At 37.9% G+C, this 144179-nt stretch overlaps 3 protein-coding genes and 1 long non-coding RNA gene across 8 annotated transcripts in view; 2 read left to right on the forward strand and 2 right to left on the reverse strand.

The window, feature by feature from the left end:
- The window catches only part of LOC128016634 (recombining binding protein suppressor of hairless), a 43573-nt gene extending 40757 nt beyond the window's left edge, over positions 1-2816 (forward strand). For all 3 annotated transcript variants that reach the window (XM_052601302.1, XM_052601304.1, XM_052601303.1), the window contains exon 11: positions 578-2816. In XM_052601302.1, the coding sequence (XP_052457262.1) occupies positions 578-914 (337 nt within the window). In that variant the 3' untranslated portion in view covers positions 915-2816. The remainder of the gene's footprint in view (positions 1-577) is intronic.
- Positions 2817-6542: 3726 nt separating this feature from the next.
- Positions 6543-12964, reverse strand: LOC128016638 (cholecystokinin receptor type A-like). Its single transcript, XM_052601309.1, has 5 exons — positions 12550-12964; positions 11810-12061; positions 10081-10339; positions 8597-8724; positions 6543-8062 (listed from the first exon to the last, which is right to left on the reverse strand). The coding sequence occupies exons 1-5, from the start codon at positions 12674-12676 to the stop codon at positions 7482-7484; spliced, it is 1347 nt and encodes a 448-aa protein (XP_052457269.1). The 5' UTR covers positions 12677-12964; the 3' UTR covers positions 6543-7481.
- Positions 12965-34564: 21600 nt separating this feature from the next.
- Positions 34565-36771, reverse strand: LOC128016646 (uncharacterized). Its single transcript, XR_008184230.1, has 5 exons — positions 36700-36771; positions 35988-36042; positions 35824-35863; positions 35322-35420; positions 34565-34900 (listed from the first exon to the last, which is right to left on the reverse strand). It is a non-coding gene; the product is annotated as an uncharacterized LOC128016646 (long non-coding RNA).
- Positions 36772-39929: 3158 nt separating this feature from the next.
- Positions 39930-91902, forward strand: LOC128016630 (stromal interaction molecule 2-like). Of its 3 annotated transcripts, none has more exons than XM_052601295.1 (13): positions 39930-40826; positions 40972-41125; positions 66250-66380; positions 69762-69873; positions 77246-77357; positions 78197-78312; positions 79292-79469; positions 80100-80277; positions 81303-81464; positions 81951-82051; positions 82144-82382; positions 86767-86947; positions 87814-91902. In XM_052601295.1, the coding sequence occupies exons 2-13, from the start codon at positions 40984-40986 to the stop codon at positions 88352-88354; spliced, it is 2193 nt and encodes a 730-aa protein (XP_052457255.1). In that variant the 5' UTR covers positions 39930-40826; positions 40972-40983; the 3' UTR covers positions 88355-91902. The 3 variants fall into 3 exon arrangements, with proteins under 3 accessions (XP_052457255.1, XP_052457253.1, XP_052457256.1); XM_052601293.1 differs by having other exon boundaries at positions 39930-40476; positions 40560-41125; XM_052601296.1 differs by lacking the exon at positions 39930-40826 and adding an exon at positions 54003-54102 and having other exon boundaries at positions 40978-41125.
- The last annotated feature ends 52277 nt before the right edge of the window (positions 91903-144179 follow it).

Consider the following 144179-nt stretch of genomic DNA (forward strand, 5'->3'; position numbering starts at 1 on the left):
TTTTTCTGCTCCCAAAGCGCCATCTAGTGGCAAAGAATGAATTTGCACTTTCATTCAGACCAACGCGAAAAGACCAACAAGTCAGCGGGAAATATGCTAATGTTTCAAGTTGACGTCAACATGAAACGGCTTGGGATTTGTTTTAAAAAAAGACTCCTTTCAGGGATTCAGAGTCGACCCTTTCTTTTGAGAGACAATAATAACTTTAAACATGCTGCACTTTGAGATTTAAAACTTTGCAGAATGTTTCATTCACTTAGAGCTGTTACACTACATGAAAGGCATTTTCAAAAATCCATAATGGGGCAAGTTCACATTTAATAGTTAAGTGCTATATGTTTTCACAAGGGAGTCCTAAATCCATACAAATGTGTTAAATGCAGCATTAAATGACATGTTAAGCTTTGACTGAAGTGCCTCTGCCTAGTAAAACCAAAGTGAACAAGACCCCACACGTATTGTTTAAAGCTTGATGTGGTCGTTAAAAAAAGTATTTTGTTTTATTTCTGCTGTCAGTTAAACATATTGCAGGCAGTGACAGACTGAATTATTAATAGCCATGATATTTCCTCTAAAGGTGTGGCGAGAGCATGCTGTGCGTCGTCCCAGACATCTCGGCATTCCGCGAGGGCTGGCGGTGGGTGCGGCAGCCGGTGCAAGTCCCTGTAACACTGGTCCGTAACGACGGTATCATCTATTCCACAACGCTCACGTTCACATACACGCCTGAACCCGGTCCACGTCCGCACTGCAGCGCAGCTGGCGCCATCCTACGAGTGGGCAACACCAGCTTGCTGTCCACGACCGGCAACAGCGTGGGAGGGAACGGAGAAGTGACACCCTACGGTGCCAACAGCACATCTAATGCCATCACAGCGCCGTCCTCTAATGCAGCCGCGGCTGTTGTGTTATAACACATGCAGCAGTGCTCACGAACTTGCAATGTGCTATGCGTGAAACAGTTTCAACAGACTACAAACTATTTGTAAAAGTGCTGCATATTGAATTTCAAAATAAAATCCCTGACACGGAAAACAAGGGAGATAGGTGGAAAAAAAAGGCTAAACCTGTGGCGAGGACGAAATATTTGAGAATGGTTCTTCAGTGCCCTCTTGTGGTTTTTTCTACGGAGCCGGTCTGGTGCTAGCAATAGACAGTGCCTGAGAGGAGGTGGTCAACAGGTGAAGAAGACATGGAGACAAGACCACAGCAATGATACATCAACCGTGTATAAAATGCGTCGACTGAAAATTATGTTTAGTCTCTTACGTTGCTTCCTTGTGGTCTGTGTGAGCGTGATATGGTCTGATTTATCAAAGCCTGGGAGGTCGAAATTCTTAGGGTCACGTTAAAATTGTGAGATGACAGTTATTATGGACCAAGGATATTGTATAAGCTTTAGTAAAGGTACAATTTTTTTTTTTATATCAAACATTATAGTGCGCTTTTGTTACCAAATAGGTTCTATTCCTCCTCTGAGCTTTCCTTCTGTATATAGCTACTTTCATATACATTGGTTCACTTGGACTACTTCAGTTTTGATGCTTTGTATTTTGTAATAGCCCCCACCCCACCCCTTTTTTTGTTTTCCATTTGGTTAAATCGTGTTAATTTTACATTTGGGAGAAACTCACAGGGTCTGTTTTTTTTATCGTTCATTTTTATAAAGATTTTAAAAAGAAAAGAGCTTTAAGCAATGCCTCTGCCTTGCCTGCATTACGATATGCGCTTAGCTTCCTTTAAGCATTTCATCGCTGTGTCTAGATCTCACAAAAGGAACAATGCCATCTTTCTGTCTTATTTGGGAATATAAACCAGAAAACACGATATAGAGGATTTGGATGCAACACACACGTCTTTGATACGGAAGCCATAGTGTAGTTGATTTGTTGTAGAGCAAATGTAGAAGCTCACATATCAAAAACTTCGCTGTAGCTGGATATTTGTTACGTTTAATTTCTGGCGGTTTTAGTGCCGTTTTATAATGTCTCCTTTTCTTAAAATTCAGTTTTTTGGGGTCTTCCTAAACTCGCATTTTCTAAAATTTGAAATGGTCTCAAAAACAGTTGATTTGGAGATGTGCTCTACTATTAGATGTGGCCTTACTGGAACAAAGGTTCCCCGTTTAGTTCTCCCCTTCAAAAGGAGGTTTACAAACACGACCCGAGGAACCAAGCCTTGCTTTTTGAACATACTGACATGCGATTTTTGATACTAAAATTCCCTAAACTTTCATTTTTTGTTTGAATTGAGAACATTTTAATGTGTACTAGATACAAACATACCCAAAGATATTATATTGCGTTGTTGTCTCTGTTTTTTTAATATTTAAAGAGTATGTCGGGATTTGTGGCCTCTCGCAAACCAAAAGTAGGAAGCTTTACTTTGTTGGTCATTGATGTGTTTATCGTGGCCTTGGTGTCTCAGCAACTAGTAGACTAGTATTAATGACAAAAAAAAAAACCTAGCTGTAATGAACTCATCAACCAGCACTAATAGTGTTTTGTGACTTTCTTTTTTTATGTACAGTAATTTAACGTTTGAATTTTATGCGTCCATTTGTAAAAAAAGAAAAAAAGAAAAGAAAAAGTGAAACCATTCAGCTATTTTTTTTTTTTTTTTCTCGTGTGTCTGTGTCTCTTAACCTAGTTATGTCCTTGGTGTTTCTTGTCGAAACGGTTGGGTGTTTAGTGTCCCAGTTTGTCCTTACCTTATATGTTATTGTCTGGATAGTTAAAGGACATCATGGGACTAGAATCATGGAAGTTAATGGCCTTTAAATGTGTGTGTGTGTGTGTGTGTGTGTGTGTGTGTGTGTCTCAAAGATGTATGCATACAGCAATACTGTATAGATTACTTTTCGTGTGGAAATAGCCACTGATTTTTCACCAGCCTGATCCACAGCAAATGTGGCCATGAAGAACAGCTGGCTCAACTAGAGTCATATTCACTTTCTTTCCTCCTCCTTCTTCGTCGTCTTCTTCTTCTTCATACTTCAATTTAATCAAACACCTTTTTGGTAGATTTGTAGATGTACGTGGATCCTCCACCGTCTTCCTTAATTGGAAAATCTGTAGTGTAGTACAAGTAGGCGACCTGTCAAATAAGGCAATACTCCAGCATTGTAGGCCTATAATGTAGTATATTTTGGAAAAAAAAAAAAACTGTAACTTGAATGTTTCTGCAAAAAAAAAAAAAAAGTTCACTTGTTGCCTCCACTAGCTTTTTCCTTTTCACCTCTTCATCTCTTTTTCTTGCTAATAATGTCTTTGCTCTGTCTTTGATGCAAAAATCTTCCATGAGTCAGTTTAACCTGAAGCTCTTGCACTCAGTTTCCCAGAATTCTCGCATAACCGTCGTCTTCCATATTCTTGCGATTCAGTCTCATGTAAGCGCACACTTCCATTCGGAGGAAGATGACACTGGGCAAAAGCATGGATGCATTTTTTTATTTGTATGTACAAATATTACTGTCCATTTATTTCTAATATCTGATGGAATTTGAATGGAAGTGATTGTCTTTGTGAGAGCTTATCATGCATTGCGTGCAATTATGTTTTTCTTTTTTGTATAATTCAAATGCTTCCCTTGATTTTTATGCTATCAGGATCCCAAAAAGAAAGAAAAACAAGTGCTTTAAGCCAGTCCGCCTTGAAATGATACAGCATCATTGAAACAATTTCTACACAAACTAAAGAAAGCGATCAATTCCGGCTGTAAATTGTAGTGTGACTTCATCATGTTTTCATTAGCGTAGCACGACATATCATCATTTAGACATTTATATCAAGAACATTATGATAGCTGCCTCTGTTCCACATTTGTTTACATTGTGAATTTGCTCAGTTTTGCCCCTCACTTACTGTAGTGTTATGGTGGTAAAGTGCATTATATGATGCACTCTGAACAAACCAATTGACAATCTTGCTGTTTTAACTGTTTACATAAAAAAAAAAAGTTTTTAGTTGAGGTTTCCAATGAAGGATTTGTTCTGTCCCATATCTGAAGCTGACATGTTTGAGCTGTGTATTGCACAGAAAATTGGAGGACAAATTCTAACAAACTCCATAAATTTGCATTGTATCATTGTGCTGTCAGTTATAAATCAGTTGAAGAGCTCCAAACTTGTTTGTAGAGGTCATGTAGCACACCTTAAAACCACATTTAATGGCAAACTGAGTGAACAAATGGTCAGTTTTATGTTTAAAAATCAGCTGGTGTCACTGGTGTTAATTTTTCTTTTTCTCCATTAACACTGCTCTTCCAAAAGAAGATGCGCTTGATGAGCTCTCAGCAATGTATAGGTTAAATGCCAAATGTCTTATACTTACGTTTTCATGCACTTCTTAACAAACATGGCACAACTTCTCAAAAATATCTCAGTTGTTACATTATAGAAGAAAAGAGGATTGGGAAATGTACCGTAGACGGACACAGTGGTAATCTTTTGTGGTTTCCTAGTCCCATACTTCCATACAAAGAGCTTAAATTGTTCATAATGTTGAGTTGTTTTGCCTTTTAGACATGAACGTGCAATCAAAGGCTTTTTCTGTTTTACCATCTGGAGAGTTTTGTGTGGATGTGATATACTGTGTATCAAGATATTATGATCTCTGCTGGTTTTGCACTTAGAGAAAACCATTTGTCTAGATTAGTTGCTTAAGGAGTGTAACGATCACTTTTCATGTAAAGTGCCTGATTTGATGCTCTGTGCTAGGCTTTATGTGTGCAGTTCATCCTCCACCCTTCTTAACCTTTCACTTCCCCTTTGTCAGTGTCTCTTTCTTTTATTGCTCCCGCTTTCTTTTCTCCTTCTCGGTCTGTTCTAGTTATAATATTCAGAGGTATCAGTATGGTAGCAATCACAGTCCTTAATGGGCCGATGATGTTAGGATCATGTGCCCTAATGTGAAACAAGGGGGCAGAAAAGAAAAGAAAAACATTAGTTTCATTTGTCCGTTTGATTTTGTACATATTGCACCTGCTCAGATCCACCTGTCATTAAATAAAACTGCAATATTGGCATAAAAAAATCAAGGAATACAAGTGAGATTTATTTCCCTTGTGTATTCATTTTGCACTACTGCAACTTCTTAAAAGACAATGAAGTTTAGTAGAACTGTTTTTTAATTATATATATATATATATATATATATATATATATATATATATATATATATATATATATATATATATATATATATATATATATATATATAAAATCAGGTTGCTGTACTGCAAGGGAAAGACTTTCTCAATTTGGCATTGTGCCCAAATATTTAGCAGCACACTTTCAGCCAACTACTTATCCATTTAGCCACCCAAATTGGGCCATTCTCGTTTTATCTTGCAGACTTATTTTATTCATAATGGCAGGGAGATGAGATAAAGCAAGCCTGATTTAAGCTATTTTGAAGCTTTTTTTTTTTCTTTTTTCTTAAAGGGTATAGTTTTTCTGTCATCATTTACTCAAGTCCAAAAGCTGTTTTGGTCCATATGATGAAAGTCAATTTAATTTTGCATAGACATATTTCAAAATATTGTATTTTATATTCCACAGGAGAAAGCAAGTCAGATTTAGGTTTGGAAAAGCATTAAGAAAATGACAATTTTCATCACATTAAACGTTGAATTGGTGCCTCTACCATATGCTGCTGATGTTAACCGTACCATACAGGAGCAATCCAGTTTTTTTATGAATGGCTTTCGGAATTTTAGTAAAAATAATAAATAAAGCATGCATAACTTCCTACATGTTGTCTGATAAAAACAAATATAACTGTAAAAAAAAAGGTCACTTTTAATGTATGCACTTCACAATACAGTGACGCAACAGAAAAAAAAAAAAAAAAAAAAAACAGGAAAATTTTGGTTCGGCCCTCAGGTTGCATTTCATACAAAGCACTCCTAAAATATTAATGTATTAGATGATATGTGGACTGGCGTACGTGTGCAACATCCCAACAGCATTGTAACACCACATTATCTTAGGAGAAATAATAGGGAAATAAAAACGTGACTTTGGCACAAACAAATATAAGTGTCCTGGTGAAAATAGCCCAGATGTCAGAAGCAGCCTTGAGTAGGTTCTTTGAAGTGCACAACAGGTGTGAAAAGTCTCACGTGATGAGAAAGACAGACTATGTGCAAACAGTACGGCTGGATTAACATGAGATAAAGACATCACTGTGTACTTTTCTAGAAGAAAGCGGTTAAAGCTACACATCAACATATAAACATCACGCAGGGACCAGCTGGTACTTTTTGCACACCGTTTACACATTTTTACATGTTTTTGAGGTATTGGCAAAGAATCCAAAGAGGTTTTAAGTGTATGTGTCATACATTTATCAAACAGAATTATATCGGTGTAGTTATTAAAGAAGCAGATTGGAACAAAATATAAAATATACAGTGGGTCAGCGTATTCTCCTAACTGATGTCAGATATTTACACTACCATTCAAACAGTTGTGACAGTCAAGTTATATATATATATATATATATATATATATATATATATATATATATATATATATATATATATATATATATATATAAAACTACATTAAACAGCAGATCTGTTTTAAACAATAATAATACATTTAAATAAATAATAATACATTTTTCTTGGGCAACAATTTAGCATATAGTATTGCAGATTTCTTGATCGTGTGACACTGAAGACTGGCGTAATGAAGCACTGCCATCACTGGAATTTATTTATAAAATACATTTTTGAATGTTATATAAATATTTCACAATATTTTTGATTCAATAAATACAGCCTTGGTGAGCAGAAGAGAGTTATTTTAAAAACATCTCAACCTCAACCAATCTTTTGAATGGTAGTGTAGTTAGGAGCAATATTAGAATGTTCTCAAAACATCTGGACGATTACTTTGACAGTAACACACACACACACACACACAAATCAAGTCAAAGGCAAGGAAATCAAATGAATTGCATTAACTTTTTAAGAGCAAGCAACTCAGCTGTTAAAATAATTTTAACTTCAATTAAATTGGCTTAAAGAATGAGTTATAAAATAAAGTTGAAAATCGCTTAACTTACTTTGATGAGTTAAAGTAATGTAAAAACACAAGTTATATAAGTCATATAATTTTTTACATTATACGTAGGTGAGCCAGAAAATTAGAGAGACAAAACTTCTTTATGACTTTGTCTTAGTCTGTACTGTAATGAGGACTGAAGGCCACAGTCTTGCTCTGTTTGGTGCTGCTGTTTATTTAACAGTGACATGCTAAATTTAAGCATTGGATACTATCAGCGTTTCAGTGATATTATCAGCCACTGTCTGCATGCTTGTGCTCTCTTTTATCATCAGTACAACAAGACTCTCTCCCGTTAGCAGCTTTGACTGATTTTGACACTGATCTCATATTTTCCTTTACATTTAACTCAAGATAAACTTCTTGTTGGGCTCATATACTGAAAATGTCTGGGTTTAACGAGTGTCAGTTATGCTTGTGCTGAGCCACGGATACTGGTGTCAGTTAGCCTGGAACGTGTTCCTGAGCTTTGTGTGTTACCGTCAGCCTGTCTGGTCACATCAGTTCCTCCACACAGCGTTCTCTGCCCTCCAGCTCCTCTGGCGCTACGTCGGGTGCTGCTCCTGCTAACTTCCTCGAAATCAGTCTTACGACAGCTGAACGTCGCCAGCACACCCTGTCTGAAGCGGTTGTTCATGAAACAATAGACTATGGGGTTGACGCAGGCCGAGGTGTAGGAAAGCAAGTGGATGAAAGAGATCGGCGCTCCTGAGAGGACACGATCGGCTGAACGTCTGTCAAAAGCCCTCCAGGCATTAACAACAAAGATGGGCGTCCAGCAGAGGAAGAACAGCCCCACGATCACCAGCAGCATGCGAATGACCCGTTTCTTGGCCATGAGGTTTGCTGTGGGGCTGTTGCTGCAAACCCTTCGCAGTTTGCATTTTGGATTGCTGAAGCCGGGCGTCATGGGTTCGGGACGCTTTCTCTTGGAGGGTTGGAGGTAGCAGCCATCACCATTTTTCAGACTGGAAGTGCCGTATTCTTTCTCTAGTGAGCAGAGAATGTAATTGTGTGTTAGACTCACTGATCTATATATATATTATGGATCAGTGGTTATACTAAAGCAGTTTTTTCTTTGTCTCTGATATTTACATTTGAAACAAAAGAATTATACTGTAATTTTTAAACCCATTCTACATCTGAATTCAAAATGATGATTAAATTGGTTTTTATATGTACTTATACATGGTATAACAATTAAATGTTTTTGCTATATAGAGAAAACCATGATGAAGTTGAGTGATTCACTTTAAACCATTCGCAACAGAATTGCTTTCTGCTCACTGATCTCTAATTTCTATATTATAGATAAGTGTTTCCACAATGGTTACATAACTTGCGTATCGTTGAATTTCGAATTTCCCAGTAAATATGGCTCTGCTTGGTCATTCGTGTGCTTGTAATTGCTCTACTGGAAGGGTACATTGGGTTGTCCTACAAACTGACATCACAACTAAACAGCTTTATTTATATAAGGCTTTTATGCAACCAATCCACATCTGAATGATATTTTCCCCATACCTCTGTTTGATTTCCTGTTAGCCATTTCAAATTTGATTCCCCTGTAGAGTTCGAGTGAGGTGAGGCCATAAGCCGTCACCATTATGATGCCAGGCACGAGAAAGAGTGTCAGCAACAGGAAAACATACCTAAAAAAAGACAGAAGTCAGAAGTCAGAACTGGGTTGACACTAAGACCTAGCTGGTTCTTTTCTTTAAGACTGGTCATAACTATTCAAAGTCAGTTAAATCAAAATGTAGATTGGTCTCATTTGAATCTGAAAAGAAGACTGACTAACAGGTTAATTCATAAGACACCATTTTAACATAGAGGGTACATTTATGCAACTGGTCCATATTTGTGTCTGTTTTCACCATACTTTTAGCTATAAATAAATAAATAATAAAGAAGAAAAAAAAATCCTGCTGGGTAGGTATAATATTACACAATCGTTTACCCCAAAGCTAAAATGATTTATTCATGCTGTTCCAAACTTGTCTCCAGATATAATTTATTATTCAATGTTAAATTCCAAGATTCTCCACCTGATTTGCAGTATGGAGGAGTTGCTGAAAGTCAGGGCCAGTCTGCAGATTTCGGGCAGTTGGAGTTTACAGATTTCATCAAAAATCATAGAGTTTAAGGTTCATGGATGGCTCAGGTTTTAAACTAGGCTGATATTAGAACATGTATTTTCAATTGTTATGCATTGCAACAACATGCATATTTCTGCACAGTTTTGTTGTGTTCAGAATGACCTGAAAAGTACACACACACACACACACCATGCATTTCTTTGAAACAATTTTACATTTTCAAATTTTAGTTTTCAAATTACTATTTGTACTAATAATAAATAGCACATAGAATTTACCATAAACTTTTAAAGTACAAATACTAAAATTGTATTTTCTTGTAAAACATACTCAAATAATCTGTGCTTTATTTGCAAATCCTGAATCATTATAATTTTTTTTTTTTTTACAGTGTAGTGTGGGATCCTTAGTTGTTTACGTATGATGCACAGTTTTTTTTCAAAGTCGGAAAGTATATGACGACTCAGCTTCAAAAAGTATTTCACCATTAACATAAATGGTCAACATACTTTTTGCATTAAAAAGAGTTGTGTTCCACAGAAAGAAATAGCCAATGTCTCTTTACACTGAGTGCAAATAATCCTTTTAGCAAAGGCAGTTTTAACTAGCTCCGCCCACCACTGCTCAGATGTTCTGCCTTTAATGCAAACAGTATATTACTTCTATTTACACTTCTTAGCGTGAATAGCATCTATCACTATTTGCACTTATACTTGGTGTAAACAGTATCTACCAGTATTGTTTTTTTTTTTTGCACACTTAGTGTAAATAACTGCTGATGAAAACATAACAGTATAGGCTACAGGTAACATGAGGATAAATAATTACAGGATTTTTATTCTTGTCTTTATTCTTTTAACAACTTATCCTCAAAAATAAAAATAAAAACACAGTCCTAATAAATCTTACCAGGTCTGCATGACATCACTGGGCCAAACCAAGCGGCACATGTGGCCTGTGCTGTTGTTACTGCGCATGAAAGGCACCAGAGTGTTGCCTATCGGATAAGGCAGCATGAGCAGAAAAGACACGACCCAAGTGGCTGTGATGACTTTTGTAGCGTGGGATTTCGTCTGCCATGTGCGGGACTTAAGGGGGTTGCAAATGGCACTGTAGCGCTCCAGAGAGATGGCCACGAGGTTGAATGTGGACACGCTCACCGAAATACCTGTGTTTGAATGCACAGAACACATAATTGCACATACAGAAATAAATCTGGGCTTGTTAAAGTATTGTCATTCTAAGAAGGTGTGATGTATATGATTCAATAAACAACAGTAAACACATAAATGTAAACTTCATAACAAACTAACTCTAAGCCCTGATAACAAAGGCATGAACTGATAATAAAGTTAATTTCTGTTGGCACTTTAACGGTGTAACACTGTACCTTTTACAACAAGAAAAAACGTAGCTCCAGCTCTCCTCTGAATAATCAACTGTGTTTGATTGCTTATGAATGTTAACATACCACATGATAATAACAACAAAAAAGCTGTAAATTAAGTCAGTTTTATCATGAGCAAGTGTTACAGAATAGCACAAAACAAACATAAAACATGCTGATGCATCAAATACAGAGATATCAGGCAGTGGCGTTGTCGCTTTACTAAATTGTTTAAACTGCACATTTGCAACATCTGGAAGTGTGCAACGGACCTGGCTATAAACAGTTTTAATATAGTCACAAAATGAATTCACAAGTGATGTGACTTGCAATATAATTTTAAAAAAAAGAACCTTTGGTCTTGCAATTACAATTGAGGCTTTTGTCCCCTTAATGAATCTCTTAATCAGCTTAAAAATAAATAAATAAAAATAATAAATTATAACCAAATGCAAGGAAAAAAGCAGCTGGAACTTCAAGTAATGTCCTTTGGTTATAGGAGACCCTTTACAGTCTGCCTCTTGCATACAATGTTATCAGAGGCCCTTTTTAGGGCATAAAGAAGCTCTTAAGATCAATGCATATTATGTAAACATTGCCACAATGTATCAAGATACTCAAATTTTCTGGCAAAATAACATTGTTACAACTAGTGTAGACACAATTCCAAAATAGTCAGTACCATAGCAGTAAAATCTCATGGTACTTCTCAGTACCATTTGCTTGGTAGCAAAAATTATTTAGCCTAACTATTATATATAAAATTTATTTATACTAATTATTTACTATTTATTTATATATAATAGAACATTTTTTTAAAGAGTCAAAATTTAGAAATAAATGGAGAACAATTTACTACAGAATTTTACCACAACCTTCTTGAAAAGTATAAGTTTGTAAGTTTCTGTGTAAAAGAATTCGTTTTTTAAGGTAAAAATTATAACAATAATAATATCTCATTTCTAGATTACAGATGGTTATTTTACAGTTACATGCGTTTGTACAGCACGTGCCTATACAGGAACTACAGATGTTACTTTAAAACTTCAGTCACTTGGAATAAGACCCCAATCACAATAACACACAAAAAGAATCCGAGAAGAGAAGGTCTCATATTAATTTACAGTGGGACTTATTATAATAACAGGTAACTTTGCAGAAACTCGGGTTATGGTATTTTTTCAGAGAACCAACAAGTCATCTCCAAACACTGAGCTGGTGAAGTGAACTCCAGATATCAAACGGACTCACCCATGAAGTACGTGGCCACTTTACACATGCCGGCGCCGAAGATGAAGTCCTTCATGAGGTTTGGGATGAGTGTGAAGGGCATGCAGAAGACACTCAGCATCAGATCACTGACGGCCAGAGACAGCAGGAACAGGTTCGTTACCGTCCGCATGCGCCGGTTCCGCAGCAGGACGGTGATGATGAGGCTGTTCCCAATGAAGCTCAAGAGGAAGATGAGCACATACAGAGCGATCCGCACCGACTGCTTCATGTCTGACAGACGAGTACAAAAGAAAGAAAGCGTAGAGATTCATTTAATCTCTTTTGATGGCCTTGCTTTGTTTGTTTGAATGTTGTTCTAAGTGTATACATTTGAAACGCTTTGGTCAATTATAGTACGTTTTTAAACTGTGCTCTATAGAAACAAACTGACATTTATAATGACACTGTTTGACAAGATTTAACAAGCAAACTATGGTGAAGGTTTTTTTTTTTTTTTTTTTTTGCTTAGAAATGGATAGTTGTGCAAGACCTGTCTAGACTCGTTCAACTCGTTCTATAGCTAATAAAAAAATAATTGTTGGTAAAAGTGAAAGTATTTAGGTTGATTCAGTGATGCAAAATATATTTCTCCCTTATACAGGTTAATTTAGATGTTACCAATTTGTCTGTGTTTAAAATGCGCTACACCACAGGAAAGATAACAAAGTAGGCTAATAATACTAATAGCGTATGCAATGAAAATGTAAGATTTCATTTACCTTTTGGCTCGGACGTGCTGTTATTATCATTTTTACACTCCGACAAATTCTCGATTCCCAGTCCACATAAAATTTTATAAATATCAGTGGAATTGATGAGCATATCGTGAATTGTAAATGTCTCCATATTTTCTGATAGATTATCACTGTCCTTCGCGATATAGACACAGATCTATCTAAATTAATTGCAGGTAACATTTGCTCTGCCATAATGCCATATATTAAGACACATGTTTTTATCCTAATTCATAGTTAAATATTCAAGATAAAACTGGTTTCTTTTGAGATGTTGAAAGAAAAGAGAAAAAAAAAAATAGCCTAACAAAATAAAACGGTACGTAAAGTAGGCTAGATCCAATCCCGTGTATCATCAAGCGTCCCTGCTGATGAGTTGTGATGTGAAGTAATGCAGTGATCAGTGTCGTCTACAGAACGCAGACCCCGCCTTCACTTTCTCACTAGACACCTTCCATGAATAGCATTACAGCTTTTGGGTGTGTGTTTGTGTATGTGTGTGTAGTGGTATGGTTTATGAGGACACAAATGCGTATAATGGCGATAGAAAATATACTGACTGTAGTACAGTATAAAAACCATTGTCCCCGTCTATCACAAATGTAGCCTGTGTGTGTGTGCGTATGTGTGTGTGTGTGTGTGTGTCTAACTATTCTCTACCATAAAAATAATGTGCAGATGACTATTCAGAAAATAATACACATTCAGAAATCATTCTAACATGCTGATTATTATTTATTACACGAAGTGCCACTAACTCTTTTACACAATATTGAGCAACTACAGTATGACTTTACAAATGAAGTTGTCTGTGTGCTCTTGGTTCCTGATTTACTATCTTGACTGTAGCAGTTTATCCTCACAGATATTTTAAGGGCCTTTTTAGGGTCATTTACTGACCTCTCCATCGAACAGCGCACTCAGCGCACTCACACATGTATTTATGTGTTTAAACAGCGTGGAAAATGCTTTATAGATTTGGAGAGTGAAGATGATAGAGAGAAAAAGACCTGTGGAATTAACACAGACTTAAAATGCTTTTAAACATCTTTAATGTACAACACAATGTAAAACAATGTTATTGTGTATGTGCAGCTTATTTGCACCAACCATTCTACAACATTTCAACTATTTAGACCTGTGTGGAGTAGTTGTCGATCACGTGACTTCATTTGTGCGTGATTAAATAAATAAAAAATAACACACACACACACACACACACACACACACACACACACACACACACACACACACACACATACACACAGACAATCATCACAATTAAAAGAACCAAAGACTTAAACTACTTCAGTCTGTGTGCATTGAATTTATTTAATACCCAAGTTTCACAATTTGAGTTGAATTACTGAAATAAATGAACTTTTACACAACATTCTAATTTATTAAGATGCACTTGTAGCTACTGCCTGCTTGCGTTTGCTGTTATGTTTCATTGCAGAAGTGTGTCTTTTTCTCTAGGAATGTTTGCAAAAACTTGAAATTAAACAGGAAACGGTGAAAGATGATGTGAGGAGATTGTTAAAGACATCAGGTATGGCATGGCTGTCAGATCTTTTTTTTTTTACATATCATTTTAAGCATTTATCTTTAATTTTTTTTAAATAAAACCAAATTCTTGGAACTTTTTGTAAACTACTGTTCAAAAGTTTGGGGTCAGTAAGTGTTGATTAAAAATATATATATATATATAAATATGTATAAAAAATGTATACTTTCGTTAAGCAGGGATTCATGAAATTGATCAAAAGTGTCAGTAAAGACATTTATATTGTTACAAAATATTTTGTATTTTTATTTCTATAAATATATTATATATATGTGAAACAATATATCACATTATTATTATTATAATTATAATTATTATTATTATTATTTCATATATCAAAATATTAAGCTGCACTGATATACAGTTTATATATATATATATATATATATATATATATATATATATATATATATATATATATATATATATATATATATATATATATATATATAAGAAAAATCTATCAAGTGATGAATTGCTCAAGTGATAAACGTGGTCCTTGTGTGTAATTCTTGTAGTGTCACTACAGTTATTTTCTTTTCTAATTAAGATCATTAATTACACTGAATGGTTTCTTCTATTTCTACTATTTTAAATGTATTTTTAATTTTATTCCAGAATTACCATTCTGAGATGATCAGCAGTTAAAATTATGACTTGAGATTTAGACAAGATGATAGTTTGAGCTGGACATTGTTACAGATGATATATATATATATCTTTAAATATATGACCCCTTGTTTGAAAATGGATAGCATTGTGCATTAAATGTTCTCTATTTGTCATTTTTGGTGACGTGTTTATCCTAAAATGAGTGTTTTAAGTTAATGGGACTGAGGAAAGACTGAAGGGACTGAAAGGAAGAAGCTTCATAATGTTTGATAATGGAGTATGGTGCCTCGATGCCTCGGTGTGTCATAGTACAGGTGTCCCTGCTAAATGTCTTTTTGTGTAGACGTTACTGTGAAGGTCTGGTGTATGTCAGAGTTTTGAGAGTGGGAGGATTACAACGGAGTGCAACAGTTTGGTTCCGGAAGTAAAAATCTCATTCTTTTTTTTTTTTTTTTTCATTGAAGTTCATTGTGATTCATAGTTTATGATTCATGGATATGTGCAGTATGTTTATGTTTGTGTGTGTGTGTGTGTGTGTGGTGTAGTCTGCTTCCCCCTTGGCACCCTGGTGCACCTCCTAAACACACCAAAGAGCCCCTTGGAATATATGTGCAAAGTCCAGGTACACGCTCTTTCTCTTACATCTGTATATTTATTATCTTGACTCTTTTTAGTCTTTATATCTTTTTCTCTTATACTTCTCACACAGTGGCATCAAACAGTATTTGGACACACTGTAAGTCACACTTTAAATTTCTGAATATCATTGCATAAGTAACAAAAGGTTACATTGCGTTTGACTCTGCAGGCAAATGACAAATTTCATTTTCTCAGAACAAACTTTGTTTTTTTGAGCCATTACTTTTAATCAACTGGTGTCAAGGTGACTTGAGTGGATGTACTGTACGGTAGTTCTCCTCATGTTCACAAAGGTGTCCTCGCAGAGTAATTACACATGTAGTTGACTAGATTAACTATGAACATGATCTGGTTGCCAACAATTTGCTTCAGTAAATATAGAAAACTATTCAAAATGTTTGGTTCAGTAAGATCTTCCAGTGATTTTAAAAGAAGTCTATGCTTCAGCAAGGCTGCATTTATTTAATCAGAAAAAATACAGTAAAAGCAATAACATTGTGGAACATTATTACAATTAAAAATGACAGTTTTCTATTTTGATACATTTTCAAATGTCATTTATAGCTGTAGTGGCAAAGCTGAATTTTTCGTCGGCCATAACTGCAGTCTTCAGGGTCACATGATCCTTCAGAAATCATTCTAATTTCCTGCTTAATTTCTTATTACTGAAAGCAGTTGTGCTGCTTAATACTTTTGTGGGTACATTTTGTTTCTATGATTTTTTCATTTGAATTCTTCTTCTTCTTTTTTTTTTTATTGAAATCTTTTGTAACATTATAAATGCCTAATGCATCTTCTAAAAAAAAAAAATCAGTCATCAATTGAAACATAACCTAACAAACTTGTTTTGGTGGGATGTTTTGCTTGAAGATATGTTTGTGATATTTTCTTTACAATACATTTCACTTGTTTTATATTTTGATATATTTTGCAAAGATATCCATACATTAAGTGTGGTGTAAGTGTCCAAATGCATTCTGGAGCCATGCAGTGTTCATAGAAGACTGATTGTTTGTCTTGTGTGTGTGTGTTTGTTATAGGTGAACTGGGAGAAGAGGATCCTGAAGAGTTTGAACAGTATGTGCACTGAGTTGGAAATCCCACTGGCATGGAAGGTATCATCATGTATATTTCAATTTATGTAGAATGAGTCATTTACATGTGCATTTGAGCAATTAAATTTTTTTTATAGCGGCCAGTCCCAGAGCAGAAAGAGCTGACAAATAAATGGAACGAGATGGGAACTGATGAACCAGGAAATGCAGACACTCAAAATCTGACATGTTCAAGGTTGCATCTCAATGTGTGTGTGTTTATACATTGCAGAATGTTCACACACAGAGGTTTGGCTCACACACAGAAGCCCTGAGCAGTATAACAGCTCCATAACAATGCTATCAGTTTGCAGTGTATATGATAACATTCACCACTTTCTGCATGACATGGGAATAAACCACCCTTCTTGTGAAACTAGAGCATGTCCAGATGCCTGGACCACATCCCAATTACTAAAGCTAATGCTTAGTTTATTTCTTGCGTTCTTCCTTCTTCTTGCACTTCTTTGTTTTTCTTGTTCTTGTTCTGTATTTCTTACAATTTCAGCATGACTTTGAAAACAGAGTAAAATTGCCAGACTTACCTTTTTTCCATGGTAGAGGAGTACTTTCTCCCAAAATGATCATTTGTTCATCATTTATAGGACCTGTTCACATTTAGTTAGTTATTATGTTTCCCCCTCTTTGGATCACAAAAGTAGATATTTATATTCTTTATACTCTTTTTTTTCCCATTCAATGAACATGTATGGTACGGTGGCTGAGAGAGCTCAACACAAATTAAAAAAGTAAAGAAAAAACAACAACATGCAAATAGAAAAAAACACCATCAGTTTGACGATGCATACGGGTAGGCCGCCCGGCCACACTGAGCGATCGGGGGAGAATGGCCTTAGTCTGGGAGATGACCAAGAACCGATGGTCGCTCTGACAGAGCTTCAGTGTTTTCTATGTGGAGAGAGGAGAACCGAAGTGGCCTGACGGAAGCCACTCCTCAGTGAAAGGCACATGACAGCCCACCTGGAGTTTGCCAAAAGGCAACTGAAGGACTCTCAGACCATGAGAAACAAAATTCTCTGGTCTGATGAAACAAAGATTGAACTCTTTGACCAAAATGACAAGTGTCAAGTCTGGATGAAACCAAGCACCACTCACCACCTTGCCAATACCACCCCTACACTGAAGCATGGCGGTTTTTGTTACACTTTTTTTTTTTTACACTTTTTTTTCTGGTAATTTTCCAGAGTTTTAAAAACTGTCAACATTTTTCAGCTGTTAGTTATCAACATTAATCACTGTGGCTGTGAGATCAAACCTCAGATAACAGAGAGAGCAGTAAAAATACTGAGGTTGTAGGGTTAAGATTGAGATAATTTCATCATCATGTTTGCATCTTTTCCACTTTCTTCCACTGTGCTAATGCAAAGGCTCAACCATGCTCTATTGCGCTCTTGTTTTCAATTACACTAATTGGTAGGCTATTATAATATACAAGTTTGGAAGCACTCAGATCTATGTTTATTTTTATTGCAAGTCCAAATGAGAAAGATAGGCCAATGAAGCAGATATAAAGCAGCTGATTGGATTCCGTCAGAAGATATTCAGATAAATTACTCTGAACGAGAATTGACTGAGAGATTGTTTTGATAGCACCACAGAGCCACTGTGATGATTTAGAATTAATCCAGAATTAATCCTGTGGATTAATCCAGGTTTCCTTCAATGTCCGTGACATTCCCCAAATGGTGACGCTCACTCTTTTTATTTCACTTCATTCTATTTTTGTTTCAAGAAAAACAAATATGCATTGCTGATAATCATCTGAAGCAAAGAGTTAAGAGATAAAAATCTGAGGGTCCGTTTACACGACAACATTCTTAACCCCCCCCCCCCCCCCCCAAAAAAAAGGGAAAAATTATGACAACGGCATTTTGGGGATTGAAAATGGATAATTTAAAAAACGGGTTTCAAAGTGCAAGTTTTTTAAACCGGCACTGTTATCGTTTCTGTACAAACACACAATATGGGAATCTTTGAAAACGGTGACTTCATGCATGTGCGTAGTATTTGTCAGGTATATAGACGTGCAGTACATGTCGATTTTAAAGGCAAGCGCGAACAAACATACACAACAATGAACATGGTGACTGATCTGTTATTGAAAATTGCATGGTGCATTCATAATACTGAGCTTACAATCGTTTAACATAAACAGTTATTAAAAGTGTATGTTAGATGATTTTTGTCTTTTATGACTTGTCCCACAATGGAATGTTCCAGAAAGCACTAGAATATTACAGAATGTTACAGAAAGTTTCTATCCTTGCAACCTTCAAAATTAGTTCAAACGTAGTTAGTGCAATGATAATTGACACCACAGAATTGCAGAACCAGTAAAATTTAAGTAAAATGAAATGAAATTGTAGATATTTTGATTCTTATGACCAATTATTTGTATTTGTTACAGAGGGAAATGTATCCAGAACTAGGTCTTACTTATGGACAACTTGGTGTAGATGATCAAACTCATGTTTACACATTTTGTCCATAACATGACCATGGAGTAAAAGAATTACATGGGTTGAGCTCCACTACTGCAAGATCCCAGAGACCTTCCTCACTAGTTCAATTATTTGTAGGGTATTTCTGCTGGTTTTTATAAGTAAAAAATGACACATCATAAGTCAACATAACATAACAGAAGCTTCACCTACTGTGTGTCGGCTGCTTATGATGTTTTGACCCTCAAACTATATGCATGCAGTGTGTTTACACAAGTAGTTCACTGCTCATTTTTAAATTTTGGGGTTGTATGCTCTGTTCACACTATCACTTCTTTTCTGTCTCTCTGCTGTTTCAACATAGATTTGTTTGAGGGTGCTATACTTTCAAAAGAACAGAATGGTCACTTGGGCTTTCAATTTAATGAAATTATAATTGTTTATAATGAGGAAAATGCACTTACACTAACACTATTTCTTTTCTAAAATAAATTAATACTTTAAATCATCAATTAAGGATTCAGAAACTTAATCAAAAGTGACAGTAAAGACATTTATAATAGTACAAAAAAAATTGTATTTCAAATAAATGCATTTATTTTCTACTTTCTATTAAGTAATCCTGAAAATAATAACAATAAAATAAACAATTAAAATATTAAGCAACAAAACTGTTTTCAACATTGATGAATGACATTGATAAAAAATTGTAGCTTAGCAACTAGATCACCATATTAGAATGATTTCTAAAGGATCATGAGAAACTGAATACTGAGGAATTCTGATGCATTTTGAAACATATTAAAATAGAAAATAGTTATTTCAAATTTTAACAATATCTTACAATATTAATGTTGTAATGTATTTTTGATGGAATAAATGCAGCCTTGTTGAGCACAAGAGATCTCTTTAAAAAACAAACAAAAAATCTTTAAAGTCCTAAACATGAACAGTAGTGTGAGTTACTAAATATTTGCTTGGTTTACTCTAAAGTGTTTCAGATCATTAGACATTATATTACGGGTTTATTTAGGATGCACCTTAATATATGGTGTTCCTGTGGCTCAAGTGGTAGAGTATTGCTTTAGCAGCGCAACATTGTGGTTTCGATTCCCAGGGAACATGTTAGGGAAAAACAGTTAGCCTGAATGCACTGTAAGTTGCTTTGGACAAAAGCGTCTGCTAAATGCATCAATTTAGTTTAATACACAAAATACTGCCTGTTTAGTCAGGGACAGAATTAGTATCAAGGCAACTGCTTTAGGTTTTAGTCTAAATAGAAAGTTTGTCTTTAAAAGCCTAAGAACCTCTCAAAAGTCTTTACTATGTGTGAGGGTTCCACTCATGTTTATCTGCATTTCTGTGTTGAGCAAGCAAGAGCTCAGCTATGGTCTCGCATCCCGAATGCGACTAATGATCCTGAGGTAATGATCCAGAAGAGTTCTTACAAAAACATAAAAAAAATGTGACCCCATTCTGTTGAACAGGTAGTGTATGTCCTTTTTTTCTCCCTTTTATACAAACACGCATACACAGATCTTCAAACATATATAAAACTACCATAAATATTTATGTAGATTTAAACAACTGGAGCTATTTGTATATCTTAATGGACATTTATGGCAGTTGTTGTGAATGTGCCAGAACCAAAATTTTATGGCTATGTATTCGTACTTATCAGACACATTCATGGCTGAAATGTTCCATATGCTGTGAAATGACTGTTTCAGAGTATAAGTAATAAAAGCATAACACTTTTTATGCGAAGGTTAATAAAAATGAAATACAAGATGCAAACATTTTTTACAGTAGAGATTTTGGTGCAGGCTCAAATCATGTTCAGATGTTCGGATGGTGTGAATGCGATTCTCGCTGATGTGTGCCAGTAAGCCCATGTTTGAGTTTGCTTTATAAGGTGGTTTTGCAGCCTCTATTAATTATGGATAATTTGCATACTTTTTATAGCATAATGAGTTTTAAATTGTGAAAAGACATCTGAAATTGTACTCTGATCCAGACCAAGCAGTCCAAACACTTTTAAATACATAATCCTTCATAATACAATTTGATTTGCGCTGTTTGTGGGGCAGAAATGACGGAGCAGGTACCTGCTGTAATTTTTTTTATTTTTATTTTTTTACTTCTTGGCCATCTAATATTTACCATTTTCAGATGTGAAGTAATGTCTCCCAGCTGGCTGATGAATCCTTGGGCCTCCACTAAAGCAGTGAAACAGCATCTGGAGAATGTACTTTCTCTATGTGTTAATAAGAAGACACACACCCGGCGTGGGGCGACACATTTTAAACAAGTAGAGTAATCCCTTACTTTTTGAGATAGTGCTGTAGATCTGGAGCCAGTGGAATGACAGAGGGGAAGAGGTTTAAATGTATCAGGTGGAACAATTATGTAACTGCTGATAAAGCAGCTGTCTGGATGATAGTGTCCAGCTCACATGCCAATCCTCCCAGAAAAATGGGAAAAATTCTCCTGTCTCTCCGGGTGACCTCTTTTAGAAAGACTCATCTTATATGTTTAACATGAGGGGATATTCAAAGTTAAATATGATAAAGTTAGTTTGCAAGTATGATTTCCAAGTAAGAGCTTCCTGGGATTACATAAATGCAAAAAAATTGAACGTTTCTGACTACAGTGTCTCTCTATGGACAGTGATATTTTGAATAATTCAACTCCTAATGAAAAACTAATGTAACTATATTTACTATATATATTTATAAACACACACACACACACACACACACACACATACACACATACACACATATATATATATATATATATATATATATATATATATATATAGTATGTCACATTCATTTTTCTCTCTGACAGTAAGGTTATTAATGAAAAATATATTGTACTATTATTAAAAAAAAAGGGCCTACCTGCTGATTGTAGTCATCAATAAGGTAGTGATCCAGTATGTCCCTAGCAGGTACCCAACTCCTCTCCTCCGGACCGTAACCTTCCCAGTCCACCAGATACTGGAATCCTCGTCCCCCTCTGTCTTGAGTCCAGAATACGATTAACCGAATATGTGGGTTTCCCATTTACAAGACGTGGCGGATTAATACGTGCATAAAACAACGGGTTTAATTTTGGACACATGAAAGGCGGGGTGTTTCCTCTTGTACGAAGGAGGTAGTTTGAGGCGGACGGTCACCGGACTAATGATCTTGGTGATAGTGAACGGGCCGATAAATTTGGGAGCTAATTTATAAGAAACTGAACGCAGAGGAATGTTACTAGTAGAAAGCCACACCTTTTGACCCACGATGTAAACGGGAGGCTTTGACCGGTGGCGATCGGCCTTGGCCTAAGTGGGCTCCCTCCCCCGGAGCAGAGTCTCGTGGGCTCTGGTCCAGGTGCGGTGGCACCTCTGGACAAATGCGTGAGCGGAGGGGACCGTGACTTCAGATTCCAGACTGGGAAAGGCTGGTGGCTGGTACCCTACACTACACTGAAATGGAGAGAGGCCCGTAGCTGACACTGGCAACGAATTGTGAGCGTACTCCATCATAGAGAGTTATTGACTCCAGGAAGAAGGATTCTTGGAGACCAAACATCGCAACATCCTCTCTAAATCTTGGTTGGCTCGCTCAGATTGTCCGTTGCTTTGGGGATGATAACCCGAAGACAAGCTAACTGACGCTCCTAAAAATTTGCAAAACTCTTTCCAAAATTTGGATATAAACTGAGATCCCCTGTCTGAAACCATATCTACCAGGAGGCCATGAAGCGGAAAGACGTGATCTAGACAGTGACTGCTGTCTCCTTGGCTGTCGGTAATTTGGGCAAGGGAATGAAATGTGCCGCCTTCGAGAACCGGTCCACTACAGTCAAAACGACCATCATGCCATTATAGGGCGGGAGGGCGATAACAAAATCTAGAGCGATGTGAGACCAGGGTCTCGAAGGAACAGACAGCGGTTGAAGAAGCCCATCAGGAGGTCGGTTAGATGACTTACCACTGGCACAAACTGAGCAAGCCAAAACAAAATCGCAGACGTCGCGAGCCATACGTGGCCACCAGAATCGTTGTCTAACTAACCCATCAGTTCTACTTATCCCTGGGTGACAAGCCACATTAGAACAATGACCCCACTGGACAACTTCGGACCTTAACTCCTCCGGCACAAATAAATGGTTCAGTGGACAACCGGACGGATGCGTTACCCCTTGTAAGGCCGTCTTGACCTTCGACTCGACCTCCCATACGAGTGCTGAGACCACAAATTTCTCAGGCAAAATACACTCTGGAGTCACCGGACGGGCGAGGGATCAAAAAGATGTGATACGGGGCGGTACGATAGGGTCAATTCAAAACGACCAAAAAAAAAGTGCCCACCGAGCCTGCCTGGAATTGAGTCTTTTGGCAATTCTAATGTATTCTAAGTTCTTATGATCAGTCCAAACGATAAAGGGAACCCCTGAACCCTCCAACCAGTGACGCCATTCCTCTAATGCTAATTTGACAGCCAACAACTCTCTATTGCCAATGTCATAATTACGTTCGGCAGCAGATAGTCGATGTGAGAAAAATGCGCAAGGGTTGACATTATCGTCTGAAGCAGCACGTTGGGACAACACTGCTCCCACTGCTCCCCCCACCTCTGACTCGTCGACCTCCACCACGAACTGCCGTGTGGGATCAGGGGCCACAAGGATGGGAGCCGAAACGAATCGGTTCTTGAGGTTAGTGAATGCAGGCTCAGCTGCGTCCGACCACCTGAACGGAGTACTGGGAGAGGTCAAGGCTGTCAGAGGTGAGGCTAGTTGGCTGAAATTACGTATGAAACGCCGATAGAAATTGGCGAACCCCAGAAACCGCTTTAGGGCCTTACGGGAATCTGGAGGTGGCCAATCTATCACAGCCTCAACCTTGTCAGGGTCCATACGTATTCCCTCGGACGAGACGATATACCCTAGGAAGGGAACAGTCTGTGCATGTAATACGCATTTCTCCGCCTTGACAAAAAGCCCATTCTCAAGTAACCTCTGGAGCACTCGTCTGACGTGTTGAAGGTGTTCCTGGAGAGATGAAGAAAAAAATCAGTATGTCATCCAGGTAAACATATATAAACTGATCTACCATATCTCTCAACACGTCATCCACGAGTGCTTGGAAAACCCCGGGTGAGTTGGAGAGCCCGAATGGCATCACCAAGTATTCAAAGTCCCCTCTAGGGGTATTAAAGGCGGTTTTCCATTCATCCCCCTTCCTGATGTGGACCAAATGATAAGCATTGCGTAAATCCAATTTTGTGAATATGGATGCTCCCTGCAACCTCTCGAAAGCTGGAGACATGTGTGGTAAAGGATAGGTATTCTTTATAGTGATGCTGTTCAGCTCTCGGTAATCAATGCAAGGTCGCAGAGAACCATCCTTCTTAGCCACAAAAAAGAACCCCGCCCCCGCTGGAGAAGAGGAAGGGCGGATGAAGCCAGAGGCTAAGGAATCAGAAATGTATTTCTCCATGGCCCCCCTCTCAGGAATAGGAAGAGAGTATAACTTGACCTTAGGTGGAGACTTACCTGACACTAAGTCTATGGCACAGTCGTAGGGACGATGCGGGAGAGAAGCAGCACGGGACTTACTGAACACTTCCTTCAGGTCCAGATACTCAACGGGCACATTTAGCAAAACCATGTTCTCCTTCTGAAAGACAGAAACAGGGACAACAGAACAAGCAGAAACCAGACAAGACTCATGACATCTTTCACTCCACAATGTGACAGTGTTAGAACCCCATTCCACTCGTGGATTATGCTTGGACAACCAGGGGTGACCTAAAACAGGGGAGTCCATTAGAAAAAAGGATATGGTTTCTTGATGGTTCAGACGTGAAAAGAGTGATAGGTTCACTATGGTGGGTGACGTGAGGCAGTTCCTGGCCGTTGAGTGCGGTGACATGGATGGGGAGAGACACAGGAAGGACAGGAATGTTCAAGTGATGTGCAAGTGAAGAATCAATGAAATTACCTTCGGCTCCGGAGTCCAGAAGGGCGTGACATCCGTGATGTTGATTCTTCCACTGCAGTTTCACTGGAAGGAGGGTCAATGATGTAGATGAGGACTTCTCAGTGGAGATCCCACCTGATTGTAGCCTCAAGTTTACTACCGGGCTGGCTCTTTTAACCGGGCATGAGTCGATGTTATGATCAGAGCTTCCACAGTACAGACACAGTCCTTGGGACCTCCACCGTCCCCTCTTCCTCTGGGACAGCCGGGCTCCACCCACCTGGATGGGCTCGTGGTCGTCGATGGCACCGACCGTGTTCCCTCGACTCAAGCGCCCCCTTGCAGGAGAGATGGTAGGGGCCTCGTTCCACTGGTACGCGGCCGCCAGGATGCGGAACTCGATGGAATAATCGGTCACTGAGGAAGAGCCTTGATGGAGTTCCGAGAGCTGATGAGCGGCTTCCCTGCCGGTCGCGGCATGGTCGAATACTCTCCTCATCTCCTCAGAGAGGGCGTGGAACAAGGCACAACACGGATGTTGGTTCTCCCACACTGCCGTCCCCCATAAGGCAGCCTTGCCGGATTGCAATGTGAGCGTGAACGCTACTCTTGAATCCTCAGTAGCGAAGGTTTGAGGCTGTAGGACGAAATGCATTGAACACTTAGTTAAGAAAGTTCTGCAAAACGCTGGCTCACCCGCATAATTCTCCGGCGCCGGAAGTCGCGGCTCTGGCCGGAAGTGGTCCTGGGGAATCTCCCGGAGGACGGACGGCGCAGGCGGTGCGATGGGCGTAGTGGGAGATTTGAGCTGATGGATCCGCTGGGTGAGCTCGGACTCCTGTCCCACCAGCGCTCGGATAGCATGTCCGGTGTTAGAGATGCTCTCCTGTTGCTGATCCATGCATTGGCCACTTTGGTGCATAAAATCCGTGAGGGTATTGGTGCTCGCTGCTTCCATGGGGTGAGATCGTTATGTGACGGTGGATTAAGGAAAGTCTGGAAGCAGGTGCGAGTTAACAGTTTTAATGGGCTGATAAGGAATACAAAGACACAAATAAACAAAGAGGCTGAGAAGACGACACTCCGTGGTGGTGGTGAGGAGATGAGGAATCCGGATGATGGCGGAGAGAAGGTGAGTAGTCCAGATGATGATGGTGAGTAGGCAGCAGGAGAGGATGGCACAGGAACTGCGGGAAATAGAGCCGAAGGTAAGTGTCCGTGGCTGAGTGAACGTGCGGAGAGTGGATGATCCAACACAGACAACACTAAAGCCAAACGAACAGGGAAACCACATCAAACATGTAACAACGATCTCACAAACACAAGACGTGAGACAAGCCAATATATTGTGGATGAGTGGCAGCTGTTGCTGATGACAATTAACGGAGACGCCCACAAGCTAATCAGTGCAGATGCGAAACACACAGATTTCACCACAAAGTGCAAACACCCCGAGATCACGGTTTACCAACCGTGACAGTGCTTCTTTCTCCATTATGTACAGGTTAATTCAATTCAGCTGACTGAGATAAATTCACTCAGTGTCAATTCATTTGTTTTTATGTAATTAAACAAGACATAACACATTATGAACAGCTGAAGGCTAGAATTATAAACCATGAACTGCTGGTGGACAACCTAATATATAAGGTACATTTGATGGAAATTGTTTTGTAGACACCATTTGTTCTATTGAAATTTCCTTAATAGGTTTTTTGACCAACAGAGTAACAGTTCTGAAAGGCCCGTCTCTTTTAAGATCAAGTTTTCCTTACATGATTAACTGATAAACAGATGAAAGTGGATTGAATTGTTTTTGTTACCAATGCTATTATATATATTTGAAAATTGTCCCTTTTTTGTACCTCTGTTGCTCACTGCAAGTAGCCTAATGACGATTACTACTTTGTGTTTGAGTACTATTTATATCAAGTGAGTTGAATGCATGTTGCTCTCTGTGTAACACATTTACAACACAACCTTTCAATCAGCTGATAACAAATGAGAATCATAAAAAAGCTTTGATAATCAAAGAAGGAGAACAATTTCCCAAGTTATTTTGGACTTGAGGTTGATAGATGTCATTGTACACATATGTGACTGTAGACTAAATTATCCTGAGAATGTTACACATGCAAACCAATGTTCTTTGACTTCAAGTACCTAAAACAAGATAGATAAAGATAGGACTGTTGTGTAGTCTCAAAGATAGACCTCTGTAAATAGACTTATCTATTCATAGGGAATTCAAGAGTAATTTTTATTATAAGAGCTTTAAATGGGTAATTTGATTCTTTTTTTTTATATCATTATTTTGTGTTTTTGGTGTAACAGAATATGTTGACATGCTTTAATGTTAAAAAAAAATCACATTATTTTTTAAAATACTTGACATTATCGTAGGTCCTCTATGCCCCGCCTCTCCCAAACACATCGTTTTCTATAAAGTCCCTCCTTCTGCCAAGTGGAGTCTGCCCTGATTACAATGCATTGTGACTGGCCGAACACTGCAAGCACTGTCATAGCAAAGTCAGAATGACCTCCTCTCCTAGTTTCATGAAATGATTGTCCATAAAATGTGTTGCTGTTCTATTGTAAGTAATCTTAAAGATTCCTAAATGCATCTATAATTAGAAGGCCAAATAAAGGGCTTTTGCTTTCGCCTAGATACACACAGCAAGACTTGCTGCTTCAACACTAACTGCGGTTACTGAAAACATGTCTTCTTTCTTTGCGGGAACATTTCAGCGGCATTACCCAAATCTTCTCACATCGTGTCATTGACATGTGTGGGTGTGTTTGAATGAGCATTTTAAGGGGGCGTGGCAGAGTCTCAACTTTGTTAAAGAATATCTCTTTGGATTTCAGACTTTGGTCTTTGCAACTTTACAGATCTTCTTTATGCACCGAGAGCTTATCATTAATACATGTGCACTAATTGATATTCAGTTTCACCACAAAATCATAATCAACTTTAATTTGATTATTTTTTCCTATAAAACAGTTAAAAGTATTGAGATACAAGTTTCCTTGAAAACACTGGTTTAGTGTGAACTCTTTGGGTAGTTCAATAATTTCAGATGCTGTGTGGTCATGATATGATGAGGTGAATTTTATGAAATGTAGTGTGAAAATATTCATAATTACTAATACAGTCCAAAAAATGACTCTTGATGGTGTATTAGCAAGAGATATTCAATCTCTAAAGGTTGTTTTTATTATTATTATTTTTTATTAGATCATTGCAACTCTATTTTAATGTGACATTGCTTTATTGTCTTATAATACACAATTTTTTTTAAAGAAAATATAAGTAGAACTTGGCAGAGAACAATTTGCAACCACAATGCTAGGGTGTTGTGAGAGGTTGCCAGGGCATTTCTGTGTGGTTTCTAAGTTATTTGTAGTTTGCAATACCACAACATATTCCTACATATGAAAAACTGACTAGCACTGTATTTGGCCTCTTATAGTTATAAAAGGATTTAGAAATACATTTAAAACAAATGAATAAATGCAGTTACTGAGAAGCCTAAATCACAGAAAGTAGATATTGCTGATTTTAAAAGGATTGCTGTTTTTAAAATTAATTATATTTCAGTTAAATAATAATAATAATAATAATCAAAAAAACTCTGCAGGTTAAAGCTCTAAAGCTTCAAATGTAATTGGACCGGGAAATGTGCGATTTACCAAAGATAAAAAGTGTCTGTGTGTGTCTGCAGTCAGTGCTGCAGTGATGCAATTTTGTAGGCCAACCCGGAAGGTAGTATCACTCTGGTTTCCTCAACAAAAATATAATTTGATTTTTCCCTAAATGGCTATAAACGTAGACCATAGTCGCTTGGTTTCAGCATCATTGCCATTAAGTATACGAAAACTTCTTTAAAACTTAATTATATTTTATTTAGAATAGTTTGCAAGAGTGTGATAAACACAGTGTGGCTGGAAAAGCAGACTAGTGAGTAGATGATTTTACTTGTTTGGTGTTATGACATTAATGTCCCTGACAACCTCTGTAGTCCTTTTTAGCTACTTGTTAGCAAGACTAGTAAAAGCTTTTATTGATGTATTTTACGTAATTGAATAAAACATAAAAATATCTTGAGCTTGTGATAACCACAGCGTTTCAAAAGACCCACTGAATTCAGGACAGCTGATCTGGAATGGCTAAAATGCTAAATCATTTGTTTTTCTCCACAGGTCTTGCTGTGTTTTTCTTGAGAAACTGCGGTCGTAGAGCATTTCATCTACAGTGCTACACCACCTAAATCTTGCATACATATTATGTCTTTGAATGTTTATTTTTGTTGATTAAATATCTTCCGTAGCTTCTTTTCAGTCTATGAAATTTATTTATTTATTTCTCATACAAGTCTGGCTCAGAACATTGTGCTATGGTTTACCCCCTGAATGGCGAGAAAGCAGCTTTTATAATATAGAATTTGAATGACAGCATGTCCCAGAGTGCACCTCAGTTTTAATTTTAAATTTCCGTGCATTTATTTATTTGGAGTTTGACAACGACCACAACTCAATTGGTCATTGTAACAGAATAGGACCTCTCTGTCCCATAGGTGTCATCCCATTTCATGGCTTCACAGTGTATAGTATGAAGAATAAAGCACACGGTTTATAAAGGGCAAATCTATTTTGTAAACAAGCATCTATCTGTGTCCTGTGCTGAAGTGGCTCCACTTATATGTTTCTCATATAACGAGCCGTTGAAGCTTTAAGAGTGTTTAGAGAAATGCATATTCTCCACCTCTTCAGACTACACTCTGTCTCCTCACATCCATCTGTAAGTATCTTTGTGTAACATAATTGAGTCATTTTGTGTCAGTAAGCTAAGGATGATGGCTGTTTCTGGGATCATCAAAGCTGTGTGTGTGTTTGTTAGGGTATTGTGTCTTTGTGCTTTCAGTTTGAGAAATTACTGCAGACTCATCTTCCCCAGCTTTTCTGCCATCTACAAGAGATTGGAGCGCAGCCGTGAGTTCACAATGAAGATTACTCAATCAGTATCTTGTATCTTGTATGATGCATAAAAATATGAACATTTGTCTTTATTCTTTTTTACTGGTTATTCGTCATTTTTTAAATAGTAATATTGCTCCTAGTCATAGTGGAAATGGCACCTATGTAATTCTTTTTGACAATTGATTAATCTTAATTTGGTCCTGAGCCCATGTCATTAACAAATATACTTTAGATTGATAATACAATATTGTTTTTAATGTAGGGCAAGGAAATTGTTATAAACCCTCCATCTTAACTAAAGTTGTTGATTTCAAGTTGCTGCATGATAAAATGGATTTAAAATGAAAGAAAGGGACCACCGGAAGCACCACAAGAGGCTAAGAACACCTTCGCAACTGCATAGGAACATGATTAAAATAATATCTTAACAACTTCTTAGCAATGGGATAAAACAGAAAAAAAAAAAAAAAAAAAGCCACTGTTACTTTATTTTATTTTTTTTCTGATGAAATACCTGTAACAACTTAGAAGTGTTTTTCTGAAAATATTAAAATCTTTTTATTTAAATGTAGTTTATTCTTATTCTTATTCTCATTCTTATTATGTTACAATAGTTTCCAAATGGAATTATGATGTCACTTCAGTCAGTGAAACGGTTACATTATAACAGTGCAGTGCCATCTTGTGGCTAAATTATGCACACACAAGTCTCAGACCGCAACATTTGTGAAAGCAAATAACAGAAAGTTTTGAAAAAGGGTTTAATACTATACTATGTGTATGTTTTGGGGAGTGTTTCTGAGTATATCTATGTGTGTGTTTGTGTGTGTGTATGTGTGTGACTCTTTTAGGTTGAGTATTGCCTTAAAGTGGGTAGTCTGAGCCTTCTCAGGATACCTGCCCACCGACCAGCTCCTATTGTTATGGGACTATTGCCAACTATTGTGAACATGTCATGAAACATATAATTAACTGTCGCTTCACTGTTTCAAATCACTTCTTGAATACAGCCAGAGTTTGATGTCAGGAATTTAATAGATAAATAGTTAATAGGTGTTTAGTAGGTGTTAAACTGTTTTTAATTGATCTTCATTTTGAAAATGTGTCCTTTATGTTAGGGCACTCTTTAATAAGAAGGGTCAGTCATATGGCATAGGCCTACACCCAATTTCCTGGATGATGACTATTTGTCTGTTCTTCTTTTTCAGTCCTGGCTGCTGCGGTCTTTGCCTTCCGAGCTGAAAACCTATTGGAAGTAACATCACTGGCATCAGCTGTGGTTTTTACTTGTGTGTGTTTGTGTATGTGTGTATGTGTGTGTGTGTGTGTGTGTGTGTTTGTGTGTGTAAGGAATACCAAAATAGTGTCTTCACTTACAGCCAACACAAGTAACCCAGTCTACCCAAAGCACATTCTTCAGAATTGCTGGGATAACTACTTTTAAATGTGGACCATGTCCCCCACACCCCAGCTCTATAATGTTCAGACGATGTGATGTCAAATGTTATGGGAATTTTACCATGACAGTTAACTGTCGACACTGTATATGGTTTTATTAACAAAGTTCGGGAGAAGCACGATCAGATAATCATCCAATTTGGCACAGGTGCATCTCGTTTAGCTAATCATCTTAAATAGCACGCAAGCGTATATATATCCAGTCTTCCTACCTCCTGTCCCACGACAGTTTTTCGGCAACCCTCCTCCACCCCAACTCCTCACTTCTAATCTATTTATCCCAAATTAGGGATAGGGGGAGTTATTTGGGTTCAGGCTATGCTCCGGGCCCGGACCCCTCCCCCAGGACAGCACGCCAAAATATGCCTACTATTTGCCTTCAGATTAGATGTAAGGGTGAACTCGTGAAATATGTGTGCGTGTATCCTTCTGTGCCTTTGTATGCGTAACCTTTTATAACTCATTACTTAAAAGAATATTTAGTACAAGTTACGCTCAGTTGTGGAATGATGCTTATTCCCATAAAATAATTTATGATTATCCTTCACAAGGTAATGCCATAAACTGCAAACTTTATAACAATTGTGTGATGGAGAACATTGCCCTTCACTTACATTGAAAAAAACCTGTACACAGTAACCAAGATTATTAGTGTTTTATTTTTATTTATTTATTTACATATTTTTTTATGCGCAACATGTTTTACTTGGGAATTAATTTCTACATGTTTAACTTTTCTGAAAGCATCCTATGCTTGTTATGCTTTGTCGGTCGCATGCAACTCCTTGATTGACAGCTGTAGTAAAAGTGCATCTGACCTGCTTTCATTAATTCTAGCTGTATCCCACAGTGCAGCACAGGCCTGGGTCCCAAGACGGTGTGAAGATGCTGCTGGACAGTCTCTGCATGCTTATGTACCACCTGGTCCCTACAGGACAAAGTATCATAACACGTTGTATTTTTAGCACCCAGGCCTGGTCATGAAACATTAGAAGGAGATGTGCAAACCTGATAGGGGCCTCTGAGTTTATTTGCTTCCAATTCCACAAGGACCGTTGCTTGAGAACACTTGATTCCTTCTGAAGGACCTTGCCCACACGGCTCCTGTGAGGCGGATGCACTCTTAGCACTTTCCAAGCTTTTGAATCACATCACTGCAGGCTAGCAGACTCCATCTAGTGAAACTGGATTGACAGTTATGCGTCTTTGTATTTCGGCTAAATGTGTGGTCACATCAGCAAATCTTCTCATGCAAAAAAAAAAAAAAAGGTCATTATCCATTGTCAACAACATTGTCAGTTTCAAACCAAGCAGCTTTCTGTCAGTGAATGCGGCAAATTCGCATGACCAACTTGCACATAACAGAAATCTGCATGCTGAACTTTCGCCAAACATGACCGCACCTTAAGTGTCTGGTGTTTTTATTGCAAGGTTTTTTATCTGAATGGATGCCTCTGTTGTGAATATTTACCATAATGGGAAACACTAGCTTAAATCCACCTCTGTGCTTGTAAATACATGGTCAGAAAGAATTTTTGTTCAATTGTTCAATTTTCTTCAATTATTTTCTTCTTGCAGGCTGTTCTTGCTGACCTCTCAACCTTGAAGGTGATGCCCTTGTTGCAGATCTTCCTCTACGCCTCCTCTGTCTGAGAAACCAGCGATGTATTTGTTTTTTAGTGGCGGAATGTTGCAGTCCATTTTGATTTCATGTTGACTTTAAAGGGATAATTCACCTAGAAAATGATAATTCTTTCTTTTTTTATTATTATATTTTTTCTTTCTGATTTACACACCCTCATGTCATTACAGTGACATTTGTATAATATTAGTGTGTTTGTATGACTTTCTGTCTTCTTTGGAACATAAAAGAAAATTATTGAAGAATTTTGGTAATCACACACTGCTTATACCAGGATTTATTAAATAAATTAATGCTCTGTTCCCTGACAATGAGGTTCATTCTCTGGGATATTTTATATGTTAATGGTTGAATTTGTGCTGTAGTTTCAGTGCAAGGTTTAAAGATCCCTAGATAAGGTCTTATAAGGATCTCAGGCATAGTGGAAGTCTTGAAATGATAATATATGCCATCTACTTAGGACACTCTGGTTAGCTCTTTGGTTTAGTGTCAGTGAATTTGGAATGCGAACACTTATCAAAGTATGAACATAAGTGTAATTGCTATGGATTACAGAAGCAGCACTGATGGAGATGCACATTTGCCTTTATTACTGAATAATGGCTGTTTTGTATAACTTAGACTCAGATCTCTTTACACTCCCTGAGATTACCTAAATGTTATTAATTGATCTGAAAAGAGAATTGCAGGTAATTTTGAAGTCATACACCAAATGAATCATTCTTTTGTCTGTATCATCGGTTTATTTTGAGCAAAGGGGAACGTTACACATCTGCATGTGCAATAATATAACATACATTTTATGCAAATTGAAATTAATCAGGGTTCATTATCTTTTGGTTTGCTTTAATATATCATTTTCTTTACATGATCATCATTTGTGTATGGGTTCTGTTCTTGACAGTAACTTTTATTTATTTAGTTTTCTTATGCAGAAATGAATGTGAAGAATTGCCTTACAGTACATTTTAAACTTCATGCTAATTCATTATTTATTCAGTATAAGGTGTATAATCTGAACATAATTCCATGTTGTTAAGGGCAAATGTTTCATAATATGCATAATATGCATTAATATGCATGACTAGATTTATTTCAGTTGCCATAATTCAATACATTTTATTAAATATACACTGTAAAAAGTAATACCTAGATCAAACTTATAAAAAGTGAGGCAAGTGGCTGCATTGGATGTTTTAAGTTGAGTCAACTTGCAGCCTTTTTCAAGTATAATAAACTCTGTAAAATTACTTAATTCAAACACAACAAAATCAAGTTGAGTTAACTAATAAGTGCTATATTAGTCAGTTAGATAAACCTAATTTTCTTGGTATATGTAACGTATTTATGTGTTGCTACAAGTAACCTGTACTCATTTTAGTTAGGTTTTATGAACTTTATGTTCATAGTAAATTTAACCTAATCAAATGAGAATAAACATTTTAATTAAGTCCTGGCTATTACCTCAGAAAATACATCTAAATGTCTATATTCTAAGCAGTACAGTAAATCACTTTACATAAACAGACTTTGTCAATAACAATTACAAATTTAATTGAAGAAGAAAAAGATGGGAAGACAGATTAAAGACAATAACATTTATTCAATGTCAACTAGTGTCACTTTTAACAGTGCCTACAAAACATACAAAAGTATGCATAGGGTCCAATCCCACAAAGAGCCTGTGATATATCTCAGAAGTATACACCAGATTTGAGTGATATTAGAGGTTGTGGGCATAGACAAGTCCACACAGGAGGTTTTCTACAGGTTTGGCACACCTCTGACCATGGGCTGTCCTTCTACTGTGATAATCCCAATCGTGTTTGGCTGATGGCGCATGTATATTTTCAGTGGGGAACTGCCAAGCTCAGCGTACACCTCTGTTTCATCATGACTCTATTGGGAAGACAAAAAAGAATCAAGAGTTTGGTCAGACAAACAGGTATTGAGATGAATATAGCAGACTGGTAGAAGACAGATACGACACAAAGTCAAAATTGTACTTTTTAGTTGCTTAAGGTGATGGATACTAGATGGATACTTTGACTAGAGCATGTGACCAGAGTGAAGTCTACCATGACAATGTCATAGAGTGTTGGTACTATACTATCATGATCTACTGTAGCATGAGTGTTGTCTTTTCTGGTTCAAAGGATACATTACAATAAAACAATGCAATTTTCCTTGCCTGTACCTTATTGGTCATCACATTACTGTATTAAATATATTTCAAGAACAAAGTAATTACCCCATATCATCACAATAGTAATAACATACAGACAGAAATTAGATAAGTAGCTTTAAACCCAGTACATACATGGTGGACACTGATGAGGTCTTCCTTTCCCTCCCATATGTACTCAATCAGGCATCTCAGTACCACTTCTCTCCTTTTCTCCACATAGCCAGACGGATCCTGTCAACAAGTAAAATCTGATCAAAATTCACTGCCTGATGACAGTATCACAAATTAGAGAACCTCTGTATTTCAACCATGCAATTGATGTAAAAGGTTGTACTATACATACACCACTACCACTGTACTGTACAAGATCTCACACTATCACCAGCATCTCACAAAATTGAGATTTAACTGACCATGATGGCTGTATTTATCAATATGAATCATGCTTCTATTAGTGCAGTAGTAGGAGGCAGAAAGGTGATCATATCTGCCTTCTATTGGTGGTTGGTACATAAAACCTAATTCAGAAATGTAATTGTATGGAGCCAACACTTTTGTTTGCAATTTTACCTATGTTTTACTTACCTGGGAATAATTATAGCTTTAACTGTATCTATTCTGAAGTTTTTCTTACCTGTATCTGAAGACCCCAGGTAACAAAAACGCTTGGTTACCTAAAGACCAGAAAAAATATGCATGTTAGAATAAGTTTAAAAACCAGTGGTAAATGTAAAATATTTAAGTAACAGGTTAAAAATAGTTTTATGGTTTTGAGCCAGTGCTATCAAATGCACTTACAACTCTGCTGCTGATAACACGAGGAACCCACGACAGCTGCATGCCCCACCGGAGACTGTGTTATTAAGATGAAATTAAATAAGTCAAGTCACCTTTATTTACAGTACACAGCACTTTGAAATATATATATATATATATATATATATATATATATATATATATATATATATAAAAGTCTTCTTTGTTGCCTTTTTCTCCATCACACTATAGAAAACATTATATATCACTTGAAAACATAAAATCTCAAAATTCATCCTTTGAAAGCCATTTTAAATTCATCTACCATGAAAATTGTACATCAAAATCATGTTACAAAATGTTTTCAGTTGTGAATTATAGGTTTGGATCATGCACTTTCAAGTCTATGTTCAAAAATGTGAATGGCAGTTAACAGGGTCAGTTAACGCTAACTAACGATTAAAAGTGATATTATTGGTAAAATTAAAGCCAAAGTAGTCTTAAAACATAATAGGCATTACTAAAGCACTTGTTTAATTTTATATTAACAACACGGTCTTAACTGCTGTTGTCTTCTGATCGTTGCATACAAGACTTCACTGCTTAGCACTGTGTAGCCAACTTAGCTTGCCATGTGTGCAGGATAGCTAGCTATACAGTACAATTTGCAAACCTTACTTTAGCTTCCTAGTTGAGTGAACGATTTTGCATGACTTTACATCACCAATAAATTGCCAAAACTTGCACATCTTACCGTGTTAATCAGTCTGTGAAATTTAGATCCGCTGCAGCTTTCAAACAGTTGAAGTGCCGAGGAAGCATCTGCCTTGGAAAGCCCCGCCAGTGAAAAAGGGATAAATCCAACTTAATTTTTATGTGTTTTTTATTTCAAATATTTAAGTTTGATGAACACACATGCCACATCGACAGCTGCTCAAATAAATTGTGTATGTCAACTCACTTTTATAACATTTCTTGTACACAACAAACTCATACAAAAAGCTACCCAAATAAATTGCTATTGTTTTACTTAAAATATATTGTTATGTAAAAAGTGATATATTTTAAGTAAAGAGGAAGTATATTTATACTTTTTAGTATAAAACAAATAAAATAAACTAGATTAGAACTATTTAAAATATATAAAACCTACTGTGTGGGTGTAGCACTTTTTACAGTGTAGGCTTTATAGTCTAAACAGTAATTTCATGTTCTGCATTGCCCTACATTATTTTGCCAAGTAAGACATGTTCCTGGACAACATATTCTGCCCAAAAATACCTCTCCCAATCCCTACCTCTAAACCTAACCTTACCCTTAATTTATTCCTAAAATCAGTGGGAAATGAGAGCTGATTAAAAAGGGTGTAGAAGCACCTAACCCTGATTGTAAGGCCAAAACAGATATTTCCTGAAAAGTTATATCTCAGTTCTGATTGGTTGATTGGAATGTTATTCCAGGAATAACAAGGATTTTGATAGGAACATGTTGTACTTGGTGAAATCATGCTATATATATAGTCACGGCCAAATGTTTTGGCAATGACATAAATTTTGTGTTTTGCAAAGTTTGTTGCTTGAGCTGTTGTGGTGTTCATTCACATTGTTTCTAGATTATTTTGAGAGGTCAGACGAGTTGAAATAATTTTTAGAAGCTTAATTTGCCAAAAAAAAAAAAAAAAAAAATTACTTTTCACACAAACATACAAAAACATTTCACTGTTTTTTGATCCTGACACAAAATGACCAGCTAACATAATTGACTAATCATATCAGCAGCACATGTGAAAGAGTGAATGAGTACTAGTCAGGTTAATTACTATCATACTAATTAGATTGTAAGAGCAGACTGATTGCTATAAAAGGATGGAAGAAGCGATTCCAATCATTGTGTTCTGGTTAGCAATGGTTATTTCCAAAGAAACACATGCAGACATCATCGCTTTGCATCAAAATGGCCTCACATGCAAGGAAATTGCTACAAAGATTATTGCACCCGAAAGAACCATTAACTGGATCATCAAGAACTTCAAGGACAGAGGTTTTACTACAGTGCAGCAGGAAGACACTTCTCTCCAAGAAAAACGTCAAGGACAGACTGAAATTCTGCAGGAAATATACTGATCAGCAGAAGACTGGTGCAAAGGTATTTTCTCTGATGAAGCTCTCTTCTGACTTTGGGACATCTGGATAATTGATTGTTTGAAGAAGAAAGGTGAACGCTTCCATGGGTCCTGTGTTACGCCAACAGTGAAGCATCCTGAGACCATCCATGTGTGGGGTTGCTTTTCAACCAAGAAGTGGGCTCTCTCTGATAACTCTGCCCAAAAACACTGCCCCATTAATTTCTGAAATGTTTAAGCAATACATTCTTAAATTCATTCTTTCACATTTAAAGACATATGTCACCAGTTTAGCGGAATGACCCCTGTTTAATAAAGGCTGTACAGTGCATTCAGGCGCATGGATTTCAGCATCATTCATGACCTTACAAGTTGTCCCCAGCTTATAGCACATTCCAGCAGGTCTCCAACATCTGCTCCATTTATCCACCTGCCCCTCTCATTCCCTCTGTGCCTCATATCAAATTATGCCACTTGTCTGTTTTGCTTTTCGCTCTCCACTGCCTTGTAACTGCCATCTGTTTACACCGCTTCCCATGCCCTGTCCTGTTTTTACTGGACTTTCAGTCACCATGGGACCAGCAACCCCCTAGCGGTCCCTAGTATTGCTCCTCGCTGAAACATTTCTTTTGGACAGGCACTATCACATTTCTTTTGCCTCTCTCTTGGACACCTTTATATATTTAGACTTCTGTGATAACTACTCTCCTCTCCCGCTGATACAGTTGAAACCTTTATGCAGGAAGTTAAGAGAGCTTGCTTTTAGAGAATGAAGCATTTATTGTGAATACTAATTGCATGCTAACACAACCTTGATTTCATCAATCTAAACATTTAAGTCTAATAATAAAATGAATACATTAGTACATTGATATATTAAAGCATTTTATTTTTTAGTATTCACAACAAGTGCTAATTAAAATTGCACTCATTATGCTTTTGTTAGTGTTTAGCTGATTCTTATTTGTTCCAAATAGTATCTATGATTTTGCACTTTATAGTGACACCTATTGGCCTGGATGCATTAAGTGAGTTTACTTATCACTCCCTTCACATCATATCTCGGTATTTTGTGTTTTGTTCCTTTTTTTTCTGTATGCTATTTTCTGCCTCTTAACACACTCATATGATGAACATTCTTCTAATACGTCCTAACAATTTTTGTTTATTGTGGATGGTTTGTTCTGTTACTTGATTGAGCTGTTGCGGTTTGTTTCACCATAGCAGCAGATACTGATTGTTTAAACATTTAAATTATTATTATTTTTTTTCATTTGTATTGATTTGCTTTAAACAATTCCATCGCTATAGACTATGATGTGGACTCTGGATCTTATGGGATTTGGGGTTAGTGCAAATTTACAATATTAGTGTCTACTGTATCAATTAAATGCAGCCTCTGTGATCATAAGAAACATTTTATTGACCACCAGACTTTTGAATGGAAGTTGAATGCGGTTGGAAGCAGGCACGCACATAATACCTTCCTGTAATAAAAAAAAAAAAAAAAAAAAAAAAAAAAAAATGAAAAAAAAGCGTTTTTAATGGAAGACTTATATGCCTGGGTTCTTCATCCTTTGAACTATATACATAATTTAAATCATAAAGCAAAAAATACAGAAACAAACTAAAAAATGCATAACTTTTAATAGCCTACTAAATCGTATGCACATCGTTTTATGTAGGAATATGAATGAATGAATAAATAAATAAATAAATAAATAAATAAATAAATAAATAAATAAATAAATAATCTGCCTGCACGCTTTCAACCGCGGTCTGCCTTTTCAAAGCTCACGTCTCTCGCGCTCTATCAGCCAATCGGATTATGCCATGTTGGGACCTTTCAGCCAATCGCAGCCCACCGCGAGGAGGAAAACTTGGATGATTGTCTGGGTGTAAATTGTTGCGTGTCGCGATGGGAGAAATACAAGTGGGAAGTAATGAACAATAGAGCTAGCTATTTCCGGGAGGCGCCAACATTCCCGAGCAACTTTCGTGCTCTTGTTGTGCATAGCGATAGTCAGCCAAACACACAGCTCATTGTTGTCGCTCAAAGCCCATCCAGTTCACACTAGCAGCTGGTTTTGTGTCAGGAGAGATTAAGCGAGATCACCGAGGAGGGAGAATCAAACTGCCGGCGTCCTGTTGTCAAATGATTTGCATAAGGACTTCCGCCCCCTGAATTTAGTTTCTGCATCAACTGGCAAAGGCAGTGGGCAGACCCGAGCCCTCAAGTCAGGCGCAGTCATGCGGACTTGACATTTAAACTCGGTTAATATTTGGACATGAACGGCACACGCGTGTATTTCGGATGGTCCCGATGGATTTGGATTAAACGGCACACTGGGATCTGACACTTTCATTCTCAGAGGCGTTTACTATGCTGTTTATCTGCAGGCTCTTGTGGTGGATATACATTGACTATTTGCTGTTACGTCCAGTGTAGACCTGGAGTATTGTATTGGACTCATTGGGGTATTCTGTTGCAGGAAAATGCGCGTTCTCATCTCCTCTCAAACAGGGGATTCCTCGTCTGTTTGCACATGTCTGTTTGGATCCTAAAGTAGGATACAGCCAGATCCTCCAACCCAGTCCAGGATCTGATGTCTATTTCAATGTGTCATATTAGAAGAGTTGACCATCTCTTTTGGATGGAGTTTTACCTCGCGATCTTCTTTTGAGGTGTTGGACAGCTTGGATGCGTTTTAAATCGTTGTTTGCCTTGGATTACTTCTTTTTTTGGCTACATTTTTCAGGTTGGATCTTCTCGTTTATTTCGGGTGTCTAAACTCGGTGTTTACTGTTAAAATCACACGTTTCATTCTTCTGATTCGTTTTGCCGATCCACTGGGTGGAAATACTGTGTGATCTCTTGTTGGTTTATTTATTGGTCGTTTAAAGCTTTTGCACACCATGACTTTCGTGTCCGGGGCAGTGGTTCTGTTGATGCGTGGACTCGTCATCTCTGCGGTACTGGGCTTAGAGGGTTCATACACGAGTCATTTGTCGAACCGAGTCACTCCGGATCCAGCAGCAGTAGCTGTTGCTCCTACAGGTAAGACCTCTATATCATAATAATGCACGGATCTGATCAACCTGCGTTATTCTCTTTAGAAATTCCAGATACTGTTCCAGATACTCGATGGCTAATGCTGTTTTTGATGAGTGCAAATCAGGGAATGTTAATAAGTCATTTCGAGGCACCTGATGGTATGCAGGTCTTTCCCAGCCTCACATCACTTCTGGATGATTCTAGAGAATCTGATGCTTTGCCTGTATGATGGACTGCTTATGAAAGTGATGAAGGTCAGGACAGTATTCACATGGAATCCCTGCTATTCCACCAATAAACGCCTGGCATGAGAGAGCAGGAGGAACCCCCTCCATACAGCACTGTCATCAGGCAGCACCTCTGTGAAGGAGAAACCACCAGATGGGGTTTTCCATGGCCACTGGCTGATATAGGCCCAATGCCTTTGTAAAGAGAAACTGACAACTACACAATATTCACTGAAGAACATAGTACATTAACCATGCTTTTTATGGCAAGCTATTTTGACAATTATTTATTTAAACAATCTTTTTTTTCAGTTACTAATTAATAATCTTGTAGTAAGTAGTATCTTTTTTACATTTTACTGCTAACCTATCCATTATTCTATAACTCTTTAATAGTGACTAGTTTCTATCATTGGTAGGTTACTTTTAGTCATTAGTCACAATCCTAATAGTGCCAAATAACCATTTCACTAGTAACTAGCACAAGGCTACCCATTCAAACAGTATTTTTTTATGCAAACTTCCAATATTTGTATTGTAATATTATAGAATATTTCTATATTGAAAAATTTATGTTCATGATTATTTTAGGTATTAAAATATATTTGCCAACAACCATAAGAGACACAACCCCTTTCACTGGCTGATGACAATACATTTTCAAATGTCCAAATATTTGCAGATGAATTGTTGTGCCTGATATACTGTGTGTCTGTCACTATTGTACAAGGCTGTTCTTGTCACATGTAGGGCTTAGAATGTTGTTCCGGGCATTGTGTTGAGGGTTGCTCAATAAGATCTATACTGTACTCTTTAGCTTTTTAGGGCCCTTTAAATTTAGAGATGACTGTATTACTATGTGTTCAAATGGATGCATTTGATCCATAGAATGATAGCTGCTAGGACAGTACTTTAAATCCATATTTTAAATATCAAACAAATCATTTGTATCAATAAATAAATTGTGTTAGAAAAAATTGTACCAATACTGGAAGCGCATAATTCATAAACATACAGGACTGATGCAGTCAGTCAGTCTGTTCTGATTCATAACCCCACAGGTGTTTTCCCAATATTATTCATGCCTTTAATGACAGTGGACAGTCTGGTCAGAGTGTTTGCTGAGGACACAGGGTGAGATAACAGATTGCAGTCTGTACAGAGCTATAAACTGCTCATATGATGAATGTAATCCAGATCTGTGCTCATACAGGAATGCAGACTTAATCGGAAGTTTAAATAACCTGCATGCAATTGGAAGTTGACTCATCAGAAATTAAAGGCCTCAGACAAATTGTTTCAGCTGTTGCCGTAGTTTAGTGAACTCTAATGGACACTCGATATGCATACTTCATTAAATACAGCAAGTGCACCATATTTCCCAAGCTGCAACAGGGCCCTTGAATTAAGGAAACCCTTAATTATAACTCTTAAGTGCATTCTACCTTGAGGTTTTCTTAACTCTGATTTTTCAGGGGGTTGTTGCATTTACAATGATTTGAGCCTTTACAAAGTTTCAATGTTGGTCTTACCCTCTGGTATTTGTAGTCACATTTCAACCTACAGCATGTCAATTTAAATTGAAATGTATTTAACATTGACAACCCAGGCCCATTGGAAAAGCATGCTTGTGGTGACATTACTATGAAACAGATGTTCAATTGCTTTTTGCAAGTTTCGTGACACTTTCAAATCGAAATGTTCAGTGAGTGTTGCTAAAAGCATGTTCAGTTTTGACAAAAAAAGATGCATGTGAATCTGGCAACATTTTAAGTTGTTTGTTACCGTTCGGAAATGAAATGTTCAGTGAGTGGTGGTAAAAAGTCAATGCTGTATTGCAAGAATGTTGTACAACCTACACTAAAACCTATCCTAAACGCAACCAATAGTGATAACAAAAAAAAAAAGCAAATGTGAAATAAAGAGCAATTTGCTGATGCAACCATTTTGTTTCTATGAACCGTTTTACTGTGATTCTTGTTTCACGGCACTCATACCCAAGCTCTCTGCATCACAAGTGCAATGCTGTGGCAGGTGAAAGCAAGTTTACTACATTAGAAAAGCCAAACATATGGAGCTGATTATGTGTATTAGTTTACAAATATTCACAAAATTCTTAAAGTGTTCTAGGCAAAATGCTACTAAAGAATTTTGAGGTCATAACAGTCTTATTTAATATTGTGTTCCTGCAATCATAGTTTATGTGTAAATGAATAGCAGTTTTGGTGTTTTACTACCAGTAGTGTTAATTTCAGCTGGAACATGCAATAAATTGTTTGTATAGGTAAGTTATTGGAGTATAGTAATAATGTAGGTAGATGCATTATAGGTAGTCTATGTTGATCTTTGACACAATAAGACCTTATTACGGCCTTCTTTGGGAGTCGATTACTATCATCCTCCAAATGAGTCTCTACACAGATACACGTTTATTATTAGGACATGGGAAATGAGAGGGCAGTGTGATCAGTATTGTTCTTCAGTCACCGATGAGTTTAGTTAAAGGGAAAGTTCACCCAAAAATGACAGTCAAGTATTTTTTTTTTTTTTTTTTTAATTCCATGAAAGTCAATGGCTACTGTCAGTTGTCTGGTTTCCAACATTCCTAAAAAAAACTATATTTTATATATATGTATGTATATGTGTGTGTGTGTGTGTGCTTGACAAGAAAGAAGAAGTGGAGAGTAAGTACGGAATTGAGTAAGCTATTCTTTTGACTGTAAGTTAAATATGATCAGCAGTTGTATTGTATGAGTTTTATGGCATACGGCTTTAAACCTGCTAACTAAATATATAATTAAATATTTGTTTGGCAGGAATTCTGCCCATTTTCAGACTGATAAGCAGGAAGGTAGCAGAGGGAGTATTCAGATGCTGGCACATAGCATCTGTGTTGGCATGCATACTTAAGAATTGTGCTTTACTTATTCAATTATTGTATATGTGCAAACATCAGTGAATAACAAATTAAATAAAAGCTGTTAAACCTCAGCAGCAAGCCGCGAAAACAGGGAATGTTGTAATCCAGCTATAGGCAGATAAAACTGCGTGAGTGACAAATGAAGTGCTTGTCTCAAAATGTATTTACACAGGCTGCTGTAAACTGTTGTGTGTGTGTACTTTATTGAGTTCCCACTATATCAATATGGGTGCAGTCATCATGAGATACAACCTATAAGGAATATTTAGATTCCATGTGCTGCTTAAAAAAAGAAAAAAAATCCTATAAATGCCCTATACCGTATAAAACTGGCAGCTGTGGTTGCCAGAATTTTACTGTCTGTAACTACTTTTACAGTCCCGGGGTATGTTAATAATGTCAATATAACATCGTATTATAGCTGTTAAAATCTGTTACTGTAAAATGCGCTGAAAATGACACAGGTGGACAATGGAAGGCCTAATTGATGACTTAAAGGCCATCAAAATTGCCCTTTAACATTGTTAGTCATGCAAAGACAAAACACCACAATTATAACACACAAGACTGGAATGCACATTGACATAGAAACCATAATAAAATATGACAAAAAAGATTTTCTTCTGTAAATTGTTGTGATTCACACATTTCACAAAATGAGATCTTTAAGGTAGTCTTTTAAAAATATCTTTTTTTTTTTATTAATTTTTTTTACTGTAAGTGATAAGGTAACTTGCAATTAATGTAAACATGTTTTATTGGAGATTTATTTTTAATTACTAATATTTTAGCATTGTATTCAAAATGAAGTTTGATTGTCATTTTTTTATGATTTCAGTTTAAAATGCTAAATGAGAATTTGATCTGTTTGATGCATGTGCATGTGTAGTCGTGTGGCCATTCCTCTGGTGTTGTTGTGCTTATGTATGTGTGTGTATGTTGGGAGTTTGACTTTAAGCTCTTTGCGAGTCAAACAGTCCCGCCGGGGTTGACCCAACATTTCACTTCCCATCCGGGCTGTGGTCACCATCGGTTGCTTTGCACGATGCCACTGATAATATAAGTGTGTATGCAAGAAACAGTAAGAAAACGGTACAGTTTCACCAGATGAAGAAGTAAATATAGAAAGCATATAAGAGAAGGGCTTAAGTGGACCTGGCTTGTGCCTGTGTGAGTGGCATCTGTTAGGCTATTTGTTCAGTTAAGGGCTACCAATTGTAAGCACATTAATGAAGGAATTTCCTGTAGCACAGATGACGATCATAACAAATGTCCTCTGAGTGAAAGGTTGATTGTGTTTGTTTCTGTCAGAACATTTAAATACGCAACATCTTAGAGGCTTAGATTAATTGTTTGTGTGCCTTTTTAGTCTCTGTCCCATGCTAAATGATGAGAGGATGAACTGGTCACTTCAGGCCATGCTGCAATATTTTAAAATTAAAGATTTTTTTTTTTATTTCTTCACTTTACCATTCTAAAATGTGTTTGTAGTGTTACTCGGTTTCAGCGGGTCATTTCCATCAGCTTAAGCTGTAAAACTCTCACCATCCTGGTTGAGATAAAGTCTATTGGAATATAATTTTGTTTTTGAAATGCAATGTTTTTTAATCAGGACATTAATCCATTTATAAACTGTCATAGTTGATCTAAAAATTAATCTCTCGTCACTTATTCACCCATAGAAGCTCTGATAAGGAAGGATGACTGAACTGTTTGTCATGGCAAGAATATTGGTAACCGGACGGTGCTGGAGACCACTGGTGTCCATTATATGGACAAAAAGGACACATTGAGACATTTCTCAAAATATATTTTGGGTGAACTGTCCCTTTAAGAGTATGCTCAGTGAATGTAGTTCCTTCTTTACTAATTCATTCCTTATTTGCATTTTCAGAAAGATGAGATACTATATGAGACTGCCAAAATAATTTCTCTCACTTTTCATCACCTCTCTAACTATTTACAAGGCTAAATCATATAAGATTATCTAACAGATACAGTAAATACTAACTAAGAGATATTCTTGTGAACGTGGTTGTCCGCACATATAATGCTGTTGTGTATTTCGACTGTTTAGCTTCTCAACAAACAAGCCTCCTCTTAGAGAAACACACTGTCCTGGAAGTATGAGGAATTGTTTTTTTTTGTGTTTGTTTTCTTCTCTCTTTCTAAACCGAGATATTATCATTACATAAGTCTGAAGTAGAAAGAAGGCATCAATGTCAAAGCTGCCTTTCACAATACAGTATTATGTAGGCTGGTCGATAGTATACAAACTTGAAATGCGACATTTTTGTAACTTGTGTAACTGTGTTGGAATAGTTGGGATTGACGTTAACATAACCAATGATTCAAATGAGACTGTCTCAGTGTGATTAAGATGTTGAAAAACAAAATTACAAGGGTGTTGTACAGTGGGGAAAATAAGTATTTAGTCACCAATTGTGCAAGTTCTCCCATTTAAAAAGATGAGAGAGGCCTGTAATTTTCATCATAGGTACACTTCAACTATGAGAGACAAAACGTAAAAATCCAGAAAATCACATTGTAGGATTTTTAATGAATTTATTAGCAAATTATGGTGGAGGCTCCTTTGTCCTCCACTTGTTATCAGTATAAAAGACACCTGTCCACAACCTCAAACAGTTACACTACAAAGAAAAAAAAAAATCTCAGAACCACACAGGGGGACCTTGAGAATGACCCGCAGAGAGCTGGCACCAAAGTGACAAAGGCTACAATCAGTGACACACTACGCCGCCAGGGACTCAAATCCTGCAGTGCCAGATGTGTCCCCCTGCTTAAGCCATTACATGTCTGAAGTTTGCTAGAGAGCATTTGCATGATCCAGAAGAGGATTGGAACAATGTCATATGGTTCGATGAAACCAAAAAAGAACTTTTTGGTATGGTCGTGATTGGAGGAGAAAGAATGCTGAGTTTCATCCAAAGAACACCATACCTACTGTGAAGCATGAGGGTGGAAACATCATGCTTTGGGGCTGTTTTTTTGCAGAGGGACCTGGATGACTGATCCGTGTAAAGGAAAGAATGAATGGGGCCATGTATCGTGAGATTTTGAGTGGAAACCTCCCTCCATCAGCAAGGGTCATGAAGATGAAACATGGCTGGGTCTTTCAGCATGACAAGGATCCCAAACACACTGCCTGGGTAGAAGTGGCTTCGTAAGAAGCATTTCAAGGTCCTGGAGTGGCCTAGCCAGTTTTCAGATCTCAACCCCATAGAAAATCTGTGGAGGGGGTTGAAAGTCTGTTGCCCAAAAACATCACTGCTCTAGAGGAGATCTGCATGGAGGAATGGGCCAAAACACCAGCAACAGTGTGTGAAAACCTTGTGAAGACTTACAGAAAATGTTTGACCTCTGTCTTCGCCAACAAAGGGTATATATCAAAGTATTGAGATAAACTTTTGTTATTTTTGACCAAATACTTATTTTCCATCGTAATTAGCAAATAAATTCATTAAAAATCCTACAATGTGATTTTCTGGATTTTTACGTTTTGTCTCTCATAGTTGAAGAATGAAAATTACAGGCCTCTCTCATCTTTTTAAATGGGAGAACTTGCACAATTGGTGGCTAACTAAATACTTATTTTGCCCACTGTATGTTCATGTCTCTGTTGACTGGGGAACAGCAATAGAATTCATCTTTAGATGTTGCCATTGTATGTGTACTCCATGTCATAATGTTTGTCATTCTCTAAATAGTTCCTTATCAGGACAGAAACTGCTTCTGAAGTTCACAGATGTGGAATAAATGCAATTCCATAAATGCTGAAATACTGTTATGACACAAAGGCATCATGCTCATTCAGACGTGATGGATCAGGATGTTAACACGGATCATCTTTCTTAATAAACAAAAGGTGTAACACTAAAGTAGACTGTACAGACTTGAACCTACTTCAGCTGGTGCATGGTACCCTCGGTGACACAAATGACTAAAATTGAAATTTATACAAGGTGATATACAAAGATGAAGTGATGAATTGAAAAGTTATAAAATGATAAATTATTGTTCAGTATTCATTTTATTATATACGTGTGTGTGACAAAAAGTACTTTTTTATTCTTGCTCTGACTAGAACAAACTTTTTTATTTTTTTATTTATTAAAGTATTTTTTGTCCTCAAATACATCATTAAATAAAAGCTTAATATTTATATTTAAAATATTTCAATATATCTGTGCACATTACTATTGTCCAATTCACACACTAGTGACCAATTCTCACTATTTATTAACTAATAAACCAATAAACTCCTAATTTGCTTTTTATTACTTATTTATTTGTCTATTCATCTCTTTATTTGGTCTGATTAAAAGGAACTCTGTGCCAGAGCAATTGTTTTGCATAGACATAGTCTCAAAACAAACAGAGCTATTAAGCGATTCGTTTTATTGCTTTGGTGAGCTGATGCGAAACAAGGAGCGTGGTCTGGCTCTGGAAGCAGTATCAGAATATCCCTGATACAAGGCTGAAGTGGGTCAGAGTTGGTATGTTATAGGTCTGCATATGCAACCTTGTCACTTTAAGTGCAAAACATTAAAGCACAAACACTACTCTGCAGCCGATTCAAAAGATTGAATTGGTAACGTCAATCTCAGTGTTGATGCCTAAATAAATGAAAAAATAATAACCCCTAACCTACATTCTAACCTAGCCTTAGTATAGCAGTGCTAGCACATCCTGATAGATAGCATTACTGCTGGTCACAGTTGGATCCCTTTACTCATCAGTGGATCTATTTATGATTTTTCTGAAGTCTGAACTCTTCTTGACAGGAGATCGTGTGATTGAGTTGACCAGTGAAATATGCTGTGGGGCTGGGTTTGTGATTAATTGCTTTGAGCGGTGAAAGAATGCTCTTTGAACAGAACAGGCTGCACAGAAAAGGGAGAGTTCATGCAAAAACGTCATTTACACACCCTAATGTCATTCCAAACTTGATGACTGTCTTACTTCTGAATGTTCGGATCCCAACAGCATTGAACCCCACTGTCATTATATGGACAAACCCTTTTGAAAAAGAACTGTGCTTAATTGTATTGAGTTCAATGTATTTTTAACTGTATTTCCAGATAATATAATATTGATAAAATATAAGACCCCTTAGATGTACTTAAAGTTTAGAGTATATTTTAGATCACTATTTTTATAATCTTTAGTCATGCTTTAAAGAAGTACACTTTTATCTGTTGACTAACTAAAGCATGTAAATACATTTCTTTATTATAATATTAATGAAAGTGTTCAAATGTACCACGTGACATTACAAACATATTTAAATATATGACACAAGTTTCATTAGAAATGCCATTAAATTAGGGCCTACATTTAAAAAATTAAGGTCACACTTTATTTTAGGGTCCAATTCTCACTATTAACTAACCATTAACTATGACTTCTGCCTCAATTAACTCCTTATTTGCTGCTTATTAATAGTTTATAAGGTAGTTGTTAAGTTTAGGGTATTGGGTAGGATAATGGGTGTCATGCATTATATGTACTTTATAAGCACTAATAAACAGCCAATATGTTAATGATAGACATGATAATAAGCAACAAGTTATTAGTGTATATTGGACCCTATACTAAAGTGTTACCAACATTGTGCTTGTCAGTACATTCAACATTGAACTTTATTTCAAAGTAATTATGAAATTATATGTAAAGGTGTGCTTAAGTCCTACTTAGGTGGGTCAAAAGCACTCTAATTGCCAATAAATGTAAACTATAATACATTTTAGTTTAAATAACATGCAGTTGAGTGTCTGAAAACATTACATCTGCTTCCACAGAAGAAAAAAAAACATACAGGTTTGAAAAACCATAAGGAGGAGGCAATGATAACAGAGGTTTATATTTGTCTTCCACCGTAATTTACCGAACATTTTACACACTACATTTCCTGTCTGTTAGATTTGTAATTATTTTAACACGTATTTATAAAGGAAATTGGACAGTTACATTTTAGGTTAATTTCTGCTATAGCATAATCACAATCACAAGCACAATACCATCAAAAGACAACTGGTCACAGTCTAAACTTGAATGCTAGGACTAGATGTCATAATCTACACTGCCCTGAAAGCATTTCTGATGACCTGATCATGCTTTCCGATTAGATCTAATATAGTCTCTCATGTCTGCTCAGATGGGACACTAGATTCCATCAATTCCTTTGGTTACTCCGTCACAGTTTGGGAATATCCTGCATGTCTGCTTCCTGCTGTCACCACAAGATTATGACCTAGACACGGTTCTCACCTTGGGTAATCCATTGAACCCCTCGGAGTTTATATTAGTTCACACAGACACAAACACATGCTTCTGTTATGTTCTAAAGCTTCAGACCAAACAACTCAATGATTCAATTGAATTTAAGGTAGTTTGTTAGCAATCAAGAGTAGGTTTATATACTACTCTTTATGTGAAAAATGTGTGAGGTTAGGTTAGGCATGCAAAACACACCACCATGGTACTAGGCTGCTGTGGATTGGCTGTGTTGTAAGGTTTTTATAGTGCATTTCTATTCATTTGTGGGGGGTTTCTGGTTGTTCATGTGGTTACTCAACACTCTCAAAAAAATGTTCTTCATTGGCATCTATGTCTCAATGAAGACGAAGAGCCTTTCCATGTATCCTTTACATTCCACAGAAGGCTCTTTATCTTTGGATTATTAAAAGGTAGACTAGAGAAAAAATGGTTCTTTTCAGTGACAGGTACTTTGGGGAACCAAAACAGTTATTTTGTGACATCACTGTGAAAACCCATTTTGAAGTCTGCATTAAGGCAGTCTCCAGAGGACTGTCTACTCTACGGGATCCTCGTGAATAAAGCAGTTAAGATTCACATAATTGTCCACACACACACTCAAGTGTCTCTGATGGGACTGCTGTTTTGTTGTGCTTATCGGAGACCAGAAAGGCCTCTTTTGAGAGTAACATGGAAAGGGTAATGTTTTAATTGAACTGAAACAATTCTCTGAAATCCTGCATCATCCATCATCTGGTATGTCAGTTCATGCAGAAAACTGTGCCCAATGGAGATTTGTCACTTCATTGAGCTGGACTGTGCAGCATGTTTGGTGTCATTTTTTCTAGAACTGAAGGAGTTATCTGCTGCATGTGGCTGTGTTATAAAGGGGTTACTTGTTATTTATAATCTGGTCTGTACATACTAGCTGATTTCACAAGGTAATGGGCACATTTCGGAATACATGCTGACTGTTATAAATGCACTCCAGTGAAATTACCCATGGACAGGTGGTGAGCCATGTAAAGAGAAATAAACATCCTTTCTTCCGTTTATTTGGCTCACCACCACCTGGCAATGTCGTTATAGAAGGATATTGTTTGCACTTCTTATCAATTTTCTTGTGACATACTGACATACTGTACAAAGTTATGCTGCCCATACTTTACACGTGGTTTTCTGAGTCGTCAGATTGCTTTACCTTTCACACTCTATGACTGTTTTGGGTTTCATTAAGTTTCTTTGGTTTGCACATTACATTACAGATTGGCGACTGTGGGTCACACATTACACAATATTTCACAAGGAAGATTCCCTGACAACATCACATTTTGTGGTACGTGATTACATAATATTGATTCTGGCTCGAGACTGGATTTCCTCCGAATGCAAATGGTACAAAAGAAGCTTGTGATCCAGGTTGTGTGTGTGTGCTGATTTGCTGAAAAAAAAAAAAAAAAAAAAAAAAAAAAAAACACCAATCATGCTCACTTATTGGCTGTACAGATTGACATCTGCATCATTTCAAGTCAAAACACGTTTCACACTAGAAGAGTTGCAAACAAGTCTAGATATTTTAGCCTGCTAAAAGTGTTTCAGGCACTGGCACTTGTGCACAGATGCATTGGCGGTTTTCTCAGATTGCATCTTTGATAAATAAAAGTATGTGATCATCACTCACTTAAACAAGCATTGATTAGGCTCAGATTTTAAACTTTTGTCTGTGATTTCTAGAAAACTGTTGGCAAATGAAAATCGGGCCTAAAAACGAATAGCAGATGTGTGAATGCATCTGTTAATTTGAATTCAGAACTGGATTTTGTTTTTTAAATACATTTTTACTTTTATTCAGGAAAGATGCATTAAATTTATCAAAAGTGACAGCAACATTTATAAGAAATATATATATATATATATATATATATATATATATATATATATATATATATATATATATATATATATATATATATATATAAAATAAAATAAAATAAATGCAGGCTTGGTGAGCACAAGTGATTCTTTCAAAAACATAAAAAAAAGCTTACAAATGTATGAACATTATTGTGTGACAGATACATGTGTATGAATATTATAAAAAAAACATTAGATTACTATTACTGTGATATCACATTAGACATTAGAAGACCATTAAATCGCATCTAGAAATAACTTTTATATGAATTTGTAAAGAAGAAAATACATCTATTATTAAAAAACTAGACTTACAGTTTATAGTTTCTTTCTTTTTTCATTTTCAACTTTCATTTTAATTCTACTTCAATATCTAAAATTCAAATTAGGATTTTGCATACTGTTTGCTAATTCAATTCAAATTCAATTCAAATTCTTGAATGCATCTGCAGTTTCAGTGGACTTCCCAGTTCCTTTCTAAATGGCTCAACCGGATGATTTGTGATTGTAATATATTTAGAACGATATAACAGGTATCACATTGGGGAGCCTGACATGCCATATGCATAGCTGTGACATCTGTTGGCATGATAATAAAGAGGGAATGACATGAAGGTGCTAAGACACACTACAGAGCAGAATACACACTAGTCCAGCTGTGGTCCCTAGTTTACATGCCCTTGATCTACCACACTCCTTTACACGCATTTCACATGCATATGGGGACTAAAGTGACAGTGAGCTTGGCTTGGTGTAATTTCTCCTGCTTTCCTCTACTAGAGGTCAGGTTACAATAGTCTCTGTTCATGCTTCTCTGTATTTATCATCATTTTGCAAGTGATGAAATCAGATCTGTTTGTTCAAATGTCTGTATCAGGTTTATCTAAATTGCTTGCTTTAGTAATGATGTAAGCGTAAGACACCAACGCGATACCAAGACACTTTCACAGACAACACCAGAGAGTAGCTGTCTGTATTAAAAGATAGGATGGAAAATGGGCCACAGTTCATGCTGACAGCATGCCTTGGTGTTAAAGCAATAGTTCATCCAAAAATAAAAATTTACTCATTCCATCCAAGATGTAGATGAGTTTGCTTGAGCAGAAAATTTAGCGTTATATCATTTGCTCACTAATGGATCCTCTGCAGTGAATGGGTCCCGTCAGAATGAGAATTCCACTAACAACTGACATGACTCCAGTCGCAAACAAATCCACTTTTTAACTTTTGCTTGCAGCTAAAATATAATAGTCCTCCGTCCATAATATTGCTTTCTTCATTGAAAAAAAAATTAACTCAAAAATATACGCAGATCCAGTACAGCACACGCAAAAACAGTGTTTTGATGAGGACATCATAGGATGGACTTTTCTCTGGAGGAAGCGTTGTTATCAGATTATGGACCCATATGTTGGATTAAAGTTAAAAACCTTCATAAAGGATTTGTTTCTTACGAACATGCAGCTTTTCACTCCATAAGATGTTAATTGATGGATTAGAGGCATGTGGATTACTTGTCGATGTATGTTTTTTTTATCAGCTGTTTGAACTCACATTCTGATGGCACCCAATTCAAGTGATGCTAAATCTCTCCATATCTGTTCTGATGAAGTAACAAACTCGTCTACACATGGCATTGGGTGAGTACATTTTCATTTATGGGTGAACTATCCCTTTAAATTCTCGAAGCACATGAGAGAACATAAAGACAGAGACATTTTACACATTCATGCTTATGCTTTTTGGTCCAAAACCACTGACTTGTCACTCATTCACTCTCCCTCACTTTTAATTAATTAATTAATCAATCCTGTTTGAACTGCAGAAAACTAGACTGTTATGCCCTTCAGAGAGATTGTTTTAATGTAGTCGGGTTTAAGGCAGATTCATATGAATGACATGTATTAGGAAAGCTTGAAGTAGTGCTGTTCATGGGTGAGGAGATGATGAAGAGATATTTTGGATGAAAGGAATAGCGGCAGCCTCTCATTTCAGGGACTTTCCCTCTTCAGGGTCAGAGAGAGAGGGAGAGAGAGAGTCTTACATCTTCACGCTGCAAAGAAGCCCAAAACAGACCGAGTCTTCAGAAGGGGGTGTGTTCTATGAAGAAGAAAAAAATAGCTGTCACTTCCCTGTCACTAGGAAAACATCCAGCTCAAAAAACATTGAAAGCAGTAGTGAGAAATGAATGTCACATTTTCACACTCTCAGTTTTTTTTATTTCTAACTTCAATGAGTACTTCTCAGCCATTTGTCTACAGTAGGCAAAATGACAAAGACATCACTTTCTCTTTTAACAGACCCAGTATTCATCAAAATGTTTGCTTATGCTTTTACACCTTTTCTGTTTCTGTTTCCCTTTTCTTTATTGAAAAGTATTTCCAATTCTAGTAAATGCTGTCCGTTTGTTCTTTATTTTCAGCAGAGAATCCTGAAAAAAAAAATATCATGTTGTCCACAAAACTATAAAGCAGCATAATTGTTTTCAACAATAATAAATTGTAAAATGTTAAGTTTCTTGAGCACCAATTTAACATATTAGACTGATGTCTGAATACATTTCAACTGGAGTAATGGCTGTTTAAAATTCTACTTTGCCATCATGAGATTCAATTACAAAGTAAAAATTAATTAAAAACCTTACTGACCCCAAACATTTGAATGGTAGTGTAAATGCACATTAGCATTAGCTAAACTTTTCTTTTTAAGCAGTGCTTAGTGACAAATAGTAAATCAAGTCACCTTTTTTGGTGATTTTACTTTGCATTGTGGGTAAAGTGGGCTGTAGTGCTAGATGAGTCAGCGTGGGCTTTGAGGTTAGTGGTAATCCTGCTCTGCAGGCCCTCCAAAAACAGGTGTGTTCTCAAGGGCTGCTTATCAGCGGCTTCACAGACTGCTAGAGTTACACATCCTGTAGCTGTGTTGTTATGTGCTGCGCTTCCGCTTTAGCTCTGTTCAGCTAATTGATTGTGGATAGATTGAAGGCTCAATTATTCCAGTTGCACATTAGATGTGGTCTAAGGTTAGATCCATCGTACTCGGATGTCACCTCTGTGGAAAGTGAGCGAGGTGTGTGCTGCCATGACATGCTGAAATACCATTCGTGCTACAGTGCTCCAGAAAACACCTTCTAACTGTTGTACCATCTTTACCTTCTCAATCTCATTAAAGTTGTCAATGGACACTTGCTGATGAAGTCATTGGATGAGTGGCAAATATTTTTCAGCAACTGGAAAATATAAGCCCAGAAATCCATGGATGTAAACCTTTTGTAAAGCTGAAATGGAAATTGAAAAATGGAGTAAAAGTGCACTCAGATTTGGAAAGGTCTGGTTGTGGCAGTGTAGTGGAGCTGTACTACGCTGCTGTAGTTGATCATAGCTGATGTCTTTCCCTGCTTAACTGCTAAAGTCATGTTTGTGGTGGCGGCATTCTAGAAAACCTGTAGGAGAGCTCGCAGGAAGTGGTTCCAAACAAACAGGAAGTCACAGTTTTAAAACAAGAAGTTCAGAGGGTTGCCTAATGCCTACTCAGAATATTCATGATGACTCTTGTTTTCGAGAAGTCAGATTAATAAAGAACTGTTTGACTAGAGTTGTCTCTCTCATGATAATTACTGTGGAAATATACTGTAGTGCCAAAGTCAACCTAAATGCAAATATCACAATAACCAAATGCTTTCATTGCAAACAAATGTTAACCAGACATGTGATTTTCTATTTAGGCTACTGTTCACAGTCTGTAGTTTTTGTCAGTGATCTACAGCAGCCCTATTGCTTGTTTGCCCTACTTTATTTCAGTATGAGACCATTCAACACTCTGTTCACAGTTCTAGCTGTACAGGTTTCCTCTAATGTGTGCAAACACAAGTAACACCTTAAACCAGCAGTTCACACATTGCAACTGACTTTTTAGACTATTGCTTGTCGGGTCATATGACCTCAAGTTGTGCCACTCAGGGCAATATTTTAAACACTTATAGGACTAAATCTTACAACCATTGATATTGCACATAAAAAGAAACAAGTTCAGCTAATTGACACAAACAAGTTTATTTTTTCCTTTCTTTTTTGATATTGAAACTGAATATTGTTGTGAAATATTGTGCTTCTTTAAATGTCAATGCATTAACTTTATAGCTAGCTCTAGATGAATAATCTTGAAGGCATCAGTTGTAATGGGTTGGAATTGAATAAACAACAATCATATGCTGTCATTTTCCATTAATTCTAGCTGTTATCATACATTAAAAACCTACGTGTATATATATATATTTAGTTGGGTAAGCTTCTGTAGCAGTGAAGGGGAGACTTTTTTGCATTCCCATTTGCTCAAATAGCAAAATAAAAACTCCACGACAGTGTTTTCAGGTCTTTCAAAAAGAGAGACATTGATGGTGCCAATCAGAAGAGAGAATGATGTGGGTTTTTGTTGTGTGTTTTTTTTTTTTTTTTAATTTGAAGCAAAAGTGAGTGTTACATTTTTATAACACAAATACACACACGATTTATGATGCTGATGACCATTGAAATGCATCATCACAGTCTGAAAAAAAGTGTCCAGATTTACCTTAGTCAACTTGCTGTGACCCCGAGCAATGTGTGAGTGTCAGTGTGGCCCTCGACATCCTGTCTTAATGTTAAAGTCACAGCATTTGTGACTATCTCTACACATCATCTGCAAACACAAACGGATGGTGTGTGGTTCTTCTCCCTCTGATGACTGCTCTCTTTCCTCTCCTAGTGCAAACACTGATCTTCTCTGCTTATACGATCATAGATAAGCATCTGCTCTAATTAAGACTCTGGCTGTCTTTGCGTTGGTGGTTAGTCACTCATATCTTGAGTTTCAGCTTCTATCTGCACATTCCTATTGTAATGGTGCACAAGCTCTGTCTCCTTTTCTGGAAGTCTGAACTTTTGGATTGTGAGCTTTGTCAGATAAAAAAAAAAAAATAATAATAATAAAATAATATATATATATATATATATATATATATATATATATTATATATATATATATATATATATATATATATATATATATATAGATAGGAGTATTTTAAACACACACTTATGCAATGTCATAAGCAGAGGATTAAAGATACCCTTTCCAAGGATGAATAATATGCCTTTTTATGGAGGTTCAAAAAGATTGCTTTTCACCAACACGTGTCCAGAATTTTTTTCTTCCTATTTTTACACTCTTGTTATGATTTGCTCATCTTGCTGATTTGAAACTGGAAGCTTAGAAACTCTGAAAAAAAAATTAATATATATATATATATCAGGCCAAGAGGTGTGAGTATAACAGGAAATGCAGTTTCTGCTGTGTAGAACCAGTTTTTGATTTGATTGTTCAGGGCTTCCCAAACCCCTGGAGGTATGCAGTGGGTTCTTAAGTTTATAATTAAATTATTATAAGTTATTGGTAATTCAATAATAAACAAACAAATAATTTATTAAATAATACAAATATAAAAACAAGTACATCAATAAAAATGAATAATAAAAAGCTAAAAAGGGTTTACATACATGTCAACATCATTAACCTACAGCAGAGAACTGTGAACTCATTTTATGCCAATGTTAACTTAAAATCTGGGGGTAAAGTAAACTTAAAGTAAATATAGTAGCTCAAAGTGGTTTCACTGACAAAAAAAGTAGTAAATCCCTGAACTGTACCATAGAAGGTGGAAAAATTTGTTTATAGAATTCATAAATCCATGGATCAGATTTAAAGGCTTTTGAACGTTTAAAGCATGGTGATATCACAGCATTATTACTTTAATTTACTTTATCTCAAAGGCATGATGAATATTGTTTTGGGAAAGAGGACATTGAAATGTGAAAGAAAAGGTTTAGACCTATGTTTTATCTTGCTATTTGGAATAGGAATAGATGGAAGTCAATAGGTTGTCTACTTATTTAAAATCATACTTTGAATATGTTAAGTATTCCCGAAGTACCCACAACATTTTTATTGGAAACATTATTCAATTCATATTTCATAGTGTCATTTGTACTTTTTGTCACATCTTTAATATTGCAGAATATTTTTTTTTCTTCTGGTGACTGTCTTACGGTAGCCCACCAGCTCCTCTTGGTTTGTCCATTAATAAACTGTGAGTGCGCACATCTCTAATTCTTTTTCTCTCCTGCGATGAATGAACACACACTTACATAAACACAGTTTCCGACCTGACATACTTCCTCCGATGCTGACGTGTGTGTTGGGAGTGTTTCAGCAGTGTGACCGCTCCTGTAATCTGAAATCAGATCTCTCACAATATGCATTTACTTTACACTCCACTTCATTCTTGCAATTCTGTAATTACCAGTTAAATTAAAGGGACCGCACAACTTTGAAAAAAAGGTTTCCATTTTGAACTCTTTTTAAGGGTTGATTATTGTGCAAATATGTCCCTTGGAGCATACAAGCTGTTCTGCCAGTAAAGGTACAATTTAAATACTTTTTTTTTTTCTTTTTCCTGAGAGTGTAACAGCATACTTACTGATATATTATTAATGATAATAAAAAAGGCCTAGAAGATTGTTTGAGTTTCTTTCTTCTTGATATAGAATGTTTGTGCAAGTGGCAGTTCATCTTTTCTCTGTAACTCGTTACTTCAGCCTCTGTCATTTAAAAAGCAGAAAACTAGACTGTTATGCCCTTCAGAGAGATTGTTTTAATGTAGTCGGGTTTAAGGCAGATTCATATGAATATGAATAGTTTTCTGCAGAAAACTAGACTGTTATGCCCTTCAGAGAGATTGTTTTAATGTAGTCGGGTTTAAGGCAGATTCATATGAATGACATGTATTAGGAAAGCTTGAAGTAGTGCTGTTCATGGGTGAGGAGATGATGAAGAGATATTTTGGATGAAAGGAATAGCGGCAGCCTCTCATTTCAGGGACTTTCCCTCTTCAGGGTCAGAGAGAGAGGGAGAGAGAGAGTCTTACATCTTCACGCTGCAAAGAAGCCCAAAACAGACCGAGTCTTCAGAAGGGGGTGTGTTCTATGAAGAAGAAAAAAATAGCTGTCACTTCCCTGTCACTAGGAAAACATCCAGCTCAAAAAACATTGAAAGCAGTAGTGAGAAATGAATGTCACATTTTCACACTCTCAGTTTTTTTTATTTCTAACTTCAATGAGTACTTCTCAGCCATTTGTCTACAGTAGGCAAAATGACAAAGACATCACTTTCTCTTTTAACAGACCCAGTATTCATCAAAATGTTTGCTTATGCTTTTACACCTTTTCTGTTTCTGTTTCCCTTTTCTTTATTGAAAAGTATTTCCAATTCTAGTAAATGCTGTCCGTTTGTTCTTTATTTTCAGCAGAGAATCCTGAAAAAAAAAATATCATGTTGTCCACAAAACTATAAAGCAGCATAATTGTTTTCAACAATAATAAATTGTAAAATGTTAAGTTTCTTGAGCACCAATTTAACATATTAGACTGATGTCTGAATACATTTCAACTGGAGTAATGGCTGTTTAAAATTCTACTTTGCCATCATGAGATTCAATTACAAGTAAAAATTAATTAAAAACCTTACTGACCCCAAACATTTGAATGGTAGTGTAAATGCACATTAGCATTAGCTAAACTTTTCTTTTTAAGCAGTGCTTAGTGACAAATAGTAAATCAAGTCACCTTTTTTGGTGATTTTTACTTTGCATTGTGGGTAAAGTGGGCTGTAGTGCTAGATGAGTCAGCGTGGGCTTTGAGGTTAGTGGTAATCCTGCTCTGCAGGCCCTCCAAAAACAGGTGTGTTCTCAAGGGCTGCTTATCAGCGGCTTCACAGACTGCTAGAGTTACACATCCTGTAGCTGTGTTGTTATGTGCTGCGCTTCCGCTTTAGCTCTGTTCAGCTAATTGATTGTGGATAGATTGAAGGCTCAATTATTCCAGTTGCACATTAGATGTGGTCTAAGGTTAGATCCATCGTACTCGGATGTCACCTCTGTGGAAAGTGAGCGAGGTGTGTGCTGCCATGACATGCTGAAATACCATTCGTGCTACAGTGCTCCAGAAAACACCTTCTAACTGTTGTACCATCTTTACCTTCTCAATCTCATTAAAGTTGTCAATGGACACTTGCTGATGAAGTCATTGGATGAGTGGCAAATATTTTTCAGCAACTGGAAAATATAAGCCCAGAAATCCATGGATGTAAACCTTTTGTAAAGCTGAAATGGAAATTGAAAAATGGAGTAAAAGTGCACTCAGATTTGGAAAGGTCTGGTTGTGGCAGTGTAGTGGAGCTGTACTACGCTGCTGTAGTTGATCATAGCTGATGTCTTTCCCTGCTTAACTGCTAAAGTCATGTTTGTGGTGGCGGCATTCTAGAAAACCTGTAGGAGAGCTCGCAGGAAGTGGTTCCAAACAAACAGGAAGTCACAGTTTTAAAACAAGAAGTTCAGAGGGTTGCCTAATGCCTACTCAGAATATTCATGATGACTCTTGTTTTCGAGAAGTCAGATTAATAAAGAACTGTTTGACTAGAGTTGTCTCTCTCATGATAATTACTGTGGAAATATACTGTAGTGCCAAAGTCAACCTAAATGCAAATATCACAATAACCAAATGCTTTCATTGCAAACAAATGTTAACCAGACATGTGATTTTCTATTTAGGCTACTGTTCACAGTCTGTAGTTTTTGTCAGTGATCTACAGCAGCCCTATTGCTTGTTTGCCCTACTTTATTTCAGTATGAGACCATTCAACACTCTGTTCACAGTTCTAGCTGTACAGGTTTCCTCTAATGTGTGCAAACACAAGTAACACCTTAAACCAGCAGTTCACACATTGCAACTGACTTTTTAGACTATTGCTTGTCGGGTCATATGACCTCAAGTTGTGCCACTCAGGGCAATATTTTAAACACTTATAGGACTAAATCTTACAACCATTGATATTGCACATAAAAAGAAACAAGTTCAGCTAATTGACACAAACAAGTTTATTTTTTCCTTTCTTTTTTGATATTGAAACTGAATATTGTTGTGAAATATTGTGCTTCTTTAAATGTCAATGCATTAACTTTATAGCTAGCTCTAGATGAATAATCTTGAAGGCATCAGTTGTAATGGGTTGGAATTGAATAAACAACAATCATATGCTGTCATTTTCCATTAATTCTAGCTGTTATCATACATTAAAAACCTACGTGTATATATATATATTTAGTTGGGTAAGCTTCTGTAGCAGTGAAGGGGAGACTTTTTTGCATTCCCATTTGCTCAAATAGCAAAATAAAAACTCCACGACAGTGTTTTCAGGTCTTTCAAAAAGAGAGACATTGATGGTGCCAATCAGAAGAGAGAATGATGTGGGTTTTTGTTGTGTGTTTTTTTTTTTTTTTTAATTTGAAGCAAAAGTGAGTGTTACATTTTTATAACACAAATACACACACGATTTATGATGCTGATGACCATTGAAATGCATCATCACAGTCTGAAAAAAAGTGTCCAGATTTACCTTAGTCAACTTGCTGTGACCCCGAGCAATGTGTGAGTGTCAGTGTGGCCCTCGACATCCTGTCTTAATGTTAAAGTCACAGCATTTGTGACTATCTCTACACATCATCTGCAAACACAAACGGATGGTGTGTGGTTCTTCTCCCTCTGATGACTGCTCTCTTTCCTCTCCTAGTGCAAACACTGATCTTCTCTGCTTATACGATCATAGATAAGCATCTGCTCTAATTAAGACTCTGGCTGTCTTTGCGTTGGTGGTTAGTCACTCATATCTTGAGTTTCAGCTTCTATCTGCACATTCCTATTGTAATGGTGCACAAGCTCTGTCTCCTTTTCTGGAAGTCTGAACTTTTGGATTGTGAGCTTTGTCAGATAAAAAAAAAAAAATAATAATAATAAAATAATATATATATATATATATATATATATATATATATATATATATATATATATATATATATATATATATATATATATATATATAGATAGGAGTATTTTAACACACACTTATGCAATGTCATAAGCAGAGGATTAAAGATACCCTTTCCAAGGATGAATAATATGCCTTTTTATGGAGGTTCAAAAAGATTGCTTTTCACCAACACGTGTCCAGAATTTTTTTCTTCCTATTTTTACACTCTTGTTATGATTTGCTCATCTTGCTGATTTGAAACTGGAAGCTTAGAAACTCTGAAAAAAAAATTAATATATATATATATATCAGGCCAAGAGGTGTGAGTATAACAGGAAATGCAGTTTCTGCTGTGTAGAACCAGTTTTTGATTTGATTGTTCAGGGCTTCCCAAACCCCTGGAGGTATGCAGTGGGTTCTTAAGTTTATAATTAAATTATTATAAGTTATTGGTAATTCAATAATAAACAAACAAATAATTTATTAAATAATACAAATATAAAAACAAGTACATCAATAAAAATGAATAATAAAAAAGCTAAAAAGGGTTTACATACATGTCAACATCATTAACCTACAGCAGAGAACTGTGAACTCATTTTATGCCAATGTTAACTTAAAATCTGGGGGTAAAGTAAACTTAAAGTAAATATAGTAGCTCAAAGTGGTTTCACTGACAAAAAAAGTAGTAAATCCCTGAACTGTACCATTAGAAGGTGGAAAAATTTGTTTATAGAATTCATAAATCCATGGATCAGATTTAAAGGCTTTTGAACGTTTAAAGCATGGTGATATCACAGCATTATTACTTTAATTTACTTTATCTCAAAGGCATGATGAATATTGTTTTGGGAAAGAGGACATTTGAAATGTGAAAGAAAAGGTTTAGACCTATGTTTTATCTTGCTATTTGGAATAGGAATAGATGGAAGTCAATAGGTTGTCTACTTATTTAAAATCATACTTTGAATATGTTAAGTATTCCCGAAGTACCCACAACATTTTATTGGAACATTATTCAATTCATATTTCATAGTGTCATTTGTACTTTTTGTCACATCTTTAATATTGCAGAATATTTTTTTTTCTTCTGGTGACTGTCTTACGGTAGCCCACCAGCTCCTCTTGGTTTGTCCATTAATAAACTGTTGAGTGCGCACATCTCTAATTCTTTTTCTCTCCTGCGATGAATGAACACACACTTACATAAACACAGTTTCCGACCTGACATACTTCCTCCGATGCTGACGTGTGTGTTGGGAGTGTTTCAGCAGTGTGACCGCTCCTGTAATCTGAAATCAGATCTCTCACAATATGCATTTACTTTACACTCCACTTCATTCTTGCAATTCTGTAATTACCAGTTAAATTAAAGGGACCGCACAACTTTGAAAAAAAGGTTTCCATTTTGAACTCTTTTTAAGGGTTGATTATTGTGCAAATATGTCCCTTGGAGCATACAAGCTGTTCTGCCAGTAAAGGTACAATTTAAATACTTTTTTTTTTCTTTTTCCTGAGAGTGTAACAGCATACTTACTGATATATTATTAATGATAATAAAAAAGGCCTAGAAGATTGTTTGAGTTTCTTTCTTCTTGATATAGAATGTTTGTGCAAGTGGCAGTTCATCTTTTCTCTGTAACTCGTTACTTCAGCCTCTGTCATTTAAAAAGTTTGTGTATGTGCGTGTATTTCTCGTGGAGGCCTTTACTGTTCTTTGTCATTTAGATAAACCACTTCCTGACAACTGGAAACAAAAATCTATTTATAACTTTGCATGTCCTAATTTTACACTCACTGACTTTGTTCTCCAGAACTATTTTTGCTACATGTTTATTCTCCCCCTCACAGTGTCACTTCCTGCCACATGCTGTGTGTGCGAAGGGAAGCTTTGTAGTAAGTCGATTAATGTTACTTGACCTGCACATCATCGGCAGTCTTTTTGTTTTCTTTACTAATCTGAATATGCTGTTGAAAGATTTCTCTGTTTTTATTCACGTGATCAGTGTCACTAATTTTGTCACAAAAAATTTTTGTATCATCATTTTTGTTTTCATTTTTTACAATCCAGAAACATTATTTTCGAGGTTTGATACAAATCCAAATTCAGTTTGCATGATATCCAACATTTGTAATTGTTAGGCATTTCTTCTTGCCACAGTGTTCCTGTGATATTACCCATCAGCACAAGTGAGTTCTATGCAAAAAAAAAAAAAAAAAAAAAAGAAAAAACACATGGAAATGAGTGTGGACAGTGACATCTGGTATACAAATATGATTATGCAATCAGATGGGGGAACACATGCAAAACAAGATGCAAATACTAAGAAAATACCTTCTTTTGTTTAGCAGCATTTTGAGGTTGTTCAGCCATACAAGCAAGGGCTTCAGTCACTTTCATCTGTGATACAGTAGCTTTCTGCTTTTTATTCAGTTAACATAGAGTTTTTGGTTACACTTTATTTTAAGGTTTCCTTGTTACAATGTAATTACACATTTAAGTAATGAGTAATATTAATTAAATACATGTACTTACTTTATGATTGGGGTTTGGCTTAGGGTTACTTGCATGTCAAGTCTAGTCACATTTATTTTTATAGCGCTTTAAACAAAACAGATTGTGTCAAAAAAATGAATTGTAATTATGCATAGTTAATTGTTATTATAATAGTATGTACATGCAACGTGTAACAAGGACACCTTAAAATAAAGTGTTACTGAGTTTTTTTTTAAAAAATAGTGTGCTTAAAGGTACTGAATATGCACAGGTAATGCATTTCAAATCTTAAAATTCTATTAAAAAATACTTGCATATAAAATATTATGAATGAAATAAAAGGCTTCTTATTTGTACTTCGAGCACACATTCATCACTGTTTCTTATCACACTTTTAAAAAGTGCGCTTTGTCATTTCAAATGAAATATTTTACTTTAAAGTACATTTTAAATCTTGTTTTCATATTCATTCATTATTATTTAAAGGAGTACACTTATTTTGATGTGTTGACTAACATCCTAAAGCACATATTTTATTTATGATGTTTGATTAGAAATATTTTTTATTAATTAAATACATGAATTACAAGTTTCAGTAGAAATTACCTTATTACCTTATTACCTAATAATGTTTTTGATTTACCATAGGCTACATGTTTCTCAGTAAAATCAACAGTACACTTTAACCATATTTATTTCACAACAGAATTATGAAATTGCATATGAACTTTAGTCCTTCTTAAAGGAATAACTCACTTAAAAATGAAAATTCTGTCATCATTAACTCACCCTCAAGTTGTTCCAAACATTTATGACTGAATTCTGCTTGACACAAAATAAGATATTTTGAAGAATGTGGGTTTTTGGATAACATCAAACTTTTTTCATATAGTATAGTCTAGATTTGTCTTTATTCAAGCATATACTACAGCTAATATTTTGATAAGGCAATTATATAATTAAATATGTGGGTCTTTTTTCTGTCTAATGTTTCTGTCCATTGGAAAATGTTCCTGGGCTCCTCAGTGATGTGTGATGTTTCATCCAATCAGGGGTCTTTTAGGGTAATAATTTTGTTAAAACTGGATTGATTCTTCTATCCTCGCACGTCTTCTCTTAAATAGATTAATATTCTCATTTAAACAGCCTGCAACCTAATACGCGTGTCAAGCACACCACTGTAAACAGAGTCTCTCATACATAAAGACAGTTAGACAGGATAAAAACTTGATGAGTAGGATTATTATTTATTAATCAACAATAGAAAGTCTAATAAATCATCTGTCTGGATATGCAATAAACTTGAACTACATAGAAAAGCATAAGTTTAAAGCAGAGTTTAATAAATACAAAAAAAAAATTAAAGAGGATAATTTTGTGTCTCTCCCTGCAGACCCGTGTTTGACAGTCATCCCTCCATGTATGAATGAAGCCGACCGCTTCAGTTTAGAGGCGCTTCGGCACATTCACAAGCAGCTAGATGATGACAACGATGGAGGAATTGAAGTGAATGAGAGTGTAGAGGTGAGCATACATTGTTTAGATCTGGAGAAGTGTTTCTTTAATACTTGCCTTTCATTTGTTGGAGTGTGGGGGCATGTCTCTCTCTCTCTCTCTCTCTCTCTCTCTCTCTCTCTCTCTCTCTCTCTCTCTCTCTCTCTCTGTGTGTGTGTGTGTGTGTGTGTGGGTCGGGGGGCTCAAAAACAGGTCAGTAAAGCTTAGACCCACTAGGGACCTCAAATAGCAAAGTTGACATTGGTTCTTGCCTGCAAAAAGAGTCTATTGACATATGAACACGTCACCCAGAGGGCGAAGTGTTCATTCTTATGTGTTTGTGTATACATGATGAAATATATTCATGCATATTCATACAAGATTTAAATAATAATTTGTTCTAAATATGTTTAAGAAAATCAACCCACAGCCATAAATAAGTTACAAGAAAGTTAATTTAATTTATATTATCATGAACTAGCAATTAACATTTTTACAGAATTCATTAATCCTAATTTAAGATAATTATTAATAAAGTTAATAGCTTATTCATGTTTGTTCATGAATATACACACACACACACACACACACACACACACACACAGTAGGTACGGAAAGTATTCAGACCCCTTACATTTTTCACTCTTTGTTATATTGCACCCATTTGCTAAAATCATTTAAGATGATTTTCTTTCCTCATTAATGTACACACAGCACCCCATATTGACAGAAAAACACAGAATTGTTGACATTTTTGTAGATTTATTAAAAAAGAAAATCTGAAATATCACATGGTACTAAGTATTCAGAATCTTTGCTTTGACACTGATATATTTAACTCAGGTGCTGTCCATTTCTTCTGATCATCCTTGAGATCCAGCTCTGTTTGATTATACTGATTGGACTTGATTAGGAATGCCACACACCTGTCTATATAAGACCTTACAGCTCACAGTGCATGTCAGAGCAAATGAGAATCATGAGGTCAAAGGAACTGCCTGAAGAGCTCAGAGACAGAATTGTGGTGAGGCACAGGTCTGGCCATGGTTACAAAAACATTTCTGTTGCACTTAAGGTACCTGAGAGCAAAGTGGCTTCCATAATCCTTAAATGGAAGATGTTTGGGATGACCAGAACTCTTCCTAGAGCTGGCTGGGGGAGAAGAGCAGAGTGGCCCGACGGAAGCCTCTCCTCAGTGCAAGACACATGAAAGCCCCCATGGAGTTTGCTAAAAAAACACCTGAAGGAATCTGGTCTGATGAGACCAAGATAGAACTTTTTGGCCTTAATTCTAAGCAGTATGTGTGGAGAAAACAAGGCACTGCTCATCACCTGTCCAATACAGTCCCAACAGTGAAGCATGGTGGTGGCAGCATCATGCTGTGGGGGTGTTCTTCAGCTGCAGGGACAGGACGACTGGTTGCAATCAAGGGAAAAATGAATGCGGCCAAGTACAGGGATATCCTGGACTAAAACCTTCTCCAGAGTGCTCAGGACCTCAGACTGGGCTGAAGGTTCACCTTCCAACAAGACAATGACCATAAGCACACAGCTAAAATAACGAACAAGTGGCTTCACAACAACTCCTGAAACAACATCCTGAAAATGGCTGTCCACCAATGTTGAAAGTGAAAGTGAAGTGACTTTCAGCCAAGTATGGTGACCCATACTCAGAATTTGTGCTCTGCATTTAACCCATCCGAAGTGCACACACACACAGAGCAGTGAACACACACACACTATGAACACACACCCGGAGCAGTGGGCAGCCATTTATGCTGCGGCGTCCGGGGAGCAGTTGGGGGTTCGATGCCTTACCTAAGTCATGGTATTGAAGGTGGAGAGAGAACTGTACATGCACCCCCCCCACCCACAATTCCGTCCGGCCCGAGACTAGAACTCACAACCCTTCGATTGGGAGTCCAACCCTCTAACCATTAGGCCACGACTTCCCCATCCAACCAGACAGAACTGGAGAGGATCTGCAAGGAGGAATGGCAGAGGATCCCCAAATCCTTGTTGCATCTTTCCCGAAAAGACTCAAGGCTGTATTAGATCAAAAGGATGCTTCTACTAAATACTGAGCAAAGGGTCTGAAAACTTAAGACCATGTGATATTTCAGTTTTTCTTTTTGATTGTGCAAAAATGTCAACAATTATGAAATAAAATAAAAAAAATATATATGTATGTGTGTGTGTGTATATATATATATATATATATATATATATATATATATATATATATATATATATATATATATATATATATATATATATATATATATATATGTGTGTGTTCTATATTAAATTATTAGTATAACTAATGCTATTTGAACATTTAACTTATAACAAGTTATTAATAGTACAAAACGATTTGTACAAAAGTTGCTGTTAGTCTGTTAAAATAACAGATAAGTTACGAGGTATTGAGTCTTCTGGTTTGTCCACACTAAACGCGTACATATGTCACAAGTGGCCCTCACCATTTCCTTTGAAAGTGAAGATAGTGTTTTTTTACTTTCCTGTTTCTTAGCTGCTTCGCTCTCTTTGGTTTTTGACGTTTGGTTTTTGACTTTTTACGTGGTTAGTGAGGATGTGACGTGTGTTTTGAAGATTGTTTTTGGTCATGGCTGGTGTTCCTAGGCTCAAGAAGTGTTTCGAGAAGAGGCCCAAGAATTTCTCCTTACAGCCACTGAAAGTTGGTGTCCTCTTTCAGGACACAGCAGATTCCCGAGTGTGTGTGTGTGTGTGTGTGTGTGTGTGTGAAGAGAGAGCGAGTTGCTAAATAAACCTACATGACTTTAAAGCTGTCTTGTCCCTCATTTGTTGGATACAAGTATGTGAGCATAGCAACATAATTCACAAACAGAAAGGACAAACAAACCTTTGTTTAACAAAATTAAATTTTTCATCATGTATGTGCAGCACACAAATATGCAGAACCACTGATAGATACAGAGTTTACACAGACTTGACCACAGACAGCTTTACTTTTATCTAGTATGCTTGTCATATTTGAATTGCTTTATTGTGCAACAAAACTCTGCTCTATTTATGTATTCTTTTGGTCTTTTTTTTGAAAGTGCATTGTGGCTCTGCAAATGTTGTAGTCTCATTATGATTAATCACATGTGTTTTTCCTCATTTGTTAGTCGCTTTGGTTAAAAGAATCTGCAAAATGACTCATGTGTAAGGCAACAGATACAATATTCAAATGTAGTGTTTCTCTTATGTCTTTTTGCATTAAAATTATTTGCATTATATTGAAAGGTAATTTTGAAACCAGTAAATCCTCTAATAGAGTCACTTGTGACCTGAAGCCAAATTTACCCTGATACGGCATGAACTAATTGGTAAGAAGTCATTTTCATGTGGTCTGAGCAGTAATGTTATCCTATTGTTCTTTTGCAGTTTATCATAGAGGACATGAAGCAGCAGCAGACCAATAAACACAGTAATCTTCACCGAGAGGACCAGCACATCACGGTGGAGGAGCTGTGGAGGGGCTGGAAAATATCAGAAGGTAAAGAAAGATGGACTGGGAAAACGTGAGCTGGGTGGCATGTACAGCACTGTGTGAAATAAAATGTGTCCACAGGTAGAAATTCTGCTTTACTTTTATAATTTGAAAGTACTGAGCAGGGGTGCATTTGCTAAAAGCAACTATGGTTGCAAGTTCCATCATTACCAATAGATTTCAATTGAACTAAACACCATAGTTAGCTTTAACAATGCTTTTGGGAAACGCACCCCAGGATGTGTCCCAAACTAGTCAAGTCAAGAAAGGTATGGTTTTTAACTTATTAAGGGAAGAAAGTGCTCCAAAATCTTCAGGTAGATGGCTACATTTTACTTCATTATTCACAGACTACTTGAAATACACTAGTTATCTTTTGATACAAAAAAATCTAATATATTTGCATTAATTAATAATAGAATTGATTGAATGTTATTTAAATATATTTTACTCAAATATATTCTGATGACTCAAGAACAGTCTTTAACCAAACATTAATAAAATGGTATGTCAACACAGACAAACAAGGTGCTTGCACTGGGCCATGTGTCTCTGGTGTAATTGTAACAAAATGTTAAAACAATGATAGAACATCGTCTGCCATCTATACATACCTATATAAGCATAAGTTGTTAATTTTTATCAATAACCTAGAGAAAATGCAGGTAAGTTTAAATACACGGTTCTCTAAACTTTAGACAGCAGAAGAAAAATACTGTACATCCAAAAAGTAACTTTCATACCTCAAAATCAGGATTTTGTTAAAAACTTCAGCTGGGTTGAAATTATTGTGCTGCTTTTTCACAGACAGAGAGAGAATCCTATTGAGCATGGGCAGATGAAGTGTCATCACTCTAGATTGTGGAGGAATTAAGTATGATACAATTGCCCCCAATCTCAGTACATCCAACTTGCTGCTTAAATATATAATTCAGATGATGACATTTGTGCATTTGTCTAAAGCGCTATATAAATAAAGGTGACTTGACTTGACATATAAATTGGCTATTTTTAGTTTTTATTATTTGAGTAACTATACAATTTTTTATTAGTGAAGTTCATTGAGCTTAAAAATTCATAATAATGTAATAATAGGGTGAAGTATATTTTTGTAAGTGTTTAATTCACTTTTAAAATCAAAATTCAGCATTAAAATGTGGTTATTAAAATTAATGTTGATTAAAATAATATTTTTGTTGAAAATCTGCCAAAAATAATTACTGTTCAAAAGTTTGGAGTGGGTAAGTTCATTTGATGGTTTTTGAAAGATTGATTTGAAAATATAGTACGATAAAACTGTATTATTGTGAATTGTGTTATTTCAGTTCAGAACTGTTTTCTATTTTAATATATTTTAAAATTTAATTTATTCATGTGATGGGAAAGCTGAATTTTCAGCTTCCATTCTTTGATGAATAGTAAGAACAGTATTTATTTAAAGTAGAACCCTTTTGTAATATTACAAAAATCCTTATCGTCATTTTTGATCAATTTAATGTATCCTTGCTGAACAAAAGTATTTATTTCTTCAAAAAAAAAAACAAACAAAAAAAAAAACTCTTACTGACCACAGATATTTTAACAGTAGTGCATACCATTATTGTAATAGACTGTACAGAGATATAAAAATTTGGTCAAAATATACATCTACATATGTAGATTAATGAAACACATTCAACACAATCACCAGGAATATAATTTGTGTTTGGTTTTGGGGTTTCCTAGTAGTGATGGCATGACTCATGGGATATCTGAATGGAGCGATGTTACTGAATTGAACAAGCTTACACAGACATCTCTAAACAAAGATTGTGTGTTTCCCATTTGCGCCTTTATTATGGAGTGATGTCACCATACAGCATCAGGCTCTGTTGAAGCTCTGAGATATAATCTGAGAAGACACTGGTGCACCCTGTTGTGTAGATAACACACACACACACACACACACTATGTATGTACTGTTGATTGTTTATCTTCATTTTGGTTTGAGTAAGAAATGTGATAGTAAAGTCATTAAATATTGATTGTCAGTTGTTAAACTTAATCTCATTGTCATGAGTGGCCACCTGAACAACCCCTACAGATTCACCCTGTTTTCTTGATGTCATCTTTTTCAGATTGACTGAATATAGTGAACGTGATTTCAACAAGTACAGAATGTTCCAGGATCAACATCCATGTTGATCCTTGGAAAAAATTCCAGTCAACCAAACAGAATTGAGGGATAAGTTTACTGGAAATATCAGTTTTAGGCTTATGCCCAGGGTTAGGTGCTTTTACACCCTTGTAATTCAGCTGTAATTTCCATCTGATTTTAGGGATAAATTATGGTTAGGTTTAGGTTTAGGAGTAGGGATAGGGTCTGTGTTTTTGGAAAGAAATGTTGATCGAGGAACAGGTCTTAGTATCTCGTTTGCTTAACTTGATAGCAGAATGCAAGCTGCATTAACTTACAAAAGTTTGTATGAAACCTGACGAACATATTTTCAAACCTGATTTGATATGATCCAAAGAGCATCTTAAGCTTCAGTGGAAGAACATCTGACCATTTGTACCAACTATCACTTGATCAGTTTCCCAAAAGTAGGGGTGTCATGATTATACAAATAGTCACAATTATTGCAATTAATTATCTGTTTTAGGGCTTTGGCAATTCTGACGATAATGCTTATTATCACGATTAATTGTCTGTTTTTTATGGCTTTCATAATGTAATTGTGATTGGCTCAGTAAATAATTATGATGTTATCCTAAAATCTTTTTTGTAGTTATTATTTTGCAGTGTAATATTATATTATATATTTCAAGAGTTTTTTGTTTTAATTCTGATGGTTATAACTTACAGCTTAGGAAAATAAAAAAAATCAGTATCTCAAAGAGTACTTATCTTACTCTTAACAATACCCCATAGATTATTTGTGAGTTTCAGGTCAGGTGAGTTGGCTGGCCAATCAAGCACACTAATATCATGGTCAGCAAACCACTTTGAAGTGGTTTTGGCACTGTGGGCAGGTGCTAATTTCCTGCTGCAAAATTAAATCAGCATCTCCATAAAGCTTGTCCGCAGATGGAAGCATAAAGGGCTCCAAAATCTCCTGGTAGATGGCTGCATTGACTGTGGACTTGATAAAACACAATGGACCAACACCAGCAGACACCATGGCACCCCAAATCATCACTGACTTCAGAAACCTCACAGTGGACTTCAAGCAGCTAGGATTCTGTGCCTCTTCAGTCTTCCTCCAGACTTCAGATTTTGATTTTTAAATGAAATGCTAAATTTACTTTAATCTGAAAAGAGGACTCTGGACCACTGAGCAACAGTCCAGCTCTTTTTCTCCTTACCCCAGGTGAAATGCTTTTGACATTTTTTCTGGTTCAGGAGTGGCTTGGTTCTAGGAATGTGACAGCTGTAGCCCTTTTCTTTAAGACGTCTCAGTGTGGTGACTCTTGATGCGCTGACTCCGGCTTCCGTCCACTCCTTGTGAAGCTCTCCCAAGTTCTTGAATCAGCTTTTTCTTACAGTCTTACCAAAGGCTGTGATCATCCATGTTGCTTGTGCACCTTTTCCTACCACACTTTTTCCAACGGTTAATTCCATCAGGTGCGTGATTTCACATAGAGCAGCTGTTACTACACAGAGCTGTTGTTAACTGAGAAGATGCGCAAATAAACGCTGAAAATGAACGTGGATTTGCGCAGCTTTTCAGTTAACAACGGCTCTGTGTAGTAACAGCTGCTCTATGTGAAATAACGCACCTGATGGAATTTACCGCTGATTAGAGAACCGGTTTTACTGACGAGATGCGCATAACGATCGGACGACCGTGATCGGCGCACCCCTACCTTCCAGTCAACTTTCTATTAATATATTTTGATACAGCACTCTTTGAACAGCCAGCCCTTTCAGGAATGACCTTCTGTGGCTTACCCTCCTTGTGAAGGGTGTTGATGATTGTCTTACAACATAATTGTGTTCTAAACTAGCCCAAGAGATACCCAGTATTTATACTCAAAATAAATCAAACTAATCAAACTAATCAAGCTCAAAACGGAATATTCAATTTTTTTGAGATACAGAATTTTTAATTTCTCTAAGCTGTAAATCGTAAGCATCAGAGCATCATAACCAAAAAAATCTCTTGAAATATTTCAGTTTGTGTGCAATGAATCTAGAATATAAGAAAGTTTGCTTTTTTTAATTAAATTACAAAAAAAAAAAACACTTTTCCATGATATTCAAAAAAAAATTGTAGATGTACCTGTACTCACTTACTCATTAAAGAGAAAAACTACATTTGAATAAAAATATAAGTCATGAAATTAAACTAGCTGATTGTATAATTAAGCAGCAAAAACAATATCTTGGAAAAAAAAAATATTTGGTGCACATTATACAATTTGAACTTTTCTATTCTGTTAACTGTTGGTATTCTTACAAAATACATTTTTGAAAATAAGATAAGAATCTTGAGAAAAATAAATGCTTCTAACAATCATTCTGTGTGCAAACTGTTGATAACGTGAAACACTTCAAACAGAGTGCCATAAAGCTCTTGTGCACATCCATGGTGCAGAATGATGTGCTTGAAGCAACATAAGTCTCAGAGTGCTGCACTTCACACGGTACAAACAAAGAAAAGAGAAATGAGAGAACAATGAACTTCAGCGAGATGCCTGGAGAATTGTATGTGAAATACCCAGACCTTTTGTCTTCACATCAATTATTATAATGGGAATATATAATCTTTGAGAGAGTTTTACTGTGCTGTCATAACTGAATGTAACGTGCTGTTTTAAAACAATCATTGACCCTCTTCACAAGGAGGGTAAGCCAAAAACATTAATTTCCAAAGAAGCTGGCTGTTAACAGGGGGCTGTATCCAGGCATGTTAACAAAAAGTTGGGTGGAAGGTAAACGTGTGGAAAAAAAAAGATGCACAACCAACCGAGAGAAACAGAGCCTTATGAGGATTGTCAAAAAAAATCGATTCAAGAATTTGAGTGAACTTCACAAGGAATGGACTGAGGTTGGCATCAAGGCATACAGATTTGTCAAGGAATTTGACTATATTCATCTTATTCCTCTTGTTAAGCCACTCCTGAACCACAGACAACGTCAAAGGCATCTTATATATATATATGTGTGTAAATTATGAAAATAATATAAATTTAACAAATAAATGTAACTGTAACAAATGTAACAAACAATGCTGTTCTTTCAATGTATCCCCTGAAAAAATATTCTCAGCTCTTTTCAACATTAAAAATAATAATAATATTATAATTTTTTATTTATTTATTTTTTTTTTTTTCAGAAAATCAGATTGTTAAAATAATTTCTGAAGGATTGTGTGACTGGAGTAATGATGCAAAAAATTCAGCTTTGAAAGTTGAAACTGATTTTTCCTTATAAACTCTTTATCTGCACTCGCAAGTGGATATTAAATTATGTTGTGGGATATTTAAATATATTTTAAATAAACTACAAACATAAAATTATATAAATTTATTTTGTCCTTAAATTCTTTCTCGTAACTCTTCCCTCTCAGTGGCACAGCTGACTGAGAGGCTCATTATGCAGCTCATTATGCAGGCCTTTGTCTTCTCAGGTGTAAATTACAATGATATTCATGATAGTTGACGCCTACTTGCATATGACTTTTACCAACAAAAAGTGTCTTCGAAATTTTAAATCAATAAATTGTTTTCTGTGAGTGAGTAAACAAGATGATTTTCACATAATTTAGAAAGAAAAATTCTAGGCTTCAAGCTCCAGTTCTCAAAAGTCCCGGGAACCAATGTTCTGTATGTGTTTTATGGCCTTATTCAAGTGATTTAACATTTTTAGTTTTTCACTAACCACTCATGACATTTTTTTTTCTCAAAAACACAATCATGTACATACACGATGCTCAAATATTATAGCCCAGTTTGTGATGATTACAGTGAGATTAGACTTTAGCCATTTAGATATTTATAAGAAACTGAAAAAATGTCAGGGTATGACAAAACTTCTCCAGCCCCCCAAAATACCCTTAGACCTCAGAAGGTTAATTTTCCACAGTCTGTGATGATTTGGGGTGCAATGTCATGTGCTGGAGTTGGTCGAGTGTTTTTTTTTTTTTTTGAAAACCATAGTCACTGCACCCATTTACCAAGAAATCTTGGAGCACTTCATGCTTCGTTCTGCTGACCAGCTTTTTGAATATGCTGATTTCATTTTCCAGTAGGATTTGGCATCTGCCCACACTGCCAAAAGCACCAAAAGTTGGTTAAATGACCATGGTGTTGGTGTGCTTGACTGGCCTGCAAACTCACCAGACCTGAACCCCACAGAGAATCTATGGGGTATTTTCAGGAGGAAGATGAGAAACAAGACACCAACAAATGCAGATGAGCTGAAGAAGACTGTCAAAGAAACCTGGGCTTTTATGCCAGGCAGAAATTAAAGCAAAAGTGGCCCTTACTAAGTATTGAGTACATGTACAGTAAATGAACATACTTTCTAGAAGGCCAACAATTCACTATTTATTATTATTATTATTATTATTATTATTATTGGTCTTATGAAGTATTCTAATTTTATGAGATAGTAAATTGGTGGGTTTTTGTTAAATGTGAGCCAAAATCATCACAATTAAAAGAACCAAAGACTTAAACTACATCAGTATGTGTGCATTAAATTTATTTCATACACGAGTTTCACAATTTGAGTTGAATTACTGAAATAAACATACCACTACGTTCTAATTTATTGAGATGCACATGTATTTTATACTGCCTCTGGAGCTCATCAGTATCTGCATGCTATCTGCATACTTTGGGACAATTGGCCATTCATTTGGGCTGGCATGAGCTAATAGGACTTCTGGAAAGGTTGGAAGGGAAGGAGTTCCCATAACAGAGAAATGTCTCAGTGATGTTTGTGAAAGCTTGAGAGGGGGCCAAACTGGTGCTTTTCTGTTTATGACTCCCCCTTGTGCTATATAAAAAGCACCATTATAATAATAAGCCGTTATATAATATAATCGCGATTTGACAGTAATTTAATTATTGCAATAGTCCTCCCCGAAAGTGACATAGAAATCTGAAATATTTTTTATTAATTCCTCAGAGTGTTTTTCCTTCTGTTTTCAGGTAAACCCTCGGTTTTTTTTTTTTTTTTTTTTTTTTTTTTACTGATGTACCTACATTGAAAAAAAGCAAAATATTAGAAGAAAAGTGAAGACTGAGCTCTCAATTTTTTGTTGTTGTTGTTGGAGTTTTGTGTTCAAAACATACTGAAGGATAACAAATTTGTCATTGAAATATGTTACAATATGCATTTTTTTTCATACGTCTTCTCACCCCTCTCTTTGCTCTGTCTCTCTCTCAGTGCACAACTGGACACTGGAGGATGCAGTTCAGTGGCTGAAAGAATCCGTGGAGCTTCCCCAGTACGAAAAAAACTTCAGAGAGTTTAAAGTAGATGGCAACACGTTACCTCGGTAAATGCATACACACTTTTGTCTATTCATCATGGACTTTCCATTTACTTGAATTGATTTTAAACTTAATTATAATACTTCTACTCCTAAACCAATCACAGCCTCACAAAAACATTATATTTTATTTTTATTTATGCATTATTTTTAAGCCACACTTGTTAAAGGCAAATTAAACTAGAGTTGAAACTAGTAGAAGCTAAAGTTGTACAAGTATCTTAACTAACTCGATAAAAGTAAAAAGGTGTGTATTCAACACTGATATTAAATGCTTATACACCAATAAAAAGAATCACCAAATGTGAGTTTTTAGCAGCAGTGCTTCCCTCTAGTGGTGCTGATGTGTCAGTACACAGACAGTAAAGTTTTGTGCATAAGCTTTGGGGGTAAAGAAAGGTTCAGGGTGTTAGGTTTCCCCTCTGCCGCTTCTCCGTGACTCATGAAATGATGTCACAGCAGCAGATCACCTTTCACCTGCAGCTATGCTTAATATGTGTGTGGCAGCACATGTGATCTTTCAGTCGTCTAGTACTCGCTTCTTAAAATTAGGCCTTTGAGCTTGAACTTGCCATTCATGCACACATATACATTGCCACAGACTGTGCCCTTAATACATACCAGTTAATTTCACGGTCACAGGATAGTTTTGCAGTTACATGGATTCATTTTTCTCCCCTAAGATTATCATAGACATTTCAGAGACATTTATTGAAGCCCTAGCATTTCAAAGTAACGTTTGAAATCACAAACTGAGCTTTATTTTTAGCAAGGAAAACTGGCTGATTTTATGTGATCTTGACTTATTCTTACTCCCTGACCAGTGTTTTTTCTTTCTGTTACAGAATAGCGGCCAATGAACCGTCGTTTATGTCAATGCAGCTAAAGATATTAGACCAACGACATAAACAAAAATTAAATCTAAAAGCATTGGACGCAGTGCTCTTTGGACCTCCACTACGTAAGTCACTGCACATAAACTGTAATAAGACTTGGTAAATAGTTTATGTAATTGGAAAGTTCAAACCAAAATGTATGTTGTCCCAAACTTTGCTTTCTTGGAATACAAATAATGTACTTTAATGTCACAAACAATGTCACTTTTTTCAATGCAGTTAAAAAGAATGAGAATGGAAAGTTTTAAGGTTTAAAAAGGATGCATGAGCAACACAAAGGTGTCATAAGTAGTCAGTATGACTGCACTACCATTCAAAAGTTTGGTGTCAGTAAGATTTTAAGATTAAGTTAGGGGGAAGTCGTGGCCTTATGGTTAGAGATTCGGAATCATAATTCAAAAAGATGGATTATTGTAGCATAAATGTCTGTCAACTGCTCCGGGTGTGTTGTGACGGTAACTTTGGATGTGTTACTGTAAATGCAGAGCACGAATTCCAAGTAAGGGTCACCATACTTGTCTGTATGTCACGTCACTTTCTCTCTTTTTTGTCACTTTAATACTCAGCAAGTACACAGCAAATTGATCAAAAGTGATAGACTTCTACAAAAATCCTAGAAAAAAATAACAAAAATATTAAGCAGCACAACTGTTTTCAGATGAACAATAAGAAGAAATGTTTCTTGAGCACCAAATCAGCATATTAGAATGATTTCTGAAGGATCATGTGACTCTGAGGACTGGAGTAATGCCAGCTGATAATTCTGCTTTGCCATCACAGGGATAACTTATATTTTAAATTATATTAAAATAGAAAACTGTTATTTGAAATGTACAATATTCAGTATTTCACAATATTGCCATTTTAACTGTACTTTAAATGGTCATATAAATGCAGTCTTTGTGAGCATAGGATGCTTCTTTCAAACATTTAAATATTTTTATATTTTTGCGCAAAGCTATTGTATAGAAGTATTTCTTTTATTGTAATATTTGCTTGCTTAATGGGTAACAATGCTCTCTCTTTTCTCTCTTTTCCCTCCAGGTCCTCACCATCACTGGCTGAAGGACTTTGTTTTGATGATTTCAATCATCATTGGTGTGGGAGGCTGCTGGTTTGCATACATACAGAACAAATCGTCTAGAATTCACATCTCCCAGATGATGAAAGATCTGGACAGTTTACAGCATGCTGAACAGAGCCTGATAGAGCTACAGAGCCGGTGAGAGAGAGAACAAGAAAACTAAATATTCTGTATTATTCTGTCACCTGTTTAACATCATATATCATTCCTTGTTATGATGAGGCTCGTCAAGCTTTTCTATAAGCACCTGCAAGGGAAGAGTTCACCCTAAAAAGAAAATTCTGTCATCATTTACTCACCCTCATGTCGTTCCATGTTTGCATTACATGTGGAACACAAATGGAGAGACTAGCTCCAATATGACAAAAAGCACAATAAAAGTTGTTCATGCCACTCTCACACAAATTCCAGAAGCTGTAAGTAACAAAGATGTATGTGAATAACAGAATGGGTTTTGCTGTCTTCACCCACATCCATATGTCAGTATAATGAGACGCATTGCCATTGAACATTACATGTCAAGTATGGCATTACATTCATAATGTGATTTTTCTGTCTTTTTCTTGAGCTTGACTGCCTATAACCCTTTCACTTGCATTATATGGGAAAGAGTGCACATGATACGATTTGTTTTATTTTCCTCTAAAGCCCTTTGGGTTTTGAAAGACATGAGGGTGAACAAATGATGACATAATATTATCATTACTATTTTAAATTGCAGCACACCAGATTTCAGATGTGGCTTAAATTTCTCTGTGGTTTCATCAGACTGGAGAAGGCTCAGGAGGAGAATCGTACAGTTGCGGTGGAGAAGCAGAACCTGGAGCAGAAGATGCGTGACGAGATCAACGGAGCAAAGAGAGAAGCCAGCAGACTGCGAGAGCTGCGAGAGGGGGCTGAATGTGAACTCAGCAGACTCAAGTATGCAGAGGAAGAACTAGTGCAGGTAGGAACCGATATAAATCAAACAAAGCCTTTCATGGATTTAGATCATAGAAAAATAATAAAGTATTAAGTATTCTAAATATTTTATGCTTTAAGTTTAAGTATAAGCCTGCGCTGCAGTTATGTAAATGACCAAGCTCTGTAAAGCTGGATGGATTCTGATTGGCTGTCACTGTTTTTATTGTCCTTCAGCTGGAATTTATTTTTTGTGAAAGTGATTCCAGCACTATCATTCCTCTGTATAGTTATGGTTATAGTTGAGGTTAATACTTCTTTGGTGTGAATGGGCCATAAATATGAATTGAAAAAACTTATCCATAAGCCAGTAACACTGACAAACACAATTCTTCAAAATCAAAATATTTTTATTCTATGTCTAAATTGTAAATTAATTAACAACTGTAAATTGTAAATTCATTAACAATTTATTTAGTAAACAAAAATACTACTAGTACATTGATATTAGTGTATCCTTCATAAAGTATACTTAGAAAATACTTGATGTATACTTGAACTTTTAAAAGAAAAAAAAGTACACTTATATTTTATGCTTCTTTTTGTAAGGCAAGCCAGATTTTTGACCACACTGTATGCAGCCTAACATTTTCCTTACATGATGCACATATGAAGGGGGTAAATCTGAAATTAATGCTACCACAATAACTGACCAATAATAGACAATTTTATGTAGCAAATTATGAGCTATCAACATGATAAAACAATGTTAAATATATTTTCTCAAGCTATTAAAATGGCCTTTGGGTCTCTAAGACTCAAAACAGAACAGAAGTATTAAATATAGTAAAATGTAATTAATTACTTTTTGTCCAAAACATATTATCTCCTGCAGTTTATCATTGGATTTCTATTGCCTTTCACCACAACAGCCTTATTCTGTAAATACACCACTAGATGGGTGCAGCGTTCCTCAAATTTTTATGTCCGTCATACCACATTACAAGTAATAACTTACAAGTTCCGCTTGTAATATATGTTTGAGTGTCTGTGTTTATTGGGTATATCCAGGTGCGAATGGCACTGAAGAGAGCAGAGAAAGAGATGCAGGCAGATTGGTCGGTGCCAGAAGCCTTGCAGATGTGGCTTCAGCTCACACATGAAGTGGAACTGCAGTACTACAACATTAAAAAACAGAGTGCCGAGCTGCAGCTCACGGTCGCAAAGGATGAGGTGAGTGATTTAATTATTGACAGTCCTTGTCTGGGCAGGAAATCCTTGCTGAACAGAGCTGAACTTTTCAGGCCAAATATTTATTGGATCTTTGAGTTTATTAAATAAAACATCATCTATTATAAGTTAAAAGTGAAGTATATTTTTTTTAGTTTAAATCTACCTAAACAAACGCCTCATTCACATTCCCTCTAAGTGACTAACATTCAGTTTAAACTTTCCCCTGTTAATTGAAATTCTTAATGATGTGATTAAATTACTTTTTAACTACATGGTTTGTTTTGCCGTTTGTTATTTGCATCTAGAATGAGTCATCAGCAGTTAAGCTAAAGCAATTAGCAGTCACTGCAGCAGGAGAGATGAGCTTGCATTCAGTACAAGCAGCAATTGTGCAGATCAACCAAGAGACAACTGGTGCACTTCCATGCAGTGTCATTGTATTTTCATTACTTGTGTGTTTCTATGGTCATTTTGTGTGAATTTCAGGCAGAAAAGATCAAGAAGAAGAGGAACTCTGTGTTTGGTACCCTCCATGTTGCACACAGCTCATCACTGGATGAAGTAGACCACAAAATACTTGAGGCTAAGTAAGCACACATAATGCACATGCACTTGCTAATGGTTACCCGCATTAAATGAAAGCTTATTAGTCTCTTTTTTTTTTCCTTTTTCCTTTTAGAAAATCTCTTTCAGAGGTCACAGCCTGTTTGCGTGAACGTCTTCACCGCTGGCAGCAAATAGAGAAGTTATGTGGCTTTCCAGTGGTTAATAACTCTGGGCTGCCCAACCTCACCGCCTCCCTGTACGCCGACCACAGCTGGGTGGTCATGCCGCGTGTGTCGGTGCCACCCTACCCAATCGCTGGCGGGGTGGATGATCTCGATGAGGACACACCACCAGTCATTCCACAGTTCACTTGTAAGTTCCCTTATTTCAACTCAAGATTGTGTGAGATGTTCTAAAAATGCGACTTATATAAAATATATTATATTATCACACAATATTATATTATTATATAATATATTACTTATATTATATAAATATATATATATATATATATATATATATATATATATATATATATATATATATATATATATATATATATATATATATATATATATATATATATTATTAATGTGCAAAAGGTTTTCTTTTGTAACCATTCAGATGTGTTTAAAAACAAGGTAACACTTCTAACTAACTTTCATTAACAAACATTATATAATGCTTAATGGATCATTAGTTCATATATATTCAAAGAGTTAGAAATGTGATATAATGTTCTTTATAATGTTTGCTAATACACTTATATAACACATATATAAGCATTAGATAATGTTCAAACTAATCATTATTTCGTGTAAGTTAAAATGTTTGCGCAAGTCATTAAACTTTCAGTTTCATATGATCAAGCACTTATTGAAAATCTACAAATGATTTAAACATGTTATAATATGATTAAAAGCTTGCATTCATTTACAACCATTTTGCTGCTATTTAGGTGTGATACAGGTAAGATTAGGGACAGGTTTGGTGGTATGAGTTGGTTTAAGGGTTGGTTAAAGCGTCAACAGTGTACAGGGGTCAAATTGATTATTATAAGGGAACACAGTTCAATATGTTTATATTATATTGTGTTAATAAATGAACATGTATTTTCTTTTTTTTTATTAATTGTTTTCCCCTGTTTATTTATGATTCAAGGAATATCCTCTAATGATATACTGAAGAGTAGTATACTAATGTGAGTGTTGAGGCAAAAAAAAACAAAAAAAAAAACAAACACTGACAAAATGACAATCTGTTATATCTTTAGCATGCATTTAGCTAAACTTATCCAGTCACCCTTTACACAAACATTTTTAAATTAGCTGGAATTCCAATGCCCATAAAGATACTAAATGATTAGTAATTGTTTGTAAACATTTACAAATGATTAATAGTTTCAACTTTATATTGGCTATGAAGACAACATGAACATTTCACTAATAAATGATTAGTAAAGATGTTTGAATAGGGTAACTTCATGTATTTCGGGACACTTTTTGCCATTGAGATGACTGCTCATAAAGGTATTAATGATTAGTAAACATTTATAAACATTTGCAAATGATTAATAGTTTCAACTTTAGATTGGGAACTGCAAAAACATGAACAAATTATTAATTAGTAAAGCTTTTTTTCTCTTCTTGGCTCTCAACAAAGGGTGAACGCATTTCTCTCCTTCTCCTTCCCTTGCCTTCCCTTCTTGCTCTCTCATCTCGTCTATTGTCTAATTCTTCTGAAAAACTCTCTCTGCACTTCTCTCCAAACTGAAAATCAACTGAAAATCATGGATTTGATCGTCTCTCAACACAATTGACACCATCTTCTCGACGAGAAGCTTGGGTTCGGGGGAACCTGACTGCCCTGCCGGAACCTGCGCAGTTGGCTAAATGATGGACGCGTGCGAGAGTTCGCGTGGAGGACATTAAAGATATCCACTTATTCGGAACCATGATAGCAGGTCTTCTGCTGATTGGAATAGGCTGCCCATATGGGGTCCTACGCTTGATCCAGAGTCAGTTACTGCTTTTGTTTGCAGCACTTGATATGAACTTGATGGCGTGTTGGAGAGGGTGACCCGTCACCCCTATTTTTCTCAGCAAACTGGTGGTAGATGTTGCAACAAATCCCATGCACCCCACTTTTACTGGGAAGATGCTAGTCTTGCTGCCGCTCTGAAATGCTTCAGCTGCCAGGTCGTTATATTTGTTCTTTCTCCTCTCATAAGCCTATTCAACCCCCTCTTCAACACAAGCTTCTTATCAAGATCCACTTCCAATTTCCAATCCCGCTGATAGCAGGAGCTTGCATCCTTAGGTGTTGTACAATACTCTTGATGTTGGCCAACTGGTAAGAAATCTGTGAAGTTGACCTGTCCTGCCAATGTTTGTGGTGGTTTGTTTCTGTTCCAGTATTGATGCCAGCTCTCTAAGTATTTGGTTATGCCACCAAGTATAGAGCCCTTGGTTGAGACTTGTAGTCAGAGTATGTGAGCGGAGTGGAGTGGCAACAATTTCCCCTCCGCGCTCAGAGCATTTAATAATCACTCCGCTCCAGCTCCGCTCCGGGTTCACAATTTCCCTGCTCCCGCTCCACTGCGCGCTCAGTGATACCAGAAACACCGCTCCGCCTTCGCTCTATGGCTAAAGTATTTCAGTATGTTTGAAATGTTATGTTCATAACGTAGCCTATATTAAAAAAAAATAAATAAATAACAGGAGAGTTTCAGAGTGGCTTAGGCTGTTGTGTGCAAACTTTTTTTTCCTACCACATGCCAAACTAATAACATGGATGTCCGCATTAATATAATTACTGTGCAAATTTTGTTTGTGATGAAAATAACAGTACATTTTTATTTTATCTACAGATCAATGCATTTCTTACAGATTTCTGCTCATTCAAAATCAGATACAGATGAAGTAACACTGTAAGATTACATTTGTTTGAATGCATAATTGCAAAAGCGATTGCGTGTGAATGTGTTGTAACTGTTTAAATCATGCTTTGACCCGAAAATATTCAGTAAAAGGAACAGTCAAACTGCTTGAGAACTCTTGGAGCGAGTGAAAACCACAACGCTCCAACTTTTAAAAAATCCGCTCCTCGCTCCTGTCAAAATCACACCGCTCCACTCCACGCTCCGCTCCCACTCCGCTCCGCTCACATACACTGCTTGTAGTGCACCCTTATAGAATGTGCCTTAGGGATGCACGTACTTGACACAGGGAACAGGCGGGATCTTCTCCATACCACTCTTTCAGATTTTGAGGGGAGGGTAGCAGGTTGTATGTGGCTCTGATGACAAAACTCAGTGAAGTGAAGCGCAGGTTTTGCGCTCTGAGCAGCTTCCGATGGAGTCCACTTCCACCCGCTACCATGACGAGCCTTGCCTTAGTCTATTTGAGCTCTTCCACGAGTCCTGTGATTGGTAATTCCAACTTGCCATGTCCATTAAGTTTGATTGAACTTAAAAAACACGGAATTCCAAGCCACTGTTTCAGCTGTATGCTTATCAGCCATTCCATCTTTTCAACCTTGGTGATGGGGATCTTATACACAGTTAACAGCCACAAGAGTTTTGGGAGTATGCCAAACTGAAAGCACCACAACTCGAGTTTTCCTGGTAACAATGTCTTGTTAATGCACTCCAAGCTGTTTTTGAGGCAGTTGGGACAGGTGTTCCTTTGACATAAAATATTCGGTATGTGACTTGGCCTTTCCCGATGGAGATGCTTCTGCACTTTCTGGGCTTTAACTTTATCCTCGCTGATGTTATATTTGATTAAGTTTCTCCAGCAGTCTCTTGGTGCAGGGGACAGTTGTTGTGAGTGTTGTTAGATCATCCGAATAGGCTCGAATTGGTGGTAACCTACGATTACCTTGTAGTCGTTCTCTTTCCTTTTGAGGCTCTGATAATGATCTCCATTGCCATCATGAAGGCCAATGGGAAGTTGGTGGACCCTGCAATGATGTCTACCTCCAGCAGTTGCCAACTTGTGGTGAAGCCTGATGTTCTAAGGCAAAACTGTAGATCCTGGAAGTAGTGTTTCACTAGATTTCTGATTATAGTTGGTACCTTGAATAAATAAAAAGCAGCCCACAAAAATGGGGGGACCATAGGCATTGGCCAGATCGTGGAACAAGATGTGAAGATCTTTCCCTTCTTTTTTTGCAGTTTGGATTTGATGCCATATGATGCTGTTACGTATGTTCAAGGCATCCTGAAAAGCCTGCAGTAGCAGTCTTTTGGATTAATGTGTCAATGAAATGGTTTTGTTTTAAATACTGTGTCAGCCGTTGTGCCAACACACTGAAAAAGATAGATTATTTGTGAATTAAGATGTGTAAATAGAGGTCTACACAACAAACAAAGACCAACAAATGAAGATCATATGAACTAAAAGTGTACATAAAAATAATTGCATGTTAATCATTAGGTAATGTTTACTTTAGTAACATTATCTCATATTTCTAGCTATGTGCATATATATATTAACTAATGATCTGTTAAGCATTATATAATGTTTGTTTATTATCAATAAATGAAAGTTATTATGAAGTGTTACCAAAAACAATGTAAGACATCGCTTCAGGAATAAGTATTAATATTTTTTTTATTTTTTTATTAATGAATACATTTTATTTTACAACCTGTTAATCATGACAACTGGTCCGTAAACAAAGTCTTACCTCCATTGTTATGATAAGTATATCATTCTAAGGAACATAAAGATCTACTGTGTTTTCTACACAGCTACTTTGATTCGACCTTCTCTGACCCGCAACAGCAGTGTTTGTCGTTCTCGCAGAAGTCTTATCTCTCAGCCCTCGTCCCTTTCTCCTGACCCTGACCTGTTGTCTATGGCCTCAGCCCCACTGGCCTACAGACCTGAGGGAGACGATGATCACATCTTCTTCACTGTCGAAAGGAAAGGGTACGTCAGCATTTCTTTGTATATATTAATTAATTTATTTAAAATTCTGTACGTTCATTTACCCATTTACCTTCATAAAATTACATTTATATATGAATAATTTCAATTAAAGCCAGTTCACACAGTTTAGAATAATTCATTTTTTTTAAATGATTTTGAAAGTCACTTATCCTAATCAAGGTTTATCTGTAAAAAAAGGTAATACTGTTAAATGCTATTGCATTTTAAAATAACTATTTTCTACTAGAATATATTTTAAAATGTAATTTATTTCTGTGCTGGCAAGCCATTACTCCACTCTTCGGTATCACATGATCCTTAAGAAATCCCTTTAATATGTTGATCTGGTGCTCAATTAATGTTGATGATTATTAATGCTCAATTATTAATAATGGTTCTTACTATTACGTTGAAAACAGTTTACACTACTTATTTATTATTTTTTTTTTTTGTGGAAACTAATAGTTCAGTGAACAGCATTTCTATGGAATAGAAATAACATTATAAATATTCTAACCGTGGATGCTGATTCGGTCTTGCTGAATAAAAACCTTAATTACTATCTGAAAAAGTACTTAAACCAAACTTCTGAATGGTAGTGCATCACAGTTTCCACAAAATATTATGCAGTGAAAACTGTCTTCAACATTTATAATAAGACGAATAGTTCCTTGAGCACCAAATTAGCATTTTTAAGTGATTTAGACTGAGCAATGGCTGCAGGAAAATTCAGCCTTGACATATCAGGAATAAATAGCATTTTAAAATATATGAAAATAATTTAAATTGTAATCATATTTATTTACATAAATATTCATGTTTTTACTGTATATTGATCAAATAAATGCAGCTTTTATATCACACAGGGATCTTCAGGACACATGCTCAGATTCAGATTCTCTCAGTTCCTCTTTGGGCAGGAAGCAGTTCTCTGGTCCTTCTGTTCAAAGTACATTTGCTAAAGGCATGGAGACCCCAGCACGTAAAATCTCTCGTGATGAACTACTTCTCCTGGCACAGGAGGCCCAGGCTATCGCCATGGAGTCCTTACCTTCTACCACATCCTCCCCTTCATCTCCTCTCGACTCCTCCTCCATTCACAAGGGATCTCCGGACATTACCCGCTCTTCTGTCCTCCCAGAATCTCAAAGTTTAATCTTTCACCCTGGCTCCAAATCTGCAGCCTATAATGGCATTCTGGAAAAGTCATACAGCATGGGGCAGCTGTCCGCTGGTGGGATGCCTCCAGGGGGACATTACCCCTCGATTAGCTCACTTGACATAGAAAGCAAATCTATCAAGGAGCCCAAGCAACTCCAGCCCACCTCCTCCCAGGACTTGTGTGACAACGTAGAGAAAAAACGCTCCAAGATCAAGAGCTTGTTCAAGAAAAGCAAAAAGCTGTGAGGAACAGTAGAGAAGAGGAAGAAATGGAGAGAAGAGGAAGAAATGGAGAGAAAAAGAAGCCTTAAAGAAATAAATGAGGGTCAATCAGAAGCCAAAACATTTTTCAGTTACTTTGTCGTTTTTTAAATTTAAATGGAATGTAGCTTCACCTGGTTACAGTGCTGGGTTGGAAGCCTTTTTTGTAGCCTCACACATACGCCTTTGAAGGCCAAAAAAAGTTATGTTAGCGTTTTGCAGAACATGTCCTCTTCACTGTTTTTCGTTAAGTCTCAATTTTCTATAATATGCATCCTAATGATGTCACCAGGAAGAGGGATCAGGAAAACAGAATAAAACAGAATAGAGTCAAATATTAGCCAAATCTCCAAATTTGAAAATCCTGAAAATTCTGTCATTTACTTTCCCTCATGCCACTCCTATTATGTATACAGTAGTTTAATGGCACACAAAACCATTTTTTTTAAGGAACTGTTAACAGAGTTCTAGCAATACAACCAAGATTCATATTGACCAAGGGCTGTTTATCTCAGAAAAGAAAAAAAGAAAAAAATAAATAAAAGAAAATAACCACACCGAAGAGCAACATAATAGTAGTTTTACAACTCATGTGCAATATTTCAAGTATTCTGTAAATCTGCATTTTTTTTTTTTTTTTTTCTGTTGGCCTGCGTTACAAATGCTACAAATGGATGTGTTTGATTGTTGCACCGTGTCTCACTATTTAATTTACAGGAGTGACAACTGCATTTTACAATTGGATTGACTCCCCTGAAAAATGCCAGTAGTGACAACCACATTTACAAAAACTCCAAACACATTATCTTGGAAATAAGCCACATATCAAAACATAGTGACTTGCACCTGCCTCTTTTATTAACTCCATAAACTGGACCGCTTTATGAGCCAATCCCAAAAATGCTTGATACCTAACATGCAAGATTGCAAACTGTTATGGTTACCATTGTGCCAGTTTTGACAGTGAGTTCTGTTCCATACACACAAAACTGTAATGTAGGGGATTTACTCCCTATTTAAATGCGGTTGAAACTTTACAGTGTGTATGTGGCCACTGGCATGATCAAACAATAAGGCATCATGGTTTGCCATTATATAAAGACTTGCTGACCAAATGAATAATAATAATAATAAATTAAAAAATGAAGAAAGCAAGTCTGCTTATCTTATAGATTACTGAAATTATATAACAAACTTGTTTTCATCATGGCAGGTTTGACAGAAGATGAATTTTAATTTTGAAATGGCAATTTTAAAAGTGAAAAAAAAAAAAAAAAGTAATATGTGTCTTAAAATGCATTTTAAGATCCTGTATTATGTTCCATCTTGCTTCTCCAAGTACAGATGTTTAAATTACGTTTTGAAGGTTAAGTATACATGTCAAATATTGATAACTGTTTTCACAACTGATCATTTCCAAGTACTCATGTCTATCACTAAATCTTAGGGATTTGTGTGATAAACAGGTTGAAATTTAAGTCATTATTCCATACATACGTTTCTTTTTTTTTTTTTCATAATATCAATATCTATACATTTTTTCCCCCTTGTTGTTGGGTAAAGATAGCAATTTAATCCCACACTTAAATTGGTTTTATTGTATATGCTGGCCAACGTGTCAATATCATTGGAAGTTTTTGACTTCGGCTTGATTTGCATATTTGACATCAATTTGATGTCTTGTCAACATCAATTGCCCACTGTTCAAGTTCACTTTTAGATCTGTTTCCATTTCTTAAGTGTACCAACATCTCAAAATCACCCGATGGATAGAATAATTTATTTACACTCTTTACACAACAGTTCAGCTGTAGAAATGGCACGTTGTGTTTGGTTACTAGGCAGCCAAGATCCAATGGCTTTTTGACAAAAATTATAAAGCTGCATCTGGACTCAGGCTTGACCATAGCTTGGTTGGAAGTAAAGATTATTAGTGAGAACACTTAAATTTAAGTCTGGTTGTCTCAAAAAGCGGTCATATTGCTTCAGAAGACTTGAAATCCAATGCACAAGTCATATGGATGGATTTTCCTTATGGTGTTTTTTTATGTTATTTATTTATTTTTTGGGTACTTAACATCCCATGGTCCCCTTGAACTAAGTTGTATGACAAGACCTATATAACAAATCTTTAAAAACCCCTACTTTGGTGACCCGCATACAAATTATTAACATTTGGAATGACACAAGGGTGAGTTAACAATTACCTTTTTTTTTCTCCCCACATTTGAAGTCATAAGAGTTTGAAAGGCAGCTGGGAAGGGTCCAGGGTGAAATCTGGGCTTTCAGTTTTGTCACTTCTGTTTACTGCCACAGAGCTCCTGTACTTGACAATATTTTTTTAAGAAAAAAGAAAAGAAAAAAGGAAAAGAGTAACACTTAACATAAAGCAGCATGTCAGAACGCCTATATAGTGAAATAATGAACATAATGTAAAGATTCAGTAAATTAATACAGATTACTCTTTTCTGTGCTAAATACTTCCCTAAGCACTATATTTCAATTATCATTACTCTTTTTATTTTTGTTTTAAAACACCATTTTACATTACTAGAATGATGCCAGCATATTGTTTTAGCAAATTTGTTATATAAATAAATAAATAAATAATAAATACATTTATAAAAAGATACAGAAATTAAACCCAAGCTGTGTACAATTGATAGCAGACCTATAGAAGTGTTATGAAGACTTTTCAGGTGTGGCGTTTATAAGGCGTCTTGACTAACTGCTGTGTGGAAAGCGCTACTGAATTATCCTGCTAAAGGTTGTTGCACTACTGCTTTGCTTGCCAGGAAAGAGTCGCTTTTGGCGGCATTAGAGTAAGTTATGATAGTTAGATCAAGGAGAATATTTGTAAAGATGCGTTAAAAAGCAGAAAATTTACATCAAAGCAAGAAAAAAAAGGATATATTTAGATTAGAATGCCTCTTGCCACATTTATTCTCAGAATTATTATAATTTTTTTCATCATGAATATGATTATTAGAAGTTATTAAATTGTATTAATGTGATTTCTTTTGGGTAGCTGAGGAACGATTTTTTTTTCTTCTTCTGAGCAATGTATATGATATGCAGATTTTGACCCAAAATTCCTCTTTCTTGAACTGAGTGCCCTGTTTCAAGGGCGTTACCATCACTGTGATCATTATACCTCTCTCCACTCATACAGATCATCCACTATGGAGCACTAAACTGATTCTGTTTTGGCAAAAATTATTGCAACTTTTTTGAATTGCAAGACCTTTGTCCGGTGCCAGAGAGGACAGCGCAACAGTGGTGCCTAAATTTGTCTGTCTCAGAACTCTCTCACTCAGCATTGTGAATGCTGATAAATATGAAGGCTAAAAAATGTTTTCTGTATATACACATGAGTGTTTATGTGTGTGTATATATATATTTATACAGTGACTGACATGGACACATGAATGTTGAGATGATTGAGCTGAGCCTTTTTTTTTTTTTTGTGAATATTTGTATACAGTAGGACAAATTAATAAAAAATTGAGGCAGAAGTCTCATCTGTGCAATTACTTGAAAACTGTTGGTGACTTATTAGGGATGCATTAATCAACCAAGTGTGCCTCACATGTTTTGAAGCCAAAACATTTTGTTCGCCATCTGGTGGCTGGCTGCAGTATAGGTCATAAACCCCGCCCTCTCCATGTAAATGAATGGGTGTGCCGAAAGTAGGCGCAACCAAAGGTAAATCAGTACAACAGAAACTACCCCTAACCATACCCCCACACCCTGAGAGACAGCTTTGTCAACCAATCATGAATACCATTCTCCGTGCCCCTACCTTTCAGCATGCCCTAGACCAGTGGTTCCCAACCACATTTCTGGAGGCCCCCCAACACTGCACATTTTGCATCTCTCCTTTGTCTGACACAACTAATTCATGTCTTGGAGTATCTACCAATGAGCTGAAGATCGGAATCAGATCTGTTTGATTAAGGTGACATGGAAAAAATGCAGTGTTGGGGGGCCTCCAGGAATCTGGTTGGGAACCACTGCCCTAGACTTTCACCACGTCCATTGCTCCAGCTGCAGTTATCCCTACATGGAATGAATGCGACCTGAACCAAACAAAATAACAGAGTTACACTTCAAATAAATACACTAAAAAACACATTTTTTAAAGACAAGTAAAAACTAAAAAAAATCAGAAGGGGTATTAGTGATGTATTTTATGTTGTAGAATAACCACAGACTTTATTTAACCAAAATACCATTTAAAAGACCATTGACATAGGCTGAATTTACACTGCAGGTCTTGATGCCCATATCCGATTTTCTGACTTTATCCGATTTTGACGACCCGCTTACATCATCTTTTAAAAGTGTCCCGTATCCGATTTTTGCATTTACACTATACACTGCTGAAACTACCAAACGTAGACGTTCTGACCCGGAAAAGGAAGTAATACAGTGAAAGGTCAACAAAAAAAAAAAAATCAGCAAAACATTGGTCTCGTACGGCAGAGAAAAAAAGAGGAGCCCTTATAGGGCGAATTTCGCGCCTATAATAAGTCATGTGATCTCAGTTGGTAGCGTCCACTTGAGTTGATTTCACTTTTTTAATGACGTACAACTCCCATTCACTGGGGAATATCCAATTTGTCTGCTTAATGGCACACACAAATGGGACTGGGACTGGGACTTTTCCCAGTGGGCAGTCAGCTTTTGGGCTATAAATCAAATATATACCTTGACCTAAACAGATTTACTTTTCTGTCACCATCAGCCCGGGCTATTTAAATTGTGGTTTGTGTCATACTGTATGCGCAATGATTAGTCTCCTGTAGTCTTCTGTACTGCACGTCTGGTTTCAGCCCTTACAGCTTTCAGGCATACATTCAGCTTAATTTATCACAAATTCACTACAGTTTTATGGGAAGTTTAGCCCAGTCATCTAACTGAAAGTCGTCTGAACACATATATAGCATATACCTTTGTATATATATAAAATGGTCAATTTATTCAAGTCAGTAAATTCATTAAATAAACACAACCAAATGAGCTCCACACTTGAGTTTACTGAAAACTGAAGAGTAATCATCTAGGATTTGTAATTTTATTGTTAGGATCTTACGTTTCTAGCGCCTGATTGTTTTAGCATTTTTTTATTGTATAATTTAATTCTGCTGTATTTCCAATTTACAGATATTTTGATATATAAAAGCACAGTGAAAATCAATGAATTAAGATTGTACAGCAGGAAGTAGTTTGTATTTTATAGAACATGGTTGACATTTATATGATTTGAAACATAGCTGGAGATCATGAGTTGTTGGTTTGTGGTTGATCTTAAATTTTCAGTACATCTCTGTTTGCAATAATTGCAACTCAATGTTATAATCACCCTGGTTCCCTTGACAAAAAGCAAATAGGATTATTACAGAAATTAAGCTCTATGTCCAACAAAACATGATTTGTTCATCTATGAAGCATTTGAATTTTGACGCCTAAATACAATTGCCAGACATAAAGCTATCATTAAGCAATAAATGAACTACACCACTGTCACATAACTACAACATCACCACCACTAAGCTTCTGACCACATTTCAGTATTTGAACTGTTCAAGATGGAAAGTAGTTTACATGACTGCAAGTATAAGCGCTACAAGCGTATAAAATACAATGTTGAATGACAGAATAACAAACAAACAAACAAAGTGCATAGAATAAATACATAATGTATATAGTGTGTCATTTGGGACACAATTCTTATTTCAGCTGTTTAACCAAAAACCAATTCTAAAACTCCACTGACTTCAGGACAATAGTTCTAACACAATGTCAAAATACAATAGAATCTGTGTTGAAAAAAAAAAAAATGTTCAATACTATTTTTGTCCTATTTCTATCTCTGTCTCTTAGGCAGGTTGAAGTATACATTAAAGCAATAAAAGAAAAAGCAAAAATGTGTTTGTGTGACACCCCATTTATCTTATAAGTGGGCACTGGTGACTGTTGAAGAAACATGCATGATTGTTTTATCAATATAAAGAGAAAGTGAGGAGAACTGTGTTGATGGTTCATCAATTCCACACAGAGATACGCCGAGCAGATTCTTATGATGAATGTGCTGCTCAGAGAGAGAGAGAGAGAGAGAGAGAGAGAGAGAGAGAGAGAGAGAGAGAGAGAGGAAGGAAGAAATGTTAAAACAACTCAATCTCGCTCGCTCGCTCTCACATATTCCCCCAACATGCTGTCTTTCTCTCTCTCTGGTTCTTGCTCAAATAAATTCAGTGCCATTCTCTTTCTTACACACACACATACACAAAAAAAGTATTTTTTAATGATCCCACTTGCAGCAAAAACAGATGTTGCACTAGATGGCAGTCATGTACCATTGAAGTGTGTGGAATATGGTAAAACTCCTTCGGTACCACTCCCAGCTCACGAGTTAACACGTCTCAGTGACTTTGAGTCCCAGTGTATGTTGTTTTACCATTACTTCTGGGACCACAATGACCCTGAGTGCTATCTCACAAAACATTATAGACAATCTAAAACGAACTATAATAAGAACTGCTTCTTATTATCGTTTCTTTCTATGTTTTAAAACTAAATACATAATTATGAAATCACCATGAGAACTTCATCATTGTAGCTGTGCACACCTTAAATTTCAGCAGGAAATAGCATGCTGTCAGAGTATGTACTGTATTTTATTGAAAAATGTGCTTCTTGACACTTCATAAAGTACATAATATTTATGTCTGTAGTTTGAATATAATCCAAACATACATCCATCATGCTGGCATTGTCATGTGACTTAGGATGTCAACTGCATGTCTGTACCTTGACATTTACAAATATGATGAATCCTTTCCTCTCCTCACTGGGTCTTCAGTCACTGTGGAAGTAGTAGGTCATACTGATGTTTTTTGCTTGGTGTGTATTAGGACATGCTACTTGATGTATAGCATTTAACATGCTGTAGATTAGAAAGGTATTTATCTTTGGGTTTGTGTGTGTATGTGTTACAGTAGTTACAGGTAGATCACAGAGACAGGGTCATGGTGACTAGCTCCTGAATGGTTTCATGTCTGCGAAATGTAATAAGTGGTTTGCTGAGAGCAGATTTTCACCCACACCTTTTGATGCTGCTTTTGGTTGAATGGAGAGGACCGTTGAAAGATGAGGCCTGAAGTTCTTCAATATTAACTCTTGGTTTACTGAATTGTTTCATAAAAAAGAAAATTGCTTTCTTTGGCCCCTAGCCAAAAGGAAGTAAACCAGTTGTGTACTCTAACAATGTATTTTTGTTACTGTAATTAAACATTTTATAAGAGTATTTTTATTTTTTGGAAATTTTTACTTATAGTATTACTAAAGCATAAAATTCTACTTTTTACTCCACTACTTTCACAAATTGTCAGTCATGTTTAATTTAGTTTAATTTTCATAGACTTCAGTTTCCTTTTTCCTTTGTTCTAGTTCCTGCAAATCTTTAGTTGGCATGGTAACTGAGTTGAGAGTGTCATGCAGTTTATAGGTTTTCATTTTTAATTAACCTTATTTGCTGTTTACTTGTACCTTTGCCTTCAAGTGATTACCACAACCAGTTGTGACAATTACAGTTGAAAATCTTTTGTGAACTAAATCTGCTTTAAAGTGTGTGCTGCTTGTATGACATGCTTGAATATGAATGTGCACATTTGCATGTCATCATCTGTGTGTCTTGCTTATTTGCAGATCAGTATACATTCAATGTCATCATCATACCTTGTACTGTAAGATGAAGAACGCACAATGGCAAAATAAATGCTAACACTTTATTTTGACTGTCCACTTTAGACATTCTCAGTAACTTTGCAAATGCATGTTAACTACTGTACCAGTCATTAGTTATTTGACATAAGTTGCAAAGTTTCGCATAGTATAATGTCTTAAGTAGACTATCAAATAAACAAGGTTTGTGACACTGAAAAGAGTGCTTTTTACTTAAGCAAAAATTTGTTAAGGTATCTGTACTTTTACTCAAGATTTGTGTACTTAATCCACCACTTAATTAAAACAACAAGCACATAGTGCTTCTGCAGCTTTCAGAAAACTTTAGGCTACTCTGTAAAAACTGTAGGTTTCTCACACATTCACCGGCTCGTTCCTCTGCATGTTACGCACACCTTCTTTCTGCTTCTTTCACGCCATCACACTTTCCTGCTGTGCATGAGAATTTGCATGTAAGTGATATGTCACTACGTGGTTGTGCATATTTGGATGTTGCACATTTGGTATCGCAAATATGAGGTTTTTTTTTCTTACGTTCTTAGCACACGTGCACTCTGTCTGCCTGCTGCGAAAACCTAGAGGAAATCACTTCCCTCCAGAGAGTCAGAGAGTGAGGCAGAGTTACGGCGACACGCTAAGATCATTTTTGTACCTACTGTCTGAATGTATTCTTCCATTCCAATTCAGTCCTGTTTAAGTGTCAAAATTTCCCTCTCCACACATCCCGCACATTGACTCTTTGCACATCTGTACTCCTCATCCTCCTTCGATCAAATGAATTTAATAAAATCTATACAAGTCCAACAGCCAGGCTTGATCTTTCAAACAAAGAGAGCTTCTATTTGATTTGTGCAAACTCAGCAGATGAGAGTAGGGATGAATAATACATGTCTCTCTCCTTTATCATATTCTTCCTTATTAAATATCTCCCATGCATCCCTTCTTTCCCCCAGTAGTCCCTGCTCCCACTGTCGCCCCACTGCCAGAGCCCTGGGAGGAGAAACCTTGTCTCCTTCCTCTCTCTCGCTCCCTTTGCCCTGCGGTATATACTCCCTCAGTTTCCTTTCAAACCTCTCATTCTTTTAGTAGAAAAAAAGACAGAGAGAAGAAGAGAGAGACACATTAATTTGATGAATCGGGTCTCATTATTGGCAGTAGGGAGGCTCTTTTTGTGACAGTATAGATGGCAGCACTGTGAGCATCTCTGTGTGTGTAAGCTGTGTGTGTGTGACCTAAGCCTTGGTTCATCAGTCTGTCAGCCATCCAAGGACACTCAGTGCTGCAGGGTTCTATTAAGTGCCGCTGTACATATGTGTGTGTGTTTGGGAGTATCAGTGTGTGCTGACAGTGCTTTGTTTCTGCTTTGAAATGCAGAGGGTAATTAGACCTTCTAAGATCAAATTCTGCTGCTTCTTATGCTCAAATTGTGCCAGCATTTCTGTCCATACACACCACTGAGTGTGTGCTTGTGAGTATTATAGCATCATGTTCCTCAGACCAAAGACCTTCTAATCTCTCTCCTTTCTGTTTTTTCTTCTTCCTGAGCAACAGAGAAGAGCTGAATAGAATAGAATGGGATAGAATGGAATCATGATCATGATCATGATTTTGATTACCACAAAAATAGACTTGTTTTCTTAAAACAAAAAACAAAAAAACAAATCAAGATCAAGGTTACAGTGCCACTTTTATTAATTATTCTGTTAAAACTTGTGAATTATTTTAGTTCACTCAAACATTTAAATTTGCTGTTCATTTACTCAGGTCAACCAAGATGTACAGTAGATGACTTTTTTCTTCAGTAGAACAGTAAAAATATTTTTAGATGAGACCGTGGTCCTTGGTCCCTTTTTTGCAACATTATTACCTGGGAAGTAGGATTCTTTTCTGCAAACTGCTTCTTTGGGACAGTTTGTTTCAACATTATTTTTGATTACTATGCATAAGTTAAGGAAACATTCCATTTTACATTTTAAAGTTAAAAAATACAGAATATAACAGCACTCTCACTTAAGCTTTTTATGTTTCCAGTGTTTGTTTTTTTTATGTTAATAATATGCACTGAATGAGGGTTGTTATATCTTTAATATATATGTTCTGTTGTTGATGTTGCATTCTCTGGATATGTATTAAAGAGATTATTTATCATTATTATTATTGTTGTTCATGGTATGCTTGTTAACTAATTATTGTTTTCCAAAGTTATGAGAGCAACAATCCTTGTTAGCTGTATGTGGGTTTCTAGAGCGTTCTGTGCTTTGTAAGACACACAGCTAGAAAAAGTCCAAATTGGAGAAATAGCAGCACAAGAAAACCAGCTTCCTCTTAATGTCCATTTCATTTGAGCAAATCAGTTTCCTTCTGTCTTGTCTTTTGTTTGTGCAGTCTTTCTTTCCATAACTGCAGCTCTAAGATATGACTTTAGCTGCTCTGCTGCATTTAATACAATCACATAATCAAAGAACCGAGACAAAAAGTATTTTCTAAGTCATGGCACTCTTTTGAATAAAAGGATTCAGCATGAGCTTCAAAAGAACAGCTTTTTGCTGAGTACATTTCAAAGTGTGGGCGTCATGAAATGCTTTTCTGTATTTCGGGTAATAATTGTGAGCAGGATTATTGGCTCTGACAAAATATGGAGTAATTCCTTAAAATATATCAAAGTCAGTAAAAGCACACGGGGAACAGGGACGTTATGAGGCATGATCAAAAGAAAGTGGTTGCAAGCACGCACACACACACACACACACACACACACACACACACACACACACACACACACAACAGATGGCTTGGCACATCTCATGATACACACTCAGTAGAGGAGACAAGGAGGTGTGGGAGAGCACATCATTACCAATATCATCGGCGTATTCCAAAAAGAGTGTGTGCAGGTTCACACAAACAAACACACCGTATGTTTCTAGACTGGTATTTGCTGTGTGCTTGTTTATATTCTTCAACTTTTGGCCCCAAGAAACAAAAAAACAAAAACAAACAAACAAACTAGACACTTTGACCCTGACATCTCAACACCAATTTAGGGCCAAAACAATGACCTTAAAGGAAGACAGATCTCTCTCTCTCTCTCTGTTTGTGTGTGTGATCATGAGGAACTTAATGAAAATGTCACAGTGGCATGAGAGTGTGGAGAGTGACTTAAAGTGCATGAAAGTGATGACTTTTTATTGATAAAGGACAAATATATATATACAGTCAGGTCCATAAATATTGGGACATCGACACAATTCTAATCTTTTTGGCTCTATACACCACCACAATGGATTTGAAATGAAACGAACAAGATGTGCTTTAACTGCAGACTTTCAGCTTTAATTTGAGGGTATTTACATCCAAATCAGGTGAACGGTGTAGGAATTACAACAGTTTGTATATGTACATCCCACTTTTTTAGGGACCAAAAGTAATGGGACAGATTAACAATCATAAATCAAACTTTCATTTTTTAATACTTGGTTGCAAATCCTTTGCAGTCAATTACAGCCTGAAGTGTGGAGATCAATTAGACATCAGCGTACGCTGGGTTTCATCCCTGGTGATGCTCTGCCAGGCCTCTACTGCAACTGTCTTCAGTTCCTGCTTGTTCTTGGGGCATTTTCCCTTCAGTTTTGTCTTCAGCAAGTGAAATGCATGCTCAAGCGGATTTAGGTCAGGTGATTGACTTGGCCATTGCATAACATTCCACTTCTTTCCCTTAAAAATCTCTTTGGTTGCTTTCCAAACACCAAACTACCCGGAAGACCATGGACAACAACTGTGGTGGATGATCGAAGAATTCTTTCCCTGGTGAAGAAAATCCCCTTCACAGCAGTTGGCCAGATCAAGAACATTCTCCAAGAGGTAGGTGTATGTGTGTGTCAAAGTCAACAATCAAGAGAAGACTTCACCACGTGAATACAGAGGGTTCACCACAAGATGTAAACCATTGGTGAGTCTCTAAAACAGGAAGGCCAGATTAGAGTTTGCCAAACAACATCTAAATAAGCCTTCACAGTTCTGGAACAACATCCTATGGACAGATGAGACAAAGATCAACTTGTACCAGAGTGATGGAAAGAGAAGAGCATGGAGAAGGAAAGGAACTGCTCATGATCCAAATCATACCACCTCATCAGTGAAGCATGGTGGTGGTAGTGTCATTGCGTGGGCATGTATGGCTGCCAATGGAACTGGTTCTCTTGTATTTATTGATGATGTGGCTGCTGACAAAAGCATTAGGATGAATTCTGAAGTGTTTCGGGCAATATTATCTGCTCATATTCAGCCAAATGCTTCAGAAATCATTGGTCAGCGCTTCACAGTGCAGATGGACAATGACCCGAAGCATACTGCGAAAGCAACCAAAGAGATTTTTAAGGGAAAGAAGTGGAATGTTATGCAATGGCCAAGTCAATCACCTGACCTAAATCCGATTGAGCATGCATTTCACTTGCTGAAGACAAAACTGAAGGGAAAATGCCCCAAGAACAAGCAGGAACTGAAGACAGTTGCAGTAGAGGCCTGGCAGAGCATCACCAGGGATGAAACCCAGCGTACGCTGATGTCTAATTGATCTCCAGACTTCAGGCTGTAATTGACTGCAAAGGATTTGCAACCAAGTATTAAAAAATGAAAGTTTGATTTATGATTGTTAATCTGTCCCATTACTTTTGGTCCCTTAAAAAGTGGGATGTACATATACAAACTGTTGTAATTCCTACACCGTTCACCTGATTTGGATGTAAATACCCTCAAATTAAAGCTGAAAGTCTGCAGTTAAAGCACATCTTGGGCCCTATCTTGCACCCAGCGCAATTGACTTTGTACACCGACGCATGTGTCATTCCTATTTTGCACCCGCGCAAAGCGCGCTTTTCCCTCCACAGAAGCACGTCGCTAAACTAGTGAATGAACTTGCGCTCCCTGGGCGGTTCAGCGCAAAAAAGGAGGCGTGTTCCGGCGCAAACAATCCCTGGTGCTATTTTGCTGTACCATTAAACAATTGCGCCACTGACCAGAAAAAAACTAGTCTAAAGTCAGTGGCGCGTTGCGCGTTGTTCATTATGCTATTTTAAGGGCGCATGCTTGACCATAATGTATAGCGTGCACAACGCGCATACACTTTGCTCATGTAATCTACACAGATGCAACAGTTATTTTTGGAAATCATAAATTGTTACACTTAAAAAAAAATATTAACACATGAGATGACGGAAATCATTGTGGTGTGCCACGAAGATGTGAAAAAATAGGCATAAATCTAGCTTACAAATTATTCAGGCTAATTGTAGTAATTAAGGATCAGACCTGTTTGAGGTCATATATGTATTTAAGGACATCTGACAAATTGGTTTGTCCGTCAAGAACCAGGAAAAAAAAAAAATCGATGAAACAATTGTGGCTATTTCCTCCCACGACTGTTTAACCGACGCTATTTTGGGTGGGTTTCTCCCATCCCCATACAACACAACTTCTCTGTCTTTCATTGCTCTTACAAGAACATCAGTCTCCTCGGCTGTGAACCGCTCCTGGCGTGCGCCTGGTAAATACGCCATAATAATAGCAATCCATAATGGAACTTGCGCACCTGCTTTTAAAGGGAATGTTGGATGACGCTCTGATTGGTTTATTTCACGTTACGCCCAAACCACACCTATGAATAATGAAGCTACTTCAGACCAACCCATTTTAGATTTGCGCCGGGCGCAAGAGCCATTTATCCCGCCGGGAAAATAGCAACAGCGCCGAGACCCGCCCACAAACTTACTTGCGCTTCGCGCTTTGACACTTGCGTTTCAGATCGTTAAAATAGGGCCCCTTGTTCGTTTCATTTCAAATCCATTGTGGTGGTGTAAAGAGCCAAAAAGATTAGAATTGTGTCGATGTCCCAATATTTATGGACCTGACTGTATATATATATATATATATATATATATATATATATATATATATATATATATATATATGAAAATATTATAAAAAATAAAATTATTAAATAAATAAACCTGGTGAAGCTGCTTTATAGTGTGGTTTTAATGTACATATATATATATATGTACATTAAAACCACACTATAAAGCAGCTTCACCAGGTTTATGTTTTTAATAATTTTATTTTTAATAATATTTTATTAAAATATTATATATATATATATATATATATATATATATATATATATATATATATATATATATATATATATATATATATATATATATAATATAACAACAACAAACAGCTGGTTTAGCACACCGAAATAAAACAAAGAAAGGTAATTGATACCTGAAAAACATTGTAATTAAATAAAACAACTTTACCAAAAAGTATTTAGGTACATTATTCTGGTAGGAAGATAATACCATTGTGAATATATAAATATAAGTGACGTGACATTCAGCCAAGTATGGTGACCCATACTCAGAATTCATGCTCTACATTTAAACCATCCAAAGTGCACACACACAGAGCAGTGAACACGCACACACACACTGTGAACACACAACCAGAGCGGTGGGCAGCCATTTTTATGCATTGGTGCCCTGGGAGCAGTTGTGGGTTCGATGTCTTGCTCAAAGGCACCTAAGTCTTGCTATTGCCGGCCCGAGATTCGAACCCACAACCCTAGGGTTAGGAGTCAAACTCTCTAACCACTACAATATACATATAATGGAACTGAACTAATAGCCTAGAACAGGTGAGAATGTGAGAGAATTAATTCAAATGTTTTGGAGAGAACAGTTATTAGATTTTTGTTCATAACATGCTTTCCAGACAAATACCTCAAATCTAGCATGATGCCAATCAGAAACATAATAACCAAGATATCATGTGCAAAACATGAAACATCATAACAAGAGGGCATATTATGATGCTCCACTACCACTTTGAGTACCATCTCCCACGAGTGTCATTTCTAATTCTACTCCCACTTACTCACCTTGAGCATATTCTCAAGTTGCACATACACATTCAGTACACATCACATATTTGAAACATGCATAACAAATAAAGGAATTGCACACTGCAGACTCCACATTTTCCCACTGAACCAAGCACACATAGACAAGACTTACTGAAATAGACAAACAACCAGTATTTCAATGTGTATTTACTTTCAAAGGAAAGCAATTATGCCAATGTAGAATGTAACAACGGTGCAACAAATATGAATGATGTGAATTTAACAGTTAACCACATCGTAGAGATAACTTCTTGGTTTGAGCAATGTCAGACTTGAACGATCAGGATACAAGCAATTCGAGCTTTAAAAGAGTATAAAGTCTTCATTCTAAAAGTGTGAAAAATTTCTGTAGAGTAAAGATCAGTGACCAATATTTCCCCCCACCTGAAGACACCCTAGGGTTCATACAACAGATAGGCAAGGCCTTCAGTACTCAACAGGATGATTTACCTGTCTGTGAGGGCCAATGGCTCTGACAGATCAGAAGTTATAAGTTGATATAAGAGCACACTGGTATGCCAAACTCAATCTTAGTTTTCTTAGTTTAATTTCTGTATAAACCAAAACTATTCCCCACGTGTTTTACCCGATTTAACAGACAAAATTTGATTCAATCAATAAATACATATAATTGTAAATTAATTATGAAACTATTTGCTTTGCCCAGGGTGGATAATACATGATTTAGGCAGTTAACTGTAGGTCTGCACCATACAAATAGGATAAGCATACTGTGTCTATGGGTCAAAATTACTAAATAACTAAACTTTTTATACTTGATCTGATCTAATTAGTCATGTACATTAAAATGATTCTTGTTGGTTTAATTTAAACTACTGTACCTGCTTCAACTCAAAGCACATTTCTTTCCTGTTCAACTTGATTTCTAGTTCCCAGTGTTACTAGTTTTTAGTTTGCTTTAAATAAAGCAGTTAAACAGATCCACAACTTCCACTTTACACGACAACTGTTATAGTAAGTTGCTTTAAACTGAAATACATACTGTATATATTTTTTTCATCTTTGCACTTCTGTTTATTGCTGCATGCTTACATTTAGAGACAATGTTTGGAACTGGTTATGATCCTGCCTTCACACGCTATCAGAAATGTCTACTTTACACTCAACTGTCCTATGTACCCTTACGTTATAATTACTAGTTTGTGTGTGTGTGTGTGTGTGTGTGTTCAAGTGTTTTGTTGTCAGAAAGGACATTAATCATTGAGCGCAGCCCATTCAGGAATTCAATCTTGCCTGTTTCTTGGGGGAAAAGATGTAGAGGATATTTAGTGAATGTCATGCTAGATACAACTCAGATATTCTGTCAAATAAATACTATTTGTGCTGTGTTTAGTATATACAATATGCATCTTGTTGTTTTATTGACAACAAGAGAAAGCACAGTAGATGCATAAAGTAAATGTATAAAGCTTTACATTACAACAGCTATGTTTCTACCTACCTACATGTTTCAAGTTTATGGTCCTCCCAACTCAGAAACTCGTTTATCAAAATTCACTCAGGGTTTCCTAGTTGTATATATGACTTGAAGGTCTGTTCATGTCCACTTTACGACTAGAAAACACTTTCAATAACTCAATAACACTTTCGATAGCATGTGATAGCATGTGAAAGGCAGCATAAGGTCTTTCATTATGATCGATTATAAAAAATATTTTTTAAATCCTTGTTTTTGATTAAATGAGTTATTTGCTTTTATTCTAGGGCTTGTAAGCGATTAAAATTTTGAAACTAATTAATTACATGATGTGGTGATTAATGAATATAATTAATCACACATCAGATTTAGAGAGAAATTACTCTATGTATAAATATAAAAGACAATTTAAAGTCATTGTTGTGCAAAGCATCAAACAGAGATTACAAAAAGTAGGTTTAGCAAGAAATATTTTGTTTAATTAAATTTAATATACTCTTTTGGACCATGTGAGTAAATGATGACAGAATTGTCATTTTTGGTTGGGTGAACTATAACTTTAATAATAATACAATTAAGAAAATAAATTATTAATATGAAAATATTAAATTATTTCTAAACAATAAACTAATAATAAACTAAAACTGCCAGTAGGTGGTGGTAAATGTCTTAATGATTAAGTCATCGATTCATTTATTCATTCGTTTGATTTGTTCAAATAGCTGATTCATTTAGGTAGTAAATTTTAGTAAAGGGGTCTTTATGAACAGTTAATTGAATCATTAGGCTTGTTTGACTTGAAGTAGTCTCATTCTCAGATGTCATGCCCACAGTGCGTTGGATAAACGTCTGATGCATATGGGACACAAAAGTGGAAACACTTCAGAAGTGTCGAAGTTGTCATTGGATTGGTTGAAATATGCAGGATTTCCAGGAGACTTGTGTGTTGCGTTCTTTAACGTTGCGTTCATAACTCGACCGGTCTGTGCAGTGCCACTTCAAATCCAACGCGACTATGGCCAATGGTTCAGCGTGCTAAATGGTTCACCCAGTTTGTGGATTAAGACATTAAATGCCGCTGTGTGTTGCTCAGGGATGAACAGTTCTGATTTTTCTTTATATTTTGTTTGGCAAAATTGAGCAAAACAGACAACATTGTGTCTAAAATAACACAGTATTAACTTCTCAATTCATGAACTGTTGTTTAAGATAAGTAAACATTAAGTTATTCATCCAGACACTGGTCTGCTTGCATGTTTGACAGAAAATTAGGAATCACTGCTCTCCGCTCTTTCCTTTTCAATCACGTCTAAGACCTTATGATCTGTTTCTCACAGGTCCATCTCAATGGAGTGACTTGCTTGCCTGTAAAGAGGAAAAATAAACATTACATGAATGACATTACCTCAGATAAAAAAAAAAAAAAAGATATATATGTGGGTGCAGGGTACATGATAACTTGCAAATGTGTATTTGAGGATCGTTTTGCATTTTCATTTTTAAACCTGTTTTGTGATTTCACACTGCTGGGTTCTATCTCACACATGCTCATGCTTCATTAGAAGCAAACAGTCTAAAGTAATTCCCCTCTCACGAGCCATAGCACACAAGCAAATGACCAGGCTAATTTGATGGCCCCTCTGTCCCTCCTCCCCTCGCACTCTTCTCTTCATCACTGATGGTCCACAGCCCTTGGGATGACCAGCTCTCCAGTAATTGTTATCCTATTTGGTAATCTATGAGCCTTGGTTTCATCAGATGTTTAGCAGTGCATATAAATTTAATTGACGTTTATTGTATGTCAGAGTTCACAGTGTGGCTGATTGATTCTAACCCGTTGTATTTGAGCATGTCACAATATGATTTGTTGCCATACAGTAGCAATTTTAAAAGCTAATTTCTCAGTGGGAAGAGAATACTATCATTCAGAGGTGAACTGTAGTCAGCTAACTGTGAGATTAATGAGCATTTTAGTGAATTACCATTAGACTGTACGGCCAGACAGTGAGGGAGAGAGAAATACTCTCAAAATGGAAAGAGTGGACCTCTGATTGTCACAAACAACTATAATCAAGACAGCTTGGGCAAATAGTCTGAGAGCAGAGCCTGTCAAGAAGTGAGATTTTGGAATGGAACCTTGTAAGTATGCATATAAGAATATCCAACCCCCTTAATCTGCCTTCGTGTTTAGTTTTAGTTCAATCAGTTCAATAGTTCACTAGTTCATGCTTACATATAATTAGCTGAGGTATGGTATGCGTATTTGGCGTGCTGTCCGGGGAAGGGCTCCGAGCTCGGGAATGGCCCGAACCTAGAGTACCCCCCCTTCCCCGTCTATTTATAAAGTGAACTTGAAGTGAGGAGATGGGGTGGAGGAGGGATGCTGATAAACCGTCAATGGATAGAGGTAAGTCAGCGATATTTATACTATGGGATTGATTACTTGATTATGGTCCACCTGTGTTGATTAGGCTAAGTATCTGACGCGCTCCTCCCGAATCTTATTAATAAATTAAATTTATTGAGATTTTAGTAAATCAGGCCCCAGCAGCAAGATGCAAAATACTAGGCGTTCAGCATCGGTTTGGTAAGTGTTGGAAAGCTGTACACACACACACACACACACACACACACACACACAGCATCAGCAGAAGAAATCAGTTTCTCCCTGGAGACTGTGTGTCTCTTGGTAGTGACTGATCTCTTTTGTTCATGTCTTTTTGTTCATGTTTGTTTTTGTGAAAAGTGGGGACATCCCATAGGCGTAATGGTTTTTATAATGTAGAAACTGTATATTCTATCGCCCTTCACCAACCCTACCACTAACCCTAACCCTAACCCTCACAGGAAACTTTGTGCATTTTTACTTTCTCAAGAAAACCTCATTCTGTAAGATTTATAAGTGTTTTGAAAAATGGGGACATGGGTTATTTCCTCATAAGTCACCCTCTCCTTGTAATACCTGTGTCATACCCATGTCATTATACAAAGTTGTGTCCTGATATGTCACAAAAATATGCCCCCACACACACACACACACACACACCTCGTGAACACACACCTGGAGCAGTGGGCAGACATTTTAGCTGTGGCAGAATGGGGTTCTGTGCCTTGCTCAAGTGTCTCACCTCAGTTGTGGTATTGAGGGTGGGAAAGAGCACTGTACATTCACTCCCCACACCTCCAATTCTTGCTCGTACCGAGACTCAAACCTTTGAGTTACAAATCAGACTCTCTAATCATTAGGCCAAGACTGCCACAACTGAGATTCCTGACTGAATGAGTTTTATGTTGTACTATACAGTACAGACCAAAAGTTTGGACACAACTTCTCATTCAAAGAGTTTTCTTTATTTTCATGACTATGAAAATTGTAGTCACACTGAAGGCATCAAGGGCTATTTGACCAAGAAGGAGAGTGATGGGGTGCTGCGCCAGATGACCTGGCCTCCACAGTCACCGGACCTGAACCCAATCGAGATGGTTTAGGGGTGAGATGGACCGCAGACTGAATGCAAAAGGGCCAACAAGTGCTAAGCATCTCTCGGGGAACTCCTTCAAGACTGTTGGAAGACCATTTAAGGTGACTACCTCTTGTGGCTCATCAAGAGAATGCCAAGAGTGTGCAAAGCAGTAATCAAAGCAAAAGGTGAACTCTTTGAATGAGAAGGTGTGTCCAAACTTTTGGTCTGTACTGTATATAGTTAAACCCAGTAGTTAAGTTAATTATTGGATTTTATTGATGATGCCGCTGAAAAATGTAAACACACATTTTGCAATATTTGTACAAATAAATGTATTATTTGAAATGATCAAAATCTATTCATTAGAAGAATTATTTGTCATTATGTGGCAGTGGGATTACATTTCTTTGGTCCCTTAATTTGTCTTCAGTTAAAAGTTTCCAATAGTTATTATTATAATAGTTATCAAAATCGGAATGGAAATCATCAAAGATTCACTTTCTTTTCTCTTCTGTATTCAGCATTCATAATAATTAAAAGTGTTTTTGAGCAACAAATGATGGATATAAGGATATAAAGGATTATGTTAACCTAAAGATTGGAGTAATGGATGCTGAAAATTCAGCTGTGCCATCACAGGAATATATTATATTTAAATATGTTTGAATAGAAAAAAAGTTATATATTTTTTTTAATCTATTTTAAGTGTAGTTTTGATCAAATAGATGTAGCCTTGTTGAGCTAGAGACTTCTTTCAAAAATCTTAAATAAAAAATCTTAACTTCCTAAAACCTTTGGACGACAGTGTAAATGAAATTGAGAATGCAATATTCAAAAAGCACAGATCCATGTGATTCTTGCAGATTCTTGCCAATGTTCAGATGTAACCCACATTACTAGTTCTCCTTTTATAGCTACATTTCACACATTGTTAAATTTGCTGATCCAGTCTAACACAAGTCAGCACAGGAAACCCAAAAGGTGCCAGTTTGTTAAATTACTCAGTGCAATTAAGATTTCAACAAATGAGAAGCTGGTGTCGTACACATTTTGTCTCTTTCTCTGTCTATGGGGACTTAATAACTCAGATGCAACAGCAGGTGGTAGGGCAACTTGCCATTGTGTAGTTAGCTGGAGAGTTTGTATGGGAGACAAAATTAAATGTGCTTGTGTAGGTGTTTCAAAGATGAACAAGCTGAGGACCTGAGATTCCAGATAGACCCCACAGGAGATGGTGTCCCACCTACACACTCATTCATTTTCTTTGCCGGCTGTAATTTTCCAACGCTTGTATACATTTCTGTTTTCAGTACATCCAAATACATTTGTAATTCTATAAGCATGTCAAGGGGAAAAAGACCAAGAGGAATGTCTGAAATAAAATGAGTGTATCCACTGAGGAAAGCATGACGTTTGTTTGTGTCATTCTCTCTCTTTCCACCCCTTTTCTATCCCTATTTTCCATTTGGGGAAGTTTGAAATAAATAGTGGGCTTTTGCTCTGTATTATTTTACACATGATTGAAGGTGATGCCAGCAGTGAGGGGCTGTAAGATATTTTGGCTGTATTAGTGTTCTGAATCATCACCTCTCTCTTTCTCTTACTCTGTCACACTTTTATAAAACCTGCAGTCTGTATTCCCTCTATTCTTTCCAGCCACACATTTTCCCCTCGCTCTTCCAGAACCCATGTCAAGACGCCTGTATTTATGATATCTAGCTAACAACTGCCACACTAAATTTAGAGTGAATCTCCAGAGTGAGAGAATGAGTCTAGTAAGGCAAGGTTGATCGAACTGTACAGTACAGGCATATACTTTTTCTGTCACGGGGCAGTACCCTTTCAAAGGTACACCTTTTATAACTTATTTACCCTTTTAAGGGTGCATATTAGTACCTTAAAGGTACATATTAGTACATATATTGGTGCCTTTTGAAATTATACCACACCAGTGACAGCTTTTGTACTTCTTCCACAAATGAATAAAGGACAGTCAGGTTCACCTCATAATACATTGGATTATATTCCCAAGGAGGCTTGCTGCTAACTTCTATTTTTGTATAAGAAAATAGAAGAAATGAAGAAATGCATCTTACAGTCAAAAACTGTATAATTTTTCTTAAACATTACAAAAAAATAAATAAATAAAATGAAAATACAAAATACAAAATTAAAATGTTCATAGTCTTTATTGTATGAATTACATATTTATGGATCCTTGCATCCTTGAGGTGCACTAAGCAATATTTGAAAAATGCTTTTGACCACAGTATCGGACAGAGTCCCAAAACACACTCGCAGCTAGTCAGCAGTAAGGGGAGTGTCTAGTAGTGTAAGGGTGAAGAGAGTGCTCAGTGAGTGCACAGGACTGATATTAGCAGAACAACTGTAAATAGTGAGAGATTGTAGATAACAAAAAGGATAAATTCTGAGTAACAAAACAATAAAAATAAGGGTTATGATCATGCAAGAGGTAGGACCGGTGTAAATATTAGAGCAGCTTTCCAGTGGTAAAGAGAAGTCAAAGAGCAGGAAGGCCTGGAATTGGATGTCAAGATTGCTTTGTTTCTTCTTGATAGTTGAGTAACATTGATTTTTTCTTTGTTTCAGACAACTAAACTGTGTTGGCTTTTGCTTGGATATGCTGCAGCCGGCGGGCATAGCCAATTCCGCCATCGCCGCTGCCATTGTGGGGCGAAGTTATCAAAATAGGAGAGAGTTTATGTTGGGGTATGGGAGAGTTTATTTTGGTCATTTAAATATCAGCATCATTTGACAAAAATTGTTTAGTGCACCTTTAAACTATAACGTTTATTTAGTCAAGAGCAGTGAGTGATTCTCTTGTTGTTTGACATTAACAACAAACACCAGTAGGTATATTAGGATGCTGTCACTTTAAGACCTAATGTACTTACTCAATATAGTGATTTTCTCTCAAGCATTTGTGTTTACTTAAGATGTAATAGACTGTGTATATGTTTTCTGTGTGCATGCTTAAGGTGTGCATAAAACAGCATCAGTATCACATCGAGTTCCAGATGTGCAAAATGGGCCCTCACAAAGAGCAGACAGTGGATGATGAGAAAAGCAGATAAACAACTTTGTAAAACCTTATAAAACTTTTAAAAAGATTGATGGGCCTATCTGATAGCCTAGCCTAATGGTTTCCTGTGAGAAAACAGATCAGCTGTAAAGTCACAAACTATGTAGATACACAAACAGCCAAATAAAAAGATATACAATCATCATATAGTAAGATATTAAACTTAGTAAATTTAGCGAAACTACAAATACAGGATATTTCTTTCAGACTTGAGAATTATAAATTTCACAAAAAAAACTATTCTTCTTTCTGTTGTCTGCCCATTTTGCTATTGGTCTTTTCTTTCTTCTGATGCCTTGTAACTCCACTATATACGTCCTCTTTCATCAACTTTTTAAGCACTCTCATTCCCATTCCTTTCCGTCAGCAAAATATTATCTCCTTTGCATCTGTGACTTGTTTTACTTCGCTCCCTTCATCTCTTGATGGATGAGATGGATAATTGCAGGTAGATGTATGCATTAATACAGTTTCAGTTAAGGGACAAAGGAAATTATTTGATGTGGAGATTTCCAGCGGTATAAATTTCAGTCCACAGTTTAAGGTAAGAGATAAATATGAGTGTGTTCTCTGACAAGGATTTAATAAAAATCAGTGCCATAATTAAACTCTCATCAGTCTTAGCTACCTCATGCACTAACTAATGCCTGAATCTTTATGCAAATTACAGTTTTTCTCAATCACTTTGGTACATTTATCAGATCAGAATTTAAATTTTCAAAACTACTTGTTGAACCTCACATCATCTAGTCACTTGTGCACATCAAGCAATTTGTCTTTCTCGTTGTGAAGGCTTTTGTCCATTCATGAAATTGATCATGTACAATTGTCTGCTGTTTTCTACATTATCAGTTGCTTATATCATTTCGTTTAAATTATTCTCGTTCTCTTTTGAATAGTCTTACCACCCAAAAAGTGTAGCCATTGGTTCACTGCTTAAGTCATTCAATGCAAATGGTTGAGCTAGTTGTCATAATCGGTCAAGCATATTTTCCATGTATTTGTAGTTTTTGTAAATATGTTTTCTAAATAGAATGTAGGTAGGGGCTATAGGGACATAACACCTTCAACAGTTATAAAAAGTGCACTTTAACACATTCATCAAGATAATATCTCTTAAATGTGCTGACAAACAGTATGCGATACTATGATCAAGTTAGTTAATGGATATCAGTTAAGACTCTAGCTTAGAAGATAGCTGCATACAATATATAGCAGCAAATTCCCTTACAAATTGCTTAAAACATCTAGATTCAATAAGATTTACTCAATACAGAGTTGTTTGTGTGCCAATCACAGCATATGGAACTTGCGTTAACCTATTTTGCTCTAGTATTTACGATGCTTCATAAAAGCCTACTTTGCAAAATATTTTATTGATAAATATTATTTTTGTTTGTGTGTGTGCACTTTTACTACAATTTTTTTTTTTTGCTGACATGCAGAAAATATACTCAGAGCAGAAACTCCCTCCTTCTCTTCACAATTCCCAGGCACTTTACTATCCTCTATCACAGTCCTAAGTCACCATCCCAGTCCACTGAGAACTACATTTTACAGCATCCCTTCTGGTCCACACCTGTACTCAGTTAGCCATCACTACACCTGTCATATCAAACCCTGCATAAGAGCAGTTATCAACTTCTTCCTTGCTTGGCGTCCTTGGATACTTCTATGTTTTCAGTCTGTCTTCACTTCAATTAAATTAAATTAAATTAAATTCAATTCAGATGTATTTGTATGACAGTTTTCACAATATACATAACATTGTGGCTAACATTTTGTCACACCAGGGGCGTAGACATCATTTCAGAATTGACAGAAATGTCAAATACAAAAAAATAATTTTATGTATATAGCCTATGTATTATCATAATTATTATCTTTTTTATTTTATTTTTTTACAAGGAATTTTCTTATTTTTTATTACTTTTAATTAGCTGTAAGAAATCAAATACACTATTGGAAAATAATCAATCATTTGTAATCGATAATTGTTCCCTAATGGCAATTTTATGATTGTTTTAGGCTACATTTAATTAGCAATTATTAAAATTTTCTGCACAGAATAAAGCAGAAAATATACTTTATAGTTTCTGTACTGTAATACATGAAATGTCAATTAGCAGTGCATCATCTATAAATTTTATTTATTGTGTTTTTTTTATTTTTTACGTTTCATCAGTTCATTCTGCTTTTATTCAGTTTAGCTGCAGATTTAGCCTGGCACATCTATGAGAGCGAAATCACTTCTCTTTCAGTGAAAACGTCTTCATCTCATTTACACAAAAGAAAATGCTATAGTAGGCTAGCTATTTAACATTTCCTCTCCATCAGCGAATGATGATTCTGAGAGAAAACGCGCCTGATATCTGTTTGCTAAAGAAACAAAAACGCTACTTTCATGCATCTGTTTATCAGACAAACCTTGCGCTCTTATTTCAAGGTCGTCTTTAATGCTGTGGTTATTTTAACAGTTTCCTTCATACATTCGGTTCATCAGCATTGTTTATCAGTCAGTGGAACTGTGTGTATGATTTAGACACTGATTCTGCTCCGTCCATGCAATAAATACAGCTGTTGACTGCTCAGTTAATGCCATCGGTAAGATGCAGAGAGCCATTGACAGACTACAGAAAAGTAAACCTACTTCACTTTAGGATTACTGGCCACGAGTCATAAAGTTCGCACATCAGCTGCGTCAGAGACGAACGGAGCACGAGCGCATGTGCCTGTGACAGTCTTGGGTGGTAATAGTGGAGCGCGTGAAGGGCAGATTAGAGGCACGATTCACAAACACTATTCAAGGTCTCCATTAATCTGTGCGTGTAGTAATTTAATGTGCATTTGTAACCGAGGCCCAATGTGGCCCAGGTAAATTTAGCAGATAGATTTGAGACGATCAAATTAAGGAATAATGCCTGACTACGCTACCTTGGGAATTTCACCCAAAGAATCCAACTAAAAGGCTCTACAAAGTTTCCCACCCAGAGGCAAGCAAAACGTGGAGACACAGGTATCAGTCAAATACAAAAGTTTCATTTTAATAACAAAAGCATAAATTAGACAATGTATGACATCAACTTTAATGTTTACTTACATGTCACTTCATCTGTCATGGAGCTGCGGCCAAACTACAGGGAAGATATTCCAATAATAAGGGATATCACAATCTGCACAGCACACTCACATACCAATTAAAGAACCCCAGAGCATGCCACAGACCACAGCACACGATGAAGAAACACCACCACCATCTACAGGGGAATGGTCGCCCTGGTCAAGAAGGCCTGCAGCTCCTAGACAAAAAAAAACTCAATACACATGCACGCTCACACACTCTCCATAGGTGTAATGGTTTTTATACTGTACAGACCGTATTTTCTATCACCCTACACCAACCCTACCCCTAAACCTAACCCTCACAGGAAACTTACTGCATTTTTAGATTTTCAAGAAACTTAATTCTGTGTAATTTATTAGCTTGTTTACCCGTGGGGACCTCAATTTAGGTCCCCATCGTGACACGTGTCCCCATGAGTCTGTGTGTATTCAGGTTTAAGTTCCCACCAGAATAGAAAAAAGTACACACACACACACACACATTAATACAATATATTGTACCAATTACACAATTGTAAAGAAAAGCTTAAACAATACTTTAACTCCAAAATAAACAACAACAAAATGTACAAACAAATGTTTAACAATACTATCAACCAAAATAAATCAATTTACAAAAACAATGAACTCAATTTAAACTGAGGCAAAGGAAAATATTAAATAAACAAGGAATCAAACAAAATTTAACACAACTAAATACCACACAAAATATCAAACACTCAAGGCCTTTTGTTGAAACAAAACATATACACAAAGACACAGTTCGCTGGTATGGGTCAAACACTACCCTGACAAACAAACACTGACTCAATGCAAATCGAGCATAGGACGAGACAGCGGTGCTGCCACTGTAAGGATGTTATCCACCCTGCAATCAGCGCAAGAAACATACAATGAACATGCAATAATCTATAAAGAAAACCAGAAAACTATAAACTTACCAAATGACAGCTGAGGGAACCGGGTTGTAGTTGTAAGTATAATTATTCAGCCTATTCACAACAGCCGTCACCTGTACAAAACACATCAACATAAAAAAATAAAACACAAATTGCGACTCGCACCACTTCCACAGCTGATAAGTGGATATAATGAAGTTAAACGCATACCCAGAGGAGAGATACAACTCACAGCCATCAGCCGATTAGAGCATCTGTGACAAAACCCAGTCACATTCGATCGCGACAGCGGAAACCAGCCAACATCCAGGAAATGGCGCTCTGCCTAGGTGCATTCAAAACTGGCTGTTATAGCCCATACAATTCATGACATTAAAATTCCCAGCCCAACCATTTAACTCTGGAAATCATGCCACAATCTACCCCTTGATCTTGCGTCGTCGCTCCGATGATAGCTTCAGTTCCACGGCCTAAAAAGTACAAAGACTGCGCTAGAACCTATAGAAGTATCGATTACGGATTGTCCCACTGCCCGAGGGAGGTGGTGAACGTTAGGATGATAGCCGGCCATTGTTCGCCTCGACCGTTGAGCCCCATCTTCCTCTGCAATAACATGGTTATGCACTCCCGGACCTGCAGTTATCTCACTGACCTGCCATGTCCCCAAGTCAGGTCCTATCGGTGCCACAGGCATTCCCCCCCATAGGTACTGCCAACCCAGCAGTGGGTGATTCCAGATCACCTGGCACTTCTGGGCCCAGAGCTACAGAAACTTGATGCTCTAGGGACAAAAGCCCATCGACGGGTAATTCCACATAACCTGGCTCTTTGGGAGCCAGGGCCACAGGCGCCTGATGCTCTCTGGGAACCACCATTATCCAGTCTGCCTCATCCAGCTCTTCATCCAGCACAACCACCTACTGCTCTGGAGGACTATCCTGCGGCATTTGCTCAGGCAGTTCCTCCTGATTTCGGGCCTTCAATAAAGAACGATGAACATGCTTTACCTTATCTGGCTCATGCACTGGTACCACTGAGTAAACAGCCCCACCATCCTTTGGTGCCTTCACTATGCGATAAACTACAGAACTCCATATGTCTTGAATTTTATTACGACCCCTCTTGCCAAGGTCCCAGAAATAAACTGTCTGACCTTCAACCAACGGGGCATCCCGAACGTGCTGATCGTAATTATCCTTCCGACAGTCTACCGCTGCCTTTATACGTTCATGAGCCCCCTCAAAAGCAACCTGAAGCCTGGCTTGGTGTTCTACCACCCAGTCATGTACCGTACCATGTATCACATCCTGGACCCTTCCCAGAAGGAAATCCATTGGGTGTCTGGGTTCTTGCCCAAACATCAAAAGTTAGGGTGATTCACAAGTATTCTGGTTGGGAGTAGTATTGTAGCAAATGTAAGAACAATGAGTTTTACAGAATAATTAACTCAAATGATATATAGGGAATATGAATAATTAATCAGGAATATGATTAATAAATGTAGCAACAATGAGTTTTACAGAATAATTAACTCAAATGATATATAGGGAATTTGAATAATTAATCAGGAATATGATTAATTTATATCTCAGATGACAGTTACATTAAATTTGATTGATTATGAAAAATAGCTCAATTGCCTATACCAATAAATAATCACAGGGCACTGTAACTTACTCATTAATATGTCAATATTCCATTCTTCATACCAATTATTGTGATATCTCTTACTGTAAATTACTGCAAATCAAACAGTGGTATGTCCAGCAAACCACTGTTGACCTATCAATTTTCAATAAAGTTATCACGCCTTATAATTCAAGGAAAAGTATTCTCTGGCCATGAAAATATTATCCTATCCTTATGATAAATTTAGTTTCTAAATTTAGAGCTTGTAGCTATAGATCAGACATCTCAGTGACTCATAATGTGAGTGGGGTGGAGTCCAAGCCAATCGTCAGTATATGGGTTTTTAATAATTAAACTAGTAATACATCAAAACTACAAATCACACAGAGTAAATATGCGTACGACAATACAAACAGTAAGCTTTACAAGACATAACTGAATCCAAATAAAAGAGAGAGAGAGAGAGAGAGAGAGAGAGAGAGAGAGAGAGAGAGAGAGAGAGAAAAATAGAATGAGATCACATAAGGAGCTCAGGTATGGAAATCATAGTCGGTAACTTTTGGAAGCCAACAACGATCAGATCATAACAACACTTTAAAGCAGCATTTAAATCTCCATAGAGAAAGTGATACTTGCAAAGTGTCCAATGTGCATGAGCTGGACATCGGGGCGCGCTGCTTTTGAAACCGGCGTGCACGTGCTGGAGACCGGCGCACGATGGAGCACGTGGTCTTTTGTTCTGTCCTCGCGCGGTATTTGAAAGGTTCAACAAACAATGTTCCAGAATTCGTCTTCCTTGCGTGGAGAGGCGAATAGTTGAATAAACCTAAAGGCCGCGCGGAAGCAACGTTGGTCGCACAGGAGAGCAGCATGTCCAAGAACGGAGACGGAGAAAAAGAGAGAGGGCGGACCTTGTTCGGTCGTTCTTATGGCTTGAGATGGCCCCGCCTTTTTTCGCGTAAACAGCCAATGAAAGTCCGCGATCTGAAGCGGAGGGAAAAGTTCCTTTGTCTCTGTGGAGACAACCCCCCCCCCCCCCTGGAGATCTAGGGCTTGTCCAAATTCCAGGGATTATTCTAGCAAGTTTGTAATTCAGATTACATACATTTTTCATTACTTTGCTCTAGATAAATGGGTCTGTCAGAGCATGACGATCACAAAGATACTAAACATAATATATATATGATCAAAACATGAAGTTACATTCAAATGTAGAATTACACATATTTAAAGATTTGATTAACACATGATAACACTGCATATAGTCCCAATTTATATGGGAAATTTCTAATGCACCAAAAGGGAATACTTAATACATGTATAAAACATAAAAACAGAAAGTTAATGAATACATTCCATAGAATGCATTGTTCAAAAGAAACCAGTGATTTGGCTTCTCTCCTGTCCTGTGTGTCCAGGGTGGTCGTAAAGTTTTACGACCTGCAGGGGTGGGGGTTGCAGAAACATGGCTCTCTTTGAGGAAGTTAAAATGAGGAGAGACATTTCCTAAAGTATAAGCTAGCAACTTATACTCTTCACATAACAAGAATTAACCATTTTATGCAATCCATAAACATATTTAAAATACATATTAATAAGTACTTACAAAAGTAAGGAACTTTACGAAAGGTTTCCTTTTGTGTATGTTGGAATGTGGTTGGTTTAGTGTCTCCTTTGAGGCACGCCCACGTGACTCTGGAATTTCTTGTAGTAAATAACTGTCACGTAAAGCAGGATGTGGCCGACTTCAGGGCGGCCAAAATGGTGAATTATGTAAACAACGAAGGTCCTTGTTTACTCACGTTCTGGTCTTTTGCTCCGAACGTGTTAAGAGTCAGGAATTCACTAGTATGGACAGATGACTGAAATACCATCAGCTCATTAGTGTTACATAAATATCTCAGATGACAGTTACATTAAATTCTATTGATTATGAAAAATTGCTCAATTGCCTATACCAATAACTAATTACAGGGCACTGTAACTTACTCATTAATATGTCAATATTCCATTCTTCATATCAATTGTTGTGATATCTCTTACTGTAAATTACTGCAAATCAAACAGTGGTTTGTGCAGCAAACCAAATTGACCTATCAGTTTTCAATAAAGTTATCACTTCTTATAATTCAAGGAAAAATATTCTCTGGCCATGAAAACATTATCCTATCATTATGATAATTTTAGTTTCTAAATTTAAAGCTTGTAGCTAAAGATTAGACCTCTCAGTGACTCGTAATGTGAGTGGGGTGGAGTCCAAGCCAATCATCAGTATATGGGTTTTTAATAATTAAACTAGTAATACATCAAACTACAAATCACACAGAGTAAATATGCGTACGACAATACAGACAGTTAACTTTTTACAAGACATAACGGAATCCAAAAGAAGAGAGAGAGAGAGAGAGAGAGAGAAAAAGAGTGAGCGAGCGAGAGAAAGAGAGAGAGAGAGAGAGAAAATGGAGAAAGCGAGAGAGATCACAGAATGAGCTCAGGTATGAAAATCAGTCAGTAACCTTTTTGGAAGCCAACAACAATCAAATCATAGCAACCCTTTAAAGCAGCATTTAAATCTCCATAGAAAACGATACTTGCATGGCCCAGTGGGTGAGTGTGGTACCGGCAACACGCGTGTGAGCTGCTCTGGATCTTGGCGTGAGCGTGGGGTCACATGGTCCTTTGTGGCAAAGGGGTGTTCGTTCATCTTCGCGCGTTATTTGAAAGGTTCAACAAACAATGTTCCAGAATTCGTCTTCCTTGTGTGGAGAGGCGAATAGTCGAATAAACTTAGTAAAGAAAAGAAAACAAACAAAAACGAAAGCTTCTGAAGGAGTCATTAGAATGGCTCCTTCTCTCAGCCCCTGTACTGAGGGGGACGGCGATATGACGTTGGTCGCAGCGTGTGTGAGTTTGAAGCGAGTCAGCGTAAGAAGAGACAGGCGGGCCTTGTTCGGTCGACTCTTATAGCTTGAGATAGTTCAAGCCTCTGTTCGCGTGAACACCCAATGAACGTCCGCGATCTGCAGCGGGAAAAAGTTCCTTTGTCTCTGTGGAAACAACCCCCTGATGATTTAGGGCTTGTCCGATTTCATCAGTGATATTCTAACAAGTTTCGTAATTCCAGATTAAATACATTTTTCATTACTTTGCTCTAGATAAATGGGTCTGTCAAAGCATGACGATTACACAGATACCAAAAATGTATACATATAAATGATCAAAACATGAAGTTACATTAAAATGCAGAATTACACACATTTAAAGATTTGATTAACACATTGTGGCGAGTGGGGCGGGGCCGAGAGGCGTGGGAACGAGGAGTGAGGCCAGGTGTAGTGATTGGAGATGAGCTACACCTGAGCCCCACCGCTAGTATCGAGTCCCACGTAGGAGATGGAAGGATATAAAACTGGAGTGACGACCGTGAAGGACGAGAGAGGACCAGGCCTGGGACATTACTTTAATGTGTGTGCTTTTTATTTATGCGCACCAGTCAGCCGTGAGGGGCTGGTGCGCCGTTTTGTATTTATTTTGGATATTAAAGTGCTTTTTGATTGTGCGCCGGTTCCCGCCTCCTTCTTCCCGATGAATATGGAGATTTGTTTGTTACAGTGGTGCCGAAGCCTGGGAGAAGGAGGGACGCGCTGCTGAAGATCCCTCGCCGCTGTGGTGAATCCGCGGTGCCCTCGAGCAGGCGAGGTATGTGCCGCCAGGGACGCTCGAGGCGGTGGGCTGGAGCGAGTTGCCGGGGACGGGCGAGCTCGCTGCCGACCGCCCACGACAAGGAGGGGCGGCTGCCGTCCGTGAGGGAGCGGAGGAGTCGGCGCCGTTCGCCAGGGGGCCGGAGCCTGCCGCCTCCGTGACGGAATCCGGAGGGGCAGGGAACGGGAGACTCCTGCCGCTGCCCAAAATCGGAGGAGCCGTCGCCGTCCATCGGGCGGCGGAGGAGTGTCGCGCCGTCCGCCGAGGGCCGTCCAGTGCCACCGCCGGGCACCGCGGAGGAGATCACCCAGCTGGTGGAGGGCCGAGCAGCAGTGCGTCTGGGAACCGGATTTTTTTTTTTTTTTTTTTTTTTTCCTCTCTCCCCTCTCTCGTCCTTGTCGCTCCTCCTTCCATCTCCTTTTCTCTCGCCTCGTCTGTCCTACCCCCAGGTTCCTGCAGGTCCCCGTGAGCGGTCCCCCCCGGAGGGAAGGGGGGGGGGGGGGGAGTAGAGCGCAGTCTCGAGGGTACCCCCCGGCCTGCGAGGGGCGATGGGGGTATGTGGCGAGTGGGGCGGGGCCGAGAGGCGTGGGAACGAGGAGTGAGGCCAGGTGTAGTGATTGGAGATGAGCTACACCTGAGCCCCACCGCTAGTATCGAGTCCCACGTAGGAGATGGAAGGATATAAAACTGGAGTGACGACCGTGAAGGACGAGAGAGGACCAGGCCTGGGACATTACTTTAATGTGTGTGCTTTTTATTTATGCGCACCAGTCAGCCGTGAGGGGCTGGTGCGCCGTTTTGTATTTATTTTGGATATTAAAGTGCTTTTTGATTGTGCGCCGGTTCCCGCCTCCTTCTTCCCGATGAATATGGAGATTTGTTTGTTACACACATGATAACACTGCAGATAGTCCCAATTTATATGGGAAACCTCTAATGTACCGCAAAACAATACTATATACATTAAGACTACATTGGAGTACATTTTACCATTCTTTTGTAAGGATTAGATTTCCTGTCCTGTGGTCCTGTGTGGTCGTAAAATTTTTACGAGCTGCAAAGGAGTGGGGGTTGCAGAACATGGCTCTCTTTGAGAAAGTTAAAGTGAGAAGAAACAATTCCAATTTATACGCTAGAAAAATTATAATCCTCGCATAACAAGGATTAACCATGGTACACACAAAACAAATTCAAAATACATATTATTAATAAAATGATGAAAGTAAGGAACTTCTATGAAAGGTTTCCTTTGTCTCCAGTGTGTTGAGGAATTTGGGGGGTTTTCAGGTCTCCTTTGAGGCTCGCATGGGTATCGTAAAATAATTTAAGTCCAGCCAGGCTGGCGCCAGGCCAGGCATTTAGTGCAAAAAGGGTTTCATTTGTATGCCTGAATTTAACCCATGAATCGATGACCTGCATATCTGTTACACCTCCCCCTTTCGTCAAATGAAGTCCCTTTGTGGTCATCATCGGACGGCAATCATCAGGATGGGCAGATAACAGGTGAATCGTGATGGTCATGTAGCAGGTGAGTCATGATGGCAGGTGGTTCCTGAAGCCGAGGATTCAGCTTGATGATGTTCGATGTTGTCTTTGACTTGGCACCCCCTTTCCGGGGATTCCATCGGAGACCTCCAGCCACAGTTGTAGTGAGTTTGGCTGTAGAGGTTTGCATCTCGTTGAGTATCCTGTATAGGATGAAGGTCACGCCAAGAGTCAGGGCGGGACCAATGACGGTGGAGATGCACCGTGCAGTGTCAGCAGCAGTCCAGGCTTGGACCGCAGATGACGGGTTCAGAACGGGCTGTCGAGGCTGTGCTTGGAGGGCTGTGTCGACAGGAGTAATGTCAATGTGTTGGGTGGTACCTTTCAGTACTTGGTCAAGCAGGTTGGCACGGGTGGCGGTGTCATGCTGGTCGTAGGTCAGCGTAGCCGAGCACGCAAGAGTGTTGACGAGCCATCTGTTACCCACAATCTCTGCTTGCGTTTCTGTGACTTGTGTACGAGGCTTGGCTTCGGCAGGGCAGCGCGTATCGCTGACCCAGGGTTGCAGCTCGCAGATTCCTTCAGAGTTGTGTCTGAGGAAGGGTTTGCCAAGGCAGAGATAATGAATGTCTTTGGACAAAGTACACATGTGCATGTTTGGGGCCAGGTACAGCTGTGTGTCGCTGTCGTGGTAGGCCACCACATTTGGAATGTGTGTTTTGGTGTGGGTGTTGCTTTTCCACATCCCACATCCCACATTCCACACTGACAATGTCTTTAGGTCTGTAGACTTGGCTCGACTCGCTGATGGGTTGGTTCAGGAGCACATTCACTTCTCTCTGTTTGGGGTTGACGTGCCGTAGGAAGGTGCTATCCAGAGAGTTGGCCAGGTGTATTTGTAGCAGGTCAGCTGGCATGACGATGGCGTAAGACAGCACAGTTAACACAAGGCTTAAGGGTGTCATGTATGGTGGGGTTTTACTCGTGGTTAGGCTGTCATTGGAGGAGCTAACCTCCCACAGCATGTCTGTTGTTAACGCTGTAAACAGCTGAGTCTGGGCAAAGTCCTTAAGACAGTAAACAGTGGTTTCAAGGAGTTTACGGTCTGGTTCACTGCATTGACACTGGACATAACAATGTTAAACATTCTGGTGGCAGCAGCGGCTCTAAGCAAAGCTCACAGGAACTGTTTGGAGCGGTGGTGGTGTCCACTTAACTCCATTTGTGTAACAGTCACTTTCTCATGTTGGCTGAACATGTGTTTGACATCGGCCTCAGTGTGAGTGAGGGTGTCCTCTCTCCATCGGAACCTTGTACAGCTGTATTCGGTTACAGTGCTGGGGTAGTGTGCCCTGTCATTGGTGGTCAGGAGTCTCAGTGGTTTTCTCTGTGGCAGCTGTCCTCTCTTTGGCTGACAGCACGGCACGGCAAACCATAGCAGCATCCTGGTACAGATAATAGGGAGAGAGAGAGAGAAAGGGGAGAAATAAACAAACAAGGCCTGTCTTTGGTTGGACAGGGCAGTCTCTTTGCTTCGTGGGCGGTGACTGGGTTTAGCTCGCCCTCGCCCATGTTTTGCCACATCTTGCTGCTGGCATGATACTTGCCTCAGTGTTTTGTCAGTGGCTCTGGTGCTGCGTGGTGCAGCACATGCTGCATCATGGAAATATATTGGCATTATCCCCCTTTTGTCTCCGTGGCATTACAAAGCCTGGCATTGTGATGTCAGACGGTGCACAACCCACAATATTGTTCTGTGCACGCAGCATGGTTTGTGTATCATGCAGTGGTCTGGGGCTTTGGTTGTCAGTGACTGTAGACTGGTTGCCAGGGTGGATGGAGGGGTCTGAGAGGTGGTAAAACAAAGTCATTATCGAGGTTTCAGAAGCCCGCCTGTCCGCTATGTTGGTCTGTGTAGACAACGGAGCCAGCGTAAGCGATTCTGATGTAGGCAGTTTAGCAAGTAAAGTTCTTATGCTGTGTGTAATCACTCCAACCTTGAATGTGGGTGGGTGGGTTGGGAGTGACCACAGAGTGTTGTTTAGTGTGCCAGTTTTGGCAAGGGTGTCAGTGTGATCTTTAAAGTCCTTGTCGAGACTTGGTAGCTTTGAGTGTCCTTTTGCCTTCTTCCAGTACCCGATCACATTGTGTGTTTTTGTGATGTTATCACATTGCTGGAACAGGTGTTGGTGTTTGACATGCTTGTTGCAGGTGAGGATTGGAAGAAACCCAGCGTGTGGTGTAAGGTTTGACCACATTGCAGGTTGACCCCTTTGGTGTAAGCTGGTACCACCGTACCGTTTGTTGACTAAGGTACAGAGGCTTGAACTTGAGCCTGTCGTTAGGGCGTTGTACTCATGGCTGGCTGCTGGGGTTCCCGTGACCTCTGTGACCTGACCGTCTGGCTCTGTGGGAGTTCCCGTGACCTCTGCGACCTGACAGTCTGGCTCTAGCAACCTGTGTGGCTGGAGAGAAAGAGGTTCTCTCACTTGAGCAAAGTCTTTTAGCTGTTTGAAGTTCAGAAAAGGGTCAAAGTGTTCTAGCAGGTCTTTGTCGATGAGAGATGTATGAGTGTTCATTGGTGAGACAAACATGGGATGTACTAGACCCATCAGAACGAATGTCAGGTGAATGGAAACAACCTGTTCAAACCGGATGTCATTCTGTCTGTACGCCTGTACATTCAGTTCATAAGTTTGAGGTGTAAGAGTTCGATCTTGTCTCTTAGCTTCAAATTGGAGTCTTTTGAAAAGGTGAGATGAGATCACCATCAGGTTTAATCCTGTGTCGATCAGGTCTTCCCTGTTGACTCCTTTTTGGCCCACCCCCTTTTTGACAAGGCTGCCCAGGAATATTGGCATCAGGGCAGGTGTGACGATCGGTGGGTGGTGAGGACCGGTCTTGTGTAGCTCGCTGCGAAGGCAGGTAGTCAAAACAGCATTTTCTGGTACCTTGTGTTTGTGGTACCTGGTGTGAGGACCTGTGCTGTCTCGTTCATGGTGTGCAGCTGTCGGCTGTGGAGCTTGGGTGTTGTTGTCACTTTGTCCTGTGACAGTTAGCTCTGTGGTCTGTGGATGACGGGCAGTGTTCTGGGTGCTTGGCTCATCTTCCTTGCGAGTTTTCCTGTGAAGAAGCACTTTCAGCACCCTCAGGATCTCTGCTGTCTCAGACGTGGCTGCACTGTGTTTTTCTGACGTGGGCTCAGGATTGAGCTTACCAGTGTCATGTCGAGAGTGGTTCCACTGCCGGATGTTGGGGCTTTGTGTCCTGGATGGTAGGAATCGCTCACTCTGGTGCGTTGGATGCGCACCACCACGATTGTGTTGCCCTCTGCTGGCTTGGAACGGTATTGACTCTCTGTAAAAATGTCTGTGACTGTGGCGTTGTAGGGCGCCATCTAGGGTTAACTCCAAGCAGTGCTCAGAGACAGAGACTTTGGGGTTTTTCACAGTCTTTTCACAAATAGTCTTTTGCTCGGTGCAAGCATTGTGGGCTAAGTTCCGTAACTCTTGTGTAGTCCTGTTACGTGGACACGCTGGGACTATGAGATGAAAACTCCAACTGGCATGTAGGTTTAGGAGGAACAGAGTTTTTAAGTGGACATCCTGTTCCATACCTGGTTCGTTGCATGCTCCGACATAGGCTTTTCGTAGCTGACTACAGAAAGTCTGTGGGTTTTCAAATCGGCCCTGTTTGAGGTCCATAGCAATAAGGAGCCCATGGTCTGAGTTTGGATCAGAGAATTCAAGAATCAAAGTCTGTAGCAGTTGCTGGTAGTACGCTTTGACAGTCTCTGGTTGACGATCCAGAAAGCAATGCACATCACGGCTGGACGTGATTTTTAACAGGTACAATGTGTTCACATCTGTCACATTGGCGACAGTTTGCAAATGAAAGTCAATGGCTTGTAAAGAACCATGAACGTCATGTCCTCCTGCAGGATCTGGATTGAATGTAGAGATGCTTCTGGCTAGCTTGTCAAGTTCTCTGTGAGCAGTGCAGGGTTTAGTGACATGCGTTCTCTGGAAGGGTTCTCTCCCCTCTGTTGTTGACAGGTGTTCTTGTAAGCTGGCTGGTGATTTCTTGAGCCGTGAGCTTACACCCCCTTTTTCAGCTCTGGGTTCTTGGCTGAAAGGGTTGGAGTGGCGGGCCGGGAGAAACTTTGTGGTGTGCGTTTCTCCGATCCAGCCACTCTGTCATCTGTGAGATTGTCTCAGTTCTGTGTGAACAGTGTCAAGTTCATCTTGGAGCTTGTCTCTCTGCAGAATAAGCTTGTTGAATTTAGCTCGGGCCGCTTGCAAGTGTGTTTTGCAGGCCCAGGTTTTATAGTCTCTTTCTTTCAGTTCAGTCTCTGCTCTTTTTAGGAGAGCATCACCTTGTTGGAGTTTTTTGTTGAGTTCTTTTCTGGCTTATCTCTCCAGCTATTCTTTTTGGTCTGTGTCGAGGCGAAGATCTTGCAGGGCATTGTGAAGTCTTTCAACTCCTTTCTGTAGCTCTGGATCTGTGTCGTCCTCTTTCTCGCGCTGGTTCTGGGTCTCGAGGAGGAGCTGATCAAGATGACTCTGGGTTGGGGTCTGGTCCTTCCAGGCCTCCTCCGCGATGTTGCTCCGTTCACTGAGCCGTGCCTGGGCAACGAGAATGTGAACTAGGCTTCCGAAGATCCTGGCGAGTTCTCTGTAGTAGTCGCTTTGGTTTGGATGGCCTGCCATCAGTTCATCTAGCTCGGTGTCTAGTTGCTCTGGGTGCTGCAGGTTACTGGCGTCCTTGGGCAGGAAGGGGGTCGTCACTGCTTTCAACCATGTCGAGAGGTGGCCCCCGTGGACTGCTGGACTGGGTGCCTGGAACATCCTGACTCTCTGTCGGTGAGAGAAGCACAGCACACACACACAAAAAGATCAATGCAAGTTTGTTCTACGTTTAACAAGCTATATTCATACGGGCTGTGCCGTTTATGAGAATTTTGGGGCTAACTGATGCAAACAGTCAGACAGTTAAGTAGCCAATTAACTTGGGTCAATGAAGGACCTGAAATGGAGATTTGACAGGCAGTAGCCTAGCGGGTCGTGTGATGACACCGGCTGCTGGTTGGCTCTACGATTTAACTTCGTGTTGGTGGCTCACAGGTTACTGTCTCTATGTGAAATGAAAGAAACAAATCACAACAGAACAGAGGGTAGAAAAAGATCAAAGTGAAACAACACTTGAAATGAGATGAAAACAATAGAAACACAATGTGTTAGTGAGAATAAGGAGGCCTAAGCCTACTGCTAGGTTTTAAGATAGGGCCAACAGGTGAGTGGGCTATCTGGGTAGGAAACCTAGAAATATGGTGTGGCTTAAAGAAGCAAAAGGGTCAAACACTTAAAATATATCCGGGGGAATATCTAATATTCTGTGGCTTATAATAAGTGGATGGGTTTTATCACATTTGGTTCACCTGGGTGAATTGAAGTCATTCAGGTGGAAACCAGTGGCTGGGTCAACCTCTCCGGCGCTCCCCAAACACTCAACCGCAGTGTCCCCGGTCCTCCGTTACTCTGGCAACGAACAGCTTGTGACTTTTAACACAACCTTTGGAGAGCCAAATTGCTGATGTCTCCACTGCGTGCCGCTAACAGACAGAGACAAGAGGAACCGAGTTTCACTCGCAGCCAGTATCGGTAACACTGGTAGGGCAGCCTAGTTTACTGGAAACCTGAGATGACTGTCCAATCACCAAGGGAGTTCTACAATCAAATACACAAAGGATGAGCAAAGGAAACTTAAAGTTAATTAAGGTTTGGTTTGTTTAACATCAATTGAGTAACTATATATGTAGAAAGGAAAGGTAACAGCTTTACCTAATAATGATAAAACAAAACAAAGGAATTATGATGATAATGGTAATTAGCAAAATAACCTAAGTGAAAAGAGCGAAGAAAAATAATAAAAATCAAAATAAAAGACAGGAATGAAACAAGGGAGATGGAGTAGCTGGTTTTCACCACAAGGGGGGGGGGGGGGGGGGGGTACTGCTTCTCTATCTTTAACCTGCTGAGCAGAAAACTTAATTCAAATTAAAACTTCAAAACTGGTTTAAATCAAAATTTAAAATAAGTTATCATTAATAATTATGAAATTAATCAAACAGGGTGAAATTAATCAAAAAGGGTAAAAGTGGACATGCAATTCAAAACAGAATGGACAAGACAGAGGTCTGTTAGTCGATTTAACAGGAGACTGCCACTAGATGGCTTACCTTCTAAGTGGGTCAATCAGTAGTTGACCTGAAACATCTAGATTTCCACTATTAAACAATTACATTTTAATTCAAATCATGTTTGAACCAAACTCAAAGTAAATGTAAACAGTCAAAGGCAGGGAAATTATTTTGTTTCCCTGTAATAATATTCGCACGAGCAAAGCTGTTTAAACAGCTAATTCAATACCTCAAGGGGAACTGGATTAGCAATTAGAGCGCATTATCTGAAACGGCCGCGGGATGGCGAATTTGCACTCATGCAAGCTGGAATCAGAAAGCAGGGCGTAACCTGAAATTTCTAAACAATTTCAATATGACTTAGAGATTATCTGATCGTTTGTCAGGCTGATTTTCTGCATCAAAATCACAAGTAACAAACAGAAAGTTTTGATTCTGTGGTGCTATATTAAACATAGGGTGAAGGAAGGATCCGTTCACTTCCAAAACACAAATGTAACAAAACAGGGATTTTCCATCTGTTGACTCCAATAGACACAATAGCACTTATGATTTAAATGTTTTAGGTTTAAAAAAATCGGGTAGCTAGGCCAATTTTAGACCAGGAGTTTTTACCGTTTTATTTTTTGAATATCGCTGTGGTTCACCACAAATTCAATAACGATATTTAATAAGCAAGTCCTTTTTAACTGAATCAGAGGAACATCGCTCATGTTCAGATTTACATGTTGCAACTAATAAAATATTTCTTTATCTTTTAATTATTCATATTAAAATGTTCTCACTGTAAAAAGATCTTGATCTTTCTTAACAGGATACCTTTTAACATTATACTGCAGTTTACTTTCATTAAAAATAACAGTGACTATACTGTTAAGTTTCTATAAATACCTAACATGCTGACTGACCAGCTTTTTTTTTTTTCAGTCAGTTAGGAGTGAGTTCGCGTCATGCGACTTATCTAACAAGTAACGTTACATAATTTCATAGCGTACGTGCAGAAATTATTAAAAACCATATACACAGATTGATTGCTCACAAAACGAAGTTTGAAATGCCCGCGTTATCTCCACCATTAATGTAACAACAATGAGTTTTACAGAATAATTAACTCAAATGATATATAGGGAATTTGAATAATTAATCAGGAATATGATTAATATATATCTCAGATGACAGTTACATTAAATTCTATTGATTATGAAAAAATAGCTCAATGGCCTATACCAATAAGGTAACCATGGTACACACAAAACATACTCAAAATACATAGTATTAATAAAATGATGAAAGTAAGGAACTTCTACGAAATGTTTCTTTGTCTCCAGTGTGTTGAGGAATTTGGGGGGTTTTCAGGTCTCCTTTGAGGCTCACATGGGTATCGTAAAATAATTTAAGTCCAGCCAGGCTGGCGCCAGGCCAGGCATTTAGTGCAAAAAGGGTTTCATTTGTATGCCTGAATTTAACCCATGAATCGATGACCTGCATATCTGTTACACAAAACAATACTTGCGGGAGACAGGATACCCAATCCCTTTTCCTTGAAGCTGGGAGGGTACGCAAAAGATTGTGCAATGTACGGTTGAACTCGCTCACACTGACCGTTACAGGCCGGATGGTATGGTGTAGTGCGAGACCGGTCAACCGTATACAAGTTGCACAACTGCCGCATTAACTTTGACTCAAAGTTTTGACCTTGGTCTGAGGGAATTTGAGGGAATCAGGTACTCCTAGCTTTTTCTGTGTGCCTGCAATCAATCAAGCAAATCACCTTACAGACGATTAATATTACACAAACTGCATTGTTTTGACACTGTTACAATCCTTCAGTGCTTAACATTGACACTTTGTTACCTTTTTAAAATAATCCAAGTAGCGATTTGAGGAGCGTGCACTGATTAGGGAACTAATGAATATTCATGTAAACTCCACCCACGGAAACAGTTTTTCACAGGAACCGAATATTACACAACACCAGACGCGAAGGGTGCGACGCAACCCGTGAAATCCCCAACAGCACACGGATTCCCCATCCTATTTCTAACCTAGTCCCAGCTCTTTGCAACAGGCGCCTTAAGCACTGTGTTGCGTCGTGCCGTTCACGACCTGTCTTTGTAACTTAAGCCTAGTAGACATGGTGTCGTTCTAATCAATTTTACACAAAATATACTTTAAAACAAACATCAGAGACCACTTAGACAAATGTCTCATGTGCTGAGAATGCTAACCTAACATATAAACACAAAATCATTAATGTTTAAGAATCACTTACCTCCGGACTTGGAGGATTTTTCTGAAGAACAGCAGGCAGTTGAACTACTCTGGACTCATGAAAAACTATCCCAAAACAAAAACAGCTGTGGGTAATCCAGTGTATGTAAACATTTGAACATTTTTTATAAATTATACATTTTCTTTTTAGGAAATCAGTAAATGTAAATATCTAAATAAAAATGGCATAGATACCTCAAGTTTTGTTAAAATAATTGTATATTCTGCTCAGGCACAGAGGGGCAAACTCAGTCCTGGGGGGCTACTGTCCTGCAGAGTTTCACTTCAGCCCTAATTTAACAGACCTGAAGCTAATCAAGGTCTTCAGGAGGAGGTCTCGGTTTGGATCAGCTGTGCGTGGAGGCTGGAGAGAAATGGCGTGTTCAGCGTCTCGCAGATCAGCATGCCGGGCGAAGGAAGGACAGCGTGGCAGGTTAAGCGACGGCTGTGGTGTGAATGAAGAGAGTGAAGGGGGTAGTTTAGATGAAGAGGATGATACAAATAACATGAAGTCTGATGAATGGATGGAGGTTGAGCAGTTGTCTCAGAAACGCAAAGACAGAGGCTCAGACTCTAAGGAGTTCGGCAGAGGAGGAGAAGGTAGGAGTAAAACGATGAGAAAGGAGGATGAGTACAAAGTGATCTTAATGTTTGAGACAATGGGTGAAATAAGTTATCCTATGCGATTAACGAAAATACTCAAAAAAGCTGTTGGTGAAATAAAATCTGCCAGATACTTAACCAACAATCGGGTGATAGTATTTTGTCTTAACAAAAATCAACAAGATATGTTAAGTAAAATGAAGGAGTTAGGGGGACTAGGAGTTAAATGTCATGTGTCTGGCGGGGAGAGTGGAATTACAGGAGTGATCTATGGAGTTCCAATTTCCTTATCAAATGAGACATTAAGAAACCAGTTAATGGGTGACAAAGTAATAGAAGTGAAAAGATTGGCAGCAAGCAAAAACGGGAAAAGAGAGCCAAGTACAACAGTTATGATAACAGTGAATGGGGGACTGCTCCCAGTAAATGTTAAAATGGCATATGTGTGCTACCCAGTTCGACTTTTTATAAAACCTGGATTAAGATGTTTCAATTGCCAAAGGTTAGGTCATGTAGCTGAAGTATGCAAGGCAAAGAAACGATGTTGTAAATGTGGAGGAGAACATGGTTATGGAGAATGTGGGGATTTAGTGGAACATAAGTGTTGAAACTGTGGAGGCCCACATAGTGCAGCATATTTAGGATGTGTGGCACAAAAACAAGCAGTGGAAGCAATGAGGTACAAGTCAGAGCGTAATGTTTCATATGCACAGGCAGTAAAGAAGGTTCAAAATGAGCAAGGAACTAGAATTGGTCCTGAAAGGTCTGATGCATATGAAACACCAAAGAAGGGAACAGAGAAATATAAAACCAATATAGATGCGAGTATGCTTATGGTCAGCAAAGTAAGCTTCATTGCATTTATTGCAGAAGTTGTTAATTGTACAGCAAAAACAAACAAACGAACAGAGAAACTGAAAATCATTATATCTGCAGCCGCTCGTCAGCTGGGTATAACAGAGCTGACGGTTGAGAAAATTCAGATGCTACTCGGGCAATCTAATAATAATAATAAGCTCTCAGGAAACACCTGACAGACAAAGGTTAAATAATATGACATTTAGGATAATACAATGGAATGCAAGGAGTTTGATTGCCAATGGTCAAGAATTCAAGAAAGTTGTGCATGAAATGACAGACCTTCCTGATTTGATTTGTATTCAGGAGACTTGGCTTAAATCGCAATTAGACTTCGTCATGCCAGGGTATATATCCATTAGAAAAGATAGGTCAAGAGCAATAGGTGGAGGGTGTGCAACGTTTATAAAGAGTGGGGTGGCTTATAGGGAAATAAGGGTAGATACACACGAATGTATTAAGGTGGAAGTATGGACAACATCAGGAAAAATAACAATAATAAATTACTACAAACCTTGTAATCAAATATCATTGATGGAATTAAGTAACATTTGGAGTAAAGAAGAAGGTATAGGGATATGGTGTGGTGACTTTAATGCACATAGTGTAATATGGGGAAGTCCAAACTCAGATAAAAATGGCACAGTGGTGGAAGAATACATGGAAGACAATTTATTGGTATGCTTAAATGATGGTATTGGAACAAGGTTTGACATTAGAAGGCATATAAAATCATGTGTCTAACAATTGATCTAACAATAGTCTCAGCGTCAATAGCAGCAAAATGTCAATGGGAGGTGTTAGAACAGTCTTCAGTTGGGAGTGACCACTTTCCAATAATTTGTACGGTAGGAGTTGAAATGCAAAGAAGTATGATGGTAAAACAATATAGATGGAAATTTGAAAAAGCTGAGTTGGAGAAGTATAATGAAATATGTGAATTAGAATTAAAGAATTATAGTACAGAAGATGATATTGATAAGTGTGCAGATAAATTAACTTTGAGTTTAGTCAAAGCAGCAGAAGAAAGTATACCAAAAGTTGAAGGAAATGGGAGGAAGAAAGCTGTTCCATGGTGGAACGATGAATGCAGAAAGTCAATTAAAACCAGAAATAAAGCATTTAAAAGGCTGAAAAGAACTCTTACATCAGAAGCAGTAATAGAATATCAGAGGGAGAGAGCAAAGGCTAGAAGGACAATTAAGCAGGCAAAAAAGAAATATTGGAGAGATTATTGTGCATCCATAGGGAAGGAAACTGAATTAGGAGAGGTATGGAGCATGTTAAAGAAGATGGTTGGAGTATATAAAACCAGGAACATACCAGTTATCTCAGGAGATGGAAGGACAGCTATTACAGAAAAAGACGAGGCAGAATTATTAGTTAAAACCTTTCAGAAAGCACACAGTACAGAAAATCTAGATCAGAAATACAGAATGAATAGAAAGGGAATTTTAAATCAACATCCTGGTATTTATACTAAGAGACGTGATGGAAAAGGGGCATTAGATGCAGACTTTGAAATATGGGAACTTAAAAGAGTATTACAGAGGATAAAACGAACAGCACCTGGACAAGATGGAATTTGTTATATTATGATTAAATACGCAAATGATAAAACTCTTAAAGCAGTATTGGACTTGTTTAATAAAATATGGACAGAAGGAAGACTGCCTAGGTCATGGAAACATGCAGTAATAATTCCAGTAGCTAAACCAGGGAAAGATGCATCAATAGCAGGGAATTACAGGCCAATAGCGCTTACATCAAATTTATGTAAGCTGATGGAAGAAATAATTTTGAACAGGCTTAATTATGTACTTGAGAGTAAGGGAACCTTGGCATCTAATCAGTATGGTTTTAGGAAAGGACGATCAACATTAGATGCATTAGTAAAACTGGAAACAGATGTTAAAAAAGCTATAGCAGTTAAAGAGGGACTAGTGGCAGTTTACTTTAATATGGAAAAAGCATACGATATGTTGTGGAAGGAGGGATTACTTATTAAAATGAAGAGCATAGGAATAGAAGGAAGAATGTATAATTGGGTTTTACGTTTTTTATTTGACAGAACAATTCAAGTTAAAGTGGGTGGTGAAGTATCTCAAATTCTAAGTGTGGAAAACGGAACACCTCAGGGACGTGTGATTAGTCCTATATTATTTAATATAATGATTAATGACATATTTGGAAAAGTGGCTCCAGGAATTAGCACTGGGTTATATGCAGATGATGGTATAATGTGGAAAAGACGAAGGAAAATATTTTTTTAATATTAATAAAGTTCAAGAAGCTATATGTCACAGATGAGACAGGAGGCAGACAGGATGGTCAGTTTGATAGTTTTATTCACAGAATGCTCCGAACCAGACGGGGAATATCAGAGTGAGAGCGAGTATGGACCAATATCGACTTAACTGAATGATCTCTGATCACAGGAAGTGGAAGTGGGATCACCGAAGGAGGACTGAAGGCAGAAGAAGACTGGCCGATCTTTGAGGGTTCTCAGAAGATTCGCGGATTCGCAGGTGAGTGTCAAAATAGAGTCTGTAAGCCAAGTAATGACGAGATCAGACGGAGACTGAAGGTTGAGAGTGGGTATATAAGGGTGAGCAGTGATGAAGGATAGCAGGTGACGGTGATGAGGATGAAGAGATGCAGGTGATGACAATTAATATTCAGGGGATGACGAGCGAGTGGGTGGAGGGAGAGATGATGATGGTGTTGATGGTGGAATCCTGACAGTACCCCCCCTCCCGAGGCGGCTCTTAACGCTTGAGAAGAGGGGCATTGGCGACGGCGAGGCCTACCACGACCTCTGGGGGCAGGACGATCAGGATGGTCTGCATGAAACTGGGTGAGGAGGGTTGGGTCCAGGATGCCTTCGTGGGGTACCCATGAGTGTTCCTCAGGGCCATAATCCTCCCAGTCTACTAGATATTCCAGCCGGGGGCCTCGTCGCCGCGAATCCATGATGGTGTGGACACGGTAGATAGGCTCCTCTTCTACTGGAACGGGAGGAGGAGGTTAGTCCCTAGGTCCTGGATCTGAGGGAGGAGAAGTGACAGGTTCGATGAAGGTGAAAACTTTTAATGAGGTGGAAGGTTGAGCCTGTAAGTGACTTCATTCAGCTGCCTCTGCACGGTAAATGGTCCGATGTATCGGGGACTCAGCTTACGGCAGGGCAGGCGAAGGCGGATGTCACGGGTTCAAAGCCACACCTTCTGACCCGGTTGGTACTGGGGAGGGTCTGTCCGTCGACGATCGGCTTGGGTCTTGTGCCTTCGCTCTGCCTGTTGGAGGTGAACGTGAGCTGAGTCCCATACCCTCTTGCTCTGATGGAACCAATAGTCAACGGCTGGAATCTCTGAGGGCTCCCCAGACCAAGGGAACAGAGGAGGTTGAAAACCCAGGATACATTGAAATGGAGTGAGCCCGGTGGTGGATTGCCTGAGAGAATTCTGGGCGTATTCAGCCCAGGGGAGGTAGCGGCTCCAGCTGTCCTGGTACTGGTGGCAGTATGACTTGAGGTACCATCCTATCTCCTGGATCTTCCGCAAAGTCTGGCCGTTCGTCTGAGGGTGGTATCCTGAGGAGAGACTCAGTCACCCCAAGTAGTCGGAAGAAGGCTTGCCATACTCGAGATATGAACTGCGGACCTCTATCCGATACTATATCTTCAGGAATTCCAAAATTTCTGAAAACATGGTGGAACAAAGCCTCAGCGGTCTCAAAGGTGGTAGGGAGTCCAGGTAAGGGGATCAGCTTGCAAGCCTTCGAGAACCGATCCACTGCTCCTAGAATACAGGTGAAGTTATTAGATTTAGGAAGGTCAGTCATGAAGTCTACACCAAGATGAGACCACGGACGACGGGGTATAGGAAGAGGTATGAGTTTACCCTCCGGGAGATTTCTGGGAGTATTAGTGATGGCGCAGACTGAGCACCCTTGGACAAACCGGGAGACATCTTGGGAGATAGATGGCCACCAGTACCGTTGACTGAGGAGCGAGAGGGTATGCCTGCTACCTGGATGTCCAGAGCCCGGAGCTGTATGAGCAGAGTCCAGAAGGGCGGTGCGGAATTGTTGATGTACAAAGATGAGCCCCTCTGGACCTCCCGGCGGAGCGGGATGGAGACGGTTTTCCTGGCATATCTGATCGTCTATGTCCCAGAGGATTGGACAGGCGAACACGGCTGGAAGGAGAATGGGTTCGGGGCGGTGCTCCTCAGACGAGGAATGATGGAGGCGAGAGAGAGCATCAGCTTTTCTATTCTTACAGCCGGGTCGGTAGGTAACAACGAAATCAAAACGGGTAAAGAAGAGAGCCCAGCGGGCCTGACGAGGATTGAGCCTCTTGGCTTCTTTGAGGTATTCCAGATTATGATGATCGGTGATTACTTGGCTCCCTCCAGCCAATGCCTCCACTCTTCCAAGGCAAGCTTGATTGCAAGCAGTTCCCGATTTCCGATGTCATAGTTTCGCTCCACTGGGGACAGCTTCTTGGAGAAGAAGGCACATGGATGGAGTCTGGAAGGTTCACCCTGCCGCTGGGAGAGGACTGCTCCTACTCCAGTAGAAGACGCATCAACCTCGACGACAAATGGCAGATCTGGATTAGGATGGGTGAGGACGGGAGCAGTTGAAAAGGCGTCTTTTAGTTGTTGGAAGGCTTGGATGGCTTCGGAGGAGAAGGATAGAGACTTGGTCTGGCCCTTCAAAGAGGAACTTAATTCATATAATTTTGAAAGACTGCAGGGGCGTTGGATAGACCAAAAGGCATGACCCTGTACTCATAGTGGCCGGAAGGGGTGACGAAAGCAGTCTTCCACTCGTCACCCCGACGGATACGGATTAAGTTGTATGGGCTGCGCAGATCCAACTTGGAGAATATACGGGCCCCACGTAGTTGTTCCAGGGCTGCTGGGACCAGAGGAAGGAAATTTGACCATTTGGGAGTTGAGATGGCGGTAATCAATACACGGTCTCAAGCCTCCATCCTTCTTAGCCACGAAAAAGAAGCTGGAAGCGGCAGGTGAAACCGATGGACGGGTGAAGGGCGTCTTTCACATACTCCTCCATGGCCTTCTGTTCCGGGATGGAGAGAGGGTAGATACGGCCTTTAGGTAGAGTGGCTCCAGGAAGCAGGCCGATGAGGTGGTAACTTGGTCGCCAACTGCTTGCTGAACACATCCTGGAACCCCCTGTACTCAGCAGGAATCTCTACTTGATGCTGGACTTCTGGACTCTCAACTTAAGTCGAACAGACTGGAAGTTTGGGTTTAAGCATGGAAGACGAAGAAGAGGGAGAAGATAGGGCTTTCGGGTTCCTCTTGACCGGAGCTAGACAGGTATGTGTACAGTTTTCTCCCCAATGAAGAACCTCCCCAGATTTCCAGTCAATGGTGGGCTGATGTTGGATCAACCAGGGGCGTCCCAGGATGAGCTCAGCAGTAGAATCCTCCACCACCAAGAATGAGATCTCCTCTGCATGTAAACAGCCAATGCGGAGCGTTAATGTGGGAGAGACATGACTGATTCGACCTCGACCCAGCGGCTTTCCTTGGATGGTTTGAACTCTGAGCTCTTGAAGGCTGCAGTGCTTACGGACGTTCAGTTTTTGGAGGAGCTGGGTTGAAATGAAGTTCCCCGCTGAACCGGAGTCGAGGAGGGCTTGCGCTGAGACACAGATATGCTGGGTTAACAGATGAACCATGGTACGGTTTAAAGATTCCACTTTAGGAGGGATCTGAATGGAGCTTACCGTAGAACGTTGAGGTGGAACAGGACAGGAGCAGATGAGATGATTGTCGCTCCCGCAGTACAGACAGAGGTGAAGCTGGATGCAACTGTAACGGAAACAGGTCAATTTAGCTCAAAGGGAATCATTTAAGATTTTAAAGGGAATTTGAACAGAATCACTGTTTCACGGCTGGTCACGGAGATGCGCCTGCGGTTCAGTGAATGAGCCGTTTAACATCAGATCTGCGCTGGATACTAATATCCAAACTATAGTGAAAACACTATTAATTAGCACAGTAACAAGATCGGCAGTTTAAGACATTAACTTGTAAGCACAAAACACAAGATACTTCTCTTTTCAATATGAATAAGGCTTTATTAGATAAATCTAAGACATATAAACTAATCTAACACATAAACGCATGCACACACACATTCACAAAAGTTGCAGGAAGGTCGAAAGTTAGGGAAAGATGAGTTTAAGAGAATGGAAATATGGAATTCCAAGTTTACAGCAATACGTTAAATTGCATAGACATGAACAACCATCAATCACGTAATTAGCGCTCGCATTGAGTTCCTCAATGGGGTTCAAATTATATTAGATACACCAGCACAACAAATATCTGGGAATACGTTGCCTTCATTTGCTGTGAAAGGGACTCCAGTTGAAAGGGGTATCCCGGTGTCGCTGATTGGCTGGAAGTTCAGTTGGCTGAAGTGACGTCTTGGGGAGCCCGTGCTTGGGCGTTGGCTGAAGCTGGAGTTGTGTGGCTGGTTGGAGTTCAAACGCGCAGACGAGGTCGACGTTACAAAACTTAACTCAGAACACGAAACTCTCAAACGGAAAAGAAAAGAAATAAAGTTTGACGAGACTAGGTTGTGTTCCTTCTCATTGTGGCATAGTAGCAGCAGGCAGGCACGCTGGAACCGCGCTCAAAGAACAATGATGACTAACCGCATGGCTAGATGCTACAAGCTAAAGCTAGGTAGCAAAGCTACAAGCTAAAAGCTAAGAGCAGGCATGACTAATAGAATGACTGATAGCACGAGCAAGGCTGGAACTAAAAGCAGACTAAAAGCGAAATTACATCGTGTCCAAAGTATTTAAACTTCCCTGTTGGCCACCCCTCAAATGTTGCCTTGACCAATCAGATATGGTCTTGGGTCTGGGGTCATAAATCATTAGTTTATCTTACCAAGCATGTGGTTCTTGCCTGACAGGATCTAATTTTGGACATGATTCCTATAACACAATTATGATATATTTTACAAATAAATGATTGTCAGGACAATATCAAGCAAGAAAATTCGATTATGTCAATACTAGACATGACTATGTATCCTATAGTTATCAAAAGACATACACAATAAGTGATTATACATGATAGTCAAATGTGTGGGTTACACATAAATGAATATGGAGTTAAGCAATGGAACGATTCATTTATAAGTCTTTTTGAGTTCATTCTGGTCCATATATAATGTACAACAAGCAGTTTCTTTGCCATTCTCTGGCAAAGGGACTTTTCTGTGAAGACAAAGGTTTAAAGCCCTTCCCCCTTAGGAATTTCAGTCTGGTTCTGCCTGATGGGGGAAGTCAGTGCAAGTATTTAATGTGATCTCCTGGGTTTACATGTGATGTCCAGCGTTGCATTTCAATCACGAACAATAAATTTGACAATCCCTTCTTCGAATTAAAATTGTTAATAATTGTTCTATTGGTGTTAATGTTGAAAGCTGTTGTGTGAACAAGTTGGTTGGTTGGTTATCTTGCTTGGTTCTTGTGGCACTAGAACTGATTTATGACTTCCTGAGGAGTTCGGCTCTCGTTTCAGTGCACACAGCTCTGATAGACTCTTTGATTTGTCTGGTTTGACTCATTTCTGCTACATATACCCTTTCGATCGGCGAGGTGTTTAGGTGAAGACATCGTCGATCGCTGGAGAAACAAAGGCAGAAGAAGCAGACAAACACAGCAAACAGCAAGACAACACCTCCATGACAGTTACTGTACTGGTGCAGGCATCAGGTTATTTAGGTACACGTGGTTAAGCTCAATTAGTCAATGTAGTTTAGCACATTGAGGATAGTTTAGATCGTTTTGGAAATTGTTGTTTTATTTTGATTCATCAATCAAATTTGTGGTTAACTTTGTTTGGTTCTTCTAGGTTGTCTTACTTTACACATTTACCGTTAGTTTTCTAGTAATTTCATTTTCAATTCAATGAATTGACCTATCATGCATGGAGCTCTCTGGCTTCCATTCAGTTTAGAGTGGCTGGCGGATATTAGGTGTTGCGAGTCAATCCTAATATCAGACCTTCGACCCTCGCAGGGTGTCTAGGCATTTCACCTACTCAGGAAAGAGGGGAAGGAGAAGGATAGGTAGAAGAAGAACAAAACAAAACAAGGCTGTTTCTGATAGACTCTTTGATTTGTCTGGTTTGACTCATTTCTGCTACACAACGCTGGTGCTCAGAAGGAGTGAGATGGGTGGAGTCCACTTGCATGGGTTCAGGTGCTGGAGGAGAAGCAATGGGAATCAAGGACGGAGGACTGACAGCGGTAGATGGATTGTCACAGGCAGATAAGCATTGTGAAACTCGAATGGTCTTTTGAATGAGGTTCTCAATTCCCATGGAGTCATCATAAACTACCAGTAGCTGACGGATGTTCGGATTCAGGCCGTGGCGGAAAGCGGTAATCAGGGCCGAATCGTTCCAGCCACAGGATGCCGCCAGGGTGCGAAACTGGAGGGCATACGTGCTGACAGAGGAGTTTCCTTGATGGAGATTGTAAAGCTGATCATGAACTGAGAGATCTGAAACTGCTTGGCCAAAGACTTCCTTAAAATGAGATATGAAACCTGACAGGGACTCTAGCACTGGGGAATCTGAATTCCAAAGAGATTGTGCCCACTGGAGAGCTCTGCCAGAGAGTAGAGAAATAATAAAGGCCACCCGGGCGGAATCATCGGTAAACTGATGCGCTTGCATTTGAAAATATAGTGAAACCTGAAGCAAAAAACCACTGCAATCCTCCGCCTCACCACTGAACGGCGCTGGTCGGGCCATGGGACTCGCAGAGGCAGCCGGCGAAGTAGCGGGTGTTTGGGGAAGTTGGTGTTGGCGTGCAGAGTGAAGGATTGCTTCGGGGATGGTGGTAGGGTTGTCCGGTAAAGATGAGAGGATTGACTGGCACACTGCTCGCACTAGTTCGGCAAACGGGTCTTGAGATGGATTCCCCCCAGGCTCTGTAGGATTCTGCATCTTTGGTCTGATCTTCTGTCACAGATGAGACAGGAGGCAGACAGGATGGTCAGTTTGATAGTTTTATTCACAGAATGCTCCGAACCAGACGGGGAATATCAGAGTGAGAGCGAATATGGACCAATATCGACTTAACTGAACGATCTCTGATCACAGGAAGTGGAAGTGGGATCACCGAAGGAGGACTGAAGGCAGAAGAAGACTGGCCGATCTCTGAGGGTTCTCAGAAGATTCGCGGATTCGCAGGTGAGTGTCGAAATAGAGTCTGTAAGCCATGTAATGACGAGATCAGACGGAGACTGAAGGTTGAGAGTGGGTATATAAGGGTGAGCAGTGATGAAGGATAGCAGGTGACGGTGATGAGGATGAAGAGATGCAGATGATGACAATCAATATTCAGGGGATGACGAGCGAGTGGGTGGAGGGAGTGATGATGATGGTGTTGATGGTGGAATCCTGACACTATAGAAGTAGTTGAAAAATGGTCATTAGAATGGGGATATAAATTCTCAATATCCAAAACATGTTACCAGATATTTACAAGGAAGAAAATTAAAGAGAATAAACTACTTAAATTATATGGGTCTTCTTTAGAGAAAGTGTCAAAATGTAAGTATCTAGGAGCATGGTTTGATGACAAATTATCATGGAAGGACCATGTAGATTTTATATTAAAGAAATGTGGAAAAAATTTAAATGTAATGAGAGCAGTAGCAGGACAAGATTGGGGTGCTGATAAACAGTCATTAAAGGGCATTTACGTTGGGCTTATGGGATCAACCTTAGACTATGGATGTATTGTTTACGAGTCGGCATCATCAACGTTGTTAAAGAAATTAGATGTCATGCAAGCTAAAGCATTAAGACTAATTTTAGGAGCAGTTAAAACCACACCTATTGCAGCATTACAAATAGAGACTTCAGAAATGGCATTAAGTATAAGAAGACAGAAACTAGCAATGGCATACTGGGTAAACCTACGTCATCCTGTAAGGGAAGTTCTGGATGATTGCTGGGAAATTTTAAATGCAACTGGTAAAGGATTTGCATGGAAAATAAAGGAGTGGGTTAATGAAGCTGGGCTAGAGTCAATATCATTTGCTCCAATAGTGGTAGTATCCCCAATTCCACCCTGGATAATAGATCAACCGGAAATAGACATAAAATTACATGAAAACAGAAGGGAAATGAATCAAGCAGTTAGGTTGAATACATATGTGTATGAGTATATAAAAAAATCATACTACACGTTTCTTCAAATTTATACAGATGGGTCAAAGAGTACAGAGACTGGAAGGATAGGGGCTGTATTCTATGTTCCAGAGTTTGAGGTGAGGAAGGCTACAAGGATATCAGTTGGTGCATCAGTATATACGGCAGAGATGATAGCTATTTTAATGGCACTAGAGTGGGTGTATGAAGTTAGACCAGATAAAGTTATAATATGTTCTGATTCAATGGCAGTCCTTTTAAGTTTACAATCACTGGAAACAAATAGAACTGACATTTTAACTGAAATCATGATAAGGTTATATGGTTTACGACAGATAAGAATAATAATAAAATTTATGTGGGTACCAGCACACGTGGGAATTCAAGGTAACGAGGAAGCAGACAAGATTGCCAAAGAATCAATTAAAATGAAAGAACCAAACATAAAGATTGCACTCAGTTAGATCAGAAGGAAAACATTTAATTTCAGAAGCATGCAATAGGAAATGGCAGACAGTGTGGGACTCATGTCATACAAAAAGAATCAAAAGAAGAAGAAGAAGAAGAAGAAGAAGAAGAAGAAGAAGGTCTTCAGGATTACCAGAAAGCTACAGGTAGCTTGCAGAATATCGCTGAAAAGAATATACTGTACATTAATCAGGTCAAGCCTGGATTATGGAAGTATTATCTATGGATTTGCATCTGAAACCTTACTTAAAAAGATTGAAACTTATACAAAGTCAAGCTCTAAGAATTTGTTGTGGTGCCTTCAAAACATCTCCCGTTGCAGCCTTGCAGGTAGAACTTGGAGAAGCTCCTCTTTACCTGCGAAGGTATAAGCTTAGAATGAATTACTGGGTTAATATAAAAGGGCATAAGGAAAGTCATTCAGTAAAAGGAGTTATGAAAGAATGCTGGGAACATGGGAATAAGACTATTAAAAGCTTTGGATGGACTGCTAACAGGGAAGCATTAGAAGCTGGTATTGATGGATTAGAAGTTAGCCCAATAGTGTCTGTATCTAATATTCCACCATGGATATTCCCAAAGCCATTAGTTGATTTTCAAATTCAAACGCAAATTAACAATGACAAGGATATCCCCAAGAACATTATTGCACAGCAATATATAGATCAAAGCTATACATCGTGGTTGCACATATACACAGATGGTTCTAAAGATCCTGCCTCTGGAAGAACTGCTTCTGCAGTGCATATCCCTAAATTTCAATGTGATATCAGCAAAAGATTAACTGATAATGTATCGGTGTATACAGCAGAACTTATTGCCATTCTGGTAGCACTTCATTGGGTGGAGGATGTAAAACCTAGGTTAGCAGTCATCTGTTCTGATTCTTATGCAGCACTTTCAAGCCTTGCAAGCGGACTAAAATCAACTAGGCAAGATATTATTTTTGATATTCTAGCAAGTTTATTGAGAAATAGTAATACTAGTCTTATTATGTTTCTGTGGGTCCCTGCTCATGTGGGAGTAGAGGCTAATGAAGTGGCTGACAAACTAGCTAAGCAAGCTTTAAATCATGCAGATGTTGACATACAAGTGGCTCTTAGTAAAAAAGAGGTTCAGGCTAAAGTGAAAGAAGTCACTAATAGTAAATGGCAAGAAGCATGGGATGTTGATAGCAAGGGCAGACATCTTAATAGCATCCAACAACTTGTAGGAAATGGAAGAAGTGTATATAAGAACAGGAAGGAAGATATTATCATTTCACGTCTTAGAATTGGACATTCTGGACTAAATCATTCCCTTTTTAAAATAGGAAAGCATGCAACAGGTAAATGTAGAAATTGTGATGAATCAGAGACAATAGAGCATATTTTATTTTCATGTCAACAGTACGAAAATGAAAGAATATTGCTTATTCAAGAAATGGAAAAATTGGACATTAACACTTACAATATACAAAGCTTTTTGGAATGCAATTTTGAGCAATGGAAGAAGTATAGAGCCATTATTAAATTTATTAAAGACATAGGGTTATACGGGATAATTTAGTTTTTATTTTTTTATTATTTTTATTTTTTATTTTATTTATTTATTTATTTATTTATTTTTCATTTCCTTGCTTGTCTGAGCTCCACA

Source organism: Carassius gibelio, chromosome A7 (genome assembly GCF_023724105.1).
Source record: "Carassius gibelio isolate Cgi1373 ecotype wild population from Czech Republic chromosome A7, carGib1.2-hapl.c, whole genome shotgun sequence".
Taxonomy (NCBI): Eukaryota; Metazoa; Chordata; class Actinopteri; order Cypriniformes; family Cyprinidae; genus Carassius; species Carassius gibelio.

Excerpts from the sequence above, each read along its gene's own strand:
- LOC128016638 (XM_052601309.1), bottom strand. The coding sequence starts at position 12,676 with ATGGAGACATTTACAATTCACGATATGCTCATCAATTCCACTGATATT. Across the intron at positions 8,725-10,080 it reads AGTGATGTCATGCAGACCTG|GTATGTTTTCCTGTTGCTGA; the intron begins GTAAGATTTATT and ends GTCTTTTTTTAG. Across the intron at positions 8,063-8,596 it reads TAACAGGAAATCAAACAGAG|AGAAAGAATACGGCACTTCC; the intron begins GTATGGGGAAAA and ends TCTGCTCACTAG.
- LOC128016630 (XM_052601295.1), top strand. The coding sequence starts at position 40,984 with ATGACTTTCGTGTCCGGGGCAGTGGTTCTGTTGATGCGTGGACTCGTC. Across the intron at positions 77,358-78,196 it reads GATGGCAACACGTTACCTCG|AATAGCGGCCAATGAACCGT; the intron begins GTAAATGCATAC and ends TTTCTGTTACAG. Across the intron at positions 86,948-87,813 it reads TTCACTGTCGAAAGGAAAGG|GGATCTTCAGGACACATGCT; the intron begins GTACGTCAGCAT and ends TATATCACACAG.